This window comes from Triticum urartu, chromosome 4, assembly GCF_003073215.2.
Source record: "Triticum urartu cultivar G1812 chromosome 4, Tu2.1, whole genome shotgun sequence".
Classification (NCBI taxonomy): domain Eukaryota; kingdom Viridiplantae; phylum Streptophyta; class Magnoliopsida; order Poales; family Poaceae; genus Triticum; species Triticum urartu.
Window position 1 is genome coordinate 594,069,836 of NC_053025.1, and position 133,981 is coordinate 594,203,816.

General features: G+C 47.0%; 1 protein-coding gene, 1 long non-coding RNA gene and 3 pseudogenes across 3 annotated transcripts; all 5 read right to left on the bottom strand.

The window, feature by feature from the left end:
- Positions 1-10,224: 10,224 nt before the first annotated feature.
- Positions 10,225-21,849, bottom strand: LOC125552986 (BTB/POZ domain-containing protein At2g46260-like). Its single transcript, XM_048716708.1, has 8 exons — positions 21,507-21,849; positions 20,212-20,330; positions 20,067-20,135; positions 13,994-14,221; positions 11,449-11,498; positions 11,153-11,330; positions 11,000-11,116; positions 10,225-10,915 (listed from the first exon to the last, which is right to left on the bottom strand). The coding sequence occupies exons 1-8, from the start codon at positions 21,733-21,735 to the stop codon at positions 10,496-10,498; spliced, it is 1,410 nt and encodes a 469-aa protein (XP_048572665.1). The 5' UTR covers positions 21,736-21,849; the 3' UTR covers positions 10,225-10,495.
- A 4,321-nt stretch (positions 21,850-26,170) lies between these two features.
- LOC125552985 lies at positions 26,171-28,481 on the bottom strand (annotated as a pseudogene).
- Positions 28,482-31,317: 2,836 nt separating this feature from the next.
- Positions 31,318-36,244, bottom strand: LOC125552984 (annotated as a pseudogene).
- A 2,509-nt stretch (positions 36,245-38,753) lies between these two features.
- Positions 38,754-121,599, bottom strand: LOC125552987 (annotated as a pseudogene).
- On the bottom strand, positions 45,752-48,455 carry LOC125552989. 2 transcript variants are annotated; one of them, XR_007303873.1, is made up of 5 exons: positions 48,048-48,455; positions 47,779-47,977; positions 47,613-47,671; positions 47,331-47,530; positions 45,752-47,257 (listed from the first exon to the last, which is right to left on the bottom strand). It is a non-coding gene; the product is annotated as an uncharacterized LOC125552989 (long non-coding RNA). The 2 variants fall into 2 exon arrangements; XR_007303874.1 differs by having other exon boundaries at positions 45,752-47,267.
- Positions 121,600-133,981: the final 12,382 nt, after the last annotated feature.

Genomic DNA, 133,981 nt, shown 5'->3' on the forward strand with positions numbered 1-133,981 from the left:
TGAGTCAAGCGGTTATGTAACCCAGACATAGTGAGTATGTGCTCACTGACAGAACTGTTTTCCTCCATCTTACAACTGAAGAACTTGTCGGAGACTTGATATCTCTCGACCCGGGCATGAGCTTGGAAAACTATTTTCAGCTCTTCGAACATCTCATATGCTCCGTGTCTCTCAAAACGCTTTTGGAGCCCCGGCTCTAAGCTGTAAAGCATGCCGCACTGAACGAGGGAGTAGTCATCGGTACGTGCCTGCCAAGCGTTCATAACGTCTTGTTCTGCAGGGAGAACAGGTGCGTCACCCAGCGGTGCTTGTAGGACATAATCTTTCTTGGCAGCTATGAGGATGATCCTCAGGTTCCGGACCCAGTCCGTATAGTTGCTGCCATCGTCTTTCAGCTTGGTTTTCTCTAGGAACGCGTTGAAGTTGAGGACTACGTTGGCCATTTGATCTACAAGACATATTGTAAAAAATTTAGACTAAGTTCATGATAATTAAGTTCATCTAATCAAATTATTCAATGAACTCCCACTTAGATAGACATCCCTCCTGTAATCTAAGTATAACATGATCCGAGTTAACTAGGCCGCGTCCGATAATCACGTGAGACGGACTAGTCAACATCGGTGAACATCTTCATGTTGATCGTATCTTCTATACGACTCATGCTCGACCTTTCGGTCTTCTGTGTTCCGAGGCCATGTCTGTACATGCTAGGCTCGTCAAGTCAACCTAAGTGTTTGCATGTGTAAATCTGTCTCACACCCGTTGTATGTGAACGTTGGAATCCAACACCCGATCATCACGTGGTGCTTCGAAACAACGAACTGTCGCAATGGTGCACAGTTAGGGGGAACACTTTCTTGAAATTATTATGAGGGATCATCTTATTTACTACCGTCGTTCTAAGAAAACAAGATGCAAAAACATGATAAACATCACATGCAATCAAATAATAATAGTGACATGATATGGCCAATATCACATAGCTCCTTTGATCTCCATCTTGGGGCTCCATGATCATCTTGTCACCGGCATGACACCATGATCTCCATCATCATGATCTCCATCATCGTGTCTCCATGAAGTTGCTCGCCAACTATTACTTCTACTACTATGGCTAACGCGTTTAGCAATAAAGTAAAGTAATTTACATGGCGTTTCACAATGACACACAGGTCATACAAAAAATAAAGACAACTCCTATGGCTCCTGCCAGTTGTCATACTCATCGACATGCAAGTCGTGATTCCTATTACAATAGCATGAACATCTCATACATCACATATATATCATTCATCATTCATCACAACTTTGGCCATATCATATCACAAAGCACTTGCTGCAAAAACAAGTTAGACGTCCTCTAATTGTTGTTTGCAAGTTTTACGTGGCTGAAACAGGGTTCTAGCAAGAACGTTTTCTTACCTACGTGAAATCCACAACGTGATTTGTCAACTTCTATTTACCCTTCATAAAGACCCTTTTCATCGAATCCGCTCCAACTAAAGTGGGAGAGACAGACACCCGCCAGCCACCTTATGCAACTTGTGCATGTTAGTCGGTGGAACCGGTCTCACGTAAGCGTACGTGTAAGGTTGGTCCGGGCCGCATCATCCCACAATACCGTTGAAGCAACATAAGACTAGTAGCGGCAAGAAAGTTGACAACATCAACACCCACAACAAATTGTGTTCTACTCGTGCAAGAGAACTACGCATAGACCTAGCTCATGATGCCACTGTTGGGGAACGTAGCAGAAAACAAAAAATTTCCTACGATTTCACCAAGATCCATCTAGGAGTTCATCTAGCAATGACTGATCGGATTTCATCTACATACCTTTGTAGATCACACGCGGAAGCGTTCAAAGAACGGGGATGAGGAAGGCGTACTCGACATGATCCAAATCACCGGAGATCCTAGCACCGAACGGACGGCACCTCCGCGTTCAACACATGTACGGTCAGCGTAACGTCTCCTCCTTCTTGATCCAGCAAGGGGGGAGGAGAGGTTGAGGAAGATGGCTCCAGCAGCAGCACGATGGCGTGGTGATGATGGAGCTGCAGTACTCCGGCAGGGCTTCGCCAAGCTTTATGGAGGAGGAGGGGGTGTTGGAGAGGGAGAGGGAGGCACCAAAGGCAAGGGTGAGAGGTCCTCCCTTCCCCCCACTATATATAGGGGACCTAAGGGGGGGCGCCGGCCCTAGGAGATGCAATCTCCTAGGGGGGCGGCGGCCAAGGGAGGAATCCTTCCTCCCCAAGGCACCTAGGAGGTGCCTTCCCCTTCTAGGACTCTTCCTTTAGGGTTTCCCCACCCTAGGCGCATGGGCCCTAGGGGGAAGTGGCGCCCCAGCCCACTTTGGGCTGGATCCCTTCCCACTTCAGCCCATGGGGCCCTCCGGGATAGGTGGCCCCACCCGGTGGACCCCCGGGACCCTTCCGGTGTGTAACGCCCCGAGACCGATGTGCCAGGTGTCGTTCAGTTATTCGCTGTTGTTGCCTTGTCATTGCTTGCGTGTCATGCATTGCATATCATGTCATCATGCGCATTTCATTTGCATGCGTGTTCATCTCATGCATCCGAGCTTTTTCCCCGTTGTCCGTTTCGCAATCCAGCGCTTCGTTCTCCTCCAGTGGTCATTTCTACCTTTCTTTTGTGTGTGGGCATTAAACATTTCCGGATTGGACCGAGACTTGCCAAGCGGCCTTGGTTTACTACCGGTAGACCGCCTGTCAAGTTTCGTACCATTTGGACTTCGTTTGATACTCCAACGGTTAACCGAGGGACCGAGAAGGCCTCGTGTGTGTTGCAGCCCAACACCCTTCCATTTTGGCCCAAAACCCACCTAACTCTGCTCCATCATCTCGGTCGCTCGATCACGATCGCGTGGCCGAAAACCGCACCTCATTTGGAGCTTCCTAGCTCCCTCTACCTATAAAAGGGCACCCCTCCCCGAAATTTCGGATCATTTCGCAGTCTAAACCCTAGATCCACTCCTCCCCGCGCCACCGGACGCGTTCGCGCTGCACCGGACATGTCCGCCCCCGCGCGCCACCTCACTCCAGCCAATCAGAAGCCGCCACGTCTCCCCGCCGCCGCTTCCCCTCCACTCACCGCGCGCCACATGGCACCGCGCTGCCCCACTTCGCCGCCGGGCCCGAGGCGCCCAGATCCGGCCCTCCCCGGCCCGAGCTGCCCCGCGCCAGCGCGCCACCTGAGACGCCTCGCCGCCACCATCAGATGCTTCCGCGCCGTCTGACTTCGCCGCTCCTCCGTTGCCGTACTCCACCGTCGCCTGCAACCTTCGCCGGAGTCAAGCCCCGCCTCCTGCTCGTCCCCTGCTCCAACCCCTCGTCGCCGAGCCCCGCTGACCTCGCCGTCGCCGGGAACGGAGCCCCCGCGGCCAGATCCGTCCGGATCCGCTGCAGCAGCGCCGTCCCGGCACCTCCCCGCGCCTTCCAACCTTCCCGCCGGCGTCCCTGCGCCACCTGTCGCCGCCATGGCCTCGTGCTCGGGCGGGAGCACGAGGGCCTCGCTCGCCTGGGCCAACCTCCTCCGATCCGGCCCATCTCCCACCGCCTCGGCCTCCTTCCTCCTCTGCCGGGCCGAGCCCAGCGCCCGCCTCTTTTTTTTTCTTTTTCCCTTCCTGCTGTGGGCTTGCCCCGGATTCGGCCCGATATGTTTTTTTTCAGGGCCTGCGAATTTGTCTATTATCCTCAGTTTGTCAGTTTTACAGATTAGACCCTCATGTTCATGCATTTAATAACCCATGAACCGTGCATCGGATTAAAATGATTTATATATGAAACTTGCTCAGAATTTTGTGTAGATTAATAATATCCAACTTTCATCTATGTTTAAAATGATTAAAATGTTGTTTGCATTAATTTGCTCCTATGCCATGCTAAAATGATTTAATTCATAACTAAATAACCGTAGCTCCGTTTTTAATAATCTTTATATGTAAATGGGGTAGAAAAATGTCTAGTTTAACATGGTGCACTCATCTTGCATGTTTAACAACTCTAAAATAATGTTTAGGGAAGAACAGTACCAAACCTTAAATTATGCATATGAGGATTTTCCGGAATTGTTGTTCGTTGCTTCCGGCCTCATTTAACCTTGACTAGATAGGTAGTTTTCATTTGCTTCACCTCTTGCCATGTTAATCAACATTTAATATTGTTGGGTACATAACGAGAGAGAACTAAATAATTGATGTGGTGTTTTGTCAATATGCATCCCGATGCATATTGAGCTCCACTTAATTTGTAGGATTGCTTGTGCTCTTTGCCATGCCATGCATATTTAAACCGGACATGCATCATACTAGATTGTGCATCATGCCATGTTTATGTGTTGGTTGTTTACCATGATTGTTTGCTTCTTTCCGGTGATTGCTTCTTCGGGTTGGTTCCGATAACGTTGTGATTGTGAGGATCCGTTCGTCTACGTTCCGTTTGTCTTCTTCATGGACTCGTTCTTCTTCCTTGCGGGATTTCAGGCAAGATGATCATACCCTCGAAATCACTACTATCTTTGCTATGCTAGTTTGCTCGCTCTTGCTATGCCAATGCTACGATGCCTACCTTTTGCTTGTCAGCCTCCTAATTGCCATGTCAACCTCTAACCCACCTTGTCCTAGCAAACCGTTGATTGGCTATGTTACCGCTTTGCTCAGCCCCTCTTATAGCGTTGCTAGTTGCAGGTGAAGATTGGAGGCCGTTCCTTGTTGGGACATTTATTTACTTGTTGGGATATCATTATATTGCTATGTTATCTTAATGCATCTATATACTTGGTAAAGGGTGGAAGGCTCGGCCTCTCGCCTCGTGTTTTGTTCCACTCTTGCCGCCCTAGTTTCCGTCATATCGGTGTTATGTTCCCGGATTTTTGCGTTCCTTACGCGGTTGGGTTATAATGGGAACCCCTTGATATTTCGCCTTGATTAAAGCTTTTCCAGCAATGCCCAACCTTGGTTTTACCATTTGCCACCTAGCCTTTTCTTTCCCTTGGGTTCTGCAGACTCAAGGGTCATCTTATTTTACCCCCCCCCCCCCCGGGCCAGTGCTCCTCTGAGTGTTGGTCCACCTGTCAGCTACCGGTGGCCACCAGGGGAAACTCTGGGCTGGCCTACCCGTACCTAGGACAATCTGAGTGTGCCCTGAGAAAGAGATATGTGCAGCTCCTATCGGGATTTTTCGGCACATTCGGGCGGTGTTGCTGGTCATGTTTTAACCTGTCAAAGTGTCTTGAGTTACCGAGATACCGAGTCTGATCGGAACGTCTTGGGAGGAGGTCTTTTCCTTCGTTGACCGTGAGAGCTTGTCATGGGCTAAGTTGGGACTCCCCTGCAGGGATTGAACTTTCGAAAGCCGTGCCCGCGGTTATGGGCAGATGGGAATTTGTTAATGTCCGGTTGTAGACAACTTAACCCTTAATTAATTAAAATGAATCAACTGAGTGTGTTGCCGTGATGGCCTCTTCTCGGCGGAGTCCGGGAAGTGGACACGGTGTTGGAGTAATGCTTGCGCAGGTTGTCCCTCTAGATTCTCGCTCGTGCCTTGCCTCCTCTTCTCGCTCTCTTTTGCGAATTAGATAGCCACCATATATGCTAGTCGCTTGCTGCAGCTCCACATATATTTGCCTCATCCATTCCTATAAGCTTAAATAGTCTTGATCGCGAGGGTGCGAGATTGCTGAGTCCCTGTGGCTCACAGATACTATAATTCCAGATGCAGGTCCAGATGATTTCGCTCCAGGTGACGAGTACGAGCTCAAGTGGGAGTTCGACGAGGACTCTCAGCGTTATTATGTTTCCTTTCCCGATGATCAGTAGTGGTGCCTAGTTGGGGTTTGATTCAGGGCCTTGTCGCATGTTGGGTTCTTTTCTATTTTGGCGCCGTAGTCGGGCCATGAGTGTTTGTTTGATGGATGTTATTTATGTACTCTGATGTGACGTGGCGAGTGTAAGCCAACTATGTTATCTCCCCCTTTTATTATGTATTACATGGGATGTTGTAATGATTGTCTGACTTGCGACATTGCTTTCAATGCGGTTATGTCTCTAAGTCGTGCCTCGACACGTGGGAGCTATAGCCGCATCGAGGGCGTTACACGGTGGTCCCGGTACAATACCGGTGACCCCGAAACTTGTCCCGATGGCGAAATAGCACTTCCTATATATAATTCTTTACCTCCGGACCATTCCGGAACTCCGCGTGACGTCCGGGATCTCATCCGGGACTCCGAACAACATTCGGGTTACTGCATATACATATCCCTACAACCCTAGCGTCACCGAACCTTAAGTGTGTAGACCCTACGGGTTCGGGAGACATGTAGACATGACCGAGACGACTCTCCGGCCAATAACCAACAGCGGGATCTGGATACCCATGTTGGTTCCCACATGCTCCTCGATGATCTCATCAGATGAACCACGATGTCGAGGATTCAAGCAACCCCGTATACAATTCCCTTCGTCAATCGATATGTTACTTGCCCGAGATTCGATCGTCGGTATCCCAATACCTCGTTCAATCTCGTTACCGGCAAGTCACTTTACTCGTACCGTAATGCATGATCCCGTGACCAGACACTTGGTCACTTTGAGCTCATTATGATGATGCATTACCGAGTGGGCCCAGTGATACCTCTCCGTCATACGGAGTGACAAATCCCAGTCTTGATCCGTGTCAACCCAACAGACACTTTCGGAGATACCCGTAGTATACCTTTATAGTCACCCAGTTACGTTGTGACGTTTGGTACACCCAAAGCACTCCTACGGTATCCGAGAGTTACACGATCTCATGGTCTAAGGAAAAGATACTTGACATTGGAAAAACTCTAGCAAACGAACTATACGATCTTGTGCTATGTTTAGGATTGGGTCTTGTCCATCACATCATTCTCCTAATGATGTGATCTCATTATCAATGACATCCAATGTCCATAGTCAGGAAACCATGACTATCTGTTGATCAACGAGCTAGTCAACTAGAGGCTTACTAGGGACATGTTGGTGTCTTTTATTCACACATGTATTATGATTTCCGGATAACACAAATATAGCATGAATAAAGAAAATTATCATGAACAAGGAAATATAATAATAATGCTTTTATTATTGCCTCTAGGGCATATTTCCAATACGAAGGGCCTAGATCTGGGCCGAGCGGGCGACGCCAGATCCCGCCGCCGCGCCGCCCCGCCGCCAACGGCAGCGCCGCCGCCCAGCTGCTCGCCTGCATGCGCCACGGAACCCCGCCGCCACGCCAGACCGCCGCCGCCGCCGCCACCGCCTAAACACACCAGACCGAGCTGGGACTTTTTTAAGGCTGCGAAAAGGGAGACCACCCATGTTGGCCTTTGTGGGTAATCATAGCAGATGCTTTAAGATCATCTCCATTAGCAATCGCATGTGTATATCTGGATGTCTATATATCCATATAGACAATGGTCTAAAAAGATTCCTCATATATACATCAATTTTGCAGCAGAACGTCTATATTCTCTCTTCTATATTTTAATATTATTTTGTAACTACCAATTCAACTATCATTTTAACAATAATTCAACGTCTCTATTGCAGTGTTAACAGCTACTTTTCAAACGGCTATATTTTCAAAGGACACTTTCAAATGGATATATTTCCAACTGATACTTTTTCAACAGCTCTATTCCAACGGCTATATTCCAGGCCTATATATACCACCCCTTATCACCTCTCTCAAATCATTGCATCTTGTGCTTCTCTCATCTCTCTTCTGAGTCCCTCTGTCTCCTCTCCTACGAAACAATGAGTGAAACAGGATTCGTTTTTTATATGCTCATGAATTCGTTGTCGTTATCTTCATCGGACGACGACGAACTAATTCTTGCAGCATTTGCGAAGCCCGAGGAGGAAGAGGAGGTGAATGCTCGACGCCATGGTGGTTCCACGTTGGGACGGCAGTATTTGTATCGCGGAAGAGATGCAAGATTTGTTCTACTATGGGACGACTACTTCAAAGAAAATCGCACCTTTCCCAGAAGTTTTTTGTCGAAGGTTAGTATTACTACATTATTCTCTATCTGCCTACTTTTCATCTCCCTATCTCATACTTGTTTATCTGCACAGGTATAGAATGTCTCATAATATGTTTAATCGCATAGCTGAAGGAGTACTTGAGCATGACAGTTATTTGAAGCAAATAAGAAATTCTGCTGGAGCTCTTGGGTTGCATCCTCTGACAAAACATGACAACTGCAATGCAACTGCTAACTTATGGATATGCCGCTGATGAGTATTGTCGGTCTGGAGAATCTACTAATCTAGCATCTTGCAAAAAGTTTGTGATGGCTATTTGTGAAGCCTTTGGAACCAGTATCTGAGATCTCCAAATGAAGAAGATACTGCTAGATTACTTGACATAGGGGAGCAAAGAGGTTTTCCTGGTATATTAGGGTGTATAGATTATTGCATGCATTGGACTCGAATTTTTTTCCCTAAAAATGGCATGGCATGTTTAAAGGTCATGTGAATAAGCCCATAATGATTCTGGAGGCAGTTGCTTGGAAGGATCTTTGGATTTGGCATGCATTCTTTGGTTTACCAGGGTCTCTCAGTGACATAAATGTTCTTCACCGTTCAACTCTGTTTGCAAAGCTATCCGAAGGTGAAGCTCCAAAAGTGAATTATACCATCAATGGTCATCCCTACACAATGGGGTATTACCTTGCAGATGGTATATATCCACCAAGGGGCAACATTTGTGAAGACCATACCAGCTCCAGAAGGCAGAAAGAAGAAACGTTTTGCCAAAAGACAAGAGGGAGCCAGAAAGGATGTGAAGAGAGCATTTGGAGTTCTACAATCCCGTTTTGCCATTGTTCGAGGACCAGCTAAAGGTTGGAAACGCAAAGAAATTGGCGATCTCATGAAAGCTTGCATCATAATGCACAATATGATAGTTGATGATGAGTGAGACAACAGTCCACGAGACTACAATTATGACTCTATGGGAGTAAAGGTGATCCCTCCCTCAACCCCAACCCCCGAGCGGCTCCCCCTCCCTCGACCCAGACGCGGCGGCGGCCAGATCCACAGCGTTAGGACCCTCTCCTCTCATCCCTCTCTCTTCGAGAGAAAAGAGCATACCTCGACTCGAGATGGTGTAGTGTGGTGCGACGGCAACCTCGCGGCGGCGTCTTCCTCGTCGATTGAGCTTTGGACGACGCCTTCACATCATCCAGGTCGATTTAGAGGATGTACATGTTTGGACGCCCATTTGCACGAGCTATTGGACGCCCGTTTTGGGCTCACGTCATGGAAAACTAGCATAGACGTTCATATAGAAAGCTATTGAAGATGTTCTAACATGGCATCACCATACGACCTCCCATTCCATGAAGTAGGTGGTGCGTAATGAGCAAACATGCGGCCTCCACCTCCTCCACGTGCGCTTTGGGTTGGTCCATATGTGGGGCAGGGCACCCCTGACTTTGGTCCTTTTTTTCTATCATTTTTTTTATTTTTTAACTTTAAAAAACTGTTCATGAATCCCAATTTTGAAAAAATGTCCAGGATTGAAATAATATTTCAAAATTTTGAAAAATATAACGAATTTGAAAAGTGTTCACAGAATTTCAAACTATTTCTTGGATTTCAAAAAAATGTTCCTCGATTTCAAAACGTGTTCTGAATTTGAAAAAATATTCCAAAGTTCAGAAAATGTTCATGAATTTGAAAAATGGTCTGGATTTCAAAAAATGTTCATGAATTTGAAAAATGCTCACATATTTTAAAAATGTTCCCATATTTCACAAAATGTTCCAAAATTTTAAAATTGCTCACGAATTTGAAGAATGTTCGCTGGTTTGAAAACAAATCACGAAGCTAAAACTTGTTCACTATTTTCAAAGATCATGAATAGAAAAACTTTCACGGATTTGAAAATGGGAAGTGCAGTTAGTGTCCCAGACTTATCAGTCGACAACTTATCCAGACAATTGCTTGTCTATCACCGTTTGAGTTTGAATCAGGCACATCTTCATTCATCGGCACATACAGAAACATCGCTGCACAACAATCCCAGGAAACAGGTTGTCGGCTTCATGGTCGAAACCGAGGCACCTCATTGTCATAAACGAGCCGCTAATGGGGAATCCAGTTTACAACAGCAAAAAAGAACACCCACATATGCAGCGAAGATGGCTGTGGTGAATCCAGAACAATGATGATGGACAGTCACGTTTTGCAGAGAAAAATATAAATCATATAAAATGCGCCTATATATATGTCGTCACAGTTTTCAACTTTCTCATTGCAGGTAATGAAGAGCCTCCTGACATCATTCAGGCAAGCCAAGTTTCCAGCACAGACACCAAAATAATGAAATGAGACCCTAAAATAATGAAAATGTCCACGCAGCCAACACGCCTAGCCTACAGCTAAAATCCCATTGAAGTTGAACCGATGGACCTGACTTTGCTGCCGAGAGAGATATCATCAAGCTTGCAGTTTTGGCTGCCCCAGCAACACCGTCAAATCAGCTCTCAGATGTAGCACGCCGTTGATGAAGAGGTTGTCGTTGGCAATGAACGTCGACCATGGAATGCCAAATAGATCACTGCATCCATGTGTCTCATCAGCGATGGAGATCTTACCCTCCAACTTGCGCACAAACTGCCCTGACGATCTTTTCCTTGCAGCAAACTCGTAATCTACCTCGAAACATGACGATCCCTTCATATTTTTGGCGACCCCTAACCAGAGGCCAAAGCTGCACAACTTACTCTGCTCATCCATTTCACAGGTTGCCATCAGATAAAAGCCCCATCCTAGAAGCCGGAATGGGTGCGGGCATATACGCCCAGACGGGAAGAGTTTAGAGCACTCCTCGCGTGTTAGATCCAAGTAAACTATAATCTGTGGGCAGGGTTGATCAAACGCAATCAATTTCACAGGTTTGTACTCGTACGCTCGCTCAGCAAATCGCGAACAGGTTGTTACCTCTGCTGCAAGAGCACCTTCCATCTGCTTTGGGTAAGCCTTGGGTAGAAGTGCCTCAGCAATACGATGAGTTACTTGCTCGCGATCTATATCATTATCAGTGCTTGCTAATATCTCCTGAAGTGTCACACACGTCATATGACTGAAGCGTACCAGAGGAAGTAAGCGAGAACTCAAGATCTTACGTCTTTCCTCCAATTCTACGTATCGTGCACGGGCCCAGTCAAGCATGAAGTAATATATGTCATCTTCAGTTTCCACTTGTACGTCAGTACTTGAAAATACGGCTTCTATCCCAGCAAGAGAAATGTTCATCAGCTCGCTTTTAAACCTGAAATGAGACCAACAATATCATGAGTACACTGAATACATGATTTTGTGACATCAATATCTGCAGTTTTCTCAGAAAACGAAATAAAACATGGCTTCATCCAATGTGGACCACTAACTCATAAAAATCCTTGTATTTGTTCGCAAGGAATTCCTTGGCTGCATCTATGTTATGACCTGTCATATTAGGGGCTTAGCCCAGTGGGTTGTGGCCCAAGTTATCTTATCGTTATTAGGGGCTTAGCCCAATTATCTTATCGTTTGCTTAGGAGTCAAGTAAACCTCTTATATAAGGAAAGGAGATGTATCAATCTAATCAAGCAAGAAGCAATCATTATTTGCTCGGCTTCCCTTAGGGAGCCGGGAGACCTAACCCTAGCCGCCTCTTGCGCCGCCGCCGCCTCTTCTCCACCACGCAAGGACGGCGCCCAGCCGCCGGCCGCCGCACCCTCGTCCTCGTCCTCCTCCATCTTTCCCCTACAATCTCCGCCCTAGAACCAGCAAAACCATAACTCCTAACACCTTGGTATCAGGTAGCTTGGGTCCGATCATGTCTGCGCCACCATCCACCCCGCTGCTGCCCACCTTGCCGCTGTCCACCACCGCCATCCTCTCCACGGCGCCGCTGGCGTTTCCCGCCGCCGCGGTCGACAACTCCACCGTGCAGCTGGCGCTTCCCACCGCGCCGCTCGGCTCCTCCGCGGGGGCCTCCATCGGCCAGTCGCCGCCCGTCACCGCGCCACCTGTCGTCGTCTACTCCCCGACAGAGATCACCGGGGTCCTTAATGACCTCGTCACCGCCGTCCAGGGCATCCGCCTCTACCTGGCCGGGCCTTACAGGCAGCCGCCGCCCTTGCCGCCGGCCGCCGCGACTGGGCCAGTCGCCCTGCCTTAGTACGCGGCCACCACGGCGCCGATCGGGCCTCTACACCACCACTGGCCCGGTCAGCCGCCGCCCGCCGTCTCCCCCTACTAGCCGCAGTGGCCGGCCCCGGCGATCGCCGCGCCTTTGACGCCTCCCGAGTCCGGGTAGCTGCCGACCCCGCCGCCGCCCGCTGCCATGCCTCCATGGCCACAGTGGCCGGCCCCGCCCCTTGCTGCGTCGTCCACGCCACCCGAGTCCGTACCGTCGCAGCTGCCGGCCCCGCCACCGCCTAGCGCGGGGCCCGGGTCACCCACGCAGGGAGGCGTACGGATCCAGCAAGTGCGCTTCCCGCCGTCGCCGTCCCCAATACCGGCCTGGCTGACCGGATCATCGCTGCCACCCGTCTACATGTTGGCTGGAGACCCGCCGGCACCCACTTTGCAGTTCGGTGATCCCTCCGGCTCGGGCAGGGGGGGGGGGGGCACTCCACGGGCCACAGCCATGCTAACCAGGCGCCCCAATCCTTGTTGCTTCGCACCTCCGAGTCAGTCGGCCACGGCGCTCCGACTCAGACACCGCCGCGGTTTGCCAAACTTGACTTCGCCAGTTATGACGGCACGGAGGACCCCCTCAACTGGCTCAACCAGTGCGAGCAGTTCTTTTGCGGGCAACGCACCCTTGCCTCGGAGCGTACCCGGCTCGCCTCTTACCACCTCCGCGGCACGGCACAGACCTGGTACTACGCCCTCAAGCAGGACGAGGGCAACATGCCCCCTTAGGAGCACTTCCGCGAGCTCTGCCTTCTTCGTTTTGGGACACTGATCCACGGGAGCCGCCTGGCAGAGCGAGGCCGCCTTCCCTTCACTTCCATGGTTCAGGACTTCGCCGACCGTTTTCAGGCCCTCGCATGCCATGTGTCGGGCGTGACGGTGCAGCAGCGGGCCGACCTCTTCGTCGGTGGACTTCCGGATCACATCCGCGTGGACGTGGAACTTCGGGGACCCCAGGATCTCCAGACGGTCATGTACTACGCCCGTGCGTTCGAGCGCCGCGCGGTGGCCATCTAGCAGGCATCACCGTTCCGGGCCGCTACCCGGGCCGGATGTTCCCACGCAGGGTCGGCCTGCTCAGGCTTCCGCGGCACCCCTCACCGCGACCGCGGCGCGCCCGTTCCGCCGACTCACCTCGGCCGAGCTACTCGAGCGTCGCCGCCAAGGGTTGTGCTTCAACTGCAACAAGCCCTACACGCCCGGGCACGTCTGCCCGCGACTCTTCTACCTGGACACTGCAGACTACATTGAGGAGGACGACGTCGCCGCCGACCTGACTGCTCCAGCTGTCACGAAGGTGTTTGACGCTGGTTGATCACCTCGAGGAGTTCGGCAAGTGCTTTCCCACCTTACAGCTCGAGGACGAGCTGTTTGTGCAGGCGGGGAGAATTGTTATGACCATCATATTAGGGGCTTAGCCCAGTGGGTTGTGGCCCAAGTTATCTTATCGTTATTAGGGGCTTAGCCCCATTATCTTATCATTTGCTTAGGAGTCAAGTAAACCTCTCTATATAAGGAGAGGAGATGTATCAATCTAATCAAGCAAGAAGCAATCATTATTTGCTCGGCTTCCCTTAGGGAGCCGGGAGACCTAACCCTAGCCGCCTCTTGCGCCACCGCCGCCTCTTCTCCACCACGCAAGGACGGCGCCCATCCGCCGGCCGCCGCGCCCTCGTCCTCGTCCTCCTCCATCTTTCCCCTACAATCTCCGCCCTAGAACCGGCGGAACCCTAGCTCCTAACAATCTATGAAAGGCCGAACTTCATTGACCATTGAAACGGAACAAGGATGGTCTATGTAGATCAGTGCAGATTCTGTGGTCATAGGCAAGCTTATGAGCAGCTGACTACAATGCCTCATGCAAGAAAGAACCTCGAACTTGTCTGCAGCCATCAAGATGTCGAGCAGACGAGTGGGCTCAGCTATAGTCAACTTTCCACTGTACATATAGCTTAAGAGCTCCATAAAAGCATTTTCCTTTGTTTCAAGTAGAATGAGAACATAATGCATAAGGATTACAGAAACAGTTAGCCGAAGTAAACAGAAAAAGGACACACTTATGTATCTTAAATGATTATTTAAGTTGATAATTGACTTTCAATATCGAGAAAAGCTCCATGGGAGACTGACTTTTTCTTCATCATAGAAGACACAAAGAAGTGGCAAAAACTATCTATGAAGCATAGACATAAGTTGGCGAAAGTCTCGTACCCTTCTAGGGTTTCTCTCTCTCTCTCTCTGCGGCGACAGCCAAGGAGATTTCTCCCTCCCTTCGATTCCGATCAGACCACGTCTAATCGGGTTCCCGGGGGAGTACGGCAGAACAGAAGGCGATCACAACCCCTGGGAGGGTTTCGAGCGGATGAGGTCCGAACGATGGAGAAGGGTACTTCACCTAGGGTTAGTGGCGGCGGGGAAGAGATGGAAGAAAAAGAGGTGATGGCGGAGACGGGATCGGTGGCGGAGGAAGGTAGATCGCAGCATGAGGAGTCACTAGATGAGAAGCTGAAATACCTGAACCTAAGGGAAGACGAGGAGGAAGATGTGATCTTGGAGGAGGACCTGGAGGAGCCGGAGAAGGATGCTGAATTCATGGCGATATCTAGGGTTCATACTGCAAGAAAATTTAGCCATGGGACCTTCTATGGAACAATGAGATCTGCATGGAATCTTGCACAAGAGGTGGAATTCAGAGCTATAGAGGATAATCTGTTCTCTGTGCAAATCGCATGTCTAGCGGATTGGGAGAGGGTTATGCATGATGGGCCTTGGATTTTCCGCAACTGTCCAGTGTTAATTGCTCTGTACGATGGGTGGTCGGAGCCAACTGAGGTGGATCTGAATACCTACCAGGCATGGGTGAGGGTGATGGGGTTGAAGGAAAAGATGAGAAGTGCGAATATAGTGCGACAGTTGGCAACGAAGGCGGTGGAATCAGAGTACGTGTTACTCTGGACGTGCGTAAACCCCTCACAAGGTGTGCTAGCCTAACCTTGAGATCGAAGAAAGTTTACTTTGACTTTGAGTATGAGAAGATGTCGTTGTTCTGTGGGGTTTGTGGATTTGTGGGTCACGTGACCAAAGAACATGGGAACGGGGTACACAACGAAACTGCAATTATCTATCCTTTAACCTTGATTGCGGCAGATTTTAGAAGAGATGAGCAAGGATGGCAGAATGGGTACAATGGTAGAGGAGGAAGGGCGGGAAGAACTGAAGAGGGAGGAAAAGGGGGTGCTGCTGTGGTAAGGAGGGAGTCTGGTGATCTTAGCAGCTCGGCTAGCAGCCCTTCTAAACCTGCTGGCACCTCGTCACAAACTTCAAGTGCCCAGAAGAGGCGGCTCGAGTTCACGGAGAAAGGGAAGAATGACCAACTGCTCCTGACGCAAGGAAGGGGAGAGGATGAATCAAAGATGGGGGACGGAGCAGGACACCAAAGAGGAGGGTGGGAAGAGAAGGACAACACCTCACAGGAGTCAAAGAGTCACAAAGCAAAAGAAACAACATCAATGGACTTGGCAACATTGGCGGCCTCCCGGGTGGAGGACCGCCAGGCCCAATGATTCTCCTAGGGTGGAACTGCCACGGGATGCGTCAGTCCCGGGCAGTTAGAGCACTTCTAGAGGTCCAGAGGTGCTACAAACCGGATGTGCTCTTTCTGTCAAAAGCACATCTGTCTGACGCAGGGGCAGAGCGGCTGATGAGGAGGCTAGGGTTCCAGGAGAGGCTGGTTGACCCGAGTGATGGAAGGGCGGGAGGTTTGCTGATGATGTGGAAATCTGGAGTGACTGTGACAAAAAATGATGTTACAGCCAACTTCATTGACGTAACGGTGGATGATGGAAGAAAGTGGCGGTGTACTGGATTTTATGGAGAGCCGGCAAAGGAGAATAAACATAAATCATGGGAATATCTTCATGCACTGCAGGAGAGGATGGATGAGCCATGGATAGTTTTTGGCGATTTCAACGAAATCTTATTCTCTCATGAAAAGGAAGGAGGAGCACCCAGAGAGCAAAGATGTATGCAAGCATTAAGGGATGTCCTGTCAGAGTGCGAGTTGGCAGATTTGGGTGCAACGGAAGACTCATATACATGGAGTAGAGGGAGGATAAAGGAAAGGTTGGATAGAGTTGTCTGTAACTCACGGTGGAATTTGCTCTTTCCTAATGTTGGTGTCGTGAATGGTGAAATGACAAAATCTGATCATCGTCCCTTGGTGATAGATACTGAGCTCTATAAAGAAACGAACCGGCCCCTACGGCCGGTGAAGAGATTTGAGGGGAGGTGGTCAAAGGAGGAGACGGTGGAGGAGGTGGTTCGCACGGCCTGGCAGCGAGCATCATTGCTAGGTCTAGGGCCGTTCAAACAAAAGGTGGACTCGGTTCATGAGGAGCTGCATAAATGGGATAGAGAGACCCTCAAAAGACCTCAAATGCGAATGGCGAAAATGAAAAAGGAGTTGGAAGAACTGAGAAGAGGGCCGGCTACTGATGTAGCACTTGATAGACAGAAGGAGATACTGCTGGTGATTGAAAATCTATTAGAGCAGGAAGAAATTGCATGGGTCCAGAGAGGAAGAGCTAACTGGCTGAAGCATGGTGATCTGAATACTTATTTCTTCCATATGTATGCTTCGGCAAGGAAGAAGAACATGATTAAGGGATTGCAAGATGTGAATGGAGTGATGCAGGAAGGACAACAGGAGATAGCTGAGATAATTAAAACCTACTTCACTAACTTGTTTTCTTCCCAGGTTGAGCTCCCTAATGAAGAGGTTTTTCGGGATGTGACGCCGAGAGTTACAACTCAAATGAACGAGGCCTTACTGGCGCCCTTCACGGAGGAGGATGTACGCAAGGCTGTGTTCAGTATAGGTGATTTTAAGGCACCAGGACCAGATGGACTTCATGCGGCTTTTTATAAGAGGTTCTGGAACATGTTAAAGGATGATCTAGTGGGAGAAGTTCTAGGGGCAATTAACACACCACTATCCCAGAAGGGTGGAATAGTACTACTATAGTGCTGATCCCAAAGGTTGAGAACCCCACAAGTGTCTCACAGTTTAGGCCGATTAGCCTGTGTAACGTGGTCTACAAAATCATCTCCAAAATGCTTGCTTCTCGGCTTAAAGGGATACTTCCGGAGATCATTGGTCCCACGCAGAGCGCTTTCGTTCCGGGAAGATTGATCACGGACAACATACTAATTGCGTACGAGTGTGTGAACACTACAAAGAGGAAGAAAGGCAAGTCTGGCTTATGTGCAGTGAAACTCGATATGCATAAGGCATATGACCGAGTAGAATGGTGTTTTCTTAAGAGGATGATGCAAAGGCTTGGGTTTGCGGAACAGTGGACATAATTGATCATGGAGTGTGTATCATCCGTGTCGTATAATGTCAGATACAACTATGAGAGCACTGATGTTTTTGCGCCAACACGTGGGCTACGACAAGGGGACCCCTTGTCCCCCTACCTGTTTCTAATCTGTGCGGAGGCGCTATCTAGCATGTTGCAGGCGGAAGAGAACAATGGCACATTGATAGGGGTCAAGGTGTGTAGGGAGGCACCGCAGATTTCTCATCTGCTCTTCGCTGACGACTCCTTAATTCTTATGAGAGCAGATGGCCCAAATGCGGCGTGCCTCCAAAGGGTGTTGGACGATTACTGTACGAGCTCCGGACAGTTGGTCAGTGAGGCGAAATCTAGTATATACTTCAGTCCAAACACACCGGTGGAGGAGAAAGTTGTGATATGTCAACAACTGAATATTAACACGGAAGCCCTTAACGATAAATAGCTTGGGCTACCATCCATGGTGGGAACGGACAGGAGTGACTCTTTTGAGTATCTCATCGACAGAGTAAATCAGGTGATGATAGGGTGGAAGGAGAAGCTGCTTTCCACAGGGGGGAAAGAAACGCTAATTAAGGCTGTTGCCCAGGCCATGCCGGTGTTCACGATGTCTGTATTCAAAATTCCGAAGAAAAATTGCAAAGGAATGACGGATGCTATATCGAAATACTGGTGGGGAGATGACGACAACCATAAGCGTACCCATTGGGCAGCATGGTGGAAAGTGTGTATACCGAAAGAAAGGGGAGGTTTGGGATTCAGGGATCTACACAGTTTTAACTTAGCTCTCCTTGCTAAACAAGTTTGGAGGCTGCTTGAGAACCCTGATTCTCTTTGTGCTTAGGTTTTGAGAGCCAAATATTATCCGGATGGAAAGCTACTGGATGCCAAGGTGAAAAGTGGAAGCTCGTATACATGGCAGAGTATATGTGCCGGTATCAATACATTCAGGAGAGGGGATATATGGCGCCTAGGTGATGGATCACAAGTGAACATTTGGGCTGATTCGTGGATACAATTGAGTGCCGATGGCCGTGTCACTACACCACGAGGAGGGACCCTTCTGTCTAAGGTTTCGGAGTTGATTGATCATGTCACTGGTTTATGGGATGAACAGTTGATAAACGATGTATTTTGGCCGGTTGATGAGCATAGGATTCTTGCCATACCACTGGCACCACATGGGATGATGGGAGATTTTGTGGCCTGGTGGTTTACAAGGAACTTTGCCTTCTCGGTCCGATCAGCTTATCATGTGGAGTGGCAACATCAATTTGCACGCTGGTATGAACGAACAGAGGGGCAGCCGTCCCAGCGTTATCCGGTGTGGAAGAAGCTCTGGTCTTCGCCCGCCCCGGCTAAGATTAAGATCCATGCTTGGAAGGTCTTACATGGATTCATACCATGTTACGAGGTATTGGCAAAACGCCATATTGATACGTCAGACAGCTGTCCCATGTGTGTGGGTGGATGCGAAGATATTATGCACGCTCTCTTCACTTGCCCTAGGGCAGCCGAAGTCTGAGATGTCTGAATCTTTACGGGTTCGTGGAGGAGGCGTGTGATACAGACAGGGCGGGCTCGTAGCGTTGGACTATATTTTATGTGCTCCTACACGCCAGACGTTGATCCAAGATATCCCAGCTCAGTTTCTAATCCTTGTGGGTATCTGGTACATATGGTGGGAGCGTAGACGACATGTCCATGGGGAGGAAGTGCAGACTCCGGTCCGAGCCGCGTTGTCAATCGCGGCGCTGGCAGCAAATTACCTCAAGGCTACGAAGAAGAACGTGGTAGTAAGATCCTTTGGATGGAGGAAACCGCAAGAGAATTTTGTCAAGTTAAATGTAGATGCTGCTTTTCATGCAGATGACCTCCAGGGAGCTGTAGGAGCTGTGCTAGGGGACTGCAGAGGTGGTTTCATTGCAGCTTCAAATGAGAGGCTGGAGCATGTTGCTGATGTAGGGACGGCGGAAGCACACACACTACGACATGGCATCTTGTTAGCGCAGCGGATGGGGATCACCAAGCTCATTGTGGAGTCCGACTGCCTTGAGGTGATTGACATCATGAACAATGGTGGTTTTACGGCATCGGGCGCAACTGCGATCTATTCGGATTGTTTGGTCCTTATCATAGGTTATACTTTGGTGTCTTTTGTTCACTGCCCTAGAGAGACAAACTCTGTCGCTCATGTTTTAGCTAAGCAAGCGGTGTCGGATCCACCTTCCGTGTGGATTGAGGAGCCGCCGGCCTTCATTATAAAGGGCCTAGTGGATGATGTAACTCTGTTTTGATCCAATAAAAGTTCCCTGAAGTTTAAAAAAAACTATCTATGAAGCATAATCCTTCGTTTACCATAAATATTCATGTTTTTCTTTCAAAATTATAGAAAACAGTAACATAGTCACTACAGCAAACTAGAATAAATTATAAGAGGAAGAATGTTACACTTTAGCTATCACCTTACCTGAATCAGTAATCCTAATTGTTGGATTCGTTTGATCAGATTCTTTCATGCCATTTGAGAAAAACTAAGAAGGATGAAGCTTATTAGAAACTTCCACTGACTAGAACAAATGCAGTTCACAACAAGGTTATCGAAATTACCTTTAGAAAGAAAGGATTTCTTGAAGCAAGAATCGCTGAATTGATATGCATGTTTTTTTCTCGTAAAAGTGGTCTGCCCACCATCATCGATGAAGAGTCAACACTCTGTTCTTTCTCACCTGCAAAGTATTAGATAAAAGAAATAAAAAAACACATTGGGTAATATATTCTACTGTTAAAAAACTCAGAACACTGTATTTTTCTGTAGGTGTAGATTCATGTAATCAATATTCAGAAATAGGATAAAATGGTCATCCAACAATCTGACCATGCTTGTAGCTCTCATAGATGTAACTGACTAACTGCTATCTAATGAGCAGTTCATACTGCACATGCATCTAGTAGCACAAGCAAGTTCAAGTAGCTAAAATAGAAACAAGGTGTTAAATAAGAACTTGTGGTTATCTCTGTATTTTCTGCAAGCACCAGCCTGTAACCAATAATTAGCGTGTATTGAGACAACAGGCAACCAAAGGCTCCCTTTGATTAGCAGATTGTGCAAAAACTATACCTGCATCCGCATGAAGTTTTTTGTTTTTACCACGCAAGCTAATGATAACCAATGTTTCAACACTAAGAAAAGCGGAGATGGAAAAAAAATGCAGACTAATGTTGACCTGGAATTGAAGGATTGAAGGTTATGAAGCAGTTTCTTCTTCACTTCAGATACAGCTAGCTGTTACATCAAGAGCAGACTTGATAACAATATGGTATTCCATACCTATTTGTTCTGTTGCTACATTAAGAATAAAAATTGGCAGATCTATTGTCGTAAGTACTGACTAGTGAACACACAATAATTTCCCCTTTGAATTATCTGACATGTCCATGCCCCATGGTAACTCAGTCAAAACAAGTTTAATTCGAGATCTCTAAATTTTCCCACAGACAAATAATTTTGAAAAAACTAACTATAGGAAATTAATGCCTTCTCCAGATGCTTTGTGACAAACTGTACCGAGAACTGTAATGTGAAGACTGAAGGTTTAAAATCGACAGAGAACAACAGGTTAGTAGAATTCTCAGGTTCAGCTGGCAAGCACCTTTCAAGTTTTCCGAGCTGAACAGTGGTTACAGTGGTGCCCCTTTGCTGTCCAGTGGCCAATCTCAATTAGAACTGGATTGATTTTCAATTTTCATTCAATTTTGGGGGTAATCCAGCCGTGGACTTACATTATTTGAACATAAAAAAATGTTAACATCAGCTACATCCATAATAGTTGTATTCGAGAAAATAAAACATCCATGATAGTTACAACATTTTAATAATCTGTTAATAGCAGCTACATACGCACCTTCCTCTTCGCGGCGGCGCTCCTGGTCGGCGGCGGATCCTCCGCCAGATCCCGGCGCGGGGCTGACGGTGCCGATCTCTATCCGCAGCACCCTGTCGGAGAAGGTGGCCGAATCGAACGCGAAGTCGAAGCTGGGCACCACGCCGCCGCGCGACAAGTCCAGCTCCATCGCCGATGCCACCCCCGCCCCCGCCGCCGTCGCTGATGCTGATTCTTTGCCGGCGTCCATGCCCTCCGCCGCGTGCGGGAGAGAGAGGGACGAAACGCGGGGCGGCGGCCGGCCGTAACCTAGCCGCCGAAGCTTCTCCGAGAAGACGAGAAAGCGAGGCCAGCGGGTATCAGACTTTGCAAACAGGACCCTCGGAAGTCGGAAATGCTAAATTACATTTACGGGCGCGCTCTCTGGTTTGAAATGCAAAACACCATGTCTACTTTCAACTTACAAATCACATTTGAGTATTTGTTAACGAATAAATCAAGTTTTTTAGCCTCAAAAACTAGAGTTGTTTTCCTCTCCAAGATATAGCTTGCTTAATTTTCATTTTTCTAGAATTATTTAGTTTTATTTTCTACTCCTGCAAAAGGAACATAGACAAGTACACACACCGAAAACATATCTAGTATTTGTGTTTTATGGCTTTTGAAGAAGATCTAGTGTTGCCAATAACATACGGCCCAACTTCCGACACTTCTTTCTCATGAAAGATGGAGGCGATAGCCCTTCAACCTTTAATAGGTCGGCGAGCTTGTGGGTTCCTCTCTCCTTTATCTGGCTCTGACGATGGGAGGAGGGGAATCTTGTTTCTTGCGTCGGGCATGTAGAGAGCAGGTAGGACTAGGTATTTTGGTGGTGCCGCTACCGAGGTGGGGGCGGCACTCCATCAAATAATGTCTATTGCAACTACCTCCTCATATTCGAGGGAGGGGGAGTGGGTGGCCATCTCTCGCTGAGTCGAGGGGCTAGCTGCTAGAATTTCTCATTCCGGCCTCTAGGAGGCGGCAGTAACGTCGCCTTGATCCCCCCCCCCTCTAACTTTATCCTTAATATAGCCGTCGCTGATGCTGATTCTTTGCCGGCGTCCATGCCCTCCGCCACGTGCGGGAGAAAGAGGGACGCAACGCGGGGTGGCGGCCGGCCATAACCTAGCCGCCGAAGCTTCTCCGAGAAGACGAGAAAGTGAAGCCAGCGGTATCAGACTTTGCAAACAGGACCCTCAGAAGTAGGAAATGCTAAATTACATTTACGGACGCGCTCTTTGGTTTGAAATGCAAAACACCATGTCTACGTTCAACTTACAAATCACATTTGAGTAAGTATTTGTTAACGAATAAATAGAGTTTTTTTCCCTCAAAAAATAGAGTTGTTTTCCTCTCGAAGATATAGCTTGCTTAATTTTCATTTTTCTAGGAATTATTCAGTTTTTTTTTCTGCTCCTGCAAAAGGAACATAGACAAGTACACACCGAAAACATATCTAGTATTTGTGTTTTATGGCTTTTGGAGAAGATCTAGTGTTGCGAATAACATATGGCCCAACTCCCGACACTTCTCTGTCTCATGAAGATGGAGGTGATAGTCCTTCGACCTTCAAAGGTCGGCGAGCTTGTGGGTTCCTCTCTCCTTTATCTGGCTCTGACGATGGGAGGAGGGGAACCTTGTTTATTGCGTCGGGCATGTAGAGAGTGGGTAGGACTAGGTATTTTGGTGGTGCTGCTACCGTGGTGGGGGTGGCACTCCATCAAATAATGTCTACTGCAACTACCTCCTCATATTCGAGGGAGGGGGAGTGGGCGGCCATCTCTCGCTGAGTCGAGGGGCTAGCAGCTAGAATTTCTCATTCCGGCCTCTAGGAGGCAGCAGTAACGTCGCCTTGATCCCTCCCCCCCTCTAACTTTTTCGTTAATGTAGCCGTCGCTGATGCTGATTCTTTGCCGGCGTCCATGCCCTCCGCCGCGTGCGGGAGAGAGAGGGACGCAACGCGGGGTGGCGGCAGGCCATAACCTAGCCGCCGAAGCTTCTCCGAGAAGACGAGAAAGTGAAGCCAGCGGTATCAGACTTTGCAAACAGGACCCTCGAAAGCAGGAAATGCTAAATTTCATTTACGGACGCGCTCTTTGGTTTGAAATGCAAAACACCATGTCTACGTTCAACTTACAAATCACATTTGAGTAAGTATTTGTTAACGAATAAATAGAGTTTTTTTCCCTCAAAAAATAGAGTTGTTTTCCTCTTGAAGATATAGCTTGCTTAATTTTCATTTTCTAGGAATTATTCAGTTTTTTTTCTGCTCCTGCAAAAGGAACATAGACAAGTACACACCGAAACATATCTAGTATTTGTGTTTTATGGCTTTTGGAGAAGATCTAGTGTTGCGAATAACATATGGCCCAACTCCCGACACTTCTCTGTCTCATGAAGATGGAGGCGATAGTCCTTCGACCTTCAAAGGTCGGCGAGCTTGTGGGTTCCTCTCTCCTTTATCTGGCTCTGCCGATGGGAGGAGGGGAACCTTGTTTATTGCGTCGGGCATGTAGAGAGTGGGTAGGACTAGGTATTTTGGTGGTGCTGCTACCGTGGTGGGGGTGGCACTCCATCAAATAATGTCTACTGCAACTACCTCCTCATATTCGAGGGAGGGGGAGTGGGCGGCCATCTCTCGCTGAGTCGAGGGGCTAGCAGCTAGAATTTCTCATTCCGGCCTCTAGGAGGCAGCAGTAACGTCGCCTTGATCCCTCCCCCCCTCTAACTTTTTCGTTAATGTAGCCGTCGCTGATGCTGATTCTTTGCCGGCGTCCATGCCCTCCACCGCGTGCGGGAGAGAGAGGGACGCAACGCGAGGCGGCGGCCGGCCATAACCAGGCCACCGAAATCCAAGAAAACGAGAAAGCGAAGCCAGCGGTATCAGACTTTGCAAACAGGACCCTCGGAAGTAGGAAATGCTAAATTACATTTACGGGCGCGCTCTCTGGTTTGAAATGCAGAACACTATGTCTACGTTCAACTTACAAATCACATTTGAGTAAGTATTTGTTAACGAATAAATAGAGTTTTTTTCCTCAAAAAATAGATTTGTTTTCCTCTCGAAGTTATAGCTTGCTTAATTTTCATTTTTCTAGAAATTATTCGGTTTTATTTTCTACTCCTGCAGAAGGAACATAGACAAGTACACACACTGAAAACATATCTAGTATTTTTGTTTTATGGCTTTTGGAGAAGATCTAGTGTTGCCAATAACATATGGCCCAACTCCCGACACTTCTGTCTCATAAAGAAGGAGGTGATAGCCCTTCAACCTTTAAAAGGTCGGCGAGCTTGTTGGTTCCCCTCTCCTTTATCTGGCTTTGACGATGGGAGGAGGGGAACCTTGTTTCTTGCGTCGGGCATGTAGAGAGCGGGCAGGACTAGGTATTTTGGTGGTGCCGCTACTGTGTTGGGGGTGGCACTCCATCAAATAATGTCTACTGCAACTACCTCCTCATATTCGAGGGAGGGGGGAGTGGGGGGCCATCTCTCGTTGAGTCGAGGGCCTAGCTGCCAGAATTTCTCGTTTCGGCCTCTAGGAGGCGACGGTAACATCGCCTTGAAATTTTTTTCCCCTCTGACTTTGTCCTTAATGTAGTTGTGAGTGCTCCAACACCATTGGGAAGCTCGGGAGGAGCTGTATAGAGGTGGCCAGCTAATGTCGTCCATGGTGAAAATGCTGACATTTGTTGGAAGATAGAAGATCTAGGATATGTCTTATGTGGAAGGCTAAAGGATCTTGTGGTCTCCTTCATCTGTTGGAAGATAGATGATCTAGGATTTTGCAGCCAATGCTGGCAAAACAAAAGAACTGTGATCATGTTGCGATGTATTGATGATATGTACCATCTTCTCCCCTTTGACACATGTTTTGGCGACGTCGAAGGAGTGAAGCTCATAGATCTCTAGGGACAAGTGTCTTGCTTCCTGAGCATTTTCTAGTGTTGTGCCCCGTGTCAAGGAGATCATTTGATGTAGTTCATTACTTTCGTCTATAGTTTGTCAAACTTTGTAAACACCATGGAGGACTTTTTAGTAACAAAAGAAGACATTGTAAACACTGTACTTTTCCTGTTGTGTTCATCTTAGATAGGCGCGTATGCTCGATCCATGAGATTATCATCACACTGGATGTAAAAGAGATAGAAAGCAACTGCCTCAGAAGAGTAAGGAAATCATTCGAAGACGAAAGCATCACCCTACGGCCGAACCATGGCACCGCCCGTTGCAGGCTTGAAAGAGGGCGGCAAGAGTCTTCAACTCTAGCTAGGTGTTTTTTCTTTTCACTTTTTGGGGAGATTGAACAAAGGCGACAAAACACCGAAGATCACTAGCTGACGGAGTAACTGAAGAACAATTATCGCAAATCATTTCGATATCTTGACGAGGGAAGGGCTCCGAGACATTCATCCGAGGATATCTTTGAGAAACTCTCAGTAATGTTCCTCTTTTGCAAAATTTTAGCTGAAAATATTTGGATCCAAGGATCAGGTGAATCCCAACTCTATCGGAAAAAAAAGTCAACCCCGACTTGATACAAGTGGTCGGGTAACCTTGAGGTCCCAGACCTTTTTTGGTAAAAGTCCAGATAATGGAACACAACATGTTCAGACACCCAGTAATGCCCCCAACTTTGGGGGGGCGACATGGAGTAATAAGGAATCATCCTACCATATGGCATGAAACAAGACAGTATTTGCTTAACAAAAACTTGAGGACTACAATTAATCTTGAAGAAAAGTAAAGTGAGATCAAAGGGTCTACCACCCCGATTAATCTTGAAGAAATGTAAATTTCATTCTAAGAAGCCATGAGCCTCGGTCCATTCCTTGCATCCTTCACCTTCAGGCGCCAAAGTGTTTCCAGCAGAGACAAAAATAACGAAATTAAACTCAGGTTACGCACAGCCAGAATCCCAATGAAGCGACTGATGACGAACAGACGACTTAATAATAACTCTGTCGAGTGAGTGAGAAATCATATCAAGCGTGAAACTCCGTCTGCTGGACCGCCGCCAAATCAGCTCTCAGATGCAGCACACCGTCGATGAAGAGGTTGTCATCGGCAATGAACGCCGACCATGGAATGCCAAAAAGATCATCACATTTTTTCAACCAAGCACTGGTGAAGGTGTGCTTACAACTGTACTTGCTCACAAATTTTCCGGACGATCTTGTCCTTGCAGCAAACTCAATATCCACTGTCAAATCTGTGGAACCGAATCCAATTAACTGGAGACCAAAGGTGGACAACTTACTCTGCTCATTCATTGTACAGACTGGGCTGAGATAAATGCTCCCCTTCCACCCTGCAAGCCGGAAGTCATGTGACCATGCATGTCCAGACGGGAAGAGTCGGGAGCAGTACGTTTAGTTACTTTCTCATGGTCTATATCATCATCGCTGCATGCTAGGATCTCCTGAAGTTTTGTACATGTCATATGACTGAAGCGTACCAGTGGCAGTAAACGAGAACTCAAGATCTCGCGTCTTTCCTCCAATTCTGGGTATCGTTCACGGGCCCATGTGAGCATAAAGGCATATATGCAATCTTCCCGTATTACTTGTAGGTCAGTACTTGACAAGATGGCTTCAATCCCAGCAAGAGGGAAGTTCATCAGTTCATGCTGGAACCTGAAAAGAGTCAAATCATGCAATTAGTACACCAAATAGATGATCTGCTACATCAATGTCTACATTTTTCTTAGAAAATGAAATAAAGCATGGCTCTATCAAATTGGGATCACCAACTTAGCAAAATCATTGTATTTGTTGGCAAGGAATTCCTTGGCTGCGCAGATCACACCCTCGACCTCAGCCGATAATGAAGTCGAGCAAGGGTGGTCTAGGTAAAGCAGTGCAGATTCTGTGGTCATAGGCAAGCTTGTGAGCAGCTGACTGCAATGCCCCACGCAAGAGAGAACCTCAAATTTGTCTGCAGCCATCAAGATGTCGAGCAATAGACTGGGCTCCGTTGTTGTCAACTTTCCACTGTACATATATCTTAAAAGCTCCATAAAGGCATTTTCCTCTGCGTTCCAAGTAAATAAAAAAAATACATAAACATCAAGGAAAGAGCTAATAAAGAATTAAACAAAAAAAAGACAGCCTTTTGTATCCTACTCCCTCCGATAAAAAATAAGTGTCGTGGTTGAACTAAAACCACGACACCTATTTTGAATCGGAGTGAGTAAATGATTATAAGTTGAATGTTGACTTTCAGTACTAAGAAAAGTTTCATGGGAGACTAACCTTTTTCTTTATCACAGAAAATATAAGTATTAGAAATTAAGAAACATATTACCTCCGTCCCAAATTATTTCTCTTACATTTGTCTAGATACGGATGTACCTAACACTAAAACGCGTCTAGATACATCCGTATCTATACAAATCTAAGACAACTAATTCGGGATGAAAGGAGTAGTATTTTGTTTACTCCAAATATTCATAAAGATATAGGAACTATAAAAACTAGTATAACACAACCACAATAAAATTAGAATAAATTGTAAGATGCAAAATTTACCCTTTAGTATCACATTACCTGAATCAGCAATCCTAATTATTGGGTGCGTCTGATCAGATTCTTTCATGCCATTTGAGAAAAGCTGAGAAGCATGAAACTTATTAGAAACTTCAACTGGCTAGAAAAAATGTAGTTCACAGCAGGTTATCAGAACTACCTTTAGAAAGAAAGGACTTCTTGAAGCAAGAAGTCCTTTAGAAAGAAAGGACTTAATTGTTGGGTGCGTCTGATCAGATTCTTTCATGCCATTTGAGAAAAGCTGAGAAGCATGAAACTTATTAGAAACTTCAACTGGCTAGAAAAAATGTAGTTCACAGAAGGTTATCAGAGCTACCTTCAGAAAGAAAGGACTTCTTGAAGCAAGAATTGCTGAATTGATATGAATGGTCTTTTCTCGTAAAACTGGTCTACGCACCATCATCGAGGAAGAGTCACCACCTGCAAAATACCAAAGATCAAAAAATAAAAATAAAGAACAAATTGGAAAAGTAAAATGTACGGAAATAGAAAGACCGAACATATATTCTTCTATTGAAATACTAGCAACACTATGTTCTTCTATGTGTGATTTTTTTTGTGATCAATCTTCAGATAAAAGAAAAAAAATGGTTAAACAATGTGCAAAAATCAAAAACCATTTAGCTGCATCCAGCAATCATAGCATACAATACAAGGTGTCGAGGATATCCTCACTCTCTCGAAACAGGCTTCCACCCTGCTTTATAGAGAAAGTCACACGGCTGAACAATACAAGGTGTCGAGGATATCCTCATACAAGCTGATCAAGAGAAAGATGACGACAAAACAAGCCGGACACCGCAAACAAGAACCCAGGGGTGCACTACTAGGCGCCGCCGAGAAGAAGTGCATCAGAGGCCGGACCACCAAGGGTCACAACCAATGCCGATATCAAACCACGAACACGTACCACTTGGATGAAACTACCGGACTTCGCTGCAAAAACTCCAGCATGCTGCCGCTAGAGAGGACCCTCTACTGTCTCACTCCAGACCAAGTAGTGTCGACCCTGCCGGACAAGCAACCAAGACCTCAAGTTTGAAACACATTGTCACGTGCAAATGAAACGGGGCAAACGAGACTGCCAACCACTATAATCAAGGTTGGTCCAAGTAGCGCTCCAATTCCACCCGAACAGGCCGCCACGATCGGGGATCACCCAAACTCACCGACGACGCCCCTAAGAGGGACAAGACGCACAACGCTTCCGCCGTTGCATCCACCAGATATGGACAAGGGTTTTCACCCAGAGGGGCGCCACACTTGCAAGCATCGTCATCATCGGTGCGAAGGAACGGAGCTTTTGCTCGGCACCCCCCACACACCTCGCTGAAGGGACCCAAGCTACCATCCCCCCCCCCCCCCCCCCCCCCCCCCCCCCGCCCCCGTGGACCGACCATGACAAACATGGAATCGACAACAACAACTATGCCAGGATCGGCCGCCACCACGCACCCACCAATCACATGACGAAGAAGCGTCACCAACACCGCGGCAACACTGCTCGTCGGAGAGCCAAATGCGCAGCCCGCCACTCAGGTTGCCGTCCCGACATCCACGACCTCAAGCCCCCACCCCACACCAAACCTGCAACCATCAACCACCAGAGGAAAGGGTGGGACGGGAGCTCCTTCCCCACCCCTTGAAAACCCCCAAACTTGCGAGCATCTACGAACCCGGCTAGATTTGGACGAAGGCGAGCCCAACACAATGGCCACTTGTAGCAACAACCTTCGAGCCCCGCTATATGCTGTGGTTCGGGCACCAGCCGACCCCACTGACTCCTACCCTGGCCCAACTCAGCAAGAATGTGCAATTCGTTGGTGGCTCCCACCATCGAGCTAGGGGACACGTCCGTAACACTCCTGGCGATAGCCCTCGCACCCCAAGGAGACATCCACCGGCAGGACGTGAGGGAAGCTGCAGACACCCGACAACGGCCCAGGCGGGTCTGGCTAGGGTTAGGGTTTGAGCACCCCTTGCAGGTCCCGCAGGAGGCGGGGAGAGAGGAGGAAGGAGAAGCCACAACACCGCATACCGCCGGGGTCTTTGCCCGACAGCGTCGAGGGGCCCAAAGGCGGCGGCAAGGGAGCGCCGTCCATGCCGACCTAGGGGATGAAGCATGGGCCAAAGGAGGTGCTTATGCCTTGTACAATGCTGTGTTCTTAGAGGATGTGCTTAGAATAATAAACCAGTTTTCCTTAAGCACCGGTGCTTATTTGTATAGGGTATGCTAAATTAGGGACCCCCCTATAGAAATAAGCATTGACGCTTAAGAAAAACTCGGTTTATTTTACTGAGCACCTTGCATTGTACAAGGCCTTATAGCTCACTGAGTACAGTAATAATGGATGTAACATGCTAATTGCCATCTAATGAATTAGTGTAGTCCATACTGCTATATCCAGTAGCACAAACAAGTTCAAGTAGCCAAAACAGAAACAAGGTGTTAACTAAGTTCAAGTGGTTATCTTTGCATTGTTGGAAAGCACCGATCTGCAACCAGTATTTTTGCATGTATGGAGGCAGCCGTATGAAGTTTTTAGCAACAGGCTAATGACAACCTTTGTTTCAAACAAGAAAAAAAAAGAATGCAGATTAATGTTCAACTAAAATGAAGGTCATGGAACAGTTTCTTCTTCGGTCCAAATACATATGTTACCTCAAAAAAGAGAAAAAAAGAGAATGCAGACTAATGTTGAACTAAAATGAAGAGCACACTTGCTAACAATATGTTATTCCTATTTGCTCTGTTGCTACATTAAGAAATATAACAGTTGGAAGATTTATTGCAGTGACTGCACATTTTTCCTTTTTTGATGATCTGACATGTCAATGCCTCAATGTAATCTCACTCAAAACAAGCTTATTCCAAGATCTCCGAATTTTTCCCACAAATAAATAATTGTTAAAAGACTACCTAGGCAATTCCTTTGGAAAGGGCTTTGTGACAAACTTGACCAAGAAATATGACATGAAGATTAGAAGTTTGAAATGCACAAAGGACAACAAATATTCCTTCAGGTACTGGTAGCACCTTTCCAAAAATTCTAAGCTGAGTAGTTGCGCCCCTTTGTTGTCCAGTGGTCAATCTCAATTACAAGTGATTGAAGTTTATTTAAATTTTTGGGGGCTAATCCGGCGACGGACTGATATTATTTGAACACCACTGCTACATCCAAAATAGCTGATGTATTCTAATCTGTTAATAACAGCTACATCAGGCACTGTACACTACTCACCTTTCTCCTTGCCGCGGCGCGCCTGGTCGGTAGTGGATCCTCCGCCGACGTGTCCACCGGAACCCAGCACGTGGTCACCGGCGACGATCTCTATACGCAGATTCCGGTCGGAGAAGTTGACCGAATCAAACGCGAAGTCAAAGCTGGGCAGCACGCCGCCTTGCGAGTAGTCCAGCTCCATCTCCGCTGCCGCCCCCGCCGCCGTCGCTGAATCTTCAACGGCGCTCATGCCCTCCGCCATGTGTGGGAGAGAGGGACGAAACGCGGGGCGGCGGCGGCGGGCGTAACCTAGCCGCCGAAGCTTCTTCGGGAAGGCGAGGTCAGCGGTACCAGACTTTCCAAATAGGACCCTCGGAAGTAGGAAGTGCAAAATTACGGGCACGCGTTCTGGTTTATAATGCAAAAGACCACATGGACCTAATAAAAATCACAATGCACTCCTTCTGGGATGCTTCAAAGCCTGATTGTTTGTTAACGAATAAAGTTTTTTTGGATTTTGTTGCTTAATAAAGTTGTTTTCCTCTCGAAGAGACAACTTGATTAATTTTTGTTTCTATTTTAAATATGCAACTTTCACCTTCCACAGCTATCAACCCAACTTTGCTGAGCAAGATATCATCAAGTCTGTAATCCCTTCTGCGCCACCTTCAAGTCAGCTCTCAGATACAGCACACCATCGATGAAGAGATTATCATTGGCAATGAACGTCGACCATGGAACCTCAGAAAGGTCACCACATCCCAACATCCAATCATCACCTGTATGCTTGTCCTCGAACCTGAGCACGAATTTCCCTGACGATCTTGTCCTTGCAGCTAACTCAAAGTCTACTGTCAAACATGATGGGCCCTTTGGCATCTCAATTGTTTCTATAAAGAGGCCAAAGCTGTATCCATTTGACAATTTGTTATGAGAAAGAAATCTTTGTCCAGCAAGATGGAACAAGTGTGCAAAATGTTTCCGGTTGGGAAGAGTCGGGAGCATTCCTCATGTGTTAGATCCAAGTAAACGATGACCTGTGGGCAGGGCTAGTAAAATTCAGCCACTTTGATTGGTTTAAGCCTGTAAGCTCGCTGTGGAACTTGCCAACGGGTTGTTGTGTCTGCCTCAATAGTGCCTTGCTCATGTGCTGGGTAAGCTTTGTGCAGGAGTAAATCAGTAATAAGCTTCTTTGTTTGCTCACTGTGCACAGCATCATCACTGCATGTCAGGATTTCGTGGAGTTTGCTCCAAGTCATATGACTGAAGCGTACCAGCGGAAGTAAACGAGAGCTCCATAGCTTATGCCTTTCTGGGTATTGCATGCACGCCTACTCAAGCAAGAAGCTATATACGGTATCTTCAATCATGGCTTCAATCCCAGCAAGAGGCATGTCCATCAATTCATCAGAGAACCTGGAACGAAACAAATCATTCCATCAGTAGACACTTCATGCATGATTTTGTGACAAAAATGTCTACACTTTTTTTTCTTTTTGAGGAAGATGTCTAATGCTTTCTTGGAAAATAAAAAAGGTAGCTCCGTCAGATAGTGATCACTCACTTGGCCAAAACCTTGTATTTGCCGGCGAGGAATTCCTTGGCTGCATCCGTCAGATGCCGAATTTCAGCAGCCACTGAACTGGAGCATGGGTAATCTAGGTAGAGCAATGCCAACTCTCTGGTCATAGGCAAGTTTTTGAGTAACTGGTTACAATGCCACATGCAGGCAAGAACCTCCAGTTTATCAGCGGCCATCAAGATGTCGATCAGAAGATTGTGCTCAGTTGTTGATAGCTTTGCAGTGTACATAAATCTCAAAATCTCCATCATGACAGTTTCCTCCGTTCCTAGTAGAATGAAATAATGAGGCATAAGGGTTTATGATAACAGTTCAATAAGAAAGAACTAAATGGAAGATTCTTTGTGCGTAAATTACAACAGTAGACCTCCTTTATTCAGGAAAGCTATCCATGCAGAAGATTAATCGTGGACAAAATACCCATTTGGTAGTTAAAGACGACGGTGAAAACTGAGAAGAGACTTAACCATTTCATTACGAAAAAGAAAAAGGAAGGGCTGACAGAAACTCGGAGACAGAATCCCTGTAATACCACAAATATTCGATGTTTTATATTAAAAAAAATAGTGGGTACAGACTACAGAATAATAACGGTGTCACCATAGAAAACTGGGATAAAAAGGAAAGGATGTTACCTGTTTACCCGAATCAGTAACTCAGAGTGTTAGATGCCTCTGATCAGACTCTTTCATGCCATTTGTGAAAAGCTAGGGAGAATAAAGCATATTAGGGAACATGAAAACTGACCAAAGAAGAAATGAATCTCAAAAGGTTATGAAAATTACCTTAAGAAAGAATGGACTATTTGCAGCGAAAACCACCGAATTGATGTAACTGGTCTTCACTCGTAAAACTGGCGCGGACAAAATGGTCCAAGAAGAGTCAATACTTTTTCTATGTGTTCATCACAGAAAGAATACAAAGATCAGAGAGATATTAAGGGCAAACTGAGGGAAATGGAGTAATAGGCATAAACTAAACCAGTAGAGAGATTCTTCTGTTGAGATAATAGGAACACTCTGTTCTTCTATGTGTGCATATTCGTTGACTCAACCATCAGAAATTTGGTAAATTGATTAATAAAACATCATGAATATTCAAATTCATTTAGCTGCATCAAGATATCTGAGCATGCTCGCTGCTTCCCGAGTAAAGTAATAGTAAATGTCATCCCAAGGATCCTATTAATATACCGTATAATGGTGTCCAAGTACAAAATAACAGACAATCAAAGTGTAATATTGTTATATAGTTAGTCAGTATTTTATACCACGCAAACGTCTATTGGCAGAATCAAGTTCAAGCAACAAACAGGAACACAGGTTTAACTAAGAGTTGGTGGATATCTTGCCATCATTGGCATGTAACTAGTATGTTGCACGTGTGGAGAAACACACAACCTGCAAGGGTTACCCAGTTGATCATCAGACTGTATCAGTAATAACAGCTATACCTGTACATCACAGGCGTTAATACTACATTAAACTAAACGATGATTAAGCAGGCTAATATCTAGTAACATTAAATGTTTCAATAAATGAGACAGACTACTGCTTGACTTTAAATGATGAACAGGGAACAAGGTTGTGAAGAGATCTAGAGTAGGAACCCGTCCCTCCATGCTTTCTCTCCAAATATATATGGCGTTTCACAGTTGCTCGTAAAATCAAAGTTTTTACAAAATAAGGAATATAAATCAACTTCCTCAACCTTCCAAATATGCACCCATTAAATGAATAACAGATTGACAAGAACACGTCCTTCCTTTTTGTTTCGTCGGTATAACTTTTCTCAGGAAAATTACTTTTATGAATAATCTGGCATGCTAATGTAACCTTACACAAACCGAATGCCAAGAGCACATAAATATTTTCTCTAAAATCTAATAAGTGATATATTTCCAGAAAACAAACGCTTATGTTAACCAATCCTCAAAAGGGGGCAGCACTATCAATTTGAATGGTTCAATATTGTTTCAACATCATAACTGCTCCACCTAAATATGTGACTCTCAATTTGCCGTATTCTAGTTGGATATATTTATTGATTGCTTCATCTGAACAGATTGGATATTAATCCAGACTAGAAGACTCCATAGTTAGTCAATTCTTAAATTCACACAACAACAGGTGAGGTGAAGTGAAGAAATAGTAAAATCTCAAATAGGGAACAAGGTTGTGAAGAGCTATAGAGTAGAACCCACCCCTCCACACATTCTCTTCAAATATATTACCTCCGTCCCAAAATTCGTGTCTTATATTTGTCTAAATGCGGATGCATCTAGTTACGTTTTAGTGTTAGATACATCTAAGACAAGAATTTTGGGACGGAGGGAGTATATGGCGTATCAAAGTTGCTCATAGAATCAATTTTTTTCACAAAATGAGGGATATAAATTAACTTGCTCATCCTTCCAAATATACATCCGTTAAGTGAATAACATATTTGAAAATAAAGCATTCTTCCTGTTTGTTTCGTCAATACAACTTTTGTTAGGGAAAATAATTTTATAAATAATCTTACACAAACCAAATCCCAAGAAGTATAAATTTCCAAGCACATAAAGATTTTCTCTAAAATCTAATTAAGCGGTATAATTCCAGAAAACAAACGCTTTGTGACAGACTTGACTAGGAATCACCCTGAGGGTTACAAGGTAACCAATCCACAAAAAGGACAGCACTGTCAAATTTGATATTGTTTGAACTTTGAACATCATTGCTGCTCCACCTGAATATGAGACTAAGAATATGCTGTGTTCTAGTTGGATGTATGGACGGTTTACAATTTGTTGATTGCCTCATGTGAAAAGATTTGGTATTAATCCAGACTGTAGAAAACATCCATATATATAGTCAGACAATTAATTCTTAAATTCACACGACAATAGGTGAGGCTCATATCATATCATCCTAATCGTTAACCCCTAATGAAGGTCAAGCTATGTGAAGTGAAGAAACAGCAGGAATCGCAAATAGCCACAGATCTCCACACGGATCCATAGCCTAATTGCGCTAAACAGCAGAGAATCATACACATGAATCCGTCTAATTCCAAGGGCGTGGGAGGATTGAGGCACTGTACTGTACGGACCTGCTTCCTCCTCGTGGAGCTCCTCGCGGTGGAAGGCCAAGTCGGGGAGGGGTTCTCTGGGGACGCCGTCGCTGGCGACGAGCCGACAACCTCCAGCCGCAGCACCCGGTCGGAAGAGTTCTCTGAATTGAACGCGAACTTGAAGCTGGGCAGCCCGCCCCCGCGCGAGATGTCCAGACCCATCTCCGCCTCCTCCGGCGCCCCCGCAGTGACGGCACCCTCGCCGCCGGCAGAGGAGGTTGGAGGCGCGACACCGTGGCCGTAGCCCTAGCCGATTTCTTCGAGAAGGCGAGGCAGGTTAGGTGGTTCCCTATTTGTGAGAGCCGCCCGGGGTTTTTTTTTTCTCGGCCGAGATTTTCGGAAACCGGTCAAAAACTGGCCCTTCCGTTACCCAACGAAAAATTCAAATATCGCCCAAATTTTTTGAATTTATACGTCTAACATATGTCAAATAGAACCCGTATGTTGAGAGTGTTTTTGACACTATATATTATGGGACGGAGGGAGTACAAGATTACTCGTAGTATGATGGTTCGAGTCCCTTGCCTAGCTCCGGGGTCACAGGGTCGAACCCCAGTTTTGCCAACTTAAGCGTGATTCGAACCCGCGAGCTTCCCTCGTAAAACAGATGGGCTGGCCACTGGAATAGGCGCATCGCTGTGTTATAACACGGGCAGACACTTTATATTGAGTTATACAATTTTAGAATTCTCGTTTGAAAATTTTAGACGAAAAAAGTCTAAAAATTCTGAGATTTTCCGGAAACCGGTTTTCCCGGTCCATACCCAAAAAAATCGGAATCGAGAAAAAAAATCTTGGAGCCGCCAACCTTTTCAATTTTGCAGAATGGGACTTCAGTCTGTTTTTTGGGACTTCAGTCTTTGTTAAACACAAAAACATAGCCAGCCATCTGATTGCGAATTGAACTTAAATTGTTTGGACAAATATATACACAAACTTTTAAATGGATTTCCTCTACGTTCAATTATTGTACTCTTTATGCTCCTCCCTCTGTTCCGGAATATAAGTGTTTGTAAAGATTCCACTATAGACTACATAAGAAGCAAAATGAGTGAATTTACACTCTAAAATGCATCTACATGCATCCGTATGTGGTCCATAATGAAATTAATCTCCACAAAGACTTATATTTAGGAACAGAGGGAGTATTCAAATTTTAAGTTTGATTTAACGCATGTCACTAAAATTAATTACTTTTTAGTTAGTTATCACTCAATCCCAGAGACTTTATCTTTGGAAGTACTTTGCGATAACTTTTGGATTCGAAAAATGTTTAACGCACCCCTAAGTAATTTTTGAAGCTAGAGGAAAAAAAACTAAACCCAAGTGGGGCCATTGCCTTCTCGCAAAAAAGGCCTCGTCCAAGCCTCCATTTTTAGCTAGGCCCAGAAATTTTTCTCAAAGCCCCTAGGAGCAAGGACTCTCCCCCTCATTCCCAAACCCTATCCATAGGTTGTGATGTGGCAGAAGTGTTTGATGCGCAACAGCCCCACCCGCCGACCTTCCTGCCCTCTTTCTATTATCTTGCACACACACCTCCCTCGGCCACCTCCACATAGCGCCTCTGCAGTCATCTCCAACGTCGCTAGCCGCCTTCATCGCGTGCCCTCCATCTTCCCTAGCGTCCACCTGAGTAGCCAATGCGGACTGCGATGAGGATGAACATCAGGTGTCCATGCCCTGCATCTCCAGTTGTCGCTAACATCCTCCATCACGAGCCCGTGTGCTCCAACCCACATCGACCATCCGCAAAGGCACCCAACATCCTCCACCGACAACATGACCGCGTTACCAACTGACAGCCCTCTGGCGGCAAAGCGCCTGTAGCACTCCACGTACATGGCACTAGGAGTGCATTGACCAACTATGACAATCAGTGGGCAACAATAGCTCGAAGGGCGGGATGGAGAAAGGAAAAGAGAGAACATGAAAGAGAAAAAGATAAACCATCGATTGGCAGATCAAAGATCCCGTAAGGCATAAAACAGATCAAAGATCCCGTAAGGCATAAAAAATCAGGGTGATAACCGGGGGCTAGCCTTGGAGCTAGGGACATTTTTTGGGCTGAGAAAATGAAGAGTAACCCATGTTGGCCTTTATGGGTAATGTTGGAGATGCTCTAACATGACACCACATACGAGACCTTCTCTTCCCCGCAGTACGTGGCCGATCAATGAGCCAACGTGGCCCCTCCTCCTCCCGAGCACACGCTTTGGGCCAACCCATGTGTGGGGCCGTGGGGCACCCCTATTTTCCCCTTTTGTCTTTCATTTTTTTGCTTTTAACGTCTAAAAATGTTAACAAATTCCAAATTCCAGTGGGGAGAGCGCTACCTTGGGAGCGCGCGGGACATGCTCGGGCGTGTCCTCCGACATCGATCATGCCTCTCTTCGGCCCGGCCGTTCCTGGAGGACAGAGGTTCAGCCTCGCCGCCGCCCGCCAGGAGGATGTACATCTGCTAGCTCAGGATTCACTGATCCGCGTCGGTCTGTCGAATATATAGCAGCCAATGGAAAGTGCAGTTAGCAAGCCAGACTTATCAGTCCACGACTTATCCAAACAATCGTTAGTCTATCACCATTTGAGTTTGAATCAAACACATATTTATTCATCGACACATACAGAAACATCGGTGCACAATAATCCTAGGAAGCAAGTTGCTGGCTTCATCGTCGAAACCGAGCCGCCGATGGCGAATCCACTTTACAAAAGCAAAAAATAACACATACACATGTAGGGAAGATGGTTATGGTGAATCCAGAACTAAAATGATGAACTTTCACCCTTTGCAAAGAAATAAATATGTTCAGATAAAATGTGCCAATGCATCACAAGAGTATCCGACTTTCTCATTGCGAGTAAGAGCCTCCTCACATCATTCAGGCAAGCCAAGTTTTCCAGAACAGACACCAAAATAACTAAAATGAGACCGCACAAGCATATGATCGACTAAAAAGAACTCCATGCTGCCGACATGCCCAGCCAACAACTGAAATCCCATTGAACCGATATCCAAACAATCATTAAGTTTGTAGTTTTGGCTGCCCCAGCACCACCCTGAAATCAGCTCTCAGATGCAGCGCGCCATTGAATCGTTGATGAAGAGGTTGTCATTGGCAACAGTTGAACGACCACCGTCAAATCAGCTCTCAGATGCAGCACACCATCAATGAAGAGGTTGTTATTAGCAATGAACCTTGACCATGGCATCTCAAAGATATTGCCCCATCCAAGTGACGCATCACCATGAAAGGCGAGTTTCTTATTAACCTGGCTAACAAATTTCCCTGAAGGATTTCTCCTTGCAGCCAACTCACAGTCCAATGTGACGCACTTTGAGCACCCCGGCATCCAGTGGAGCTCAACGTAGAGGCCAAAACTATAAAAGTTACTTTCCTCATCCAGCACACGACCTGCCACAACACGAAATTCCTGCCCTGCAAGAAAGTATGAGTGCGAGAATATCCATCCTGACGGGAAGAGTCTGGAGCACTCCTCACGCTTTAGATCCAAGTAAACTATAACCTGTGGGGAAGGTCGATCAAATGCAACCACTTTTAGAAGTTTTAACTCGTAAGCCCGATCGGCAAATTGCCAACGGTTTGCCGCATCGGCTGCAAGAGGACTTTGCTGGCATCCTGGGTAAGCTTTGTATAGAAGTACCTCGAAGACACGCTTTGTTAGTTGCTCATGGTTTATGTCATTATCGATGCATGTTAGGACCTCCTGCAGTGTCGCAAAGTATGACTTAAGCACAAAAATGGAAGTAAGCGAGAATTCACATATGCAACTTTCACCTTCCACATGTAGGTCATTACTTGCGAAGATGGCTTCGATACCAGCAATAGGGATGTTCGTCATTTCATCTTTGAACCTGAAATGAGACAGCCATGACTTGAGTACTTAGATATTACTAGTATAACGCCCGTGCGTTGCCACGGGCTTTAAAAAAATTACTTGGTGCATATATAACATAATACATGTCAGATTTCATGTGCAGAAAATTGAACTTTACTTTACTTGCAATGTATATTTAGATAAAAAATGCAATTCAACGACGTAGACTAACTCAGCTGATACACAAAATAAAAGGAAGTTGTTTAAAAATATAGAACAACTTTATCATGCACTCCATTACAAACGATAGATAACACCTGAACGCCTTTTTATGCAGTTTCTATCTAGGATTCTAGATAACACCTGGACGCCTTTTTATGCAGGTGCTATCTATCAAATGATGGGTCGTCTAACGGAGCATTTCCATTGTTATTATCCATTAGTTAAAGACAAAACATGGAGGATTTTGTTCCTTAAAATTAATGTTCCAAGATGCTGCAACCAGAAACTTGATTGCGTTACACAATTGTGTGGAAAACTATTACATATGAAATTAGGCATTTGGAACCATACATGTTACCATTAGGAAATACTGCAGCAAAAGACATAGGAAACATAACATCCCAACCCTACAGGATCACTAAGAGTACATACGCAGGGGCAGGATACTCCCAATCACGGTTATAATAAGTTATAAAAAAGATTGTTTCATATTATTGAAAAAAAGTACATAAAATCAGGCGATCGAGCAGCTAAGAAATCTCACTGAAAAATATAAAAACAAAGTATTTTAACTCTTGACTAGATTTAGTGAATCCAGTGCTTGATTTACTGAAGATGCAAGGACAAATTCAAGTATTACCAAGGTGCTGGGATCTATGCCGAAAGGAATTTCAACTTCTGACAAGCTGTGACAAAAAGAATGATGGGGAATTAGGGGCACATGGCAAAGGCGCTTGGCTAAATTCAAGAAATCAAACAAATATCACAGGGTGGGGAAATTGATCTGATCTTGTCAGGGAAGATATTTACCTAATCAAACTAATATAATCCATTTTCGAAGAGAATTAGTCAAATCCTAAACTACTTTCGTCAACCAAATCAAGAACTGCATGTTTGCAAGAGGACACATACGAAGGGAAGAAGAATATCATACCTTGTAAGGGAAGAGCAATAAATCGACAAGTCGCCGGCGGGCTTGGAGGAGGCCCAGAGCACAGTCTTCTCCACTCATTCGCGAGGCTGCGCCTCACCCTCCCAGAAACAAAACGACCTACATGCTCCCCTTTAATAGTATAGATTAAACTGTTGATTATTCCAGAAAGTAATAACCATAATTAAAAATACAGACAAGGAAAAACAACAAAAATAATCTTATACTCCCTCAGTTCCTAAATATTTATCTTTTTAGAGATTTCAAATGGACTACCACATACGGATGTATATACACATATTTTAGAGTGTAGATTCACTTATTTTGCTCCGTATGTAGTCACTTGTTGAAATCTCTAAAAAGACAAATATTTAGGAACGGAGGGAGTATAATGCATTGCATACCTAGTTGATATGGAGGGGTTGGCAAGAACAGTCTGAGAACTGTGATATTTAGTTTTCACTCACATAAAACCTATAGGCTGACAAATAATAAGCTAATACATCATGTCCAAAATAATTGGCAAAGCATGTTAATTTCAAAAGGGAGCATCGTCAATACAATACGAACATTTGCATTTGTGCTCCATATGCATGACTGGCATGCCACGTAACGTCCATCAAACTTTGGTAATTATATTCAACCCTTTTCATATAAAGCACACTGTCATTGTAGGGAATTTATTATTAATGTCAGGTTCCATTGGATGTACTAATCTGACAACACAGTCAAAGAGAATAAGTTTAGAATGGGTAGCCTCTATTAAGTAACAATATAACTTCCAGCACATAGTAGTGGGCTAGTTGGTGAAATAACCGTACCAAACTGCATGGAGAGTAGCCATAATTCATAAGTATTATTAGGCGTGGTCAAAACTCAAGAGGGCCCATCTTCGCATTCCTTTAATCATTTTGAAGGTAATTCGCTGGTACTCAATCAAGTCGCCGTAATAGAAGCCATATATAGAAATGTGTTCTTACAGATATGAGAATAATAACTCGTTAGTAGTTGTAGCTCATTCCAAGAGGGAGATTTATTAAAAAAACAGAATAAATGTACTAAGTTTTTGCCCTTCAGATATCTTGACATACAAATCCAGCATGTGTTATGGAACCTTGTAATGGGAGTGGTTTGCCAAGTCTTGAATTCATGAAAGAATCTTACGAAATAGGCTTTCGCCCCGCTATATAGATATAGCAACAACCCAATACAACCAAGAGTCCAATGCTGGGGCAAACAGCACAAGCACGTCCAAAAGAAAAAAAAGAGAAAGAAGAGAGAAAATAATGTCGACAACGTCGGATCGACGAAAATGATGATGACCCGCAACCGTTGCGCCCACCGGAGATTTACCACCTCGCTCCTAGCACCTTGAACCTCCGCATGCCAAGCAATACCTTTAAGAAGGAACACGACAACAATGACGCTACTGCCCGGACAAGTCCTAGGGTTTCCCCCGGTACGCGGACGGGCATGGGGAAGGGGAATACCCGATGCCCTTCAGGAAGGAACGGTGGCGCCCACGGGTTGCTTGACGGAAAGATTGAACAACATTATTTAACCTTCTTATTATCATTTCACTTATCTACATGTTCACAGGAAGAAGAAAATTAAGCTTAGCCAGTATAGCAAGTAGCACACTGCCGATATGAAATGTCGCTAAAGAGTAACTCATGTAGCTTAGCCAGTATAGCAAGTAGCACACTGCAGTTTACAAGAATCTTCCTATTTCTCATGGATTAAATAGACCAATTATTTTCAGTAATTCCGCAAACAGACACCTAACATTATGCCCTGCTTGCTAATTCTGAAGGATGCAATGTTAATGCATCAACAGTAAGTAGTATCCAGGCTTCTTGCAAATCTCAAATGAGTGTTTTCAGTGTGGAAGATTACATTGATGTAGGCAATTATGGAAGCCAGCAAACATTTAGTTATATTTATGATGCTTGCTAATGTGGCTTCAGAAATAAAAAATCATGACAAGCGTTGCCTAACCTCTGAATTAGCTCACCAATTGCTTCTTGTAAACTGCATCAGAAGCCTTCACAATGTCCTGGATAAGGATACACAAACCCCACAGTCTTTCCTTGATAAAATGAAATGAAAAGGTAAGAGTTGTGGGTAAGGTTAGTTCAGGGAGGGATGGAACGACGAAACGAACGAAACGATAATTAAATAGAACATGATCAAATGCCCGTCTTTCATTAGACTCACTTTGGTTTCAAGCGGTGCACATCATAGTTACTTCATGGTTCTAATCTAAAATGCAGCCCTAATTCACTGGCAAATGGCAGACCGAATACAAAATTTTACAAATATCATTTTACATACAAAAAATAAAATCACAACAAAGGGTCATTTTTTCGTTAGTTGGAACAGAGGACCAGTTCAGGGTCAAACATTCCAAATACTACACTAAGAAACCTAGCGTGGCCTTCTAGTTTATAAAAGGATAGGAAATGAATGCTCAAATAGACTTCTACACTGATAATTTAATTTGTGAATGACAAAAAAATAACGGATTGATATTTTAATTTGGAAAGGACAAAAAATGATATACCATTTTTCAGTGTTGAACACAACTGAATGGAAAACAATCCACCAATTCCTTGCCACGGCTAACATACCTATAGTATACTTTCCACCCCTATTTTACCAGGTTCGCCTCCCCATGGTATCCCCCTCCTCGGCAGGTCCTTGCTCCAATATAATGCATGAATGCACCCCATCCAAATCCTACATATGTAAGAAGAACACAGCCCATTGTAGAAGTCCTCAGTGATCCACTCAAGTGGTGAATCAGTCCACCAAACAAACGGAATTAACCGATGAAAGGGGCAAGAGAAATCACCTCTGATAAATGGCAAGTTTGAAAATGAGAATGATGATCAGGGGCGTAATCTTCAACTGCAACGATTACCTGAGATCCTCAACAATAATTTAGTACGTAACCAAGCTCATTTGGATCCTGCAAGGGACATCGAAAAATGTTTGAGCACAAAAAGGGTGTCAAAGAGTGGCAGCCCATAAGGAGCAGAAAGTGATGAAACAACACAATAGCAGAGGAAACACAGAAATGTACAATTTTTTATATCACTACTAAACCCGAGATCATCCTAGAAGCGGAGGAACTAAATAATTACAGTAACATAGGCGCATCAACGACAAAGGAGCATAGACAAACCCACAGGAACACAAATTAGTTTCTTATAATCAAAGTTTCCATAATGATTTACCAGAGTACATGAACTGACAATCCAATCGAGCAGAACTGGGGAGAATACTGTGTGCTGCATAACTAAAAATAATCAATCTGTAGGTTTAGTAATACAATCTTGATTAATAGACAGATCCATTATGTCAGTCAATGAATTTTTTGCTGGAGTCAAGGATGCGAGACATTTATTATACTAGATGATACCCCGCGCGTTGCCGCGGGAATTGGTTGCAAAATATTTAAGTGAGACTTATTTTTTTCCTTTTGTAGGAATATGAACATTGGTAATGAAATGACAAACTGGAATCGAAAATAATATAATTTACTGTACGTAAGTATGTTGTATAGTTTCAAAATATCCATTACATATAAGTATCATAATAGAATGCATGGTGGGTCTATACCCATGCATGCATATGCCAGACTCATTTCAGAAAAACCAAAGTGTATAATTGGATTATCATAGTATAAACGGTAAGGATGGATTGAGGGAGCATCTCCCATCTGTACAGTTTTGTATAGTATGGTTGCACTTAGTTTTTCTCATGCTGTTATTCCCTGAACGTAGCAGTGTCGGTGGAATTTCAGGCTGGCAATGGACTCCGAATAGAAATATATAATCCATGGAATTACTCTGGTGGATAAGTCAAGTGTCATCCTAAAAGTGACTGAAGTTTTGCAATGATAAACATTAGGTCGATTCAGGAGTCGAGAAAATAAATCTTAACCTGTCAGTCATATGTCATATGTGCGATCCTAATCAAAGGGGTGTGAGATCATATTGATATGGGAATATTATAAGAGAATGCCCAGACAGCAATGTATACCTTGATGTTTCATTTTTCTTTATATAACTGGGCCACTCATGTAAGGTCTCAGTTCCCTTTTCATTAGGAGTCAGTTTGTCTATCTCACTTGGATGCATGGATAAGTTATCATAGTTTAAAAGGTATTGAAGGCTGAATCATTTCTATACGATTTTTAGCACGTACTTACAAATTCAATGAAAAATTGACAGGAACGAAAATTTGTCAGAAACACACACTACATATGCTAACTTTTATGCCATCCATATTTAAGCCGCCCACTTCTTATGTCTTCTCTCGGGCCTGTGACTATATTCGATGATGATATAACCAAAGCGATGTTAAATGCACTACGTATTTGGAAATTAAAATTTTCATCATTCATACCAATTCAAAAGCAGAGAAGGTTGTCGGCCATCAATGTTGTGTGAGATCATAATGATTTGGGTAAAATATAAAAGAATGCCTAGAATGTTTTGTATACCTGTAGGCATAAAGGAGCAAACCATGGTAATTGCTAGAACATCTAGATTACAGAATAGAGATAATCACAAAGTGACTATATTAACCGTAAAATTCTTGAAAGGATCATCTCATCATACAAAGTATAGTGTTAATCTCTGCGGAAGAATGAGGAATGGGGCAAGAAGAAATCTCAGTGCTTACCTCCGTGGGGTAGTAGAAGTAAGGTTTGTCGGATTGCTGATGGTGTGAGGGCTGAGGCTCATCAAGAGATTGAGCTGCATAGAGCCATAAAAAACAGAAAATAAAGATGATGGATCTACATCCTATGTCAAAGAGGAATATAGGGACTATAAGAATCGGAAAGAAACTTGTCATTAATGAACCAATCTTCTTATGCACGATCAGATCTTGATTACGCATGAAGGACACTTCATTGTGCAACACTTCAGTATCTCAAAATTGCAAAGGAAAAAATTCCACAACTTAGCTAGAGTGTGTAGCAGAAACGTCTATAGGAGGAGCGCTACTTCCGATATGGTTTCTGCTAGTTGTGCTGCCTGCTTGGCTGGGATTGGTTGTGTGGCCGCCTTGGCTGGTACAGATGACCGGGGGAGGTAGGCGACGTCGGTATGGACGCACGGAGAGGCTTCAGCTGGCTAGGGCGGGGTAGAGGACTGGTGGAGGAACGACGCCGGATCGACCTTGGCCGGAATAGAAACATAGAAGGAAGGGGAGGACCAGGGCACTGCACCGGTAAGGGGAGGCACGCCCGAGAAAATCCCGGAGTGCCATGGAGGAGAGCCGGACCGACGTTGTGCAGGAGAAGCCACATGTGTATTATCCACCTTGGCTATATACCTGCACATATGCATCAGAGATAACATGCGGGAATTGAATCCCTCCCGTCACCGGAACGCCCGGCCAGGCAGCGCGATCGTTGATGACACTCACTCGCGGCTGGAGGCGTTTGCTTGCCCTCGCGTGTGTGCCGCACGAATATATAAGGGAAAAGATAAGGGCTCGACCGGTTGAGGGTTCAATCGTTTTTTTCTATTTTATTAAAGAGAGAGAGAGAGAGAGGAGTCGATGGGTTGCATAGTTTACCACCTGAAGATGAAAAGAAAGGGCTCAATTTACACGCTGGCAACGGAAGGCACGATCTGACTTCATGCACGGGAAAAAGTTGCTCATGTAGCACTATAGCTGATGATGTGGCTAGACTGCTGAGGTGTAGTAAGATGGATGGTTGCATGTTATTAGTGATGTGGATAGTTTGCATGTTAAGAGAAATAAGATAGTGGGGATGAACTATTTAGGTATTATAGATTTGTTGCTTGTGTTGGGAAGGAAATCAAATCAAACGTTCATTGTTTTTAGTTGTTATTCCTAATAGAGTAGCACATGAAAACTCAAACAAAATAGGAAAGTGTTGTGGCCATTTAATACTGAAACCAACAGGGTACTAAGAAACTGATGGATATAAACTTGTTATTGTCATGCTTGCTGGAGAGAAACAAAAATAGAAACACAATTAATAATACGCAGTGCTAAATTAACCCATGAAACTAATACTCAATGTGACTGCACGCTGAGCACTGTCCACCTCATTTTGAGTTTGGTTACCCAACTCTTTCAGGCTGAGTTGCAAAAACTTCAAAATATGTAACTCTTTCAGAGCAGATAAAAGTTGTGTTTAAGGCGAAACTTCCTCCGTCCTCAAAGAACATGTAAGCTAAGCGTTGTCCACCTCATTTTGGGAATTGAGAGAGTTGTGCTCCGTCCTCATCCTTATGATAGCTAAGTGTTGTCAAGGAGTGAGCCTGAAGCATGTAAAAGTTCAGAAAAGTTAGCAATGCATACCTGGATTGTTTGTGTTCCTCAAAGAATACGGTGACCCTGTTGACAGTCGTGGTCCGGCTGAGCTTCAGTATGATAGTGTCTGCCCCCGGAGATCTAGACATAATCATCAATTTATCTAACACAAAAGAGTTCTCGCAGATGCCATCCTTGACGTTGTCGCCCTGTTAACACAGAAGTCTATGTGCCAATGAACCTTCTCCCTGAGTGTAACGAACATCAAATGGTTGTGATTCTTTATGTGCTTAGTTATGAACCAACTATTTATTAGCTGCATGTAGCAACCTGATCAGCGCGGGACACTCGTACATGCATGGTCGGCTTTTCTCAGCCTTAGGCTTTCCCTGAAAAAATTCAAAAAAAAGTGATGGCACATCAGCTCACTCCATGATGCCTTTTTCCAAACCAAAACTGCAAAAAAAAAAAGAAACCCACATATAGTATCTCGTACCACAGAACTTAGTGAACAACTGCACTCTATCTTCTGCATTTAGTCGGCTTTCCCCATATCTAATACCGAATCCAACTTCCGCAGATTCACCAATTGAATCCTCCGTGCCAAGAGCGCCAGCCTCCCCCTGGGTGGCAGCCTTAGTGGCACCGGATCGGAGTGCTTAAGGTCATCGGCGAACTCTTGCCGAAGTGGGAACCTGCGGGCGCCGGATTTCAAGGAAAGGTTTGTAAAAATCAATAGAGGGGTGGCGGACAAAAAGAGCTTACCTGACCACCAGATCGAGCACGAACTCCAGGCCGTTCTCCTCCATCCTTAAGCACTGGAGCGGAGGTGGAGGCGACCAGAGCCGGCGGCGGCGCGCCGCCGAGGTTGGTGCGACGGCGAGCTTGGGCGGTGAGGCGGCGGGGCAGAAGCTGCAGGAGACAGCGGCGGGGACCTCGAGGCCGAGCTCAGGCCATGGCTTCCCTGGCTCCAGAGGCCGTGGCGGCGCCGGACGCAGCAGCGGGGCGAGGAGGAGGCCGGCCGTCGGGGAGGCAGGAGCTCCTCGTCCCCTCGATCCAGATCGGGGTCGAGGAGGGAGCAACAGGGGCGCGAGGGAGCGGGCGACCCGCGGGCGGCGGTCGGGGCGTAGGTCTTTCTTCGTAGGTTAACCGTCGTGGATTTTTTTAGGACAATTTTCTGTCGATGAATCATAGTATTTCACAACGGGTCTCGTGATAGTATACTTTTTTTTGTCGGTTTTGAGGGTGGAAGGGGAGAATCGCTGGTTGCGGGAGGTGGGATCTAGGACGAAAATTAACCGTTTTTGATGGGACGAAAATTGACTGACGGAGACTACCAACTGCTCAATTAAAAGTAGAGATGGCTTGACAACAATGTCCGCATTTTTCTCAATAAATAAAATAAAATAAAATGTGGACCTATCCAGTTGAGATGACTCACTTAGCCAAATCATTATATTTGTTGGTAAGGAATTCCTTGGCTGTATCTGTTAAAGGCCTAACTTCATCGGCCTTTAAAATGGAGCATGGATGGTCTAGGTAGAGCAGTGCAGAATCTGTGGTTATAGGTAAGCTTGAAAGCAACTGACTGCAATGCCTCATGCAAGAAAAAATCTCAAACTTGTCGGCAGCCATCAGGTGTCGAGCAAAAGAGCAGGCTCAGTTGTTGTCAACTTTCCAGTGTACAAATAGCTTAAAAGCTGCATCATCGCATATTCCTCTGATCCAAGTAGAATGAAAAAAGGATTAAGTAAATAGTTTGATGAACGCCGTCGAGATTTGTTAACGAGGTTTGTTGATATGGTTACATCTCGGGGCTTGATTATAGGCGCTTCTTCCCATGACACCACTACAATACCGCATCCGGTTGCTCTGGACATCGGCACATGCCACCGGCTTCCCTTGCGTGTCGGTGCTATTATGTTGGCATAGGTTATATCGTGTGTCTACCCCCGCTATATATGAGAGGTCTAGGATATAAGTGTCCTATTTGGACAAGACTACATATCCTATGTAAAGACAATACAACTACAAGTCCAACTGTAACCTACCTTGTACACAATATTTGACACAACTCTAACAAACTCCACCTTGGCGAATATTCTTCACCACCTTGAATTCGTCAATGCATCAAACTTCCATGTACATTGGACTTGAGTTTATCCTATGAGTATCGCTGCTACTCCAAAGACTTAATATGATTCCACCTGCAACTTGTAGTCCCTTCTTTTCTTGATCATTGTCATCACTCGAGCAAAATTAAGTTCTTCTTTACTCTAGTGTATGCTCCCAACTTTCAGAGCTTCGTTCAACGCATCACACATTGATCACTGACCTGCGTGAAAATGAACAACTCACATATTGGATGTCAAACATAAGAGTTACCTGAACTCAACATCACCGCTCCTTTCTTGACCGCCTGTCTGGAACTTGAAAGAATTTCACCATTGCTTGTAGTCATTCCGAGTCAAATTCGCAGTTGTCTAACCACATGTATGACCACCAGAGCCTCCGCTATTACCGCGTCGAGCCTCTGCTGTTCCAGTCGAGTCTCAAGGGTCGCGAACCCACACCACTCAACCCCCACTGCAGAGTACCACCGATCAACACCGACCGATGACGAGTTTCACGCTTCCATCAGACCACTGGGCTCCAGTCCGAACTGCATGTCACTCGCTTTTCCCGCTGAATAGGCTTCGACTCTCTGTGCACTTATGCCGTAACTCCTCAATCAACACCGAGTGAAGTCCTCCAGACTCCAGCTCCACCTTCAACATGACTCCATGGTAGATGATCAGTCCACCCTCACGCCCCGTCGACTTCAAGCTCTGTGTGTACATCATCTTGAATCAACCCCGCGTCATAGTCTTGTCGAAGCCACACAAGCCCTCGGGGCCTGCGCCACGTGTTTCCACGCCCCAGAAATCGGTCACATCAGCATCACGCTCCTATGTTGTCGTCGCCGATCCCACCAACGTCTTCTGTACCAACCGACTTGCGTCGATCCGTCAGACTGTTCAGTCCGACCCAGCCGAACTTGTTCGACTGCAACGACACGCTTCAAGGCTCTCAAATCATCTTCCGTGAATTTCCATCCATCACATGATAATTCCATCTTAACTCACATGACTTCTCGCAACGCCTTCAAGCATCTTTGTTGTGCCCACAATCTTTCAACCGTATCTGCCATAACCCAAGGTTTCAGTTCCGTTGAACTTTTCCACCTCAAACCCGATGCCCGATGACGTCATGATTCTTCGCATGGCTGACCTTGAAAAATAACCGAGCTTCTACACGCAATGCCCAAGTACTTCAAGCACGTATACTAGTACTAGCAAATCTAACCAATAAATTGCTTTGGTCTTCACGTGATGGCTCCTGGCTCAACTCCTGATGCTGCTATTGCTTTGCCCTGTGTGTGCTTTCCGATGTACCGCCGTATCACGTCTGATAGATTTTCCTTCCGGTCAAATCAACTTGTTGCCGTGACGTACGTGAGGACTCGGTCCTCTTTTGGGGTCCAAAACAAATCTTGCACGCTTGCACAGCTCCAAGCTCCTGACACTACTAGGAAAAACCTTACCAATAGTGTAGGTTTTTAGACTACCAGTAGCGTAGGTTCCCACGCTACTGCTATGACGCTACAACTATTTTTTAGTAGTAGCGTGTGTTTTACCTTACGCTACTGCTAAACAGACATACCAGTAGCGTTTCTATTATACACCCACGCTACTAGTAAAGAAATAGTAGTAGCGCTTCTATTATACACCCACGCTACTAGTAACAAATTAGGATTTAAAAAAAATAAAAGTCTACCTATTTCAGTTCAGACATGCATTTCACAATACGTACATGTTATGCATACAGTCAATCATCAAACATACATATCTGATGTAGATAATTAACACACGCACGCACACACACACAATATATGCCACACGTGTAAGTCGCCGGCGTCGACGCCTCCACAAGGCCGTGTTGATGGTGTTGATGTCGTCGTCGCCGCCGCCGGAGCACCATGACATTGTCGTCGTCTTCATCGCCGCCGTAGCCCCGTGTCGATGTCGATGTCGTCGTTATCATCGTCGCCGCAGCCCCATGTCGAGGTCCTCCACCTCGACGACCTCCGACGTCGCAATCACCTGGACGATCATCTGCGCGACACAGTCTCTGGGCTTCACGGTGAAGTCCGCGTCCAAGTGTTTGAAGAGCACGACACCCACCGGGCTATGGTAGTCCGCGTCAATCACCCATGCACCCACGTTGGGAAAGTAAAAAAACTTATTAGTTCGCGTCCTCGTTCAAATCCAGCAGGGTATTTTCTTTCTTTTTAGCCCATGCACATGAATCAATAGTAAAAAAATATCATTTTATGAGCCAGGTTGACAGTGTTGAGACACAGGAAAGCATAATGTTTGTAACAATCTTCATTAACAAGAAAAAATGATTTCTCAAATGACATTTGCTTCACCAACAATGATTAGTAGTAGCATCGGCATACCCTCTAATTCAGCATAGGAGTTTCAAGCAAGGGAAAATTAGTCTACTACTTTAAAACTAGAATCAGCATCCTTATGGTGTATGCATAGCACAATACTAATGTCCATGTGATGTATTTTCAATCTAGTTTATATTATGTTAGTAACTACAACTGAGTCCCGAGCAACTGCAACTGCAACTACAATCAGCGCATCGGCAACTGAAAGCTTGGCCACAGCTTATCATTGGCAACAAACAGAGGGGCACTAAATGCTGTTTGTTGGGACTGCTACAACGTTGGGAGGAACACCGACCGTCGGTGCTCAGTCCCAATTTTTTCATTTATGAGAGGGAACCTTGAAGGAAGCTTCTTCAGTTAGCAGTACAGAAAAGTAGAGCTGGTCAGGCGATTAGCTCACACCTTGTCTTGCAAGTAAGCAGCGTAGAAGACTCCCAGGGCACCTAGAGAGAGTGCTGAAAGAAGGCCAGATGGCACCAGCTTCCGGGTATTGTACAGCCTGGTACCTGAACGAACAGGAGGGTCAGCAACGTCAGATCCCGATTTCGTGAAGATGTAGGCACAAAGAGGGTCAAACAGACCAAACACAGCAGCAAACAGAAAGGCAGACCCAAATCCAACAGCATCGCCTAGTGCTTTGTGTCAGAAAACTGCATCAGATAATACGTCTGCAAAATGCAGATAAGTTAAGCCATGAAAACAATCTATGAGCACATGTTCGCACACATAATGATCACTAGAAATCAGAGCGCACAGCAGGAAGAAGATTGCTAAGGTGTGGATTCTCTCACTAAAAAAATCCAAGCTCAGTAAGAATGACCATAGAATCAGCAAGTATGAGCAATGAATCTCTAGAAAGGTTTCTTATCGTTTTGTTTCTAGCGGTCCTCATGGCGTTGTACCTGCTCTGCAGATGACTTCTCTCTTTAATGCATAATACACCATCCAGGGTGTATTCTAAAAGAAAAGAAAAGACAATGAATCTACAGTCTGAACCTGTCTAAGTCATAGGATGATAATTTAATACTCCAAAAGGTAGGAACCAATGAGCTCACTGATTTGCGCCAAGAGTACATGTTTCTAAATTAATCACATCACATTCATAATTTGTTCTTCTTTCACTTTGAAATTTCTCGTTATTTCAGAGTTTGAGATTCAGTAACTGTAAATAGACTCCCGAGTTTAGATTGTGCTACTGAGTTAGAACCAAGCAGAGACTTCATAAACACTACTGCAGAACCGGGCAATAGCACCAGTTCGTAAGGCCCTTTAGTTCCGGTTCGGTAACCGGCACTAAAGTGTGGGCACTAAAGGTCCCCCCCTTTAGTACCGGTTCAGCATGAACCTGTGCTAAAGGGCAACCACGTGGCACGAGCCAGCTCGGGTGGCAGGGAGCCCTTTAGTACCGGTTGGTGACACCAACCGGTATTAAAAGGTTGGGGGGTTTTTGGGTTTATGATTTCTTTTTCATTTAATTTTGTGTTTTCCATTTAATTCTTTTTCGTTTGCTGGTATTTTACGATGCTACATATTATACACGTTATGCATATATATAAATAGAATTTTTAGTAGAACCGATCATATATATATATATATATATATATATATATCATCGAATGTCTCACAACCACCATTAATTCACACATATATACACACATGTATATATGTATACAATTAGGTAGCTATATACAGTTTCTCGTAATTGGTGCCTTCGGAGCCAGTGGCATTAGCCTAATTGATGCCTTCGGAGCACGATGACAATTGGAAATGGTTCATGGGGGCGGTAGCGGGTAAAAGTATTCTCCTTTGGGATCTATGACCTGGTCGAGCAAAAATCCTGTTATTTCCTCTTGAATTGCTTCTATGCGGTCCTCTGCTAGGAGCTGCTCCCGCACCTTTTTGAACTGTTAAGAAGGAGATCAATATGCATGTGTATTAGTTGTGTGACTAGATATTGATAATGGTGTAAAAATTGTGAATAGTGTTCTGACAAACGTACCCACTCCTGTCTTTGAGATCTGCTCCTTTCGGATGCCATCATGCGAATGTTCTCGCAAACGTAGTATGCACACAGATTATTCCCCGGCGCCTGCTTCAGGGCCTTTACGAGAATGGAATTTGATCAGATAATAATTAATCAAGCATGATAATTAAAGAGATGGCAGCTAGCTAGCTAGTACTACTTAATTACTTACCTTGGGTCGATACCATTTCAGATTTCGTTTCCAATGGCCTGGAGTGACGCTGATGAACTTTTGCCCAAGCCCTGCCCGCCGACAAAGAAAATGAATAAATGGGTTATTAAATAGTTGTTATCAGGAAAAAACGAACTAATTAAATAGGCCGAGATATAGTTAATAATGATTGAAATTACCTGTTGACTATCCCCTTCACGATGGTGTAGTCACTTGCTTTCTTAAGTAGTGAGTCTAGTACTTCAATTGTTCCTTCATTAACTTTAATGATTAACAAGATCCAGTGAAATCTGCATGCACAAACGTTTGCATGTCTTAATTAAGCGGGCATATGTAAGCAAAAACATATAGCTAGTTAGTAGGCAAAAACAGAATTTGTAGTACAAGACAATGTGACTCACTCGAAGTTGTAAGGAAGTAGTATATCTTCATTGTATTTGAGGCGCTTGAAGAACTCTAGCATGCTTTCCTCTACACTTTTTTCGTAATATAGATCTGATTTCCATGTGTATTCATTAATGGTATTTGGGTCAACGAACCCAATGCCATAGCGTCCACCTTTTTTCATTTCATAAATCTTCATCCTGCATAATACCACAGAAAAGAATATAGTGAGGATAATTACAGGTAATGATTGATCAAAATGATCACTACAGCTAGCTTGAGACTTAAATTACAAAAAGAAATCACTTACAGACAATAGCAACTGACGATAGATTTGTCGAGTGCGTCTTGATTGTATAACTGAAATAGTTTTGAATACTCAACGAACACAACTTTCTCATGGTAGTAATGATCCTTCTTGACATTCACCATGAGGGACTCTCGATTGGAAATCTTGGTAATGTCCATGTACCATTGATGCAATTCATACATTCTCGTTGGGAGCTTCTTGACCTCGTCTGGCTCGACCAAAGGTTGGCCCAGACATATTTCCGTTTTATTTCCTCCTCTGTAATCAGAGACATGGGCTCGATATCGAGGAGTTGTCCAACAGTGATCATGATGCTTTTAGCCTTCTCAATATGCTCCTCGGTTATTACCACATCGCCCAGCCCGGGAACGTTAACGGTTTGTCCACAATAATATTGGGCGCGCGTACTCTCATGTGTTGTTGGTACAACAAGCGGGGGGATTGATTGAGCCACCTGTTCTCCCAGCTGGGGAACGGTTTTACCGCTCCTTTTGCCAGCTGATTTGCTCGAGCTCGAGCTCGCCTCTTTCTGTAGACGTGCTCGATTTAACTTCCTAAGGTGGCGCTCATAGTCTGTGTCAATAGGCTTGGGAGCTGGTGCTCTAGCCATACAAATGAAGTGGTCAATCTTTTCCTCAGGCACTTTCTCCCTTGGCGGCGGTGGCGGTTTCGGTGCAAAATGGGCTTCCACCTCGGCCTTCGATATGGCTGCTAATGTCTACTACACAACCTTCTTCTTGTAGACGTTGTTGGGCCTCCAAGTGCAGAGGTTTGTAGGACAGTAGCAAATTTCCCTCAAGTGGATGACCTAAAGTTTATCAATCCGTAGGAGGCGTAGGATGAAGATGGTCTCTTTCAAGCAACCCTGCAACCAAATAACAAAGAGTCTCTTGTGTCCCCAACACCCAATACAATGGTAAATTGTATAGGTGCACTAGTTCGGCGAAGAAACGGTGATACAAGTGCAATATGGATGGTAGATAAAGGTATTTGTAATCAGAAATTATAAAAAACAGCAAGGTAACTAATGGTAAAAGTGAGCGTAAACGGTATTGCAATGCGTGGAAATAAGGCCTGGGGTTCATACTTTCGATAGTGTAAGTTCCCTCAACAATACTAACATAATTGGATCATAAAACTATCCCTCAACATGAAACAAAGAGTCACTCCAAAGTCACTAATAGCGGAGAACGAACGAAGAGATTATGGTAGGGTACGAAACCACCTCAAAGTTATTCTTTCCAATCAATCCGTTGGGCTATTCCTATAAGTGTCACAAACAGCCCTAGAGTTCATACTAGAATAACACCTTAAGACACAAATCAACCAAAACCCTAATGTCACCTAGATACTCCAATGTCACCTCAAGTATCCGTGGGTATGATTATACGATATGCATCACACAATCTCAGATTCATCTATTCAACCAACACATAGAACCTCAAAGAGTGCCCCAAAGTTCCTATCGGAGAATCACGACGAAAACATGTGCCAACCCCTATGCATAGGTTCATGGGCGGAACCCGCAAGTTGGTCACCAAGACATACATCAAGTGAATCACGTGATATCCCATTGTCACCACAGATATCCACGGCAAGACATACATCAAGTGTTCTCAAATCTTTAAAGACTCAATCCGATAAGATTACTTCAAAGGGGAAACTCAATTCATTACAAGAGAGAAGAGGGGAAGGAGAAACATAAGATCCAACTATAATAGCAAAGCTCGCGATACATCAAGATCGTATCACCTCAAGAACACGAGAGAGAGAGATCAAACACATAGCTACTGGTACATACCCTCAGCCCCGAGGGAGAACTACTCCCTCCTCGTCATGGAGAGCACCGGGATGATGAAGATGGCCACCGGAGAGGGATTTCCCCCTCCGGCAGGGTGCCGAAACGGGTCTAGATTGGTTTTCGGTGGCTACGGAGGCTTCTGGCGGCGGAAATCCTGATCTATTTTCTGTTCTGGAAGTTTTACGATACGTAGGTATATATGGGTGCAGGGGGTACGTCGGAGGAGCTATGGGGGCCCCACGAGGCAGGGGGCGCGCCCTAGGGGGGGCGCCCCCACCCTCGTGAGCACCTCCTGTATCTCCTGACGTGGAGTCCAAGTCTATCCGGTGGCTTTCGTTCCAAAATAACTTCTCTAGTTGATTTCGTTCCGTTTCGACTCCGTTTGATATTCCTTTTCTTCGAAACACTGAAATAGGCATAAAACAGCAAATCTGGGCTGGGCCTCCGGTTAATAGGTTAGTCCCCAAAATAATATAAAAGTGGAAAATAAAGCCCATATTGCCCAAAACCGTAGATAATATAGCATGGAGCAATCAAAAATTATAGATACGTTGGAGACGTATCAAGCATCCCCAAGCTTAATTCCTGCTCGTCCTCGAGTAGGTAAATGATAAAAAGATAATTTTTGATGTGGAATGCTAGTTGGCATAATTTCAATGTAATTCTTCTTACTTGTGATATGAATATTCAGATTCGAAAGATTCAAGACAAAAGTTCATATTGACATAAAAATAATAATACTTCAAGCATACTAACTAAGCAATCATGTCTTCTCAAAATAACATGGCCAAAGAAAGTTATCCCTACAAAATCATATAGTCTGGCTATGCTCTATCTTCACCACACAAAATATTTAAATCATGCACAACCCCGATGACAAGCCAAGCAATTGTTTCATACTTCTGATGTTCTCAAACTTTTTCAATCTTCACGCAATACATATCAATGCACAACCCCGATGACATAGCACTATAGGTGTAATAGAATGGTGGTTGTGGAGAGGACAAAAAGGAAGAAGATAGTCTCACATCGACTAGGCGTATCAACGGGCTATGGAGATGCCCATCAATAGATATCAATGTGAGTGAGTAGGGATTGCCATGCAACGGATGCACTAGAGCTATAAGTATATGAAAGCTCAAGAAAAGAAACTAGTGGGTGTGCATCCAACTCGCTTGCTCACGAAGACCGAGGGCATTTTAAGGAAGCCCATCATTGGAATATACAAGCCAAGTTCTATAATGAAATATTCCCACTAGTATATGAAAGTGACAACATAGGAGACTCTCTAACATGAAGATCATGGTGCTACTTTGAAGCACAAGTGTGGTAAAAGGATAGTAGCATTGTCCCCCCCTTTTTTATTTGGCCTTTTTTTGGCCTTTATTTTTTTATGGCCTTTCTCTTTTTTGGGACAATGCTCTATTGAATGATGATCATCACACTTCTATTTATTTATAACTCAATGATACAACTCGATACTAGAACAAAGTATGACTCTATATGAATGCCTCCGGCGGTGTACCGGGATATGCAATGAATCAAGAGTGACAAGTATGAAAGAATCATGAACAGTGGCTTTGCCACAAATACTATGTCAACTACATGATCATGCTAAGCAATATGACAATGATGAATGTGTCATGATGAACGGAATGGTGGAAAGTTGCATGGCAATATATCTCGGAATGGCTATGGAAATTCCATAATAGGTAGGTATGGTGGCTGTTTTGAGGAAGGTATATGGTGGGTGTATGGTACCGGCGAAAGTTGCGCGGTACTAGAGAGGCTAGCAATGGTGGAAGGGTGAGAGTGCGTATAATCCATGGACTCAACATTAGTCATAAAGAACTCACATACTTATTGCAAAAATCTATTAGTTATCGAAACAAAGTACTACGCGCATGCTCCTAGGGGGATAGATTGGTAGGAAAAGACCATCGCTCGTCCCCGACCGCCACTCATAAGGAAGACAATGAATAAATAAATCATGCTCCGACTTCATCACATAACGGTTCACCATACGTGCATGCTACGGGAATCACAAACTTTAACACAAGTATTTCTCAAATTCACAACTACTCAACTAGCATGACTCTAATATCACCATCTTCATATCTCAAAACAATTATCAAGCATCAAACTTCTCTTAGTATTCAAAACACTCATAAGAGAATTTTATTATTCTTGAATACCTAGCATATTAGGATTTTAGTAAATTACCATGCTATTAAGACTTTCAAAATAATATAAGTGAAACATGAGAGTTCATCTATTTATTCAAAATAAAACTACCACCATGCTCTAAAAGATATAAGTGAAGCACTAGAGCAAATGACAAACTACTCCGAAAGATATAAGTGAAGATCAATGAGTAGTCGAATAATTATGCAACTATGTGAAGACTCTCGAACATTTAATAATTTCAGATCTTGGTATTCTATTCAAACAGCAAGCAAAGCAAAATAAAATGACGTTCTAAGAATGGCAAACATCATGTGAAGAAGCAAAAACTTAGGATAAACCGAAACTAACCGATAGTTGTTGAAGAAGAAAGGTGGGATGCCAACCGGGGCATCCCCAAGCTTAGATGCTTGAGACTTCTTGAAATATTATCTTGGGATGCCTTGGGCATCCCCAAGCTTGAGCTTTTGTGTCTCCTTAATTCCTCTCATATCACGGTCTCCCTAAATCTCAAAAGCTTCATCCACACAAAACTCAACAAGGACTCGTGAGATAAGTTAGTATAAACCATTGCAAAAACCTTATCATACTCTAATGTAGCAAATCACTAAAATTATTATTAAACATTGCATACTAAATGCCTCTGCATATTTAATAGTCCTATCCTCAAATAGAATCATTAAAGAAGCAACCATATGCAAACAATGCAAACATAACAGCAATCTGCCTAAACAGGATAGTCTGTAAAGAATGCTGCAACATCCATACTTCCCTAGCTCCAACAATTATGAAATAAAATTCCCACTGTAGTAAATTTATAAGATCTTAATATTCAAAAGGTTTCAACATTTTATCACATTCTTACTTTTCTAGGGAATTATTGCAACAGCGGTAAACTTTCTGTTTTCAAACAGCAACATGTGGACTTCTAAAATAGGCATAGTAAAGGCTATCAATGCCACTTTTCTTGAAATAAAAGATGCAAAACATTGTTATAAATAACAGCAAGAAAATTAACAAAATAAATTGATGCTCCAAGCAAAACACATATCATGTGGCGAATAAAAATATAGCTCCAAGTAAAGTTACCGATGAACGAAGACGAAAGAGGGGATGCCTTCCGGGGCATCCCCAAGCTTAGGCTCTTGGTTGTCCTTGAATATTACCTTGGGGTGCCTTGGGCATCCCCAAGCTTAGTCTCTTGCCACTCCTTATTCCATAATCCATCGAATCTTTACCCAAAACTTGAAAACTTCACAACACAAAACTTAAAGTAGAAAACTCGTGAGCTCCGTTAGTATTAGAAAATAAATCACCACTTCAAGGTACTGTAATGAACTCATTCTTAATTTATATTGGTTTTAAACCTATTGTATTCCAACTTATATATGGTTCATACCCTCCGATACTACTCATAGATTCATCAAAATAAGCAAACAACACACGAAAGACAGAATCTGTCAAAAACAGAACAGTCTGTAGTAATCTGGATCAAACGTATACTTCTGGAACTCATAAAATTCTCAACTAAATTGATGGACCTGAGGACTTTATCTATTAATCATCTGCAAAAATAATTAACTAAAAATCACTCTCCAAATAAAAATGACAGCAGTTCTCTTGAGCGCTAAAGTTTCTGTTTTTTATAGCATGATCAACAAGACTTCACCCAAGTCTTCCCAAAGGTTCTACTTGGCACAAACACTAATTAAAAGCATAAAACCACATCTAAACAGAGGCTAGATGAATTATTAATTACTAAACAGGAACAAAAAGCAAGGAACTAAAATAAAATTGGGTTGCCTCCCAACAAACGCTATCGTTTAACACCCCTAGCTAGGCATGATAATGACAATGATGCTCACATAAAAGATAAGAATTGAAATATAGAGAGAACATCATGAAGAATATGACTAGCACATTTAAGCCTAACCCACTTCCTATGCATAGGTTTTTTGTGAACAAACAACTTATGGGAGCAATAATCAACTAGCATAGGAAGGCAAAACAAGCATAACTTCAAAACTTTAAGCACATAGAGAGGAAACTTGATATTATTGCAATTCCTACAAGCATATATTCCCCCCTCATAATAATTTTCAGTAGCATCATGAATGAATTCAACAATATAACCAGCACTTAAAGCATTCTTTTCATGATCTACAAGCATAGAAAATTTACTACTCTCCACATAAGCAAAATTCTTCTCATGAATAATAGTGGGAGCAAACTCAACAAAATAACTATCATGTGATTGAAAATTAAAATGAAGATGACAAGTTTCATGGTTATCATTATTCTTTAAAGCATACGTGTCATCACAATAATCATCATAGATAGGAGGCATGCTTTCATCATAATAAATTTGCTCATCAAAACTTGGGGGACAAAAAATATCATCTTCATCAAACATAGCTTCCCCAAGCTTGTGGCTTTGCATATCATTAACATCATGGATATTCAAGGAATTCATACTAACAACATTGCAATCATGCTCATCATTCAAATATTTAGTGCCAAACATTTTATAGATTTCTTCTTCTAGCACTTGAGCACAATTATCCTTTCCATCATACTCACGAAAGATATTAAAAAGGTGAAGCGTATGAGACAAACTCAATTGCATTTTTTATAGTTTTCTTTTATAAACTAAACTAGTGATAAAACAAGAAACTAAAAGACACGATTGCAAGATCTAAAGATATACCTTCAAGCACTCACCTCCCTGGCAATGGCGCCAAAAAAGAGCTTGATGTCTACTACACAACCTTCTTCTTGTAGACGTTGTTGGGCCTCCAAGTGCAGAGGTTTGTAGGACAGTAGAAAATTTCCCTCAAGTGGATGACCTAAGGTTTATCAATCCGTATGAGGCGTAGGATGAAGATGGTCTCTCTCAAGCGACCCTGCAACCAAATAACAAAGAGTCTCTTGTGTCCCCAACACCCAATACAATGGTAAATTGTATAGGTGCACTAGTTCGGCGAAGAAACGGTGATACAAGTGCAATATGGATGGTAGATAAAGGTATTTGTAATCAGAAATTATAAAAAACAGCAAGGTAACTAATGGTAAAAGTGAGCGTAAACGGTATTGCAATGCGTGGAAATAAGGCCTAGGGTTCATACTTTCTCTAGTGTAAGTTCCCTCAACAATATTAACATAATTGGATCATAAAACTAGCCCTCAACATGCAACAAAGAGTCACTCCAAAGTCACTAATAGCAGAGAATGAACGAAGAGATTATGGTAGGGTACGAAACCACCTCAAAGTTATTCTTTCCAATCAATCCGTTGGGCTATTCCTATAAGTGTCACAAATAGCCCTAGAGTTCGTACTAGAATAACACCTTAAGACACAAATCAACCAAAACCCTAATGTCACCTAGATACTCCAATGTCACCTCAAGTATCCGTGGGTATGATTATACGATATGCATCACACAATCTCAGATTCATCTATTCAACCAACACGTAGAACCTCAAAGAGTGCCCCACAGTTCCTATCGGAGAATCACGACAAAAACGTGTGCCAACCCCTATGCATAGGTTCATGGGCGGAACCCGCAAGTTGGTCACCAAAACATACATCAAGTGAATCACGTGATATCCCATTGTCACCACAGATATCCACGGCAAGACATACATCAAGTGTTCTCAAATCTTTAAAGACTCAATCTGATAAGATTACTTCAAAGGGGAAACTCAATTCATTACAAGAGAGAAGAGGGGGATGAGAAACATAAGATCCAACTATAATAGCAAAGCTTGCGATACATCAAGATTGTATCACCTCAAGAACACGAGAGAGAGAGAGAGATCAAACACATAGCTACTGGTACATACCCTCAGCCCCGAGGGAGAACTACTCCCTCCTCATCATGGAGAGCACCGGGATGATGAAGATGGCCACCGGAGAGGGATTGCCCCCTCCGGTAGGGTGCCGGAACGGGTCTAGATTGGTTTTTGGTGGCTACGGAGGCTTCTGGCGGCGGAACTCCCGATCTATTTTCTGTTCTGGAAGTTTTACGATACGTAGGTATATATGGGTGCAGGGGGTACGTCGGAGGAGCTACGGGGGCCCCACGAGGCAGGGGACGTGCCCTAGGGGGGGGGGCGCCCCCACCCTCGTGAGCACCTCCCGTATCTCCTGACGTGGAGTCCAAGTCTATCCGGTGGCTTTCGTTCCAAAAATAACTTCTCCAGTTGATTTCGTTCCGTTTCGACTCCGTTTGATATTCCTTTTCTTCGAAACACTAAAATAGGCATAAAACAGCAAATCTGGGCTGGGCCTCCGGTTAATAGGTTAGTCCCAAAAATAATATAAAAGTGGAAAATAAAGCCCAATATTTCCCAAAACAGTAGATAATATAGCATGGAGCAATAAAAAATTATAAATACATTGGAGACGTATCAGCTGCGTTTTCCTCCTCGGACTTGTCGTAAGGCCTTTGCGGAAGAGGCGCGAGGCTGCTTGGACCATATTGAAATCGCTTGCCTCCGCTTGTACCTCTAGTACTACCTCGACTTGTACCGCTACACACCATAGCTGAGGCGGCTCTCTTCCGTGATTGCTGAGGCGGCGAAGACGGCTGACGTGGCTGATTTGGAGGAGGAGGAGTGGCCTGAAGCTGTGCCAGACTTGGAGGAGGAGTGTCCTGACGCTTTGCCGGACTTGGAGGAGGAGGAGTGGCCTGAAGCTGTGCCGGACTTGGAGGAGGAGTGGCCTGACGCATTGGTGGACTTGGAGGAGCGGGAGTCTGCTGACTCGGTGGCGGACTTCGACGAGGAGTCGGATGACGCGGTGTCGGTGGCCTTCGAAAGATGATGCAATCCTTTCTCCATAGGATGATAGATGGTTGGCCTCTCCCAGTGTGTGCTCCTCGTCACCTCCAGGAATGTCAAACTCTAGCCCCGAATATTGGGCCACCACCTCATCAACCAAGACACGAGCATAGCCCGCTGGAATCGGGTTGCAATGGAAGGTTGCCTCGAGGGGATTTGTAAAAGCAACGGCGTCTGCCACCTTCATGGATATGTTCTTCATTTTGAAGTGTAGCTCGCAGTTAGTGTTCTCCATGATGTCATCCACTGGGTAGCTATCCAGCAATGCGTCGCCCGAGGCGGAACCCACGCTGCTTCTCGGCATGGATGGGACGGTGCTATCCAATGCTGGATCATCCGCTAGATGCTGTAGCTGCTGAGACCCCCTTTGCTGGATAAGTGAGTCGATCTGCTCCTGCTGCCATTGGAATTCGACTGCCAAGTTCGTGTGCGCTGATTCTAAGCCTTGAAGGCATTCATAGTCCAACTTCCTCTGCTCCTCCTCCATCTTCCTCTTCTTCTCCTCCGCAATCTTCTTTCTCGCACGGGTTCTGTAGTCGGCGTTCCAGTCCGAAAACCCCTCATACCACGGAATAGCGCCCTTGCCTCGTGTTCTTCCCGGGTGTTCAGGATTTCCCAGGGCACGCGTAAGCTCGTCGTTCTCTCTGTTGGGCTCGAACACCCCCGATTGAGCCTCTTCTATTGCAACAAGTAGCTTATCTTCGGCTCCGTCCAGACATGCCTTCTTCGAAACTTTGCCTGTCTTCGGGTCCAACTCCCCCCATGCGCATCGAACCAAGTCCTGCACCTGGGGGGCCAGCTCAATGTTTCTGGAGTGACACCTGCATCCTCCATCTCTTTCTCAGACTTATCCCACTTAGGCATTCCCACCGCATAGCCACCTGGCCCCAGCTTACGGAACTTATCCTTTTTTGCGGCATTGGCCTTGTTTATTCTTGACCGTTCCTTAGATAATTCCGAATCCTTGAATTTCACGAAATCGTCCCAATGAGCACTTTGGTTCTCTAGTGTTCCCTCGAATACTGGAGTCTTCCTTCCTCCCTTGACGTACTTGTCCCATACACGATTCTTGTGGTTGTTGAATGCAACCGCCATCTTCCTAAGAGCAGCGTCCTTAACTTTCTCCACATCTACATCTGTGAAATGATCTGGTAGGGTGAAATGTTCCATGAGCGTTTCCCAAAGCAGAAGTTTTTGTCTGTCGTCGACAAAAGTAAGTCCTGGACGTGGCTGTGCTGGCTCTCTCCATTCTTGAAGGGAGATCGGGAGTTGGTCCTTCACAAGAACTCCGCACTGACGAATGAACTTGTCCGCAATCTTCTTAGGCGCTAATGGTTCGCCATTAGGTTTGATGGCCTCGATATTGTACTTTACGCCCTCCTTCAACTCTTTGTTCGGGCCTCGTACTGTCCTGCTGCCTAAAGATTTGCCCGATCCGGATGGCTGAAAGAAGAAAGATCGATTCGTTAATATATATCTTCAAGTCATTTAAAACATGTGATCATCACCAGATGCCTGCTTATATAAATATACCTCGCCGGTCTTTGTTGTTTCAAGATCAACATTTTCTTCGTCATGTTCATAGTTCATGACTTCATCAATTCGGTCGTCGCGATCGAATATCATATCACCCTCCCCGGTTGTCAGAGTAATGGGCCACGGGTAGGCCAACCCGAGGCCCAGAACCTTTCAAGACATCAGGGCAGGCTGCGCCCCTCAAGACCCCAGGACGAAGAGCCGCCTTCAAGAAGTCGACGGCAAGATGGCCGACTGACCACTCACGGACGAGTCCCAGGGACGACTTCAGGGAAAGCTGACTCTTGACTGGCGACTTCCAGAGAAGCCGGCTTTGGGGAGTCGGCCTGCGACTCCAACAAACTCCATGACCTCATCAAGTGGGACGGGGCAGGGGAGTGGCTACAATGAAGCCCACTCCCGCCCCTTACCAAGGGCAGGCATGGCCACAACGCGCCGTACCCCGGAAGATCTCCGTGCGGCGTGGCACTGTTTCCATGCCGGCCCTGACATCAGCACCACAGGACCGAATCCTGCACCCACGACGGCTTGTCTGTGCGGCCCAGAGGCAGCGGGTCCCACCAGTCAGTGAGACCCCAGGAGATGGCAAGAGGACCACCAATCGGACCCGTCGAGAGTCGGCCCCGGGGAGTCGGCCGAGCCCTTCCCCGGGGCCCACGCGCCATTAATCAAGATGTGATGGAGAGTGGCAATAGTGATCGCCCGCCAGGCGGCGGGCTGTTGCCATGACCTCATGATCAAGTCCGCGTCATCAGAAGCACGGCTACAGTAATCAGCAGCCGGCAAGACCCGCCCGCAGCGGACGCGGCCTGTCGGCTCCGTACCAGGCCAGTCGGCGGGGCCCACCAGTCGGCAGGGAAGACGGAGGCCAGAGGCGCTGACGGCTGGGCCCGCGTCCAGCCGGATTACCATTGTACCCCTGGGGGTTAGGCCTATATAAACCCCCCAGGGCACCCATGCAAAGGGTTGGAACCCATTAGCTCTAGGCCAGATCATATAGGAGGGAGAGAGCTAGCCTTGCCCTCTCCTCCCTCCAGGAAACAGCTCAAGGAGCAACCGTGTAAACATTTTGCCATAGTGATCATGCGGAGACCCCGCAGAGTAGCAGTAGGGGTATTATCTCCCCGGAGAGCCCTGAAGCTGGGTAAGATTCGCCGGCGTGCATGTCTTCGCCTCATCTCGTTTCCAGGCACCAGCGACGTTCTACTTGCCCCCCACCATGATAAGCCATCCTTTGGCATATGTCGCACCTAACCCCCGACATTTGGCGCCCACCGTGGGGCCTGGTGCACCGCCGTCCGGAGACCTGTTCTGGACGGGAACCCTTTTCCTCCCTGGCAAGCGCAGCCAGCCAAGCACGCCAGACGGGGTTTGCGCCGACGCGCTGCACGGCGTTGAGATCGCCTGCGCAGCCAGCTGCCTGGCCGAACTTGTCGGCGAGGTTCGCCTCTCCGATGAACCTGCATGCAACGCAGGCACGGGCGGCTCCGAGAGCCTCCTCGCGAGCCTCCTCGATCAACTCCACATTTCCGGGGAGCCTGCCGTAGTCTTGGAGTCTGTAGGCTCCACCGACCCGATGCTGGTCGACTCCGACACCGCGTCGCTTGACGCGTTCCCCACTAATGTGGTGGTCTACGATGAACCTCTCCCTCGCGCGGAGAGCGACGGAAGCACCGTCACCGAGGTACTCATCATCAGTCATGACAAGCTCCCCGGCGGGAGAGCGCATGACTCACTCGGCGCGGCGCTACAAGACCTAACTGCGCCCATTCCGGAAGACGCTGACGCAGAGACGTTGGAGGCGCGCCGCCTTCAGCTCGTTGAAGGCACGAAGAAGCTGGCCAGCATGAGACGCTTTTCAGAAGCCTACCAGCGGGAGATGGTTCGCGCCGTCTAATGAAGCTATGTACCTAGGGTAGGGACACGGACCTATCCTAAGAGCCCTACCCAAGGACATCCTTAGAAGAAGTCATCTTTCAATCGACTTGAACGTACCCACTCGACGGGTTCAAGACACTCGACCAAGAATCTACCACTCGACCACATGGTTAACCACTCGACTGCCAGGAGATCTAAAGTCACTCCGCTGGCAAACGGTCGGTCATTAAATAGTCTTTATGGTCATCATGACACTTTATTAGGGGCGTTATCAGTAACGCCCAACCTTAATGTACCTTAAACCCTGCATACTGAGGGCAGGAGAGGGCTGGCGAACTCTATATAAGCCACCCCCCTCCTCAGTAGCAAGGGTTCGCACCCCTGTTATTCACACACCTATAATCCAATCGACCGCCTCCGGGCACCGAGACGTAGGGCTGTTACTTCCTCCGCAAAGGGCCTGAACTCGTACATCCTGGTGTGTTTACAACTTCTCCATAGCTGAGATCTAGCCTCTCCATACACACCCCCCTACATCACTGTCAGAGTTAGAACCACGACAGTTGGCGCCCACCGTGGGGCAGGAATCTTAGCGCCTAGTTGGAGAAGTTGCAATTTTTTCCGATCACTTTGATCATGGTTTCGTGCGGAATTTTGGTGGAGGGCTGCGAGATCCGTCTCGGCGTGCTCACGTTCATCGCCGATGACTCCGCTTGGCTTCAGGAGGCTCCACTCGACATCGACGCGCTCCCCGTCCGCGGTGCGACGCACTTCCGCGCATGCGTTCGTGGCGTCCTCCTGCGGCAGCCGTCGACCCAGTATCAGTCGGCCCCCGTGTCGTCTCCCCGCCCTGTCTCCCACCAGCGCAAGCGCTCCGGTCGGTCGAGACTCCAGCGGTGGGTGAGGCATGCCGTGGCTCGCCAGTCGGCAGCCCCACAAGTCACGGAAATCGAGCCCGACGAATCCCTCTACGGCCTGTTCGACTGGATCCGCGGAGACCGCATCCGAGTGCGACAGCAGCGACCCAGCGGCTGAGGTTCTGGCAGTCGATGGAACACACAGTCCTCCCGGTTTCCCTCGCGCTGATGGAGGCGTGGGTGGGGGCGACCCGTCGCATCCCCACGATGAGTATCTCCCCGAACCTCTCACGTCATTGCAGCGAGAGGAGCTTCGCTGCCGGAACATGGACGCACTCCACACTCCTATTGTCGGAGAAACCCCCGAGGCCCGGGCCTTGGAGGACGCGCGCTTGGCTAACTTGGCCGAGCGCACTCGACTGGAGAATCTCCAGCGAATACTCGACGAGCAAGCGCGTCAGCGAGCTCCTGAGTCCGGTCGATGTCAGCTCTTCCCGCCGACGCAGGTATATCGAACCCCAGTTCAGAATTTGGCCGCCGCGGCCCGTATAGCAGAATCGATTCAGCCCTCCCAGTCAGAGGCTGGCAGGGGCTTGTTGCAGATCAGAGTGCTGCTCCGGGCGGCGGGAAACCAGAATTCCGCTGTTTCTCAGTCGCGGAATAGGATCCATAGTCGATCCGTTGCAACAGATACAGTCCAGTCGGCTCACACCCCAAGATCGCCCCCGAGGCGTGAGGGACGTGGAGACCGGCACGATCAGTATAGAAGAAATGAGCAGTATGATCACCGATTCGATCGTGATGATCGACGTCGAGTGCCAACCCCTCCCCCGAGGAGTGGGTCGTATGTGCCTCGACAGCGAGATGACAGACGCCCTCATAGTGTTGGGCAGAGAATTCCAGTCGACCCCAGGGACCCAGGCTTTGATGCGAGATCCATCCTCGTTCAAGGTTTGGTTGACAGGAACAGAGCGCATCGAGAAGGCCACGACAGAGATGCGCCTGCCAGCAACAGAGTACATGCTTCGGGGCCAGAGTGTTCCAGTCAAGCCATCAGAGCCGCAGTGATTCCTCCCAACTTCAGGTTGGCGACGGGAGTCAGCAAGTTCACCGGTGAGTCTAAACCTGACACTTGGCTTGAAGATTACAGAGTGGCTGTACAGATTGGCGGTGGCAATGATGAGGTGGCTATGAAGCACTTGCCTCTCATGTTAGAGGGCTCAGCCAGAGCGTGGCTAAATTAGTTGGCACCCAGCAGCATCTACACTTGGGAGGATCTCTCCCGAGTGTTTGTCACAACCTTTGAGGGAACATGCAAGCGACCTGCAGGCCTTACAGAATTGCGGTCTTGCGTGCAGAAACCGAATGAAACTCTGAGGGATTACATCCAGAGGTGGATCACATTGCATCACACAGTTGAGAATGTACCATATCATCAAGCAGTTTGTGCCTTTAAAGAAGGCGTTAAGTACAGAGAATTGAATCTGAAGTTCAGTCGAACTGGAGAGATGTCTTTGAATCAGATGATGGAGATTGCCACCAAATACGCTAATGGTGAAGACGAAGATCGACTCCGGAGTGGCAAGCACAAGGCAGTCGCCCAAGAAACCGGAGGAAACTCCAGTCGGAAACAGAAGCGGAAGGCCGAGCCAGCCGCCCCTGGGGAGGCCCTGGCCGTAACCCAGGGAAAATTCAAGGGAAAACCCAAGGGGCCCTGGAAGCCCAAGAAAGTCAAGGATGAAGATGGAAATGATGTTTTGGATCTGCCATGTCACATCCACACCAAGAAAGATGAAGAGGGTAATTTTATTTACCCAAAGCATACCACTCGACAGTGCCGGCTCCTAATCTAGCAGTTTCAGGGCAAGCAGTCCAAAGATAAGGAAAAAGAGTCAGACAGAGTTGAGGACAAGGAAGAGAGTGACGATGGATACCCCCAAGTCAATTCCACCCTGATGATTTTTGCTGATGTCGAAAGCAAAAGTCGACTGAAAGTCATTAACCGTGAGGTGAATATGGTTGCTCCGGTAACACCCAGTTATCTGAAGTGGTCTCAGACTGCCATCACATTCGACCAGTCTGATCACCCTATGCACATTGCCACCCCTGGGAGGCAAGCTTTGGTGGTCGACCCAGTTGTCGAAGGCACTCGACTGACCAAAGTCCTGATGGATGGTGGCAGCGGCCTGAACATACTATACGCAGAAACATTGGAAGGGATGGGCATTCCGATGTCCAGGCTCAGTACCAGTAACATGAGCTTCCACGGAGTCATTCCAGGAAAGAAAGCCGAATCACTCGGCCAGATTGCTCTTGATGTGGTTTTCGGTGATTCGAAGAATTACCGCAAGGAAAAGTTGACATTCGAGGTTGTGGACTTCCAAAGTGCTTATCATGCCATTTTGGGCAGGCCAGCTTACGCACGCTTCATGGCTCGACCATGTTATGTGTATCTCAAATTGAAGATGCCTGGTCCCAAAGGTGTGATCACTGTTACAGGCAATCGGAAGAAGGCAGAAGAGTGTTTTCAAAAAGGCTCAAAGATTGCTGACGCTCAGATGGCAGTTGTTGAGCTGCAAGAGTATCAGAAGACTGCAGATCCGAGTGAGTTGCTACGAGCTAAGAAGCCCGCTTCAGAATCAGCTTTTCAATCGTCCGGTGAAACGAAGGCAGTTCATATTCACCCGACCGACCCCAATGCTGCCCCGACTCACATCTCAACGACGCTCGACTCCAAATAGGAAGAAGCGCTCGTCCAGCTCCTCCGTGAGAACTGGGACATCTTCGCATGGAAACCCTCCGACATGCCTGGAGTTCCCAGAGAGCTGGCTGAGCACCGTCTACGAGTCGACCCAAAATTCAAGCCTGTGAAAGAACATCTTCGACGGTCCTCCGTCCAGAAGAAGAAAGCTATTGGCGAGGAGGTGGCTCGGCTCTTAGCAGCGGAGTTCATCCGAGAGATTTACCACTCCGAGTGGCTCACCAATGTCGTCATGGTCCCCAAGAAGGACAAGTCACTTCGCATGTGCATTGATTTTAAACATATCAATCGGGCCTGCCTGAAAGATCATTTTCCTCTCCCTCGCATCGACCAAATAGTCGACTCGACCGCGGGGTGCGAGAGATTGTCTTTTCTAGACGCCTATTCTGGGTACCATCAGATCCGTCTGTATGGACCCGACGAGGTCAAAACAGCTTTCATCACTCCATTCGGATGCTTCTGTTACGTCACCATGCCGTTCGGCCTCAAGAATGCCGGAGCCACGTTCATGAGGATGATTCAGAAGTGTTTACTCACTCAAATCAGTCAGAATGTGGAGGCATACATGGATGATATTGTGGTCAAGTCATGGAAAGGTTCCGACCTGCGGACTGACCTTGCTGAAACCTTTGCCAACCTCAGGAGGTATGATATCAAACTCAATCCATCAAAGTGCACATTCGGAGTTCCAGGTGGAAAGTTACTCGGTTTTCTCGTTTCCGAACGGGGGATCGACGCCAATCCTGAAAAAGTTGGTACCATACTCCGGATGAAGCGTCCTGTGCGTGTGCATGATGTCCAAAAGCTCACAGGCTGCTTGGCCGCTCTAAGTCGATTCATTTCTTGTCTCGGTGAAAAGGCGTTGCCTCTTTACCGACTGATGAAGAAGTCTGACAAGTTCGAGTGGACTCCAGAAGCTGATGCAGCATTTGCAAAGCTCAAAGCTCTGCTCTCCACCCAGCCGGTGCTTGCTGCCCCAATCAACAAAGAGCCTCTGCTGCTTTACATTGTAGCCACAGGACAAGTTGTCAGTACAGTACTTACGGTCGAGCGAGAAGAAGAAGGAAAGGCCTTCAGAGTTCAGCGCCCAGTTTATTATGTGTCTGAAGTTTTGACCCCTTCAAAACAAAGATATCCTCATTACCAGAAGCTTGTATATGGGATTTATATGACCACAAAGAAGGTTGCACATTACTTCTCTGACCACTCCATTACAGTCGTCAGCGAAGCCCCACTGTCAGAGATTCTGCACAACAGAGATGCAACTGGTCGAGTGGCTAAGTGGGCTATTGAACTCCTTCCCTTAGATATCAAGTTTGAAGCAAAGAAGGCTATCAAGTCCCAAGCAATCGCAGATTTCGTCGCCGAGTGGATTGAACAGCAACTTCCGACTCAAGTTCACTCAGAGCACTGGACCATGTTCTTCGATGGATCTAAGATGTTGAACGGTTCCGGTGCTGGGGTAGTATTAGTCTCCCCCTGAGGAGATAAGCTCAGATATGTTCTCCAGATTCACTTCGATTCCTCCAATAATGAAGCAGAATATGAAGCACTTTTGTATGGGTTGCGCATGGCCATTTCACTCGGTGTCCGTCGCCTCATGGTCTATGGCGACTCAGATTTGGTGGTTAATCAAGTGATGAAGGAGTGGGACGTCAGAAGTCCGGCAATGACTGGTTAGTGCAATGCAGTGAGAAAGTTAGAAAAGAAATTCGAGGGGTTAGAGCTTCATCACATCCCCCGACTGAAAAATCAGGCGGCTGACGATTTGGCAAAGATAGGCTCCAAGAGAGAAGCCATTCCTAGCAACGTGTTCCTGGAGCACATCCACTCGCCGTCAGTCCAAGAAGATCATTTTACAGAAGAAGCCCCATAGCCGAAAAGTGCCACAGATCCGACTGAAGTCGAAGTCCCTGCTGTGGTCGACCTAATCATGGAAGTCTTGGCAATCACTCCCGACTGGACGATACCGTACATCGCGTATATCCTAAGGAAAGAACTCCCAAAGGACGAGGAAGAGGCTCGACAGATCGTCCGCCGATCCAAGGCCTTCACAGTCATAAAGGGACAGTTGTATAGAGAAAGCGTGACTGGAATCGGTCAGAAGTGCATAACACCAGAAGAAGGTCAGATAATCCTTGATGATATCCACTCGGGGACCTGTGGTCACCATGCGTCTTCTCGGACCATTGTGGCTAAAGCATACCGAGCGGGATTTTACTGGCCAAAGGCAAATGAAATGGCAAAAGAGATAGTCGACAAGTGCGGAGGGTGCCAGTTCTACTCCAACATGTCACACAAGCCTGCGTCAGCCCTGAAGACCATTCCACTCGTCTGGCCCTTTGCTGTTTGGGGACTGAACATGGTTGGTCCACTGAGAACAGGCAGGAGCGGTTTCACACATGTGCTTGTGGCAGTCGACAAGTTTACCAAATGGATTGAAGCTAAGCCTATCAAGAATCTTGATGCTTGCACCGCTATCAGTTTCGTCAGGGGGTTAACATTCAGATATGGAGTCCCGCATAGCATCATCACTGACAATGGGTCAAACTTTGATTCGGACAAGTTCAGAGCTTTTTTTGCCTCTCAAGGCACACGAGTCGACTACGCATCGGTCGCCCATCCCCAGTCGAACGGACAAGCTGAAAGGGCAAACGGTCTGATTCTCAAAGGACTAAAGCCCCGGCTGATGCGTGATCTCAAGCACGCAGCGGGCGCATTGGTCGACGAGCTTCCATCAGTTCTGTGGGGATTGAGGACCACCCCAAATCGGTCGACTGGAAGAACTCCGTTCTTTCTGGTTTATGGAGCCGATGCAGTTCTGCCGAGTGATCTTCTTCATAACGCGCCCCGAGTCGAACTCTATACCGAAGATGAAGCAGAAAAAGCCCGACAAGACACAGTCGACTTCCTAGAAGAAGAGAGGGAAATGGCCATGATCAGATCGACCATTTATCAGCAAGACTTGCGTCGATTCCACGCCAGAAATGTGAAGAGTCGAGCCTTCCAAGAAGGAGATTTGGTCCTCCGAGTGGATCAACAGAAACCACACAAGCTTGCTTCTACTTGGGAAGGCCCCTTCATCGTCACCAGAGTCCTCCACAATGGGGCGTATCACCTTTACAATGTTGATCGCCAGATCGACGAGCCGCGAGCTTGGAATGCGGAACTGCTCCGCCCCTTTTACACTTGAGTTCTCTCTCGGACGAGATGTAATAAGAAAAACTTCTGCAGTTCATTTTTATCAAAGACAAGAGTGTTCCAATAATTGCTGTCACTTTTGTTTGCATACGAAATCCCCCAGTGGGTGACTTAGCTGCGAATCTGTTTCGCCTAAGTTTGAAAAATCCTACCGAGTGAGAGCAAACCTCCCACTCGGGGGCTTAGCTGCAGTCCAGTACTCGCCTAAGTTCTCCCACTTAGAGACTTAGCTGCAGTCAGGCACTCGCCTAAGTTTGAAAAATCCTACCGAGTGGAGAGCAATCCTCCCACTCGGGGGCTTAGCTGGAGTCCAGTACTCGCCTAAGTTCTCCCACTTAGAGAATTAGCTGCAGTCTGGCACTCGCCTAAGTTTGAAAAATCCTACCGAGTGGAGAGCAATCCTCCCACTCAGGGGCTTAGCTGCAGTCCAGTACTCGCCTAAGTTCTCCCACTTAGAGACTTAGCTGCAGTCAGGCACTCGCCTAAGTTTGAAAATTCCTACCGAGTGGAGAGCAAACCTCCCACTCGGGGGCTTAGCTGCAGTCCAGTACTCGCCTAAGTTCTCCCACTTAGAGACTTAGCTGCAGTCAGGCACTCGCCTAAGTTTGAAAAATCCTACCGAGTGGAGAGCAAACCTCCCACTCGGGGGCTTAGCTGCAGTCCAGTACTCGCCTAAGTTCTCCCACTTAGAGACTTAGCTGCAGTCAGGCACTCGCCTAAGTTTGAAAAATCCTACCGAGTGGAGAGCAATCCTCCCACTCGGGGGCTTAGCTGCAGTCCAGTACTCGCCTAAGTTCTCCCACTTAGAGACTTAGCTGCAGTCAGGCACTCGCCTAAGTTTGAAAAATCCTATCGAGTGGAGAGCAAACCTCCCACTCGGGGGCTTAGCTGCAGTCCGGTACTCGCTTAAGTTTGAAAAATCCTACCGAATGGAGAGCCAGACTCCCACTCGGAGGCTTAGCTGCAGCCCAGTGCTCGCCTAAGTGTTTAAAAATCCTGCCGAGTGGAGAGCAAACCTCCCACTCGGGGCTTAGCTGCAGCCCACTGCTCGCCTAAGTGTTTAAAAATCCTACCGAGTGGAGAGCAAACCTCCCACTCAGAGGCTTAGCTGCAGCCCAGTGCTCGCCTAAGTACAGAACACAACCCAATCCGCAAGGACGACGAGGCGCAAGTCGACTGCTACCTTCTCCTTCGGAGTTACGCCACAAATACAAGGTTATTCCGAGTGAAGATCAAGTTCCACTCGACGGATCAAACGATGAAGATATTCAACGAGAAATCAAGTTCAGATAAGGCCTAAAGGTCCCAGACCTCAGATCAAAGTACTCGAGCCCTCGGCTCAATAGAGTTCAACGGTTACAAATCCACTCGGCATTCCGAGGCAAATTTAAAGTGAAGCATAAAAGTTTTTCATTCCTCAGGTGGAGGACTGGAAGGGGCGACGAACTCGTCCAAGTCGATCCCGTCTGCAATACGAGTGGCAGCAGCGATGAGAGTCTCCATGAAGTCTTGAAAGCTGTGCTTCCTGGTATTGGCAACTTGGATGGTGGCCAGCTTTTCTTCTCGCGCCTCCTTACAATGGACGCGGACCAGAGACAGAGCGACATCAGCACCACATCTAGCAGATGATTTCTTCCATTCCGCCACTCGACCCGGGACTTCATTCAGTCGAACCATCAGAGACTCGAGGTCATTCTGAAGCGTCGTCCCAGGCCAGAGTGATGTGTCGATCCGCGACATCGCAACCTTCAGTCGAGCAAGATAGTCAACAACACTGGTAACACGAGACTCCAGTCGGAGCACGTTCATAGCAGCCTCGTCCTTCACGAGAGAATTGGCGGGGTCCAAGCCTGGCTCCACTCGACTGGTTTCCTCTTCGAAGCTCTGGTAGAATTCTGCAAACACGATTCAAGAATAAGACAGTGGCCCTACACAGGCTTGGTAACTGCAAGACAGTCGGGTCGGAGTAATTACCTTCGAGCATGATGAACAGCTTCTTGGCGAGTCCACCAAGATAAGCCTCCAGATCGTTCCTCTTCCCCGCCAGCTCACCCGCCTTGTCGTGCAGAGCCACGTTGTCGTTCTTCAGTCGGCTGACCTCTTGATTGGCTACCTCAAGAGCAGCTTTCAGTCTGGAGTTCTCCTGCTCAAGAGTTTCAACCGAAGCCAGTTTTTCTTCAGCAAGCTTCGTTTTGTTCAAGGCCTCCTTCTGTGCTTCTACAAGAGCTTGATCCTTCTTCTTCAGAGCTTTTTCCAGTTTATCTGCGCACTACTGGAAAACAGGTTATTAATGGCGCACCTATTTTGGTACTATGGCGCACATTAGGTGCGCCATTACTAGCACGCCATTAGTAAGTTTTAGTAATGGCGCACATTTGGTGCGCCATTACTATCCCAGACAGTAATGGCGCACCTAATAGTGCGCCATTACTAACCCTTACGTGCGCCATTAGTAATAAAGCCAAGTGCGCCACTAGTAACCTTAGAGGTGCGCCACTAGCTAAAAAGCTAGGTGGATCAATAAAGGCAAAGGACGAAATGCGCCACTAATAGTATATTTGAAAAACAAAAAAATACAAATTTAAAAAAACAACCTATAAGGAAAAATTTTAAAAACAAAAAATGAAATAGAACCATAATTTTTATTATAGCAAGAATATTACCATGTCTTTACAAGTATCCAATAAAAAGAAAATTGCACAGAAATAAAACAAAATCCTATAACTAATCTTCTACTCCCTCCGTCCAAGAATACCTCTCGCAAGGGGAGGAAAATTTTGAACTGAAGTGCATTTTACATTACAACCCGTCATATTTCAAATCAAAATCAATCGAGTCCACGTCCGATCGGTAGCAGCGCCTCGTCCTGGCATCGAGGAGAGCCAGAACTCATCTCTTCGGTAGCTCGTCACCACCCTCCCAGCAGCCTCCGACATCACGTACCCACCCTCCCGGCGTCGATCAACTGCTTTGAGGTAGCAGATTCCTCCTCTGTGTCTGCTCCTGCAATTAACACTTTGAATCCAATTAACAATTTGAATGTTAATAAGAGGCAAAGACAAGATGGATCAGTATATAACAATGGAGTACATGCACAATTAGATGTTCAAGCTGTTTAATGTCACTCCCATCATCACAATTTCATCTCAAGAAATGGAGTAGAATAGATTTAAGCATAGTGGGAGAACTTGGTGATGTGAGCGAAGCAAACTGCCTACATTCTAGAGATAGAGGAATATAGATATTGTTCCATACGAGTCTGCAAACTTACAATATAGGACCATATAGGCAGCCCTATCATTGCCAAAAAACAAATATCACAGGCAGGCAGGGATTCTAGAAATAGAGACCAACCAGAATTAACAAGATGACACAGGCCAACAACACAACACACTCGTGTAGTTTTAAAGAGCAGTGAACCCTTGATAATATGGAATGACAACATATAAAGCCCATTCATCGTCAGTAAAGTAAATCTGTGTGTGTCGGACTAGCAGGACTGGATTTAACCGAACAATTAATCACAGCGCACTACTGGACCTTAAAAGAGTTAGCTAGCTAGGGGGGAGGGGGAAGTAAAACTAAAGCGTTGCTGGGTTAATCCAACAAATTTGCGGTACGGACAGAGTTAATCCATTGGAGTCAGACTTGTTCGTCACCAAAAAATACATGCAAGTTACTAACTTGCTAGCGGACCAAGAAGCTACATGAGGTGATGCATTTGTGACAGCCTCTGTTTCATCCAAACTAGTGTAAATGGATTTGAGCAACCCTAAACCGTGTGCGTACTGTATGGGCGGCCAAATCTGAAGGCACAGGCGGATGGGAGCAGCTTCTCTTTCTCCCCCTTGACCAAATCAGGTCAGAGACACAAATGCTCAGGAATCAGATCTGGAGATGGAAAAAGAGCTAAGGTAGCAGCAACAGGAGAGGATACCTTCCATGGCGTGCGTGGTCCTAGTGGGGAAGGGGAAGGAGCAGCTTCCATGGCATTGTCCTCCTTCCTCCAGAGATGAGACCTCTCATGGTGAGAAGTCCATGGAAGAAGGAGGAGCATAGGGGTCCGGTGCTGTACCTCGTTCCTGCGGCATGCATGCTAGGGTTTCGGGCGCGAGGCATGGCTGCTGGCAGGTCGGACTTCCATGGCCGGCCTCGAGGACCTCGGTGGTCGCGGCCCAGGTGGACGGCGGCGCGCCGAAGCGCAAGGACCCACCCACCCACCCGATGTGGATCTGGGACCTTCCCTTCCCGATCTGCGGATGGGAGAGAAGGTTCTCGATCTGTGGATGGGAGAGAAGGTGGGGGGCGCGGGAGAGGGTGGAGCGGGGACAGCGGCGGCTCCACCACTCCCAGATCTAGCGCCGACGCTGCCTTCCGATCCGTCGCCGCCGAGCTCGGGCTCCTAGGCTGCGACTGCCGCGAGGAGGCGCGAAGGGGACCGAAGAGAGAGGAGGGCAAGGGCCGCCGCGCAGGTAGAGGAGGGAGCACTGGGAGGCAGCATGGATCGGGGCCGGGGCGAGGCCGAGAGACGTGTGTGCGTGGGGTGAGGGAGAAGAGGATAGGGTTTCCATGCGAGAGAGAGAGGAGAGAGATGGTGGGCGGTCGGGTTGCGGCACTTGCCTACAAAACCACAATGGCGCACCGCATGGAAAAGTGCGCCATTAGTATCAAAAATAGCAATGGCGCATCAAGGGAAAAGTGCGCCATTATTATGTCCAGAAGTGGATCAAAGCTTGGTCAAACATAGTAGTGGCGCACTTTTTACTAGGTGCGCCATTAGTAGTTTTGCAAAAAAAGGAATAAAAAATATTAAAAAAAACAACATTAGTGGCGCACTTTCTGACAGGTGCGCCATTACTAGTTACAACTAGTAATGGCGCACTGTGTCTGGATGCGCCATTAGTATGTTTGGACAGGCGCACTAGTTCAAAATTTTTTTTGATACTAATGGCGCACCCTGGGCCAGGTGCGCCATTAGTAGTTTCAACTCTAATGGCGTATCAGAAGGTGGTGCGCCATTAGTATATACTAATGGTGCACCACTTGTCTGGTGCGCCATTAGTGTCAATCCCATCTATAGCCCTTTTTCTAGTAGTGGTGGCACGTCGAGTGAAATCAACATCAAGAATGGACAAGAAAGGAAAGTCACTCGTCAAGAATGGAGAACCTCACCAGCCATACCTTTTGCTTCTTCTTGCGCCTTCTTCAAATTCTCTTGAGCAAGCTTCAAGTTAAGGTTGAGCTGGATCTGCTTATTCTCCAACTTAGTATAGCGAGCTACAAGTTCGCAGGATTTCTGCAAAAAAAATCAGTCGACAGACGTCCAAGATAAGTTGCTTCCGAGTAACTAAGAGACAATGATGGCGTTTCTAAGACTACAGCCGAATCAAAAACATTCGACAGTAGTCTCAGGGACTACACCCAGTGGGTGCATTCAGCGTGCCCCCACTGTAAAAAAAAAGTCGACTGCCCGCAGTCGACCAGATACAGTTCCACTCGACATGGCCTGACCAGACCGAGTGAAGAAATACAGCTACAGCAACAAAATATAAAGACTATAGTCGACTACCAGCAGTCCACCGTAGTCTCGGGGACTACACCCAGTGGGTGCACTTAGCGTGCCCCCACTTGTCCAAGAATTGGCAGACACACCCAGTGGGTGTACAGATATAAAGATCTTCGGAAAAGAGATTCTTCAAACAACATATCGTAACAGACCAAGTGTTGAGTCGACTGACCTGGACGTTACTCTGAAGAGCCGAACTCGCGTCATAAGCTGCTTGGCTGGCCTCCCGAGCCACTTTCACTTGTTCCACCATGATCACCACCTGGCGTATAGCCTCTCTTGCGGCAGCCGCTTGGTCCTTAGGGACATGGTGTGTGGCGAAGAGCGAAGGCGGATCCGCAGTCGACGTCGAGGGCCGCACACTCGTCAGAGGAACAGCGAAAGTCACAGAAGCCCGAGTGGTGTCACCACCATCCCGAGCTACGACCTCAGATGCCGGAGCAGATTGGGGGGTCTTGCCAGCCAACGCCCTCCTGATCCTTCTCATTCTCAGCGGCTCGTTGTCGTCGTCATCCGGGAGGTTGATAACATGAGGAGGAGCTACAAGAAAAAATTCAATCGACCAGAGTTGCAATAAATGTCCAGTCGACTCAAGGCAGAACATCAGTAATCGTACCAGGGTTGGAGGTAACAGCATCCTCCATCTCTTGATCGTCGTCCTTGGCGGAGAGCTCAGAAGTAGCAGCACTACAAATCTCGAAAGTCAGTCAGTTGGCTCAATGAATCGACCAAGGATCTGTCCACGGTCGACAAAGGAAAACAAGTTTTATTATTACCCAGAAATGGTGGGGACGGTCATCTTCATCTTGGGCAGAGCCTTGGGCGGCTTGGACGGCGTTGCGCGTGGGTGCTTGGGAGCCTTTTTGGTCGGCGTAGGAGAAGAGGTCCGAGGGCGTTTTGACGACTGCCCAACAGGAGCAGTCGCCTTACCACGTTCCCGCGCTGGATCGTGTGTAAGCTTGGATCGCCCCTCCGGACGGGGGGGTTCAACCTCCTCCTCCTCCTCCTCTTCGCTGGAGTCGACGACGTCATCTCCCTCTCCTTCGCCATCGGACTCCCACTCGACTTGTTCGTCTCCACTCTCACCTCCGCTCGCCTCCCCTTCCTCAGTTGGCTCCTGTGCCCCGTTGGGCGTCGAGTACATCTCAGTAGTTGCCTGGAAAACAACAGACAAGACAAAAGTCAATCGACCAATTCAAAGAAGACCAATGAAGGAAACAAGATCTCAGTTGGGAGCATAAAGTCAGACCTGGTCCACTTCGTATGTGTTGTCGAGTGGAACAACGCTCCTGGCTCCTCGGGGGTTGTCTTTGTTCCCTGTGATGCTTGACAGCCACCCCTCCAACATCTCATCAGTGACCTCCTCCGGGTGGACCCGAGTGGTGTCGTCGAGACCCGAGTACAGCCACATTGGGTGGTCACGAGCCTGGAGCGGTTGGATGCGCCTCCGAAGGAAGACCTCCAGCAAGTCCATGCCAGTCACACCCTCGTAGACAAGCTGAACCACTCGACCAACCAGCACTTTGACTTGGGCCTTTTCTTCCGGCGTCACTTTCAGAGAAGCAGGTTTTTGAGCTCGGTCAAGAGAGAAAGGGGGAAGCCCAGTTGACTGTCCTGGGGTCGCCTGGTCTTGACAGTAAAACCAGGTCGCCTGCCAACCACGGACCGACTCTGGGAAAGTGATAGATGGGAAACAACTTTTCCCCCTCATCTGGATCGCCAGGCCCCCGCACAGCTGGATCACCTGCGTCCTTTCGTCACTCGACTTGACCTTCTTGACCGATTGAGAACGGCAAGTGAAGATGTGCTTAAAGAGTCCCCAATGGGGGCGGCAACCCAAGAAACCCTCACACAAGGAAATGAAAGCAGCGAGATACACGATAGAACTGGGAGTGAAGTGGTGGAGCTGCGCTCCGAAGAAATTCAGAAAGCTCCGGACAAAAGGATGAGGAGGTAGAGAAAACCCGCGATCGATATGGGTGGCGAGGAGGACACACTCATCGTCACGAGGCTGGGGCTCGACTTCTCTCCCCGGGAGATGCGCAGCTTCGTGAGGAATGACTCCTCCCTCAACCATATCATCAAGATCTTCCTGCCAAATCACCATCGGCATCCAGTCGCTGGGCAGAGTAGTCCTTGAGGAAGATCCGCCCCGAGCGGACTTCTTCCCTTTCCCCTGCGCCGTCGCCTTCTTTGCGCGCTCCAGAGCGGACGTCTTGTCCTTCACCATCGTCGCCGACAAATCTCGAACGGGCCTGCGGCGCTAGGGTGAGAGCGGAGGTGGCGGAGGACCTTGCGAAGGGAGAAAGAAAGGAGAGAGCGCACTGTTTGGAAACCCCGGGCCGGCGGCTTATAAGAGGCCGCTTCCAAGTGGCTGACCAGTAGGCCCAGGCTATCCCGTCAAACCCCGCAGCAGACGCGCGCGCAGTACGTGGAGAAAAAGGTGGCGCGGAAATCGAGGAGCTTCCGCCTTATCACTCCGATTACTGCGGCCTCTCCCGTTCCGCGCGCTTCCCGAAATTCAAACCCCGCGAAATCCGCGGGTTGCAGAATGATTCGTCAGGCAGAAGATCCCTTTCACACCATCATTCGGAGCTTCGCAAGCAAGGTAATTCACTCGACGAAAGGCCTGGAATGGATCAAGGCGACTGAAAGGAGTTGGCAACGTCATCCGTGACAATTGATCCAAAATGAGGCACTCATGTAGCCCAAAGAACCAGTCGGAAAGATCCCCAACTCTTTCCCCACTATAACCTCGATCCATTCGGGGGCTAATGATGAAGCTATGTACCTAGGGTAGGGACACGGACCTGTCCTAAGAGCCCTACCCAAGGACATCCTTAGAAGAAGTCATCTTTCAATCGACTTGAACGTACCCACTCGACGGGTTCAAGACACTCGACCAAGAATCTACCACTCGACCACATGGTTAACCACTCGACTGCCAGGAGATCTAAAGTCACTCCGCTGGCAAACGGTCGGTCATTAAATAGTCTTTATGGTCATCATGATACTTTATTAGGGGCGTTATCAGTAACGCCCAACCTTAATGTACCTTAAACCCTGCATTACTGAGGGCAGGAGAGGGCTGGCGAACTCTATATAAGCCACCCCCCTCCTCAGTAGCAAGGGTTCGCACCCCTGTTATTCACACACCTATAATCCAATCGACCGCCTCCGGGCATCGAGACGTAGGGCTGTTACTTCCTCCGCGAAGGGCCTGAACTCGTACATCCTGGTGTGTTTACAACTTCTCCATAGCTGAGATCTAGCCTCTCCATACACACCCCCCTACATCACTGTCAGAGTTAGAACCACGACACCGTCGGCGGCTCGCCGGCCCCGGCGGGGCCCAGCCGCCTCGGCGCGGTCCAGCAGCGCGGGGTAGCCATCGCCAACCTGTTTGGGGCAAGCCACCCTGTGTACGCTACACCAGCGGAGAACATCCGAGCCGCCCAGGCAGCGGCGGACGAGCTGGACAATTTCGAGGGCGAAGAACGCCGCCTGATGATGGAGCGAGTCCAGCGGATCCTCGATGCGGTTGCCGTGCAGAACGAGGCCGGCTGCCGCACGGAGGCGTCGCGGCGGCAAAACGACGACCTTCACCAAGATCAAGGCGCGACGTCTCGGATGCCGACTGGCGGCGCCCGAGGAAGAAGAGACAAGGATCCGGCTGTCAGCCACAGTCGGACTCGCATTATCATAGAGCGCGACCGAGACGGTCGCCCGAGAGCAGTGGAACGATGGGACGACTGTCCGCCTCCCCCTCCTCGCAAGGAGAGGCGAGTCTCCCCGCCGCCTGTTGACCATCCGACTCTCGGCGATCGCCTTGGCCGCCGAGAGGGAATTGGGGAGAATGACGCCCGCCATCGGATCGACCGACTTCACTGATCCCTAGCGCTGGAGGAAGAAGACGAGTTGGGTCCGCCTTGTTTCGGGCCCCGCATTCGAGACGAGCCCTTTCCCAGAGGGTTCACGCTCCCAAGAGACACGCCCGAGTATACCGGCTCCGTGAAGCCGGAAGACTGGCTAGTCGACTACTCCATGGCTGTCAGCATAGCAAACGGCAACAAGCGTGTCACTGTAAAGTACGTTCTGCTCATGCTCCAGGGCACGGCCCGGACATGGCTGAACAGCCTGAAGCCCCGCAGCATCAACAGCTGGGTGGACTTCACCGAAGCGTTTGTCCGCAACTTCACCAGCACGTACAAGCATCCTCCCAAGCCTCGTCGGCTCTCCTTGTGGGTGCAAGGCCCCGACGAGTCGACTCGCGATTACCTCACGTGTTGGGTCGAGCTTCGGAACTCCTGCGAGGGCGTGCATGAGGTGCAGGCCATCGAGTACTTCACAGCCGGGTGCAGAGAAGACACCCTCCTCAAGCACAAGCTCCTCTGCGACGAGCTAGAAACCCTCGACGAGCTGCTGATCATAGCGGACAAGTACGCCACGGCCGACTCCTCCATGAAGGCGGAGATTCAAATCATCACAACTGGCAAAGTGGCCCCTCAAGCTCCAAGAACTCCGACGGGAGATGCCAACCGGCGACAACAGCAGGGCGACCACAAGCGCAAGGCTCCGCAGCCGGCTTCCAGCAGCCGGCAGGTCGCGACCGTTGAAGCCCAGCAGCCGGATGAGCAGCCTCCGCCCAAGCGACAGAAAGGCGGCAAGCCAAACTGGTTGCCGGCCTTCTCCTATGAGCAGACCCTGGATGGACCTTGCAAGTTCCATAGCGGCGCGAAGCCGTCGAATCACACCACCCGGAAGTGCCACTGGCTCACCAGGATCGCCAAGGGAGACGGCCTCCAGCCACCCCCGCCTGTTGGGCAGCCGCCTCCGCCGTCGCCCCAGCAGCCGGCTGTCAGGCCAGTCGGCGCAGTACAAGACGAATACCCTGAAGAACATGGAGCCTACGTGGTGTTTACCAGTATGGCTGATGATCGACGCAGCAGGCGGCTGCAGTGACAAGAGGTGAATGCGGTAGCATCATAGACGCCAGAGTTCATGCACTGGTCCGAGAAGCCCATCAGCTGGAGCAGGGCTGACCACCCAGAGGTGATTCCAAGTCCGGGCTCCTATGACTTGGTCTTGGACGCCACCTTTGCTACGGATAGACGAGCCGCGCGTTTCTCGCGAGTTCTGATAGACGGAGGCAGCAGCATCAATATCCTGTACAAGGACACCATGGAGAAGTTAGGAATCAAGCAAAGACAGCTTCAAAACAGCCGGACTGTGTTCCACAGCATTGTTCCTAGGCTTTCCTGCTCACCAATCGGCAAGATCCTGATGGACGTCCTCTTTGGAGACAAAGATCACTTCCGCCGAGAGTCTGTTTGGTTTGAGGTGGTGGACCTCGAGAGCCCATACCATGCGCTACTCGGCCGACCCGCCTTGGCCAAGTTCATGGCGGTCCCCCACTACGCCTACCTCAAGATGAAGATGCCTAGTTCCAGGGGAATTCGACTGTGGCCGGCGACTACCGGAAGTCGTCTGCCTGCGCGGCTAAGAGCAGTCGGCTGGCCGAGTCCCTGGTAATCGCGGCCGAGAAGCGACTCCTTGAGCGAGTTGTGGCGATGGCCGGCAAGCAGCCAGAGGTATCGCCCAACTCGAAGGAGTCGGAGGCTGAAGGTTCGTTCAAACCGGCCAAAGAGACAAAGAAGATACCCTTGGATCCGGAGCACCCAGAGAGGTACGCTGTCGTAGGTGCAAACCTCGACAGCAAATAGGAAGGCGAGCTCGTCGATTTCCTCTGTGAGAATCAGGACATCTTCGCATGGTCCCCCAAAGACATGCCAGGTGTACCGACGGAATTCGCCAAGCACAAGTTACATGTCCGATCTAATGCAAAGCCGGTCAGGTAGCCCCTGCGCCGCCTATCAGAAGAAAAGAGAAGAGTTTCGGAGAAGAGATAGCCCGACTCCTAGCAGCCGGCTTCATTATGGAAGTGTTGTTTCCAGAATGGCTAGCAAATCCAGTCCTGGTACTGAAGAAGAACAAGCAGTGGCGAATGTGTATTGACTACACGAGCCTCAACAAGGCCTGCCCCAAGGACCCATTTGCTCTACCAAGAATCAATCAGGTGATAGACTCCACAGCCGGATGCGAGCTGTTGAGTTTTTTGGATGCATACTCAGGATATCACCAGATCAAGCTGAACCCGGCTGACAGACTGAAGACCGCCTTCATCACGCCGTTTGGAGCCTTCTGCTACCTCACCATGACGTTCGTCTTAAGGAACGCCGGCGCCACCTTTCAGCGCTGCATGCAGAAGTGCCTCCTCAAGAAGCTCGGCAGGAACGCCTACGTCTACGTGGACGACTTGGTAGTGAAGACGGAAAAGCGTGGAACACTGCTGGAAGACCTCAAGGAGACCTTTGAGAACCTGCGCCGATTCCAGATCAAGCTCAATCCCGAGAAGTGTGTCTTCGGAGTACCAGCCGGCCAGCTCCTTGGCTTCCTGGTCTCTGAACGCGGCATAGAATGCAACCCAGTAAAGATCAAGGCCATTGAGAGAATGAAGGTACCCAGCCGACTGCTGGATGTGCAAAAGTTCACCGGCTGCCTGGCGTCCATCAGCCAATTCATCAGGCGGCTGGGCGAGAAAGCTCTCCCTTATACCAACTCATGAAGAAGACCACTTTTTCGAGTGGAACCATAAGGCAGACGAAGCTTTTCTCCAGTTGAAGAAGATGCTGACTACTCCACCCGTCCTGGCGGCTCCGACTCCCAAGGAACCTATGCTCTTGTACATTGCCGCCACCAGCCGGGTAGTCAGCACGGTCATTGTAGTGGAACACAAGGAGGAAGGCAAGGCACTACCTATCCAGAGACCGATATATTACCTGAGCGAAGTACTGTCGACCTCCAAGCAGAACTACCCCCACTACCAGAAGATGTGCTATGGCGTACACTTTACTGCCAAGAAATTGAAGCCTTACTTTCAAGAGCATCCAATCACGGTGGTCTGCACGGCCCCGCTTGCCGAGATCATTGGTAGCCGAGATGCTTCTGGTCGAGTGGCCAAGTGGGCCATAGAGCTGGCTCCTTACACCATCCACTACCGGCCCCGCACTGCTATCAAGTCACAAGCACTGGCCGACTTCCTCGTCGACTGGGCCGAGACCCAGTACCTACCTCCAGCGCCTGACTCCACCCATTTGCGGATGAATTTCGACGGCTCCAAGATGCACACCGGCTTGGGAGCCGGCATCATCCTCACCTCTCCTAAAGGCGACAAGCTCAAATACACACTGCAAATCCATTTTGCCGCCTCCAACAACGTCGCCGAGTATGAGGCGCTCATTCACGGGCTCCGGCTTGCCAAAGAACTTGGCATCCGCCAGATCTTGTGTTATGGTGACTCGAACTTAGTGGTCCAGCAGTCATCTGGCGACTGGGACGCGAAAGATGCAAACATGGTGAGTTACCGTTTCCTCGTGCAGCAACTCAGCGGGTATTTCGAAGGGTGCGAGTTCCTCCATGTGCCAAGAAACGACAACGACCAAGCAGACGCCTTGGCACGAATCGGCTCTACCCGCCAAGCAATACCATCCGGTGTCGCCCTTCAACGCCTCATCAAGCCGTCTGTCAAGCCTTCACCAGAATCAGACTCCATTTTTGTGCCGGCTCCTCCCGAAGACGTCGGATCCGACTCCAGAGCTCCGGCAGATGGTACGGGGATTTTGGCAGATGGCTCCAAAGCCGCCACAGTCGAACTCGGCCCGGGGACTGCGGCGGCGGACTCAAAGACTCCAGAACTCGACCCAAGGGCCGCGCCAGTCAGCCTGGGGACTTCATTAACCCAGCAAGCAGTTGTTGACTCCAACCCGCCACCTCCCAGCCCAACCGCCCTCGTCCAAGTCGCAGTTCTGGCAGTCGAAGAAATAGCAGCACCCTCATGGGCCCAACCCATCCTCAAATTCCTGGTGAACAAAGAGCTGCCGACTAATGAGACCTCAGCTCGGCAAATACAACACCGAGCGGCAGCCTACACCATAATCAACAGAGAGCTGGTCAGGCGCAGCGTCACTGGTGTCTACCAGCGCTGCGTAGAGCCAGAGCAAGGCCAAGCAATTCTCAAAGACATCCATCAAGGCGAGTGCAGCCACCATGCGGCTTCGAGAGCACTCGTCCCCAAAGCCTTTCGACACAGTTTCTTCTGGCCGACTGCCCTAGAAGAGGCCAAGGAGTTGGTCCAAAAATGCAAAGGGTGCCAGAAGTTCAGCTCCAAGCCGCACCAGCCGGCTTCTGCACTCAAGACCATCCCCATTGCCTGGCCTTTCGTAGTTTGGGGTCTAGACATGGTGGGACCATTCAAGACAGCACGAGGTGGCTTAACTCACTTACTTTTCGCAGTGGACAAGTTCACCAAGTGGATAGAAGCGAAGCCAATCAAGAAGCTGAACGGTCCGACTGCTGTGACTTTCATCTCCGATATCACAATTCGGTATGGCATACCACACAGCATCATCACCGACAACGACACAAATTTTGCCAAAGGCGCCTTGGCCTGTTTTTGCACAACACAGGGCATCCGACTGAACCTAGCGTCCGTCGCCCATCCACAGTCAAACGGCCAGGTGGAGCGAGCAAACGGCCTCATCCTGTCCGGCATCAAACCCCGGCTGATCGAGCCTCTGGAGCGCTCGGCTGGCTACTGGCTCGACGAGCTACCAGCCGTCCTCTGGAGTCTGCGCACGACTCCAAACAAGTCAACCGGCTTCACGCCTTTCTTCCTCATCTACGGTGCCGAAGCCGTCATCCCAACGGATATAGAGTTCGACTCCCCACGAGTCACCATGTACACCGAGGAGGAAGCAGAAGAAGCACGACAAGACGGCGTCGATCTGCTGGAAGAGGGCCGGCTGTTGGCACTCAGCCAGTCCAGCATCTACCAACAGAGCCTGCACCAATACCACAACAGGATGGTCAAGCCAAGATCTTTCCAAGAAGGCGACCTTGTGCTCCGGCTGATCCAGCGAACAGCCGGCCAGCACAAGTACTGGGCAATGACTCCTACTACCTGATTGACGCTCAGAAGCCCCGAGCACGCAAGAGGGACGACTCCGGCAAGGAGACAGAGCAGCCATGGAATGCAAATCTCCTCTGAAGATTTTACAGTTGATGAAGTATGTACCACGCTACCTTTTGTATTAAAGTACCAAGACTTCGGGCCCCCCGAGACGAGCTCGGGGACTGCCCTCTTTTGTCTGTATGATAAAAATTATGCCTACAAGTATGTTACTCTTTGTTATGCCGCTTGGCACTGGGCTCGACAAGTCGGCCCGGGGACTTGCCGCCTTGCACTGTGAAATGCTTCCTGCAGCCGGACAAGTAGTGTGTAACACCTAAACCGTCTCCTGTCAGAAGCCGCAGCTCGCAGAAGCGACTGTACGGTGGGCAGAAGTAAGGTAGAATGGGTGTTCGCATGAAAAATGGCTAAGGACTCAAAGCATAAAACATAGCTCAAGACGGTTTCCAGCCTTTTTTCACAAAGCGACTCTCGAATAGTCGGATTGCCGCCTTCTATTCAACTTGCTCAAAAACTCTTAAAAACGGCTAAGTACTTGCCTTCCCAAAGTAGCCAAGCATTTGATCCAGCGGCAATCCGCAGAGCGGCTGTCCGATTGGCAAGGCAGGCAACTAAGAGAAAGCGGCAAAGGAAAAAAGCCAAAAGAGCAATGAGCAAGAAAAGATAGAACTCGGATAAATATATTTACATAACATAGGCCCTTGGCCGAATCTTCGAGCAGAAGTTCAAAGTACACCCCGCGGGTGGAATTGTGCGAATCAATAAGTTCTTCAAACACTACTGAAGCAGATAAAATAAAGGTAAAGCGGCAGCTTAGGAAGCAGCAGACGGATTCGGAGGGTCGGAGGAGGCGGCAGCGTCAGGCGTCGGGGCGGCCGGCTGGGTAGTCTCAGCTTGATCGCCTCTGGCGGCAGTCGGGTCGGTCGCACGCGGCTCATTGCTGGAGGCGCGGTCGAGCTGAGGCTGGCCGTCTGCTCCGTCTTCTGGTGCCTCCGTCTCACCTCCATCCTCCGCCTCGCCTTCCTCCTCGATGCTGGAGCCAATCACCTTTGCCGAATCCTCGCCGTAGTCTGGGTTCATCCCAAACCACTCCGGCGGTACCTCCTCACCGTCTTCAGACCGCTCGGGGATGAAGATGCTGGTGTCGGTGTACTCGGCGATAACCGTAGCACGCTTGACGAGGGCGTCTTCCGCAGCTGCTAGCTCCGGCTGGGCCTCCGACCAAAGCGTGGCCAGCCGGTCTAGATCCAGCCCCGGATACCACGCCTTGACGAACTCCAAGGCCCGACGCGCTCCAGCTCGGGCCGTAGGACCCTTCCAGGCCTCAAGACGACCAGCCGCGACCTCTAGCCAGTCGGCCATCAGGCTGGGGGTGCGCGGAGCCTGCATATCCGGCCACAGGGCGGCAATCGCCTGGGCACCGACACGCTGAAGCCGGCGCAACATCCGGTGAGTCGGCCGAAGGCGAGCCTCGATGCTCAGGATGTGCTCGTCAAGGGTTCGGGGGGCGTCGACGGTGATCTCTGCGCCCTCCGACCTTACGATCAGCCTCGATGGCTTGGATGGCGGCCTGCAAGTGCCCAGGAAAGAAGTCTGCCAAGACGGAAGAAACGAAGAAGCAAGTCAAAAACCAGGAGTCGGCACGACTTATAATCGGCAGCTCGAAGAAAGAAAGTAAAGAAACTCACCATCAACGATGTCTTCAATCTCATGGAAGCCGGAGGCCAGCATCGCCTCCTTGTCAGATCAGGAGGAGCGCTCGCTCGCGAACTCGGCCAGGAGGGCGGTTTCCGTCTCTTCCGCCTCCCTCTGTGTCTTCGCAAGCATCTCCTTCTGCTCTGCCAATTGAGTGGCCAGCAGATCGTGCTCCTTGGCGAGCTTGCTGCACTCCTCCCCTTTGGCGCGCAATGCGGAGTTGGCTTCGCTCAGCTGCTGTTGAAGAGCAGCATTGGCCCCTGAAAAGAAGGAAGAAAGAAGGCGTTAAGTCATTAATAAAGAAGATCACTGGGGAGATCCGGCCCGACTGCTTAGCAGTCGGCCCGAATCTCGGGGACTACAGCCCGTGGGTGCGCCAGCGCGCCCCCGCAAAGAAGAAAAAGGACTTACTCCGGCTCTCCGACAAATCGGCGGTCCGCTTGCCCAGCTCTTCAACGTTACGGTTGAAGGCAGTGACGCGGAGGTCGTGGTAATCCTGCGTCAAGCATTTCAGACAAAAAGTTAATACCCAGAGTTCATCAATTTGAGTTCCGGGCCGCCTGCTCAGCAGCCAGCCCGAAACTCGGGGACTACACCCAGTGGGTGCGCTGGCGCGCCCCCACAGAGAGGAACAAGGAAACAAAGACTAAAGGAAAAAAACATACCCGGACGGCTGCCCGCGACGCCAGGTACACCTTGGTGCAATTCTGGAGAGCGTCGCTCTCAGCACGAAGCTTCGCCTGGACGTCCAGAAGCGCCTGGTTCAGCGGCCTTGTGCCGCCTCCCCGCACCCACCCAATGGGCGCGACGCTCGTCGCTTCGGTGTCTAGGATCGCCGAGCTGGCGGTGCCGGCCTCCAGGGGGTGGGGTGCCGAAGTCGCCTTCTCCAGATGGCGGCGCGTTGGCGAGCTGACTTGGAGGAGTAACCTCGCCATGGCCTCGTCTTCGATCGGCGGCACCAGAGAGTCCGCTGGCTGCTTGCCTTGCGCACTCTCAGACGGCGGCGGAGGCGGCGGCGGAACGATCACGTCCGACGTAGAGGGGTCGCCGCCTTCCCTCTCCACGACGGGGTTCTCGCCGCCGGCTTCCCCAGTCTGCCCCATGAACTCCGGAGGCAGCGGCGCGGAGTTCAGCGGGGTGACGAACACTGCCGATTGGCGGCGTGCGGCCTCCTCGGCCTGCCGCTTCGTCGTGGCGGCGGCTTCGGCCTCCGCCCGTTTTTTCTTGGCGGAGGCCTCCGCCCTATCAGCCTCCGCCTTCTCCAGGCGCATGGCCTCTTCTTCGTTGCGCTTCTCCTGCACATTCCGCTCTGTCGCCTCCCGGAGGTCAGTAGCGGGGTCAATCCGCCGAGTGGTGGCGGACGTCTCCGCTGACCCCATGACGGAGGCGGCGATGACCCTCTCAAGAGCGAGGGGAGCCCTGAAGCAAGGGAAGCAAGCAAAAGACTTAGGCAAAGCCAAAAAGAAAGAATAAAGCATTGAGACAGAATACTCACGCGGAGACCAATGGCGGCTTCTTCACTTCCTTACGAAAGCGGATGGCCTTCGCGACCGCCTCGTCCCGCCGGGTCGCTGCAGCTGAACCCTTGGGTTTCTTCGGCCGACTGCCGAACAAGGTCGGCACGGCCCTGCGCTTCTTCCCGCCGCCTGGAGCACCCGGCGCGGCAGAAGAGCCCGCGCCAGGCTGGCTGGCTCCTGGCCGATGGCGGGGGGCGACTTCTCCCTCGGCGTCGTCGTTAGGCCAGTCAGCGAAAGTGGCCGAAGGCCTGAAGTCGCCTGCTGCTCCTCCTCCTCCCTCGGCATCGTCCTCCAGAGCCACCGCCCCCAGATCGGGGTCGTCGACGTCGCTCTCCGCCCGGTCGGCAAGGAACTCGCAGGCCGGCCCCGAGGTGCCAGCTGGCGGGTGGAGGAGGGGATTCTGACCAAAGCCGACTGCTCAAAACAAACTCGGCGAGAAAGAAGACAATCCAAAGAAAGAAAGGAAATGCAACTCACCACGGGTGGGGGGTTGGCACGGGAGTACGGCTCCTTGCCGAACCGCCAATCCTCTAGGAGCTTGCTGTCCGAGAGGTAGTTCACCATGAAGGCCACCTCCTCGTGAGGCATGTCCTTGGTGCACATCTGACTCGGGTCACGGTGCCCGCTCATTTGGCATATCATATGGGGGCGGCCTTGGAGCGGGAGAACTCGGCGCGCCACGAAGGCGGCCAGCAGGTTTGGACCAGTCAAGCCCTCTGACTGCGTCAGCACTCGGAGTCGCGCAATGGCGCCGGCTCCCGCAGGCGTCAGCGACTTGGCCCGATACGACCAGTTGGGCAGTCTCCCAGCCGGTGGGCCGGCTTCGAAAGCCAGCAGGTTGACCCAGTCGCCCCTCGCGGAGACGCTCCTGACGTAGAAGTACGATCTCTGCCACATCTTCACCGACTTTATCAGCGAGATGGAGGGGAAGGGGTTGTCGGCCCCCAACCTTCGCACGGCGATGAAAGCGCCGCATTGAGCCGGCACGCCTGCAGCCTGGGTGCCGAGCTTGGAGAAGAAGAACTCCCCCCAGAGCTTGAGGGTGGGGAGGACTCCGAGGAAGCCTTCGCACAAGGCCACGAAGGCGGACAGCAGCACCACCATGTTGGGCGTGAGGTGGTGCGGCTGGAGGCTGTAGAACTCCAGGAAGGAGCGGAAGAAGCTGCTCACCAGCAGCCCCAACACGCGCAGGCAGTGCGAGCGGAAGATGACCCGCTCGCCCCCCTGCGGCACGGGGGAAATCTCCCCCCTCGGCGCAAGACGCACCCGCAGGTGATCCTCGCCGGGGAGCCGACGAGTCCTGCAGAGGAACTCGATGTGGTCGTCGTGAACTTCGGAGCCGTCCCAGGTGCCGGAGCGCACCGGGGGAGGCACGGTGGCAGAGGAAGAGCTCATCGTGAGTTGATCGCCGCGGCGTTCGTCGAAGCTTGGTCGCGCGGCGGCGTGAAGAAGAAGAAAGGAGGAGAGCGAGGAGCAGTGAGAAGGAGGAGAGCGAGGAGTGGTGGGAAGGAGGAGCGCGCGTGCCCCCCTCTTTCCCCTACTTATAGCCTCGTGGGCTGCGAAGCCGAGGGGGCGTTCGTGGGATTTACTGCGCCCACGGCCCCACGACCCCCACGTTCCACGACAAAGTTACTGCGCGCAGTAACTCCACGGGAATCCCAACCGTCTGCCGGGGCTGCGGCGGATCCGCTCGGGCGCCGAGGCACGGTAGTGGCGGGCCCTGCCTATGGGCCTGTCCCGTCGCACGCGTAGGCTGGCAGAATGGCCCAGCCACGTGTCATCGCATGACAGGCCTAGAACGGGCGGCGGCCCGGAGGCTTAGCAAGCACGCTACTTGGATCCCGCCGCGACGTTCGAAATATTGTGCGAGTCAGAGTTGGGCGAATCCGACTCCTTCAAGCCGGCCCGGCGGAAGTCAACCAAGAGCCATGTGTTGAGCACCCGGAAAGAGAAACTGCCGAGGCTTCTCGGCCGATCGTCCGCGGCGCATCACCAGCTTCGGGGACTACTGTCGGAGTAATGGGCCACGGGTAGGCCAACCCGAGGCCTAGAACCTTTCAAGACACCGGGGCAGGCTGCGCCCCTCAAGACCCCAGGACGAAGAGCCGCCTTCGAGAAGTCGACGGCAAGATGGCCGACTGACCACTCACGGCCGAGTCCCAGGGACGACTTCAGGGAAAGCCGACTCCTGACTGGCGACTTCCAGAGAAGCCGGCTTTTGGGAGTCGGCCTGCGACTCCAACAAACTCCATGACCTCATCAAGTGGGACGGGGCAGGGGAGTGCCTACAATGAAGCCCACTCCCGCCCCTTACCAAGGGCAGGCATGGCCACAGCGCGCCGTACCCTGGAAGATCTCCGTGCGGCATGGCACTGTTGCCATGCCGGCCCTGACATCAGCATCGCAGGACCGAATCCTGCACCCACGATGGCTTGTCTGTGCGGCCCAGAGGCAGCGGGTCCCACCAGTCAGTGAGACCCCAGGAGACAGCAAGAGGACCACCAATCGGACCCATCGAGAGTCGGCCCCGGGGAGTCGGCCGAGCCCTCCCCCGGGGCCCACGCGCCATTAATCAAGATGTGATGGAGAGTGGCAATAGTGATCGCCCGCCAGGCGGCGGGGTTGTTGCCACGACCTCATGATCAAGCTCGCGTCATCAGAAGCACGGCTACAGTAATCAGTAGCCGGCAAGACCCGCCCGCGGCGGACGCGGCCTGTCGGCTTTGTACCAGGCCAGTCGGCGGTCCCCAGCGGTCAGCAGGGAAGACGGAGGCCAGAGGCGCTGACGGCTGGGCCCGCGTGTACCCCTGGGAGTTAGGCCTATATAAACCCCTAGGGCACCCATGCAAAGGGTTGGAACCCATTAGCTCTAGGCCATATCATATAGGAGGGAGAGAGCTAGCCTTGCCCTCTCCTACCTCCAGGAAACAGCTCAAGGAGCAACCATGTAAACACTTTGCCATAGTGATCATGCGGAGACCCCGCAGAGCAGCAGTAGGGGTATTATCTCCCCGGAGAGCCCTGAAGCTGGGTAAGATTCGCCGGCGTGCATGTCTTCGCCTCATCCCGTTTCCAGGCACCGGCGACGTTCTACTCGCCCCCACCATGATAAGCCATCCTTTGGCATATGTCGCACCTAACCCCCGACACCGGTGTTGTTTAGATATTCGGAGCCGTCATAATCTTCTTCATTCTGATCATTATCTGGCCCGCGAGGATTGCGTATGATATTGAACAGGGCCTCTTCTCCCTCTCTACTGGTATTGTCCGCCATAGGTTTTATTTAACTAATCCAAAAGAAATATATTCAAATTACAATGCATGGATGCAATCAATTAATAAGGAAAAACTGAATCAATCATAGTACATAATAAGCATCATCGAATATAATATCGAATACGTCGTCTCGAATAATAGATATAATCTCGAATACATCGTCTCGAATAATATATATAATCTCGAATATTATATATCGAATACATCACTAGCTAGCTAGCTAGCTAATAAAGATCGAATACTAGAGAGTAATCTAGGCGGTGGACAACCAAAGTGAAGGAACCATCACTGGATCATAGCTCGGGTGATCTCCCCAAAGAACCTGCCAGGTATTGGAGAACCTGACATCCATAGCAGCCATGTAGCGATGGACGTGCTCGTCCTCCTCCCTGACACGGCGACGTACCACCTCCGGCGGGGCCGGATCCCTCCGCACCGAAAGTGGCCCACGCGAACGCCACCAAAGGAGATGAGGGTCGACGATGGGACCCGGGGCCGGGTTCCTCACCAACCGTCGCGCCCCCGAAGGTAGCACCTCCCAGTGCCAGCCCGGTGGAGCCCAGTCCTGGACATGGGTCCTCTGAAGCAGGACGTCGTCGCGAACGGGTCGACGGGGAGGATGCGGGCCGGGCATCATCGACAACAAATACTATATGCAAATGTAACACTAATTATGCTATCATTGCATATGTCAAAATTCTATATGCTATTTCATACTAATTAAGCATCTAACACAAAAACAGAAAAAACAACTTCTATACATCCATTAAAAAACATAAAAACTACATTATATAAAAAATTACATACTAATTAAACACTAATCATATCCATCTAACATGCATTCATACATATATACTAGTGAAAAAATAATAATCTAAAAAATCTAAACTAATTAAATATACAAAATACGTATATACTAATTAACTTAAGGAAATGTGTGTGTGTGTGTTCATCATGCTTGTGTGTGTGTGTATGGGCTCGGGGAGGGGCGGCGCCCATGGTGGCCGCCGGGGGCGAGGGAGAGGGGTTAGAGGGGGAGAGCTCACAGCGGGGCGACGGCGATGGCGAGGCGACGGCCGGGGGCGGCGACGGGCCGGGGCATGACGGGGGTGGCGACGCGGGGACGGGCCCGTGGCGGCGACGGAGATGAGGGCGGTGACGGGGACGGGGGCGGCGACGGGGATGAGGACGGCGACGGGGATAGGGGTGGCGACGGCAACGGCGCACGACGGGGGCGGCGCGGGATGGGGGCGGTGACGGGGACGGGGGCGGCGACGGCGTCGATCGATCGGGGCGGGCTGTGCTTCAATGGGGAAACAGAGGGAGAATGAAATTTTTCGATGTGATGTATATATAGAAGGCACCTTTAGTACCGGTTGGAGCCACCAATCGGTACTAAAGGCCTGTTTTGGCCAGGCCAAGCGGCGGGAAGGGCAGGCCTTTAGTACCGGGTGGTGGCTCCAACCGGTACTAAAGACCCCCCTTTAGTACCGGTTGATGCCATGACCCGGTACTAAAGGGGGTGCGCTGCCAGGCCAGGGGCGCAGAAGTTTAGTCCCACCTCGCTAGCCGAAGGGCGCTCGCACCTGCTTATAAGCCCCGCCACCGCTACTGTCTCGAGCTCCTCTGTAAAGCAGGCCTTCTGGGCCTACCGCTGCTACTCTGCCCTGTGGGGCCTATTGGGCTTGCGGGCCTGCATCCTGGCCCAACAACAGGTTGGGTTTCTAGTCGTATGCAGGCCGCTGTGGCCCGGTAGGTGGGCTTTTTCTCATTTAGTTTTTTCTTTTCTGCTGTATTTATTTTGTTTTATTTATTTTTAGTTGTTTTTTGCTATATTTAGAGTTTCTTTGTGAATATTTTTGATAGTTTTTAGAAACTTTCAGTTAGTGCCGGTAGTTTTTAAATTTGAATAGTTTAAATTTTGAATTATTTGAAATTTGTGTGAATCACTAGTTTGTGAATAACTTAACTTTAAAAATACATTTTTCAGTGATTCTTTTTTATTATGTTTAATATTAGTGTGTTTTATCATTATATTCAATTTGGTAATGCTTAGGTTATTTAAAAAATGAAATGTCTTTTTAGTTGAAAAAATCAGTAAAGGCATGAAAGAATTTGTTTGCACATAGAATTTCTTCGCATTTCAAATGCCAAAAGACATAACTACCCTAACTATTACAGAGATTCCCTCCTGGGTGTGAAACACAGAAGAAAGTGATGATAGTGAAGCCGATCACATCCCGGATCTTTGGGTGTGAAACTTTTTCTTCGCGTGTGTCCCTTTGCGTCGTAACCATGGAAAATCTTCATCATTTAACGGGATGCTCGGGTCAATATTCACTGTGAATGGAGCAATTTCATCAAACATTTCATAATCTCCTGACATGTCTGTCTTGTCATCCACTCCCACGATGTTTCTCTTCCCAGAAAGAACTATGTGCCTCTTTGGCTCATCGTACGATGCATTCGCTTCCTTATCTTTTCTTTTTCTTGGCTTGGTAGACATGTCCTTCACATAGAAAACCTGTGCCACATCATTGGCTAGGACGAATGGTTCGTCTGCATACACAAGATTGTTGAGATCCACTGTTGTCATTCCGTACTACGGGTCTTCTGTTACCCCGCCTCGTGTCATATTGACTCATTTTCACCGAAACAAAGGGACCTTCAAACCACGTCGATAGTCAAGTTCCCATATGTCCTGTATATAACCATAATATGTTTCCTTTCCCGTCTTGGTTTCTGCATCAAAGCGGACACCACTGTTTTGGTTGGTGCTCTTCTTATCTTGGGCGATCGTGTAAAATGTATTACCATTTATCTCGTACCCTTTTAAAGTCATTATATTCGAAGATGGTAACTGGGACAGCAAGTACATGTCATCTTCAATAGAGGCGTCATGCATGGTACGTGTCTGCAACCAGCTGGCGAAACTCCTGGTTTGTTCACGTGTAATCCAGTCATCAGACCGCCCCGGGTGTTTGGAGCGTAGCAAATTCTTGTGTTCATCCATATACGGAGCCACCAAGGCGGAATTCTGTAGAACTGTGTAGTGTGCTTCAGTGAGAGAATGTCTGTCCATACATATTATTTGTTCCCCCCCTAGCGTGCCTTTTCCATCCAGTCTGCCCTTATGCCGCGATTCAGGAACACCAATCGGCTTAAGGTCAGGAATAAAGTCAATACAAAACTCAATGACCTCCTCATTTTCATGGCCCTTGGAGATGCTTCCTTCTGGCCTAGCATGGTTATGAACATATTTCTTTAAGACTCCCATGAACCTCTCAAAGGGGAACATATTGTGTAGAAATACAGGACCCAAAATGTTAATCTCTTCGCATAGGTGAACTAGGAAGTGCGTCATGATGTTGAAGAAGGATGGTGGGAACACCAACTCGAAACTGACAAGACATTGCACCAAATCATTCTCTAACCTTGGTATGATTTCTGGATCGATTACCTTGTGAGAGATTGCATTAAGGAATGCACATAGCTTCACAATGGCTAATCGAACGTTTTCCGGTAGAAGCCCCCTCAATGCAACAGGAAGCAGTTGCGTCATAATCACGTGGCAGTCATGAGACTTTAGGTTCTGGACCTTTTTCTCTGCCATGTTTATTATTCCCTTTATATTCGACGAGAAGCCAGACGGTACCTTAATACTGAGCAGGCATTCAAAGAAGATTTCCTTCTCTTCTTTGGTAAGAGCGTAGCTTGCATGACCCTGATGTATGCTATCTTTTCCGTGCATACGTTGCTGGTCCTCCCGTGCCTCAGGTGTATCTTTTGTCTTCCCATACATGCCCAAGAAGCCAAGCAGGGTCACACAAAGATTCTTCGTCACGTGCATCACGTCGATTGCGGAGTGGACCTCTAGGTCTTTCCAATAGGGCAGGTCCCAAAATATAGATTTCTTCTTCCACATGGGCGCGCGTCCGTCAGCGTCATTTGGAATAGGTTGTCCACCAGGACCCTTTACAAAGACCACCTTCAAATCATTGACCATATCATGTACATCAGCACCAGTACAGTGGCGAGGCTTCGTCCGGTGATCCGCCTCACCTTTGAAATGCTTGCCTTTCTTTCTTACGGGATGCCTGCTCGGAAGAAATCGACGATGTCCCAGGTACACATTCTTCTTAAAATTAGCCAAATATATACTGTCGGTATCGTCCAAACAGTGCGTGCATGCGCGGTATCCCTTGTTTGTCTGTCCTGAAAGGTTACTGAGAGCAGGCCAATCATTGATGGTCACGAAGAGCAACGCCTTTAGGTCAAATTCTTCCCCCATGTGCTCATCCCACGCACGTACACCTGTTCCATTCCACAGTTGTAAGAGTTCTTCAACTAATGGCCTTATGTACACATCAATGTCGTTACCGGGTTGCTTAGGGCCTTGGATGAGCACTGGCATCATAATGAACTTCCGCTTCATGCACAACCAAGGAGGAAGGTTATATAAACATAGAGTCACAGGCCAGGTGCTATGGTTGCTGCTCTGCTCCCCAAAAGGATTAATGCCATCTGCGCTTAGACCAAACCATACGTTCCTTGCGTCATCTGCAAACTCCTTCCCGTACTTTCTATCGATTTTTCTCCACTGCGACCCGTCAGCGGGTACTCTCAACTTTCCGTCTTTCTTACGGTCTTCTCTGTGCCATCGCATTTCCTTGGCATGCTCTTTGTTTTGGAACAAATGTTTCAACAGTGGTATTATAGGAGCATACCACATCACCTTGGCAGGAATCTTCTTCCTGGGGCGCTCTCCCTCGACATCACCAGGGTCATCGCGGCTGATCTTATAGCACAATGAACCGCATACCGGGCAAGCGTTCAAATCCTCGTACTCACCGCGGTAGAGGATGCAATCATTAGGGCATGCATGTATCATCTGCACCTCTAACCCTAGAGGGCAGACAGCCTTCTTTGCTTCGTACGTACTCTCGGGCAATTCGTTGTCCTTTGGAAGCATATTCTTTATCATTAGCAGCAACCTTCCAAATCCCTTGTCAGATACACCATTCTCTGCCTTGCATTGTAGCAATTCCAGTGTGGTGCCCAGCTTTTTCTTGTCACCTACGCAATTCGGGTACAACAATTTTTTGTGATCCTCTAACATGCGCTGCAACTTCTTATTCTCCAAATCACTTGCGCAGTTTCTCTTTGCATCGGCAATGGCCCAACCTAGATCATCAACGGGCTCATCCGATGCCTCTTCTTTAGCCTCTTCCCGCATTGCCGACTCAGCTTCTTCCCGCATTACCGGCTCAGCTTCTTCCCTCATTGTTGTATCATCGTATTCAGGGAACCCATGGCCAGGATAGCTGTCGTCGTCCTCTTCTTCTTCATTGTCTTCCATCATAACCCCTCTTTCTCCATGCTTGGTCCAAACATTATAGTGGGGCATCAAACCGGACTCAAACAGGTGGACGTGAATGGTTCTTGACGTAGAGTAATTGTGACCATTCTTACAGCCAGCACATGGACAAGGCATAAAACCATCCGCCCGCTTGTTTGCCTCAGCCGCAAGCAGAAAAGTATGCACGCCATTAATGAACTCGGGAGAGCATCGGTCATCGTACATCCTTTGCCGGCTCATCTTCAATACACAGCACCGAAAACACAAAATTAATACAATACATAAAGTTCATACAACACTTAAATGCAACAAACAAATAACTCTCTAGCTAAAGAATTTAAATGCAACAATAAATGCGATCAAGATCGCAACTAAGGTAACAATTGATCCAACAGCATAATGATACCAAGCCTCACTATGAATGTCATATTTTCTAATCTTTCTAATCTTCAAGCGCATTTTCTCCATCTTAATCTTGTGATCATCGACGACATCGGCAACATGCAACTCCAATTCCATCTTCTCCCCCTCAATTCTTTTCAATTTTTCTTTCAAATCCTCGTTTTCTCTTTCAACTAAATTTAATCTCTCGACAATATGGTCGGTTGGAATTTCCGGTTCAACTACCTCCTACATAAAAATATCTATGTCAGCTTGATGGGCATAATTTGTCATAAACATGAAATGCAACAAATAGTTCTAAAAGAGAATGTACCACATCCGAATCATAACAAGGGCGAGGGCCGACGGGGATGAATATCAAAACGATGGCACTATGTATAACAAACAACGTACGGGTAAGATAATTATACGATTAACTATATATCCAAATCACACAAACATCAATTTTTTATATAAAATTTCATGAACAAGAGGCTCACCACAAGGTGGTCCCGGCGACGGGACGGTGCGGGCGATCGACGGTGGTTACGACGGAGATTTAGCAGGCACTAAGTAAACCACACCTACATATGCAAACTAAGTGTTATTTTGACCTCAATTTGCATATAAATCAAATACTACCACATATAATTCCTCCCAAATTACTAAACCCCACAATTAATCACTATATAAACCAATGCAAGAGCTAATCTAGCAATGAGAGACGAAAGGACAAAGTTGCTAACCTTTGTGATCATTTGAATGGATGGGGGCCTGCAAATCTTGACAAATTTGGGGCAAATTTTGTGATGAACTCGAGAGGAAGAAGGGAAGAACAGAGGAGAGGGAGAGGGGAAAGGGGGAAGAACAGAGTGCTGGTGGACGAAGGGTTTATATAGGACGGCCTTTAGAACCGGTTCGTGGCACGAACCGATACTAAAGGTGCTGGAGGGGCCCCACTCTGACAACATCCTGCCACCACTCTCATTAGTACCAGTTCGTGGCACGAACCGGTGCTAAAGGTTCACCACGAACCGGTAATAAAGAGCTCCTCCCACCTAGCCGTTGGAACCGGCACTAATGGACACATTAGTGCCAGTTCTGTTACAAACCGGGACTAATGTGTCGCACATTTGACCCTTTTTCTACTAGTGAAACCCTGATATTTTGCCATAGAATGTGATTCAAAATGCCACTTATGTGCAGAAGTGGCTCCAAGAAAGGAATCAGGAATAGCAGTCCTCTAAAAATTCTAATGCATCATACGATAAGATTAAAAAAACTGAAATATGACATCCTAAAAGATTGCACTAGTAGAAAAAGGGTCAAATGTGAAGCACATTAGTGCCGGTTTGAATTTGAGCCGGCACTAATGTGACCATTAGTGCCGGTTCCAACGGCTAGGCGGGCGGACATCATTAGTACCGGTTCATGGGCAACCTTTAGTACTGGTTCATGCCACGAACTGGTACTAATGAGGCTGTGTCAGGCTGTGGTCAGGCTGGGGCCCCCATGAAGACCTTTAGTACCGGTTCATGGCATGAACCAGTACTAGAGTTTCTTAGTAAGCTGATTTTTAGTCCCACCTCGTCAAGAGAGAGGCAGTATGAGCGGTTTATAAGCCGTGAGTGCAGAGACAATGATGAAGAGGCACAATGCTCACCTGCACGTTGCTTAGCTTCAAGCCTTTCGGAATAGCATAGATTGCACTGAGCTATGTGTAGTGCAGTCTACACTATTCCGAAAGGCTTGAAGCAAATTAACTTATTTGAACTCCGGACTTCTTGTGTTCAGTATGCAGCATTCAAAGCGACGTCATCAATTTCCAACATGTTCTGACATCATTTGCTGTTTTTCAGTCATTTACCAAATTGTTTAGAGAGCTAAATGACCGCGAAATTGAAAATCACTACAAAATGAACTGTTAAAATGTTGAAATTTGGCATGGTATCATCATTTCACCCGCATAGCATGTGCAAAAGAGTAGAGAGGGTCACGGCAAAAACTGGACGAACTTTGTGTACAAACTGGACAATCTCTTTTGGAGTATCAGGGTTTCGGACGAGAACTCATCTGTTACACACGCACTTCAATGTTTTTTAAACTTATTTGAACTTCGGACTTCTTTTGCATTCAGTATGCAGCATTCAAACTGACGTCATCAATTTCCAACACGTTCTGACATCATTTGCTGTTTTTCAGTCATTTACCGAATTGTTTAGAGAGCTAAATGACCGTGAAACTGAAAATCACTACAAAATGAACTCTAAAAATGTTGAAACTTTTCATGGTATCATCATTTCACCTGCATAGCATGTGCGAAAGAGTAGAGAGGGTCACGGCAAAATCTGGACGCACTTCGTGTACAAACTGGACAATGTCTTTCGGAGTATCAGGGATTCGGATGAGAACTCATCTGTTACACAGGCACTTCAATGTTTTTTATTCTTATTTGAACTCCGTACTTCTTGTGTTTAGTATGCAGCATTCAAAGCGACGTCATCAATTTCCAACATGTTCTGACATCATTTGCTGTTTTTCAGTCATTTACCGATTTGTTTAGAGAGCTAAATGACCGTGAAATTGAAAATCACTACAAAATGAACGATAAAATATTGAAATTTGGCATGGTATCATCATTTCACCTACATAGCATGTGCAAAAGAGTAGAGAGGGTCACGGCAAAAACTGGACGCACTTCGTGTACAAACTAGACAATCTCTTTCGGAGTATCAGGGTTTCGGACGAGAACTCATCTGTTATTGTGATGCCCTGATAATTACGCTACAGTAGTCCCACGTTAACGATACTGAGTCACCATGATTACTGTTGTTAATCTTGCGTTAGTTCGAAACTGATTCAAATTCAAAATTCAAAATCAGGCAAACAACAAAAGTTTTCAAACTTTAAAACTAAAATGTTCGGAGTGAGCCAAATAATGCATAAGTAATTATAGTGGAGAAACCACACTTTTATAAAATGTTTAAATACTCTAAAATGAATAAAACAGTAGCAAATACAATTATTTAAATGCTTTAAAAATAATAAATATTTTTAAAACTAAATTGTTATAAGTATTAAACTTTTATGGCAGTGGATTATGTTGAAACATTGTTTTAGAAGCTAATGTCGTATTTTAATAAACTAAAAATAATGTGTAAACTAAAATAGAACAAAAAAGAATAAGTAAAGGAAAAGACAAAATGAAAAAAAAGAGACGAAGACCCCCACCCCCCTTGGCTTCGGCCTAGCAGGCCACAGGCCGGCCCAGCTGCGGCCCACCCCGCACCCTTATCCTTTCCCCACTCCCCACTCACCGACACACCCCCACTTCCCCCACCCCCCGAAATATCTTCCCCCCTCACTCCCGATTGGATCGGGAGGAGGATGCCGCTCGGCGCCGCCGGACGACGCCGTCGCCCCCGTAGCTACGTCGCCGCTCGGAACCCGCCGGAGACGCCCCGCTAACCATCATCGTCGGTGCCGTCTCCCCGACTCCGCCGCTCGTCCTCCTCCCCCTCCTCGTCCCACGCCGTCGACGCACGGCGCCCCTACCCAGTCGCGGATCGCCGTCGTCCTCTCTGTCGCCGGTGCCGCCTCGCCGGACCTCCCAGACTCCTCCTCGAGCCCATAGTCCTTCCGGTAGCTGTGCTCGCCGCGCCCCGCGCGAGCGCACTCGCGCGCACGCCCGCTCCCGCGCCCGCGCATGCCCTTGCCACGGCTTCGCCTAGCCTCCGCTCCCTCCGCCTCTGGCCGCTCGTGCCGCCCGCGCTGTGCCTGCTGCTGTTACGGCATCTGCGGCTGCCGTCGTCTGCCTACGCCATTGCTGGCCACGCCCGCGGCTTCGCGGCCTCGCTCGCCTGCTGCGTCATGGCCTGCCGCTGCCGCAGTCGCCCACCGCCCTGCTGTGCGTGCCCGCCGCCTCCCGCTTCGCCTGATGCCTCCCCACCTGGCCCGCTCGCGCGTGGCCGCGCGCGCCCGCATCGCCGGTAGCTCCCCGGCGTGCTCGCCGTCGTTCGCTCCTCCTGCGGCCCCTGATGCATGCTGCTGCTACCGCGCCTCGCTGCTGCATTCGCCGCGCCACCCGCTGCCGCGCGCTCCGGCTTCGCCGCTGCTGCCGCGCCGCCCCACCTATTGCCTTCCTCCGCCACTCACCTACGCTCCGACGGCCTCCACGCTCGTCTCGCCTCGCCGTACCCGCAGCCACCGGCTGGGTTCGCCCGCCCCATGCACCCCTTTCGGGCTGGGCGTTAGCGCCCGCTAGCCGCGCCCGTTAAGGCCCCCAGGGGCCTATGACAAAGGGTGGAGCCCACAGAACGTTTTTTAAAGTTATTAATAAACCAAAAATAAATAAGTATATAATTAAATTAATAAAAAGAATTAATTAAATAAATAATACTTAATTAACTATGTAATTAATTAATTAATTAACTTAATTAACACTGTTTAGTTAACTGATTAACTCTAATTAAATCTGCTAATTAAATGTTAACAAATAATTAGTTAGTAGTCTATGACAACTAGGGCCCACACGTCAGTTGACCCAGTCAAACACACTGTTGACTGTTGACCTCATGATGATGTCATGCTGATGCAGTAAACCTGTTTTTATTTAAATTAAATCTGTTAATTCCAAAAATGAATGAAAACTTTAGAGAATTAATATAAAATAAACCGTATATCGGATGGAAATACTTTGTACATGAAAGTTGCTCAGAACGATGAGACGAATTCGGTTATGCAGCCCGTTCGTCCGCCACGCATCCCTAGCATAGCAAACACGCAACTTTCCCCCTCTGGTTCATCTGTCCGAAAACGCGAAACACCGGGGATATTTTCCCGGATGTTTCCCCCCTTCACCGGTATCACCTCATACAGCGTCAGGTCACCCCTAGCACAACGTAATGCCGCATCTTGCTTTTTGTTACATTGATTGCTCTGTTATTTATTGTGTTCCCCCTCCGTTACTTCTTTTCGGTGGACCCCGAGACTGCCGGAGACCCCCAGTACGACTACGGTGTTGATGACCCCTCTCTCTTGCCAGAGCAACCAGGCAAGCCCCCCCCTTGATCACCAGATATCGCCTACTATACTCTCTACTGCTTGCATTAGAGTAGTGTAACATGTTACTGCTTTCCGTTAATCCTATCCTGTTGCATAGCCTGTCCTTGCTACTACTGTTGTTACCTTTACCTGCTATCCTACTGCTTAGTATAGGATGCTAGTGTTCCATCAGTGGCCCTACACTCTTGTCCGTCTGCCATGCTATACTACTGGGCCGTGATCACTTCGGGAGGTGATCACGGGCATATACTATATACTTTACACTGTTACATTACCTGTGGTACTGTTCGGAGTTGGGGGCTGAAGGGGCAGGTGGCTCCATCCCGGTAGAGGTGGGCCTGGGTTCCCGACGGCCCTCGACTGTTACTTTGTGGCGGAGCGACAGGGCAGGTTGAGACTACCTAGGAGAGAGGTGGGCCTGGCCCTGGTCGGCGTTCGCGGATACTTAACACGTTTAACGAGATCTTCGTATTTGATCTGAGTCTGGCTACTGGCCTATACGCACTAACCATCTACGCGGGGACAGTTATGGGCACTCGACGTCGTGGTATCAGCCGAAGCCTTCGTGACGTCAGCGACTTAGCGGCACGCGCCGGATTGGACCGCAAGCCTGCTCTTGTATTAAGGGGGCTAGTTCTGCTTCCGGCCGCCCTCGCAACATGCAGGTGTGCAATGGGCGATGGGCCCAGACCCTTGCGCCATAGGATTTAGACCGGCATGATAACCTCTCTGTGGTGCCTAGGTAGGGTTGCGACGTGTTGATCTTCCGAGGCCGGGCATGACCCAGGAAAGTGTGTCCAGCCAAATGGGATCGAGCGTGTTGGGTTATGTGGTGCACCCCTGCAGGGAAGTTAATCTATTCGAATAGTCGTGATCTTCGGCATCAGGACGACTAGTAGTTGTACCTTAACCTTATGACAACTAGAACCAGATACTTAATAAAACACACCCTTCCAAGTGCCAGATACAACTGGTGTTCGCTCTCTCACAGGGCGACGGGGGGAGGATCATCGGTTAGGTTTATGCTATGCGATGCTACTTGGTGAGCTTACCATCTACTCTCTTCTCCATGCTGCAAGATGGAGGTGGCCAGAAGCGTAGTCCTCGACAGGATTAGCTATCCCCCTCTTATTCCGGCTTTCTACAGTTCAGTCCACATATGATACCCTTATTCCATTTGATACCAATGCATACATATGTAGTGTAGCTCCTTGCTTGCGAGTACTTTGGATGAGTACTCATGGTTGCTTTGCTCCCCTTTTTTTCCCTTCCTATACTCGATTGCTGCGACCAGACGATGGAGCCTAGGAGCCAGACGCATTTGTCGATGACGACTACTACTACTCGGGAGGTGCCTACTACTACGTGCAGCCCGTTGACGACGACCAGGAGTAGTTTAGGAGGATCCCAGGCAGGAGGCCTGCGCCTCTTTCGATCTGTATCCCAGTTTGTGCCAGCCTTCTTAAGGCAAACTTGTTTAACTTATGTCTGTACTCAGATATTGTTGCTTCCACCGACTCATCTATGATCGAGCTCTTGTATTCGAGCCTTCGAGGCCCCTGGCTTGTAATATGATGCTTGTATGACTTATTTTATTTGTAGAGTTGTGTTGTGATATCTTCCCGTGAGTCCCTGATCTTAATCGTACACGTTTGCGTGTATGATTAGTGTACTATTAAATCGGGGGCGTCACAAGTTGGTATCAGAGCCAACTGCCTGTAGGAACCCTCGTTTCGAACTCCTTGGCCGAAGTCGAGTCTAGTCATTGAAAAACTTGTACTAACATGGCTGTGCGGCTTACGGGCCCACGTCGCCATCTGGGTGGTATTAGGATCTTTTACTCCTCGATCCTTACTCTGGGACTCTGAACTCTCTTCTATTCGGGTTAAATGAATTTTGCTAAATCTAACATTAGGATCTCGTTATCACTTTCTCCCGGAGAGCCCTTCATTACAGATGATCGACTGCTTCAATAGAAGATTCTGATAATACTCTCCGATGTTCTCCCGAAACTTTGTGCCATTGCTTTTGCAATTCCCTACCACCGAAATCCCTATGGATAAATACTTACACATGTCGTTCTTACTGTTATTCCCAGTTGGTCTTGTTATTACAAGATACCCCGAAATACTCGTCATTGTTTCGATAATCCTTTGAGCTTACTGCCTTGCTGTTCTTTGTCACCTGAATACCCCTACGGATAATTCTCGCACTTATCGAGTATCCTCTCATCCCCCAGTTGTTCATGTGTTTCACAATGGTCATCGAAATACTATTCGATCCTCCAAAAATCCTTAGTAGCTTATTGCTCTGCAATACTTGTTTGCTTGCATGATGGATGCTTTCCATATGTTTGGCAATATTCGTTAGTATCCTTAGACACCGTCATTTTGATCCCTTTGACTCAACATGAGTGCGAATGCACGCAATCATCAGTTGATCCTTTTAAATTATTGTTCCGGCTCAGACGTCATTTTAAACATGAGCTGGTTCTCAACAAATCCAATTGCCGTCGATTGTACCCCTAAGGCTATTCAACTTATCCATCCCTAATCAGAACATTGCTTCTGATCCCTTGATTTGAAAATCATAATTCCTTTGCATTTGAGCTCTAGATTAGTCAGTTGTTTCCATAATCCAATGCCTTTGCATTGTTACTTCCTCTGGTTGTGTGCCGATGCTCACGTCAGCTCTGTTATGGACCGGCAGATCCTTTAATGGATTTTATCCGACAACGTCCTTCATATTCAATAACCTTGTGAGCCTTCCCTCGGATACATAATGCCTTTGGGAAATGGTATCATCTACTTTCTCAACCTTGCTCCACTTTCGAGCTTGTGATATTTACTCTTGAAACTTGTGGTATATGTTTCTAAGAAGCCCCTATGGGTTGAACATATGCCTTCTCTAAACTGTGTGAACTCGAAAGTTTTCACGAGTCATACACTTCTGGTATTTTGCCAGATAAAATTTCAACACTACAACTTCTTCGAAAGTGAGAAGTGAATGAAAGGTTATGCATTGGAGAAGTGGGAGTCGACCTTGAACTTTGTGTTCATGCCCATGGACACGATGTAGATCTTATCATTAAAGCTTCTCTTAAATTAAATTATTCCTTTGGTATAAGTTCATCTTATATCCGGGATCTGGCATTTTGCAATCGTGGTTCCGACCATGTTCTTCTTTAAATACCATTTCGCGTGCAAGTTTAAGCGCTTTTCTTCTGTAGAGCAATACCCCAGTCCATCCTCTACTTTGATCTGTCATCGAGTATTACCCCCTCTGGTATCTCGAGATTATCACAGAACTGCATAACTTCTTATGAGTTCTTCTTCAAGTATTATTTGACTTTCGATGCATCATCATTTGACTTGATGTCATCGCTGACCGATTACATCTTCATGAAATCTCTCAACAAATGTGTCGTGGTCATCAGAAACATCCTGAGCTCTTCCAAGATATATATCGAATTCATGATGAGAAATACCATCCTTGCCCTTGATGATTTGTTTTATCATCTACCACTTTATTACCTTCCGTTTGCCACAAACTTGTTCATGTTTTGTGTTATACCTTGAGTTCCTTGCTACCCAGCATTATTCTTCTTTACCTTGGATATTACCACCTTTTATGTCAAGAATGTTGTGGGAATTTCACCACCTCTTATGCATTCTTGGTACAAGTGATACTTCTTGCCATATCCGTTCATTCTTAGACTATTGATTATTGAATCACCATTCTGACATTGGTCGTGCAACCCAACCCATAATTCGGGCGCACCTTTCAACCAATGTTTAATTGTGTATGTTTTCCTCGAGCATACTTTATTATATTATTTGATCAGACAAATGCTATCTCCCTATCCACATAATTGTGGAGATGCATCCTTTTGGATACCTCGTTGAATTATTGCTGAGTCCATCAACCACTTCCTCATCCTCCCCTTGGCTTAATGATGAACCCTTGATCGGGACTCGCTTTCATAGTTCATTTCCCAAGAGTCATATAATGCCATCTTGTCAATTGTGTTGCACCTCTTCTTCTCAGGCACCCCGAGTCTGAGATATCCTAACACCAATCAGATATGAATCCCGGTCAGATATGATGGTTGGGACATATCTCCAAGAGTTATAACACTGGTCCTTATATATTGGTAAGGTGATGTCATGCCCATCACACCTGGCCGGAGGACTTGTGGTTATAGTTTCCATTTTAGTAAGGTTATCCTTTCTTCCATGAGAAAATGGTAAGACTTATTCTATAAGTTGTTCCTGATGGATCCTTTGTGTATCCATAGCCTGATCCTTACCTGATGACCATGTCAATGCTATCTGAATCCTGTCTGTGGTACTCCGATTTTCAACAAGAACATTTGAAGCCAATGCTAAATGTTTCTTGCTCAATTATCCAAACACCATTGTATGGGTAATGTCATGAAATTTCTCTCCCCTTACCTAAGGGGTTTTCTACATGATATCCTGCCACGGATATCATGCTCTACTTGTCCTTGGGAAGGATATATCCCTGAATTATGTGTTTAAAACACATTTTCCTTTCCATTCTTCTGTTTAAACCTGATAATCGCATTTTCCTTTCCATTGTCTTGTTAAGCTTTCTTGTAATCTGACTTAACTGAGCAGTGATAATTCCCTGCTTAGTAAGCACCTCGTTGTACAACTCTGTCAGTAAGACCCTGTTACCATTGTTGATAGCATCCCGGTAACCACTGATGGATGAGACTTTGCCTATTGGTCCGCCTCATTCAACGAGCAGGAAAATGGTTCTCTTCGTCCCTCGCCCTTGGTATCGATGTTGTTGCCGACATAACCGACAGGATAGGCTCTGACATGCCTTGCTATCGTGACTATGCAAGATGTCAACACTCCTACTTTTATCCCACATGGTGGGCCCATAACCCATAGTTCCACAGGATCGAAACCTGACTCTCCTGTACACCACCTGTTCCCAAGGTTGTTCCTCGCGCTTGACTTCGTATGTAATTCATGGACCACCTGTCTAGTGATCTATTCTGGTATGAGGCGCAATACCTATTCTCGTTGCCCTGAAACCCTTTCACCTACTGATTAGGCATCGGATGATTGCCTATCCGTTGGAGCTTCTCATGGTACCTTCTTACTTTGCTCTCGATATATTCTTAAGTTTCAAATCGAGAGATACTTATGCTTCTTCCCTGAGTTAACCGTCTGATGCTCGATCTAGTTAGGATCCATCCATATCGAGTTTTCCCTTCTTATCCTTTCGTAATTACAGTGAAGATCTGGAAAGAAGGACGACAACTTCATCCTGATGACCTGAAGCAGAGAAATGAAGACATCAGCGCTATGGATCGACCACTTTGAGAGGAGCAACCAAGACCGAGAAGATTCGTTAGGATTTCGTAACCAGACGTTTCCCCCTTATTCCACCTCTTAAATCTCGGGACGAGATTTCTTGTAGTGGAGGAGAATTGTGACGCTCGGATAGTTACGCTACAGTAGTCCCACGTTAACGATGCTGAGTCACCATGATTACTATTGTTAATCTTGCGTTAGTTCGAAACTGATTCAAATTCAAAATTCAAAATCAGGCAAACAACAAAAGTTTTCAAACTTTAAAACTAAAATGTTCGGAGTGAGCCAAATAATGCATATGTAATTATGGTGGAGAAACCACACTTTTATAAAATGTTTAAATACTCTAAAATGAATAAAACAGTAGCAAATACAATTATTTAAATGCTTTAAAAATAATAAACATTTTCAAAACTAAACTGTTATAAGTATTAAACTTTTATGGTAGTGGGTTATGTTGAAACATTGTTTTAGGAGCTAATGTCATATTTTAATAAACTAAAAATAATGTGTAAACTAAAATAGAACAAAAAAGAATAAGTAAAGGAAAAGAGAAAATAAACAAAAAAAAGAGACGAAGACCCCCATCCCCCTGGGCTTCGGCCTAGCAGGCCACAGGCCGGCCCAGCTGCGGCCCACCCCGCACCCTTATCCTTTCCCCCCTCCCCCCCCACCCACACACCCCCACTTCCCCCACCCCCCAAAATATCTTCCCCCTCACTCTCGATTGGATCGGGAGGAGGAGGCCGCTCGGTGCCGCCGGACGACGCCGTCGCCCCCGTAGCTACGTCGCCGCTCGGAACCCCCCCGCCGAAGACGCCCCGCTAACCGTCGTCGTCGGCGCCGTCTCCCCGACTCCGCCGCTCGTTCCCCTCCCCCTCCTCGTCGCACGCCATTGATGCACGGCGCCCCTACCCCGTCGCGGATCGCCGCCGTCCTCTCCGTCGCCGGTGCCGCCTCGCCGGACCTCCCAGACTCCTCCTCGAGCCCGCTTTGGTCAACTACAGGGCTTGGTGAGCCCCGTCCTCCCCTCCTCTTTCCCCCACAGGTCACCGCGCCCATAGTCCTTCCGGTAGTCGTGCTCGCCGCGCCCTGTGCGCGCGCACTCGCGCGCGCACCCGCTCCCGCGCCCGCGCATGCCCTTGCCGTAGCTTCGCCTAGCCTCCGCTCCCTCTGCCTCTGGCCGCTCGTGCCGCCCGCGCTGTGCCTGCTGCTGTTACGGCATCTGCGGCTGCCGTCGTCCGCCTGCGCCATTGCTGGCCACGCCCGCGGCTTAGCGGTCTCGCTCGCCTGCTGCGCCGTGGCCCGCCGCTGCCGCAGTCGACCACCGCCCCGCTGTGCATGCCTGCTGCCTCCCGCTTCGCCCGATGCCTTCCCACCTGGCCCGCTCGCGCGTTGCCGCGCGTGCCCGCGTCGCCGGTAGCTCCCCGGCGTGCTCGTCGTCGTTCGCTCCTCCTGCGGCCGCTGATGCACGCTGCTACTACCGCGCCTCGCTACTGCATTCGCCGTGCCACCCGCTGCCGCGCGCTCCGGCTCCGCCGCTGCTACCGCGCCGCCCCACCTGCTGCCTTCCTCCGCCACTCGCCTACGCCCCGACGGCCTCCGCGCTCGTCTCGCCTCGCCGTACCCGCAGCCACCGGCCGGGTTCGCCCGCCCCACGCGCCCCTTTCGGGCTGGGTGTTAGCGCCCGCTAACCACGCCCGTTAAGGCCCCCAGGGGCCTATGACAAAGGGGCCACGCCCACAGAACGTTTCTAAAAAAAGTTATTAATAAACCAAAAATTAATAAGTATATAATTAAATTAATAAACAGAATTAATTAAATAAATAATACTTAATTAATTATGTAATTAATTAACTTAATTAACACTCTTTAGTTAACTGATTAACTATAATTAAACCTGCTAATTAAATGTTAACAAATAATTAGTTAGTAGTCTGTGACAACCAGGACCCACACGTTAGTTGAACCAGTCAAACACACTATTGACTGCTGACATCATGATGATGTCATGCTGATGCAGTAAACCTGTTTTTATTTAAATTAAATTTGTTAATTCCAAAAATGAATTATAACTTTGGAAAATTAATATAAAATAAACCGTATATCGGATGGAAATACTTTGTACATGAAAGTTTCTCAAAACGACGAGACGAATCCGGTTACGCAGCCCGTTCGTCCGCCACGCATCCCTAGCACAGGAACATGCAACTTTCCCTCTCCGGTTCATCTGTCCGAAAACGCGAAACACCGGGGATATTTTCCCGGATGTTTCCCCCTTCACCGGTATCACCTCGTACCGCGTCAGGTCACCCCTAGCACAACGTAATGCTGCATCTTGCTTTTTGTTACATTGATTACTCTGTTATTTATTGTGTTCCCCCTCCATTACTTCTTTCCGATAGACCCCGAGACTGCCGGAGACCCCCAGTACGACTACGGTGTTGATGACCCCTCTCTCTTGCCAGAGCAACCAGGCAAGCCCCCCCCCTTGATCACCAGATATCGCCTACTATACTCTCTACTGCTTGCATTAGAGTAGTGTAACTTGTTACTACTTTCCGTTAATCCTATCCTGTTGCATAGCCTGTCCTTGCTACTACTGTTGTTACGTTTACCTGCTATCCTACTGCTTAGTATAGGATGCTAGTGTTCCATCAGTGGCCCTACACTCTTGTCCATCTGCCATGCTATACTACTGGGCCGTGATCACTTCGGGAGGTGATCACGGGCATATACTATATACTTTACACTGTTACATTACCTGTGGTACTGTTCGGAGTTGGGGGCTGAAGGGGCAGGTGGCTCCATCCCGGTAGAGGTGGGCCTGGGTTCCCAACTGCCCTCGACTGTTACTTTGTGGCGGAGCGACAGGGCAGGTTGAGACCACCTAGGAGAGAGGTGGGCCTGGCCCTGGTCGGCGTTCACGGATACTTAACACGTTTAACGAGATCTTGGTATTTGATCTGAGTCTGGCTACTGGCCTATACGCACCAACCATCTATGCGGGGACAGTTATGGGCACTCGACGTCGTGGTATTAGCCGAAGCCTTCATGACGTCAGCGACTGAGCGGCGCACGCCGGATTGGACCGTAAGCCTGCTCTTGTATTAAGGGGGCTAGTTCTGCTTCCGGTCGCCCTCGCAACGTGCAGGTGTGCAATGGGCGATGGGCCCAGACCCCTGTGCCATAGGATTTAGACCGGCGTGCTGACCTCTCTATCGTGCCTAGGTAGGGCTGCGACGTGTTGATCTTCCAAGGCCGGGCATGACCCAGGAAAGTGTGTCCGGCCAAATGGGATCGAGCGTGTTGGGTTATGTGGTGCACCCCTGCAGGGAAGTTAATCTATTCGAATAGTCGTGATCTTCGGTAACAGGACGACTTGGAGTTGTACCTTGACCTTATGACAACTAGAACCGGATACTTAATAAAACACACCCTTCCAAGTGCCAGATACAACCGGTGGTCGCTCTCTCATAGGGCGACGAGGGGAGGATCATCGGTTAGGTTTATGCTATGCGATGCTACTTGGTGAGTTTACCATCTACTCTCTTCTCCATGCTGCAAGATGGAGGTGGCCAGAAGCGTAGTCCTCGACAGGATTAGCTATCCCCCTCTTATTCCGGCTTTCTACAGTTCAGTCCACATATGATACCCTTATTCCATTTTATATCAATGCACACATATGTAGTGTAGCTCCTTGCTTGCGAGTACATTGGATGAGTACTCACGGTTGCTTTGCTCCCCTTTTTTTCCCCTTCCTATACTCGATTGCTGCGACCAGACGATGGAGCCCAAGAGCCAGATGCCACTGTCGATGACGACTACTACTACTCGGGAGGTGCCTACTACTACTTGCAGCCCGCTGACGACGACCTGGAGTAGTTTAGGAGAATCCCAGGTAGGAGGCATGCGCCTCTTTCGATCTGTGTCCCAGTTTGTGCTAGCCTTCTTAAGACAAACTTGTTTAACTTATGTCTGTACTCAGATATTGTTGCTTCCGCTGACTCGTCTATGATCGAGCTCTTGTATTCGAGCCTTCGAGGCCCCTGGCTTGTAATATGATGCTTGTATGACTTATTTTATTTGTAGAGTTGTGTTATGATATCTTCCCGTGAGCCCCTGATCTTGATCGTACACGTTTGCGTGTATGATTAGTGTACGATTAAATCGGGGGCGTCATAGTTACACGGGCACTTCAATGTTTTCTAAACTTATTTGAACTCCGGACTTATTTTGCATTCAGTATGCAGCATTCAAAGCGACGTCATCAATTTCCAACATGTTCTGACATCATTTGCTGTTTTTCAGTCATTTACCGAATTATTTAGAGAGCTAAATGACCGTGAAATTGAAAATCACTACAAAATGAACTCTGAAAATGTTGTAACTTTTCATGGTATCATCATTTCACCCGCATAGCATGTGCGAAAGAGTAGAGAGGGTCACGGCAAAAACTAGATGCACTTCGTGTACAAACTGGACAATGTCTTTCGGAGTATCAGGGTTTCGGACAAGAACTCATCTGTTACACGGGCACTTCAATGTTTTTTAAACTTATTTGAACTCCGGACTTCTTTTGCGTTTAGTATGCAGCATTCAAAGCGACGTCATTAATTTCCAACACGTTCTAACATCATTTGCTGTTTTCAGTCATTTACCGAATTGTTTAGAGAGCTAAATGACCGTGAAATTGAAAATCAGTACAAAATGAACTCTGAAAATGTTGAAACTTGGCATGGTATCATCATTTCACCCACATAGCATGTGCAAAAGAGTAGAGATGGTCACAAAGAAATTAAATACAGAAAAAAAATTACTCAGAAATAAATAGAAGAAAATAAATAAAGCAGAAAAGAAAAAAAAACTATATAAAAAAATTACTCAAAAATAAATAGAAGAAAATAAATAATGCAGAAAAGAAAAAACTATATAAAAATTACTCAAAAATAAATAGAAGAAAATAAATAATGCAGAAAAGAAAAAATTATAAAAAAAATTGTTGGGGCGCTGCCCAGTGGGCCTGCCAGACCTAGGGTGTGCAAATTCAGGCCCAGAAGGTCCGGCAGGCTCACAGGGCAGCGCGCCATAATTAGGCCCAGAAGCCTGATATATAGAGGAGTTCGAAGGAGCAGCCGCGGCTGTGTTTATAAACCAGTGCGGCTGCCCTTCGCTCGGCGAGGTGGGACTAAATATTGTGCACCGCGGGTGGCAGCGCAACACCTTTAGTACCGGTTGGTGGCTCCAACCGATACTAATGAGTGGACCTTTAGTACCGGTTCGTGGCACGAACCGGTACTAAAGGGGTCCGCTTCCCGCCCCTTGGCCTGGCAAAAATTGGCCTTTAGTACCGGTTGGTGGCTCCAACCGGTACTAAAGGTCGCTCATATATATGGCACTTATAAAAAATCCAGTTTTCATCCGCGCGCCGCCCGTCTTCTATCCAACTGCTTCATCGCCCGATATCGTCGCCGTCGCCGCGCCGTCGCCCATCGCGCGCCGCCCTCGCCGCCCGTCGTCGCCGTCCCCGCCGCGCGGCGTACGTCGTCGTCGCCGTCTCGCGCCGCCCCCGCCGCTCGCCATCGCCCTCGCCGCCCTCGCCGCTCCCCGTCGTTGTCGTATCGCCCCCGCCGCCCGTAGGCCGCCGCCCACGATCGTACACACACACACATACACACAAGCACGTACACACACACACTCTTTTTTTTACTTATTTTCTGTTTCTGTTTTTTAGATTAATGCATGTCAAATTGTTAATTAGATGATCGAATTAGATGAATTACCTAGATAAGAATGTTAGAATGTTAATGTTAGATGAATTAGATAGAGAAGTTAAATATTAATGTCAATTGTTAGATGAATTAGCTAGATATTAATTAATTAGGTATATGAGATTATTTGAATTAGTTGAGCTACTTTATTTAGTTATTTTTCGTAAGTGCTTAGTTGAATTAATTAGTTGAACTAGTTGAATTAACAGAACTAGTTGAATTAGTTAAATTAATAGAACTAATAAGTGTTTAATGTTTCACCTATGAACATAGAAATGTCGTTTGACGATGAACACGATTTCATTATGTGCGAATACTGCGAAGACCAGCGCGGCCTATGCGGCAGAAATTTTCTAGTTGATGATAGGCGCTTCAGCATCAAGCTGGATGAGAATTTCGAAATGGATACAGTAAGTCAGAACGACAAGTCTTTTTTCATAATTAAGCATGACTTAGGCTTCATTTGCTTTAACTTTTAATTTTAATTTTTTTCACTATTCTACTAGCGTATCCCCTGCCATGCAAGAATTTTTGTATTGGATAAGATAGGTTTCAGTCTTAACAAAACTATGAAGGTAAAAAGGTTTACTTGAAGACCGAGCATGGTTATACCTTTAACGTCAAATTATACAATGCAGACACATACACCTATTTCGAATGCAAAACTTGGCAAGCACTATGCAAGGCTTATGCATTTGAGCCTGATATGGTTATCACCTTTGATATTCGTCCGGAAGATGATATTGAAGGTAATAGAGACATATGGGTCGATGTGCGGACGCCTCTAGTTCTACCATTATGTGAGTTTCTCAACCATATTTATGTCTTCGATATTGTTTATTCAAAAAGAGTTGACAAGTAATTTATATTGACAGCTTATTTCCAATCAAGCAAACATGTCCGACGCTTGGTAGACAGGACCGTCCACTGTCCCGGGGCTGAACTAAACTGCGAGGAGACAAGTCATTATGTTTCATGGCTTGAGGATCTTGATGCTGTCAAGACAATTTTTTTCCTGCACTTAGAAATGTTAGTACTCAAAACATGCGACCAATAGTGTTCGTACTGAACTACAGTCACATATATTTAGGAAAGATGGTAAGATTTCTACTATTTCTTCTCAGTGCATCTTTTGCATACATTATTTTTTAAGCTAAACTTCTTTGCTAAGTATGTTAATATACGATGTTCTTCAACAGGGACTCCCGATGAATGTTGTGCCTGATTGGATCGAGACTAAAGGTACCATGAATATTGTTAGCTTACGGCCAAGATATCCTACAATGCACTTTAGTGCATTCAAGATTTCTAATAGCGAGGAATGCTTAATAGTAAAATACTAAAGCAAAATTGTGAACGATCGCAGAGAAATACTAGGGGGCAGCAACCAGAAGCACAACCCACGATTAGGAGACAGGTTCATCTGCATGCTCCAATATGATGAATCAGGAAAGCTATACATGTTCTATGCTCTTTTACCTGAGAGAGAGAGAGAGCAGCAGGAGTGATTAGCTAGTTCATGCTCTTAGTACTTGTCCTCTCATGTCCGTGTTCTTCGTCCTGAACTTAATCTCAAAGAGTGATTTGCTTTTGTGGTGTTATGAACGCTTATAATATCATTACCATGTTGAACTCGATGATATCTTGGCTTCTGGTACAAGTGAATGTTTCTTTTTTAAGCTAGTGTTGGTGGTGATTAGATAGCGGTAATGACTATATGATGATTAAGTAGTGGTAATGAGATGACTATTATATGATGATTTTTAGCTAGCTATGAAAACTGTTGTTGGTGATGATATATATGATGCAAGAGTTTTTATATTAATATGATGATGATGATGAGTTATTATATCATTTATGAAAGAAACCGCAGATTAGTTTCAACTGGATGGATTCTAGCTAAGTGATCAAGTATATGCCATATCCATATTACCTCGATCACTTAATTAGGTGATCAAGTATATATAATATGGATATGGCATATACTTGATGACTTAGTTAGGTTCCACATGCATCCAGTCAAACTAATCTGCGATACTTTCACCTAATGATTTAACAACTCATTATAATGTAAAACAATCACTAAATTAAATTGAAAACACAAAATTAAAGTAAAAATAAAAAATAAAACCAAAACACACCCAAACATTTAGTACCGGTTGGTGTTACCAACCGGTACTAATGTCCTACGCGTTCCCGGAGCTGGCTCGTGCCACGTGGTTGCCCTTTAGCACTGGTTCGTGCTGAACCGGTACTACAGGGGGGGGGGGGGCTTTAGTGCCCACACATTAGTGCCGGTTACCGAACCGGCACTAAAGGGCCTTATAAACCAGTGCTAGTGCTGGATGGTTATACTCTATCTCCATAATTTGTATAGTAAAAAAAGAATCTTCGGAATCTGCCTTAAATGACAGAATTGTCATATGAGAAGACCAAGCATCATAATTCTGATCAAGCTTGCTTATGCTACTGTGTGAATAAACATATATGTACCCATCCCTAAGCTTACAAAGAAGAGTATATCTGTAACCATAAAAGAGCATAAAACTGCTATGGTACTATATACTGTTGTGTTGCACAATTAGCTATATGGAAGAAAAAGTGGCACTCCTGGGGATGACTATGGTTGCACAATTAGCTCTGAAAATTATACCAAAATGGTTAGGATTCATCTCAGCATCAACGGGAGCTACTGTACACATCTCGGCATCAATCGCTGCCTCCAAACTATCCCCTTCTGCAACGAAATCGCCAACCCCCAACACGGGAGCAGGCTCCCCGCCCAATCCGCCGCCCAGCAGCATCACGGCCTCCTTCTTGACCTCCAACAGGACGCCGCCAGGAACATCCAACAGGCCGGGCGGCCCGCCCTTCTCCTCCGCGACCTCCCCCTCCCCCATCTTCACGATTTGGTCCGCGCACAATCCGCCGCTCCCGGACACCGACGCAAAATCAATCCCGCCCGGACCGGCGGCCGCCGCCTCGCCGAGGCCGAAGCTCTTGGCCAGCTCGCTCTCCATGGCCTGGTCGAAGTCGAAGTCGTCGAGGAGCCACTCCTTGACGGGGCCGAAGGCGGCGGCCGGGTCGGAGGGGGGCGCGGGTGGTGGGGAGGGGCTGGGGGGAGGCGCTTGGTGCTGGCGTCGACGCGGCGCACGATGCCCATGAGCAGCTCCGGCAGCAGGCGGGACCACCTCTCCTCATCGGCCTCCCCCTGACGCCCGTGCTCGGCGGCGTCCTCCGGGGCGACCTCGGCTGAGACCTTGGCCTTGTTCCCGCCGACGATGCCGGTCGGGGCGCGCTAGCAGGACGTGAGCCCAGGACGAGCTGTGCCATGGTGGAACAGGGGGGCGGGCGGATGGGAGGAAGGGGTCGGAGAGGGAGCGGCGGGCAAAGAGATTGTGGGGGCGGAGGAGAGGGGTGGGAGTAAATCGGGGGTGGATGGTGCTGCACTGACACGCTGAGCAGTACCGTGGGTGTATCGCCTGCACTATAACTATTCACTTAATAGTAGCGCAGGATTTACAATTCGCGCTATTAATATTTTTTGATTTGGTGGTGCGGTGTATCACACTTAACAGTAGTATGTCTAAGAGAAACCAACGCTGCTGCTAATCCATATATAAACTTTTATGTATAAGCATTTTCTCAGCAGTGTGAAAGCACAAATCACGCGCGTGTGGGTCGTTGTCAACGACTTGGACATCGTCCAGCCGTGCGCCCCAACTGTCGTGCCGCTGCTCAGCTGCGCTTTACGATCACTGCGCCAATGTGCACCTAACCAGGTCGCTTCCAGACGCCGCGTCAATCGATAAGCCTGCTGCTTGCGCTATACATCGCCGCCGCCTTTGTCAGATCTCGATGATAACTACGCCTCAATCATCCGATTACGACCACAACTCGCCGACGTTGCTGTTCACTTTAGTTCTTCCGATCGATCTCAACCGTGGCAACACGTATTGCGAAAGCTTCCGTGTACACGATACCGACCTTAACATCAAGCCTTCCTTTCGATCAACTCAACCGCCTCACGGATCTTTTCAACCTTGCTCATAATACCACTTGTTAGAATAAATCCGAGGCATACTGTTGATCATCTGAGGACCAAGCAATCACACGAGCACGACACCGAGATTTGTTAACGAGGTGCACCGATATGGCTACATCCCCGGGGCTTGACTACGGGTGCTCCTTCCCGTGACACCGTCACAATACCGCACCCAGTCATCCTGGACACCGGCACATGCCACCAGCTTCCCCCGCGTTCCGGTGCTATTATGTTGGCGTAGGTTACATCGTGTGTCTACCTCTGCTAGCGCCCGTAGTCAAGCCCCGAAGATGTAGCCATATCGGTGAACCTCGTTAACAAATCTCGGTGTCGTGCTCGTGTGATTTCTTGGTCCTCGGATGATCGACGGTATGCCTTGGATTTATTCTAACAGACCTAAACAACAAAACAAAAGTTTTGCTGCTCTGTGAATGATAGTTTAAGTTTGACAGAATTGAGAAAGCCATCCGTAGGAGACTAACTCGGAAACATAGTATTTTCTTTACCAAAAATGTTAGAAAATATTAACACGATCACAATAGCAAATTAGAATTAGTTATGAGAGGAATAATGTGAACTTTGCTAACAAATTACCTGAATCAGCAATCCTAAGTGTTGGATGCATCTGATCAGATTCTTTCATGCCATTTGAGGAAAGCTAGGAAACATGACGATTATTAGAACCGTGAACCAGCTATACAGAAAATGCATTTCACAAGGTTAGTAGAATTACCTTTAGAAAGAAAGGACTTCTTGCGGCAAGAATCGCCGAATTGATATAAACCATCTTTCCTCGTAAAACTGGTGTTCCCCACATGGTTGACGAAGAATCAATACTTTCTCCTTCATCACCTGCAAAATACCGAAGGCTGGTGATAAAAGGACAAACTGGGAAAAAATACAGTGTATCGAATAGAAGCAGTAGAGAGATAGTTTGCTATATTAAAATACTTGGAACACTCTGTTCTTTAACGGATGCAGACCAGTTAATTAATTTTCAGAAATAGAGTAAAATGGTTAAAAAAAACATCAAGGTAGTTGAACTTTACTTGATCCCACAACGTAAGCATGCTTGTAGCTTAGTAGCTCACTAAGCAATGTTTGATAGCAAAGTACAATAAAAACCAAAGTATCAAAAACTACAGTAATTTAGCATATAGGTACAAAATACCATGGTTTTAATATAACAACGTTTTTTGAAGTATTCACGATACAAAGGACGTGTTTGGCTACGTCACAAAACGCTGTAAAATTTCTTGGCTAGCCGTTAGCCGTGCGTGCATTCGAAACTTGCTAGCCATTGTAGTACTAGAATATACAGATGGATTAGACTAATGATGATTAGCGACGGCGACGCTGGTGGAGTAATTAGCAGATGACCTCTGAGCAATAGGTACTTGAAAATCTTCATACCAGACATTTGCAAGGAGAAGGCACATGAATCGAACATATATATTTTGGCTCAAACATTCTTCTCTGTAAGATAAGCATCACACACAGCTGTTCTATGAAAATCAAACAAAACATTTACCAGCTAGTAAATTATGATAAAAATATCATCTTACTCATCATATAGACAACAGGGAAGAGTGAAAAAAATTCCCATGTCACCTGTTTGCCAACGCTGATGAAAGAAGCATAGTGTTCAAGTACTGCAGCCGCAGGTAACGAACAACTAAAAGACCTCAGCTCAGACAGTTTGTAGTTGCACCCTGCCTACTGCCTAAGCTCTGTCCGACCCTTCTTTTCCGCTCCTCAGTTTTTAAAAAAGAGGTATGCGGTTCTTTTTTTTATACAAAGAAAATACTGTGATTTGGCAAAAACTGCAGTATTGAAATCACAGTTTTCAGAGGCAACCAAACAACCCTATGTAAATAAAACTATAGTAATATAAAAAACTGTAGTATTTTGAGAATACTTCGAAAATACTTTGTTACCAAACGGGGCCAGCAAACTAATCATCATAATTTTAAATAGTGGGCTATGTCAAATAGCGGCAATCCTTTAAATTAGCTATAGTGGGGCTATAGTCGGCTATTTCGTAACTTTGCGAGATAATTGTACATGAATACCATTTAGCAGCACCCTGCTCAAACTGCTAAAGCAGGACTATAGCCGGTTATATTTCATAACTTTACACGGCAATTGTACATGAATACCATTTAGTCGCACCCTGCTCAAACCGCTATAGTGGGACTATAGCCGCTATATATATGCTGATGCTACTGTAATTTCCTGTAACCTTGTTCACTCTAAACTTTATACTGTTACCTGATGAAATAGTGTAGTCTATACCACACAAGAATCTGGTAGCACAAGCCAGTTTAAGTAGCTACGGGGTGAGTATATTTGCAAGGACTGGCTGTAAACCGTATGTTGCGTGTATGCAGAAAACATGCAACTCTAAAATTTCCTCACGTAGCTCTGCTGGGCATCGATGTCGGTGAGACGACGCACAAGGCGCTATAGCTAACTGTTAGTAGTAGCGCGATTTGCACCCGCGCTATCTATAATGGTTTTCCAGAACACACTGCTATTAGTTAGTTGTAGCGCTTTTCTAGCCCCGCGCTACTGCTATGTGTTTCATCATTTTTCTCCGCTTCCTACCCAGTTTCAGTTTCAATAAACTGCAATTTCCAGATACTAGGTACTACTAGATATCAATTTTATAAAGTATTATAGGTACTAGGTAGTACTCCTTCCGTTCCAAATTACTCGTCGTGGTTTTAGTTCAAATTTGAACTAAAACCACGACGAGTAATTTGGAACGGAAGAAGTACTAGATAACAATTTCATATATAGTCAACATGCATCCTCAACAAGGTGATATCGATGAAGATCATCATATATAGTTCTAGATGATATCGACGACGATTATCATATGTAGTTCTACATGATATCGACGACGATCATCATATGTAGTTCTAGATGATATAGCCACACACATATGTAGTTCTAGATGATATCGACGACGACCATCATCCTGAAGCCTGGGCGGTGGATGTTCCTGATAGTAATTTGGATGGCCTGTCCAACACGAAGATTCTTGCCAACGAGGAATCTCTTCCACCCAACCGAGTTTAAGTGTGTGCGACCGTCTGTGTCCATGCGGTAAGTACAGGTGGTGACGGAGCCCCTTGCGGTAAGGCGTAGTCCAGCTGAGCCTTCTTCATCAGGCTCGATACCACAACTCACAGATAGGTCCGTTGGCAATTTCTGAATAAGAAAAACATATCAATTAATAAATAGCCTCGCACATACTCTTGCAAATATATTTCTATTAAGTATAGATTTCTACACTATCAAAAGACACAGTACTACGCATTTGTACTAATTAAGCATGAATTCTACTAATAAGTATATATGGATTATCTACACTATTAATAATTTCTTAGATTCTACACTAATAAGCATGTGACCAGACTCTACACTAAAGCATATCATCGACTAGATTCCTCAAAGCATATCATTGGACTCTACACTAAGCATATCATCAAATTACTACAGTCAGTATAACATACCATTTCATGCCGATCGACTATGGTACTTGTCAGGCGGGTCACGAATGGCACCCCGACAAAGTCATCACGTGGTGGAATTATGTCCCATAGGTTGCACACCTCCTCCTCGCTCAGCCTCATTCTTTGAGCTACGATGACTTCATGAAGTGGGTTCTCACCATCTTCATCGAGTGGGTCCTCATTATCTTCATCATCTTCGCCATCTTCATCATCTTCCACCAGGTTGAGATAAATGATAGCCAGCTTGGGTCTTTCTGCTCTGAAGGAGAAGCTGATCAACTCATCACCAGTAAGACGCATGCGGGCGAGGAAACGGGCCCATCCATCTCCTCCAATCTGCGAAATATTGCGTCCTTTCTCGACCTCCATAGTGTACGCCCCCCAGGACTCAAATGTCACAGTGTCTCCTGTCAGCTTGTTGAATTTCAACCTCACATTGCATGGGACAATCTGTGTAAAAAAGCAAAATGACACAATGCAATAATGCCAACACTAAAAATAAAATAGTTGTTACATTTCATCTAATTTCTTACCGCCTGATACCTCTCCAACGTATCTATAATTTTTGATTGTCCCATGCTATTATATTATCAACCTTGGATGTTTTATGTGCATTACTATGCTATTTTATATGATTTTTGGGACTAGCCTATTAGCCTAGAGCCCAGTGCCAGTTTCTGTTTTTTTCCTTGTTTTTTGAGTATCGCAAAAAAGGAAAATCAAACGGAGTCCAATTGACCTGAAACTTCACAAAGATCATTTTTGGACCAGAAGAAGCCCACGGAGTACCGGAGGTGGGCCAGAAGCGCCCCGAGGCCACCACGAGGGTGGGGCGCGCCCTACCCCCTGGGCGCGCCCCCTGCCTTGTGGGCTCCTCGTGGCTCCCCTGACCGACTTCTTTTGCCTATATATGTCCATATACCTGAAAAACATCGGGGAGCAGAATAGATCGGGAGTTCCGCCGCCAGAAGCCTCCGTAGCCACCGAAAATCAATCTAGATCCGTTGATACGTCCATTTTGCATCATGCTTTTATATCAACATTTATTGCATTATGGACTGTTATTGCACTTTATGTCACAATACTTATGGCTATTCTCTCTTATTTTACAAGGTTTACATAAGGAGGGAGAATGCCGGCAGCTGGAATTCTGGGCTGGAAAATGAGCAAATATTAGAGACCTATTCTGCGCAACTCGAAAAGTCCTGAAACTCCACGGAACATCTTAAAATAAATAAAGAAAAATCCTCGCCAAAGATGAAGGCCAGGGGGCCCACACCCTGCTCACGAGGGTGGGGGGCGCGCCCCCCTAGGGCGCGCCCCCTACCTCGTGGGCCCCCTGGTGGCTCTCCGACGTCCATCTTCTCATATATGAAGTCTTTCGATGAGAAAAAAATAAGAAGGAACTTTTCGGGACGAGACTCCGCCGCCACGAGGCGGAACCTTGGCCGATCCAATCTAGAGCTCCGGCAGAGCTGTTCTGTCGGGGATACTTCCCTCCGGGAGGGGGAAATCATCACCATCGTCATCATGAACGCTCCTCTCATCGGGAGAGGGCAATCTCCATCAACATCTTCACCAGCACAATCTCATCTCCAAACCCTAGTTCATCTCTTGTATCCAATTCTTGTCTCAAAGTCCAGGATTGGTGCTAGTAGGTTGCTAGTAGTGTTGATTACTCCTTGTAGTTGATGCTAGTTGGTTTATTTGGTGGAAGATCATATGTTCAGATCCTATATGCATATTATTACTCCTCTGATTATGAACATGAATATGCTTTGTGAGTAATTACGTTTGTTCCTGAGGACAAGGGAGAAGTCTTGCTATTAGTAGTCATGTGAATTTGGTATTCGTTTGATATTTTGATAAGATGTATGTTGTCTAGCCTCTAGTGGTGTTATGTGAACGTCGACTACATAACACTTCACCATTATTTGGGCCTAGAGGAAGGCATTGGGAAGTAATAAGTAGATGATGGGTTGCTAGAGTGACAGAAGCTTAAACTCTAGTTTATGTGTTGCTTCGTAAGGGGCTTATTTGGATCCATATGTTTCATGCTATGGTTAGGTTTACCTTAATTCTTTTGTTGTAGTTGTGGATGCTTGCAATAGAGGTTAATCATAAGTGGGATGCTTGTTCAAGTAAGAACAGCACCCAAGCACCGGTCCACCCACATATCAAATTATCAAAGTACCGAACGCGAATCATATGAACGTGATGAAAACTAGCTTGACGATATTCCCATGTGTCCTCGGGAGCGCTTTTCCTACTATAATAGTTTGTTCCGGCTTGTCCTTTGCTACAAAAGGATTGGGCCATCTTGCTGCACTTTATTTACTTTTGTTACTTGTTGCTCGTTACAATTTATCCTATCACAAAACTATCTGTTACCACTTATTTCAGTACTTGCAGAGAATACCTTGCTGAAAACCGCTTATCATTTCCTTCTGCTCCTCGTTGGGTTCGACACTCTTACTTATCGAAAGGACTACGATAGATCCCCTATACTTGTGGGTCATCAAGACTCCTTTCTGGCGCCGTTGCCGGGGAGTGTAGCGCCTTTGGTAGGTGGAATTTGGTAAGGAAAAATTTATATAGTGTGCTGAAATTTACTGTCACTTGTTACTATGGAAAGTAATTCTCTGAGGGGCTTGTTCGGGGTATCTTCACCCCGTCCATTAGAGCAAAGAGTTGCTCCTCAACCTACTGAACCTATTGAAAATGAAACTCCTTTTGAATTTCCTTCGGGTATGATGGAAAAACTGCTAGCTAACCCTTTTACAGGAGATGGAATAAAGAATCCTGATGAGCACTTAATATATGTAGATGAAGTTTGTGGATTATTTAAGCTTGCAGGTATACGCGATGATGTTGCTAAGAAGAAGGTCTTCCCTTTATCTTTGAAGGGAGACGCACTGATATGGTATAGGCTATGTGATGATATGAGATCGTGGAACTATAAAAGATTGAAGCTGGAATTTCATTGAAAGTATTACCCTATGCATCTTGTTCATCGTGATCGCAATTATATATATAATTTCTGGCCTCGCGAAGGAGAAAGCATCGCTCAAGCTTGGGGGAGGCTTAAATCAATGTTATATTCATGCCCCAATCACGAGCTCTCAAGAGAAATGATTATTCAAAATTTATATGCTCGGCTTTCTGATAACAATCGCACCATGCTCGATACTTCTTGTGTTGGCTCTTTTATGATGAAGACTACTGAATTCAGATGGAATTTATTGGATAGAATTAAACGCAACTCTGAAGATTGGGACCTCGACGAAGGTAAGGAGTCAGGTATGACACCTAAGTTTGATTGTCTTAAATCTTTTATGGATACCGATATTTTCCGTAAGTTTAGCACTAAATATGGACTTGACTCTGAGATAGTAGCTTCTTTCTGTGAATCTTTTGCTACTTATGTTGATCTCCCTAAGGAGAAGTGGTTTAAATATCATTCTCCCATAGAAGTAAAAGTAGCTGCACCTATTAAAGTTGAAGAAAAGACTGTCACTTATAATGATCCTATTGTTCCTACTTCTTATGTTGAGAAACCACCTTTCCCTATTAGAATAAAGGATCATGCTAAAGCTTCAACTGTTGTTCGTAAAAGCAATATTAGAACTTATACACCTCCTGAGCAAGTCAAAGTAGAACCTAATATTGCTATTGTTAAAGATCTCTTGTCTGATAATATTGATGGGCATGTTATTCAGTTCGAAGGTGAAACTGCTAGAATTGCTAAACCTTCTGATAAAGATAAACATAGACCTGTGGTAGGCGTGCCTATTATTTCTGTTAAAATAGGAGATCATTGTTATCATGGCTTATGTGATATGGGTGCAAGTGCTAGTGTTATACCGCGTACTTTATATGAAGAAATTAAGAATGAAATTGCACCTGCTGAGTTAGAAGGTATTGATGTTGCTATTAAACTTGCTAATAGAGATACTATTGCACCAATTGGAATTGTTAGAGATGTCGAAGTCTTGTGTGGGAAAACTAAATATCCTGCTGATTTTCTTGTTCTTGGTTCCCCACAAGATAGCTTTTGTCCCATTATATTTGGTAGACCCTTCTTAAATACTGTCAATGCTACCATAGACTACATAAAGAATGTTGTTACTATTGGCTTGGGTGATATGGTTCATGAGTTTAATTTCTCTAAATTTAGTAAACAACATCATGAGGAAGAATTACCTAGTAAGGATGAAATTATTGGTCTTGCTTCTATTGCCGTACCTCCTAGTGATCCTTTAGAACATTATTTGCTAGACCATAAAAATGATATGTTCATGAATGAAAGAAGGGAAATAGATGAAGTATTCTTTAAACAGGAACCTATTCTGCAACATAATTTGCCTGTTGAAATTTTAGGGGATCCTCCTCCACCCAAGGGTGATCTCGTGTTTGAGCTTAAACCTTTGCCTGATAATCTTAAATATGCTTATCTTGATGAAAAGAAGATATATCCTGTTATTATTAGTGCTAACCTTTCAGAGCATGAAGAAGAAAGATTATTGAAAACTCTGAAGAAGCATCGTGCTGCTATTGGATATACTCGTGATGATCTTAAGGGCATTAGTCCCACTCTATGTCAACATAAAATAAATTTGGAAGCAGATGCCAAACCAGTTCGTGATCCTCAACGACGTCTGAATCCTAAATGAAAGAAGTGGTAAGAAAAGAAATACTAAAGCTTCTGGAGGCAGGTATAATCTATCCCGTTGCTGATAGTGAGTGGGTAAGTCCTGTCCATTGTGTCCCTAAGAAGGGAGGTATTACTGTTGTTCCTAATGATAAAGATGAATTGATTCCACAAAGAATTATCATAGGTTATAGGATGGTAATTGATTTCCGCAAATTAAATAAATTTACTAAGAAAGATCATTACCCCTTACCTTTTATTGATCAAATGCTAGAAAGATTATGCAAACATACACACTATTGCTTTCTAGATGGTTTTCTGGTTTCTCTCAAATACATGTGTCGGCTAGAGATCAATCAAAGACTACTTTTACATTCCCTTTTCGTACTTTTGCTTATAGACGTATGCCTTTTGGTTTATATAATGCACCTGCTACCTTTCAAAGATGCATGATGGCTATATTCTCCGACTTTTGTGAAAAGATTTGTGATGTTTTCATGGACGACTTTTCCATCTATGGTTCCTCTTTTGATGATTGCTTGAGCAATCTTGATCGAGTTTTGCAGAGATGTGAAGAAACTAATCTTATCTTCAATTGGGAAAAGTGCCACTTTATGGTTAATTAAGGTATTGTCTCGGGGCACAAAGTTTCTGAAAGAGGTATTGAAGTTGATAAAGCCAAGGTTGATGCTATTGAAAAGATGCCATGTCCCAAGGACATCAAAGGTATAAGAAGTTTCCTTGGTCACGCTGGATTTTATAGGAGGTTCATTAAGGACTTCTCAAAAATTTCTCGGCCTCTGACTAATTTATTGCAAAAAGATATATCATTTGTCTTTGATGATGATTGTGTAGAAGCATTTGCAATACTTAAGAAAGCATTAGTCACTACACCTGTTGTTCAGCCACCTGATTGGAACCTACCCTTTGAAATTATGTGTGATGCTAGTGATTATGCTGTAGGTGCTGTTCTAGGGCAAAGAGTTGATAAGAAATTAAATGTTATTCATTATGCTACTAAGACTCTAGACAATGCTCAAAGAAATTATGCTACTACTGAAAATGAGCTTTTAGCAGTTGTATTTGCTTGTGATAAGTTCAGATCTTATATTGTTGATTCTAAAGTAACTATTCAAACTGATCATGCTGCTATTAAATACCTTATGGAAAAGAAAGATGCTAAGCCTAGACTTATTAGATGGGTTCTCTTGCTACAAGAATTTGATTTGCATATTGTTGATAGAAAGGGAGCTGAGAACCTCGTTGCAGACAACTTGTCTAGGTTAGAAAATATTCTTGATGACCCACTACCTATTAATGATAGCTTTCCTGATGAACAATTAAATGTTATAAATACTTCTTGTAGTACTCCATGGTATGCTAATTATGCTAATTATATTGTTGCTAAGTTTATACCATCTAGCTTCACATACCAACAAAAGAAAAAGTTCTTCTATGATTTGAGACATTACTTTTGGGATGACCCACATCTTTATAAAGAAGGAGTAGATGGTGTTATTAGACGTTGTGTACCTGAGCATGAACAGGAACAGATCCTACGCAAGTGTCATTCCGAGTCTTATGGAGGACACCACGCTGGAGATAGAACTGCACATAAGGTATTGCAATCTAGTTTTTATTGGCCTACTCTCTTCAAGGATGCCCGTAAGTTTGTCTTGTCTTGTGATGAATGTCAAAGAATTGGTAATATTAGTAGACGTCAAGAAATGCCTATGAATTATTCACTTGTTATTGAACCGTTTGATATTTGGGGCTTTGATTATATGGGACCTTTTCCTGCCTCTAATGGATACACACATATTTTAGTTGTTGATTACGTTACTAAGTGGGCAGAAGCTATTCCAACTAGTAGTGCTGATCATAACACTTCTATTAAAATGCTTAAGGAAGTTATTTTCCCGAGGTTTGGAGTCCCTAGATATTTAATGACTGGTGGTGGTTCACACTTTATTCATGGTGCTTTCCATAAAATGCTTGCTAAATATGATGTTAATCATAGAATTGCATCTCCTTATCACCCTCAGTCTAGTGGTCAAGTAGAGTTGAGCAATGGAGAGCTCAAATTAATTTTGCAAAAGACTGTTAATAGGTCTAGAAAGAATTGGTCCAAGAAACTTGATGACGCATTATGGGCTTATAGAACTGCATATAAAAATCCTATGGGTATGTCTCCATATAAAATGGTCTATGGAAACGCATGTCACTTACCTCTCGAACTAGAACATAAGGCATATTGGGCTATTAAAGAGCTTAATTATGATTTTAAACTTGCCGGTGAGAAGAGGTTATTTGATATTAGCTCACTTGATGAATGGAGAACCCAAGCATATGAAAATGCCAAGTTGTTTAAAGAAAAAGTTAAAAGATGGCATGACAAAAGGATACAAAAGCGTGAGTTTAATGTAGGTGATTATGTATTGCTATACAACTCTCGTTTAAGATTTTTTGCAGGCAAACTTCTCTCTAAATGGGAAGGCCCCTATGTTATCGAAGAGGTCTATCGTTCTGGTACCATAAAAATCAACAACTTCGAGGGCACAAATCCGAAGGTGGTAAATGGTCAAAGAATCAAACATTATATCTCAGGTAATCCCATAAATGTTGAAACCAATATTATTGAAACCGTAATCCTGGAGGAATACATAAGAGACACTTTCCGGAACGTTTCAGACTCCGAAAAGGAATAGGTATGTGGTACGGTAAGTAAACCGACTCCAAAACTATTTTTAAGGCAATATTTCTCCGTTTTGGAATATTTAGAAAAATAGAAAAATAAGTAGCAGTCCGGGAAGGACACGAGGGCCCCACGAGGGTGGTGGGCGCGCCCCCTACCTGGTGAGCACCTCGTGTGCCTTCCGGACTCCGTTTTCTTGCACATTACGTATTTTGGTCGGTAAAAATTCATTATATATTCTCCCGAAGGTTTTGACTCCCGTATCACGCAAATTTCCTCTGTTTTTGTTTTCGAGTTGTTGCTGCTACAGATTAGAACAAGATGTCTTCTCAAGAGTTAATCGGGGAGAGCCGGGTATCTAATCCGGCACCAGAACCAAGGGCAAACAGCGACGCTGACCACTTTGGGCCAGCAACGGAGGAAGAGATGGAGGCTGACTTGATGAGAGTAGATGCCATGGAGGATGAAGAAGTCACCTCTCACCTCCGAGCTGAGTTCACGATGGGGGAACTACAGAGCTTAGCTATTCCAAATTCGGTTATCCCTTCTAATGTTAGATTTCTTTCTTATGAAAATATGAAGAGGAGTGTCACTTGTTTTCCCGCAGCTATGCAACACCCTTGGGTGCAAGGAGCTTTAGCTGTCACAGGAAAGCTTTGTAAGGAAATAATGGACCTCAAACAGCAAGTCAATAAGCTCGAGGAGGAGAACCGCATCCTGAGGGGAATCATCGCCAAGAATATTACACCAACAATAAAGAAGGAGATATAATCACATGGGTATGGGCACTCCCCTTGGAAACTACCAAGCTTGGGGGAGGTGCCCCAGTATCGTATCACAATCACAACTCCTATCTTTACCGTTTTTCTTAAGTTCGATCCTATTAGTAGTATCTTGATCTAGTAGAATAAAGTTTATGGCATGATATAGTTTTGAGTTTTGCTTTATGATCTCTCTATGTAAGCGAGTCAGTGCGCTATATATAATAAAGATTAGTGTTGAGTCAAGGGCTTGATTATTTTGCCATGATCTTGGGTGAATAAAAGAAAAGAGAAAAATAATAAAAAGAAACAAAAGAGTTCATATTGATCTTATTGAGATTAATGACTTCACATAGAAAGAGTATGATGATTAAAAGTTGTTGGGAGTTGGCAAGCATAGCTTTGGTCATTGATGCAATTAATAGGAAGTAATAAGGAAAGAGAGGTTTTCACATATAGATATATTATCATTGACATCTTTCATGATTGGGAGCACTCATTAAAATATGACATGCTAAAGAGTTGATGTTGGACAAGGAAGACAACATAATGAGTTATGTCTTTCTTATATCTGAGATAAAGTATGTTGTCATGGATCCTCTAACTTGTTGAGCTTGCCTTTCCCCCTCATGCTAGCCAAATTCTCAGCACTAAGTAGAAATACTACTTGTGCTTCCAAAATCCCTAAACCAGTTTTGCCATGAGAGTCCACCATATCTACCTATGGATTGAGTAAGATCCTTCAAGTAAGTTGTCATCGGTGCAAAGCAATAAAAATTGCTCTGAATATGTATGATTGATTGGTGTGGGAGAAATAAGCTTTATACGATCTTGTGATGTGGAAGTAATAAAAGCGACGGACCGCATAATAAAGGTTCATATCACAAGGGGCAATATAAAGTGACGTTCTTTCGCATTGAGATTTTATGCATCCAACCATAAAAGCGCATGGCAACCTCTGCTTCCCTCTGCGAAGGGCCTATCCTTTATTATTATCTTCTACCTTATGCAAGAGTCATGGTGATCTTCACCTTTTATTTTTCATTTTATCCTTTGGCAAGCTCAACATGTTGGAAAGAACATGATATATATATATATATATAATTGGATGTAGGGGAGCATGAACCATTATTGTTGACATTACCCTGGAGGTAAAAGGTTGTGGGGCAAAACTATAAGCCCCTATCTTTCTCTGTGTCCGATTAAAACTCCGTAGCTGCAAGTATTGAGTGAGTGTTAGCAATTATGGAGGACTAAATGATAGTTGAGTATGTGGACTTGCTTTTTAGCTCTGACATAGACTCTTTCCGATGTTATGATAAATTGCAATTGTTACAATGAATGAGATTATAGTTTGTGGAGCCCAATAAGGTTTATGATTTATACTGTTGCACTGTGAATAGATCATCACTTGAACATAAGTAATCATATGACAAAATCTATATATGTTGCTATTATGAGAATAATCATGATGCCTTCATGTCTGTATTTTATTTTTATCGACGCCTCTACCTCTAAACATGAGGACATATTTATTGTTATCGGCTTTTCGCTTGAGGACAAGCGAGGTC

Excerpts from the sequence above, each read along its gene's own strand:
- LOC125552986 (XM_048716708.1), bottom strand. The coding sequence starts at position 21,735 with ATGGACGCCGGCAAAGAATCAGCATCAGCGACGGCGGCGGGGGCGGGG. Across the intron at positions 20,136-20,211 it reads GAAATCCTTTCTTTCTAAAG|TTTTTCTCAAATGGCATGAA; the intron begins GTAATTTCGATA and ends CATCCTTCTTAG. Across the intron at positions 14,222-20,066 it reads GGATTACTGATTCAGGTAAG|GAAAATGCTTTTATGGAGCT; the intron begins GTGATAGCTAAA and ends CTTGAAACAAAG.